General features: G+C 41.1%; 4 protein-coding genes and 1 long non-coding RNA gene across 16 annotated transcripts; 3 read left to right on the forward strand and 2 right to left on the reverse strand.

The window, feature by feature from the left end:
* Window positions 1-5,959: 5,959 nt before the first annotated feature.
* Window positions 5,960-64,273, forward strand: KIAA0319 (KIAA0319 ortholog). 3 transcript variants are annotated; one of them, XM_048307544.1, is made up of 21 exons: window positions 5,960-6,273; window positions 18,552-18,717; window positions 27,507-28,279; window positions 36,112-36,295; window positions 38,461-38,559; window positions 39,234-39,331; window positions 39,705-39,792; window positions 40,342-40,434; window positions 41,044-41,176; window positions 42,934-43,162; window positions 45,838-45,961; window positions 47,339-47,471; window positions 48,361-48,509; window positions 50,384-50,535; window positions 51,643-51,781; window positions 52,981-53,140; window positions 54,444-54,586; window positions 55,541-55,663; window positions 56,633-56,723; window positions 58,257-58,345; window positions 59,189-64,273. In XM_048307544.1, the coding sequence occupies exons 2-21, from the start codon at window positions 18,669-18,671 to the stop codon at window positions 59,365-59,367; spliced, it is 3,228 nt and encodes a 1,075-aa protein (XP_048163501.1). In that variant the 5' UTR covers window positions 5,960-6,273; window positions 18,552-18,668; the 3' UTR covers window positions 59,368-64,273. The 3 variants fall into 3 exon arrangements, with proteins under 3 accessions (XP_048163501.1, XP_048163484.1, XP_048163492.1); XM_048307527.1 differs by having other exon boundaries at window positions 5,961-6,273; window positions 58,254-58,345; XM_048307535.1 differs by lacking the exon at window positions 5,960-6,273 and adding an exon at window positions 6,313-6,559 and having other exon boundaries at window positions 58,254-58,345.
* Window positions 64,274-65,836: 1,563 nt separating this feature from the next.
* On the reverse strand, window positions 65,837-76,721 carry ALDH5A1 (aldehyde dehydrogenase 5 family member A1). The gene is made up of 10 exons (XM_048307558.1): window positions 76,410-76,721; window positions 76,193-76,276; window positions 74,429-74,599; window positions 74,177-74,293; window positions 73,596-73,739; window positions 72,586-72,729; window positions 71,125-71,283; window positions 69,634-69,803; window positions 68,826-68,884; window positions 65,837-68,671 (listed from the first exon to the last, which is right to left on the reverse strand). The coding sequence occupies exons 1-10, from the start codon at window positions 76,704-76,706 to the stop codon at window positions 68,466-68,468; spliced, it is 1,551 nt and encodes a 516-aa protein (XP_048163515.1). The 5' UTR covers window positions 76,707-76,721; the 3' UTR covers window positions 65,837-68,465.
* A 497-nt stretch (window positions 76,722-77,218) lies between these two features.
* On the forward strand, window positions 77,219-99,939 carry GPLD1 (glycosylphosphatidylinositol specific phospholipase D1). 10 transcript variants are annotated; one of them, XM_048307601.1, is made up of 27 exons: window positions 78,122-78,193; window positions 78,955-78,986; window positions 81,005-81,060; window positions 81,540-81,618; window positions 83,640-83,931; window positions 84,148-84,245; window positions 85,094-85,204; window positions 85,462-85,510; window positions 86,003-86,057; window positions 86,709-86,816; window positions 87,519-87,546; window positions 87,634-87,773; window positions 88,740-88,805; window positions 89,046-89,169; window positions 89,685-89,824; window positions 90,657-90,843; window positions 91,801-91,911; window positions 92,918-92,992; window positions 93,454-93,610; window positions 95,329-95,470; window positions 96,025-96,124; window positions 96,218-96,311; window positions 96,890-97,066; window positions 97,375-97,535; window positions 97,788-97,814; window positions 97,910-97,960; window positions 99,127-99,939. In XM_048307601.1, the coding sequence occupies exons 5-27, from the start codon at window positions 83,907-83,909 to the stop codon at window positions 99,202-99,204; spliced, it is 2,304 nt and encodes a 767-aa protein (XP_048163558.1). In that variant the 5' UTR covers window positions 78,122-78,193; window positions 78,955-78,986; window positions 81,005-81,060; window positions 81,540-81,618; window positions 83,640-83,906; the 3' UTR covers window positions 99,205-99,939. The 10 variants fall into 10 exon arrangements, with proteins under 10 accessions (XP_048163591.1, XP_048163539.1, XP_048163530.1 ...); XM_048307582.1 differs by lacking the exons at window positions 78,955-78,986; window positions 83,640-83,931 and having other exon boundaries at window positions 77,220-78,193; window positions 89,049-89,169; XM_048307573.1 differs by lacking the exons at window positions 78,955-78,986; window positions 83,640-83,931 and having other exon boundaries at window positions 77,221-78,193.
* A 1,710-nt stretch (window positions 99,940-101,649) lies between these two features.
* On the reverse strand, window positions 101,650-113,311 carry MRS2 (magnesium transporter MRS2). The gene is made up of 11 exons (XM_048321369.1): window positions 113,125-113,311; window positions 112,822-112,895; window positions 111,128-111,164; window positions 110,416-110,528; window positions 109,806-109,979; window positions 109,046-109,176; window positions 108,276-108,392; window positions 105,421-105,573; window positions 104,208-104,325; window positions 103,332-103,445; window positions 101,650-102,358 (listed from the first exon to the last, which is right to left on the reverse strand). The coding sequence occupies exons 1-11, from the start codon at window positions 113,309-113,311 to the stop codon at window positions 102,248-102,250; spliced, it is 1,329 nt and encodes a 442-aa protein (XP_048177326.1). The 3' UTR covers window positions 101,650-102,247.
* A 104-nt stretch (window positions 113,312-113,415) lies between these two features.
* Window positions 113,416-114,904, forward strand: LOC125335226. Its single transcript, XR_007207386.1, has 3 exons — window positions 113,416-113,559; window positions 113,645-113,751; window positions 114,088-114,904. It is a non-coding gene; the product is annotated as an uncharacterized LOC125335226 (long non-coding RNA).
* The last annotated feature ends 12,421 nt before the right edge of the window (window positions 114,905-127,325 follow it).

The following is a 127,325-nucleotide window of genomic DNA, read 5'->3' on the forward strand; positions in this document are numbered from 1 at the left end:
ACAAGTAACCCTTCCTCTATGATCAGGAGTCCTGGTCTCCTCCTTGCCTCAATGAGCTGCCCAGGAGTGAAGAAAAGTCACATCTAGACACAGCCCTTCATTATTTTTGTCTGTATGAAGGGAAACCATGATATGACAACCGAAATAAAATTTTAAAGGACCTATTCTTAACATACCCAGAAAGCTTCTCAGGAGTAACACTCAGCTTAGAAACATCATTGTAAAGTCTTATGACAGCTAAGGCAGAAAACTCAGTATTTTATTCATTTATGTTCCCAAATAATTAAAAGCTCATAAAATCCTCAGATACATACTACTTTTTATGGAACAGCTCTCAAACTATCAGCAATAGAGAGTATTTGGAGTCTTTTTTTTTTATTATTTCATTTTGAAAAGGTGTTTGTTTGCTTAGACTTTGAAGGAAATGATGATGATAGGGAAAGGTGTGGTTTAACCTTGTTTGTGGTTTCCCACATTGCCAAACTGTATCTTTTATATTTGCCTTTTATACACCTTTAACCTATGTGGTTTTTTTACAAGGAATGAATCTGATGTTAAATTAAATTCTTCCCTGCAGGTTAAGTGACTGGGAGCATTTCAATGCTAAGAACTGGGACTGTGATTTAAGTGATACCAGTGGTATGAAATTTGGAAGTTAATTATTTGGGCCATACAATGCAGAAAAAGACAGTGTAGTTAAGACTCACAATGTCAGCTCATATTTACTGGCATTTTTGAGGAATTGCATCTGCACCAGTCATCTCTCTCTGTCTGTGACTTTGACAAAGCAAATGTTCTCTGTTCTCCTACAGGGAGACTGTGTTGTGAGTGACAATGTCAGCACAAGGAAACAGTGCTCACAACCTTTTGATTTGCTTCACATTCTCTTCTTCCTCACTAAGAGAAAAGAAAAAACATGAGGTTTGCTTTCATCACTTACATCTCCTATCCTTCCCTGGGAGTTGCACCCAAAGGATTCATGGGGAAGGTGAAGACAGGGGGTAGGAATTTAACATTCCTAAGGAACCCAGAGAAAAGGGAAAGCACAATAAACTCACCTTTTGTCAAAGAAGCACAAGTTTACGTGCCCTTTTACATTATGGCTACTTTTTTTATCTGTAGACCTTCTGGACTATTTTGAAAGAAAGGAAAAATGCTATTAATGGTTGATGTTGTAGGACAGGTTTTAATGTAGAGAAGAAAGAAAAGAAAAAAGAGGTTTCAGATCTTTGTGTGACTTAGCATCACGCCTAAGCTGCAGATCCATCTCTAGTGCTGACTAACTGCTCCCTCCTTTGATTGGCAGTGTTTATTCACCTTTGAAAGACTGAGTGAGCGGGGATGTAATATTTTTATTAGGTACAAGCCAAGTCATAACATTTTGTAAGAGACAATTCATTTTTCTAATTACAAAGACAGGCAAGAAGAAGATTATATTTGGTGCAATTAAGTGTTAGTCATTCTTCCAGAATGAGAAAATCTTGCATACAGCTTTAAAAACCTTTTTGAACTACAGTAAAAGCAATCATATTAAAAAAAAAAAAAGGCATAAAGGCTAAACATTTTACTATTGAATATTAAGCAAGCACTATATCTTTAATTAAATACATTTTAAACAACTTAGTAAGTACCCAAATTGCTGACAGTCAAGTGATAGAGCCCTAATATCAATTTACCTCTTACATTGATATAAAAGGCAAAATAACTGCTGAATATGGCAACTAAAACTGGTTAGAACACACCATAAATATTTAAAGGTAGAAAAACTGAAATGTAAAACCTAACAAAATATTTATCAGGTTACAACTTAGAATTTGAATTCTTTTCCTGAATCAGAATCCATATGATATCATGGAAACTATCCATCCCAAAGGATTTACACAAACATGGAATATAAGGAAATTCAGTGATTTCCTCCTATTGATAATCAGTAACAAAAATGGACCTTGATAAAATTCCATATGATAAGAAGCATTTTTTTATTAATACTTTGATTTAGGTATCAAGAAAAGTAACTTCTTCTGAGGATCCAAGCAAAGCTTTAAACAGTCCTACATGAAAATAGCTTGAAATTACTAAAACAGAAGAGATAAAATAAGGAAGTATTAAACCACTGTGGACATTAATAATTAGATTAATTTTTTTTTTTAAAAAGGGGGACAAGCAAAACCACAGTAATAACAGGAAATCATTTTATCTTGATTAAAAGTATACATCTAAAGAACATTTATGCTCTTAGCTATTGAAAATAATCTGATACTAACTATAGAAAATAATCTGAAACTAAGTAACAAAAATTTGTTTACAAAGAGGCTGTCATTTCAGTAAAGCTGAGAAAACAGGAGGCTTAAAAGGAAGATGCAGTAGGCAGGAATGGTGTTACATTACAATTGAAATGAAAGTAACACTGCATCTGCAACAACCCATGGTAAAATCATTACTGTGTCATTATTTATGGATTCATGCATACTTGACAAGAAATGGACTAAATAATGTACAGAAATGTTGTATAACTACAGTTTTGATTAAGGAAAAGGGTAAAAGTATAGACCTGCCTCAATGAAATATACTTCAACAACAGAAAGAAGGAAAGGATTACACCATGTCACTCTAACCTTTTGCACTCTTACTAGATTTCCTGATACTGTCACTGGTGGGATAGAGAAGCCAATAAAAACCTACTCAAATACAATTTGTCAAGGCAAAAGCTTTACCAGGGCTGGCAGTAGAAATGACAAGTAAGAACAACTGACACAGTGGACAACTGTGGCCAAGGGGAACTCACCTCATTCCAGCTTTCAAAAATTTTTACAAGTATTGAGGAATCAAAAAAAAAATTTGTCTCAAATGCCTTGAAGGTGAATATTACCCTTTTTTTCAGTGTTGGTAGACTCTTCGTTGAATGGAAACAGATGAAGTTATTTTCCTATTTAAATGGGAGGTGGGAAAACGGTATTTTCAGAAAAATCCAATGAGGGTTAAATAATGTGACCAAAGTGGCATATATCCCAAACCTCTTTCTTTTGGAACAGATGTCACAGGAAAAACTTCAGAGCAGCTGGTTTAGCAAACCAAGTGAGAAGGGGAAGGAGAGTGGGGTGCAGGGTGACTGGGAGGGCTGTGCCAAGCCCCTGCGGTGGGAGGAACCTCCCCTATGTCACTGTAATATTGTGTTATACCTCAGGTCAGGGCTTCCCTGTCACACCAAGAAACTGCTCATAACGTTCACTTGGCAGTGATGGGGAGTACATGTCAGAGGCAGACTCCAAAATGACCCTGGATATCTGGCAGTGAGTTAATTGTCCTGGGTGATGACAGCTTCACAAGACTCTTGTCTGATCAAATGAAAGCACTTACTGTAGGAAGGCAGCTGGAGGTAACTGGATCAACATTTACCTAGAAGGCTACATTTTGATGTTTAAATGATTTTCAGATAGCATTACAGCGTGCTCAGACTATTATTTCATGAGCATTAAGCCTATTAATTTATCAATGATATGAAAGGCAAGAACTGGCTCCGCAAGAAAATACCTTCTTAGTAGCCTCAGCCATCTGCAACAAACCTGCCTTCATGATCTCTTTTGCTATTTCATAGCATTTCTGGAATTTGAAGACTGGCAACAGAACAGGCACCAGGTGCTGCTGCTGGATTTCTCGAATGGGAGCTCTTTGCTCCGATTCCTTTGCGTTTGCGTAGGAGTAGCTGCATCTTGATCATTCAGTGGAGAAGACAGTCTGGAAAGTCAAGGGCACTGGATCAGCCACCCCTGCGCAGAGAAAGCAAACAGGGACAGTTTCTGCTTTCATCCTTTTCACCCTGTTTTAATTAAGATAGTGGGAGGAACCTCCTGACAGGACACGCAGAGGATTTGTTTCCCTAAGCTTGTGCTGTGCTAAGGATCTGTATACAGATCCTTCAAAAAGTGTCAGCATTGAGTGGATAATCCTTCCTGCAGAGAAAACAATTTAAAAAAAATAAAATTGTGCCACTATATCTGGTGCCTTAACAGTCAGTAAAATTAGGATCACACAACCATGTGAAGCATTGGAGGACAATTTTCTTCTCCCACTGGGTGAGTAAGTCAACTCCCAGTGCTGGCCGGAAGGCTTCAAGGCATGAGAAATGGGGCTGACACAAAGGAAAGATATCCAGGCTTCCTCTGTCTGCACACACATCCTCTTCCAAGTCAAGTAGACTTGGTCAACAATGGAAAGAATAAGTCTTCTCTTCCTTTTGTGTTGTTATTAGAACATTTTTTAGGATTTCATATGATACTTTGTAACTTCAAATAAGAAGACTCAGTCTCCCTAAGCTGGCCAAAACAGCCAACATGCAGAAATCACAGAAACTGGGGAATCAAAATTGGCATAGCAACATAACAAAAAAAAATTTTAAAAATGTCAACACACAGCGATGTTAGGCTCCTTCATTTATATTCAAAAGCAATCCACTATTACAATTCCGAGATGTTATTCCTTACTTTAGAGAGTTAGCACATGAGTCACGACCTTCCCATAATGAGGAAAACTTAAGTAGCTTCAGGAAATACCATAAAAGCCATTCTTGAAAACAGTTGGTAGGGTGGGAATCAGATGAGGAGGTAAAAGCTGTTGTTCACTCAAGAGATGACATTTTTACATCCTTGAAATGCTTTATGTTTTTCATCATCCTGTAGTACCTGCAAAATAGTATTTACCCTGAGTCAAGCACTGGCAATTCATTAAAGACTGAGCAGAACTTGGCAATACAGTAACATCCCTAACAGGTGGAACAGAGGATCTGGGACCTTGACAGGCTGGTGCAAAACAGCATGAAACCTTTGCAAGTAAAGTTTGAAATCCACTGCTTTTTTTGTTTTATTTCATTTTAAAATGAAATTGCGTGTTCTAAAATGTTGCTGAGGTGAATATACTTAAATCATTTGTCTATGTTACATGGACTTTGGTGTTGAGTAGAAAAATGCCTCTTTCCAAATCAAATTGGTCTATTATTTTGGAGTGGAGCTGTACAAATCGAAGAAGCAAACAAACCATTTCTACATTCTCTGACTGCAAACAGAAAATGGGAATGAGGCAAGAACAGAGCAAAATCAAAGACAGAGAAATGCTGAGTATTTTGTTGAAAAGCTATGCTGCGTAAGCTATAGGTTCTCTTACAGAGGCTTCAGAGATACTTGTCATTAAGATGTGGGACTTCACCAGATGAGCGGCATTGGGTCCCCAGCCCAATGTTTTTCAGAAAACTGGAAAGGTAAGGATCAGAATGGAAGTAGAATGACGATGTGTGAGCTGGGGAGCATGCCCCAGTGCAGCTCATGCCAGACAGGTGCTGGCCTCCTGCTGCAGTCCCCGTGCAGCCCGTCACCGTGGGAAATCCCTACCAGAAGTAACAGTGTCCCCAAAACACTGCACGTGGAAACACAGCAGCCAAAAGCTGCGCAGGTGGCAAAGGTATGGAGACCTGCACGCAGCACGACAATACAGAGGCTGTGGGATCCCACCTTCGAGGCCCCTCGGCACACCAACAGCAGCACCGTGGTCGCCTTTCGGACACCGGTACACAAAGTGGCGTGAGGCTGCCTTCGCGCTCAGCTTCTTGGCTCAACACCTTCAGACCTTTGCTGAAGGTCTTCAGACCTGGGAGACCTCTCGCTGCTCTATCTCCAGTCGCGTCCCTGGAACAGTAAAAGCCCTGTCGGTGTAATCCGTGCAAAGTGCCACGGCTCCACCGCAGCCGTGTCCCGCCGCGTGGGGAGAACGGCAGCGGGGCCGCCGCGCCGAGGGGGCTGCGACTCCCACTCTCCTCCTCTTCAAAATGGAGACGCGGCACCTCCTCGCCTTACTGCCGGCAGGCAGCCCCCTCCCCCCCCACCTCGGATGGAGCTGGACCGACCCCACCTCCCCGCCCGAGGGCCGCCTCACACCCCTCCCCTGCCATGCCCAGGGCGGCTGCGGCTGCCCACAGGTGTGGCCCGCTCCCGTGGCGGCGGGCGGTGCGTGCCCGGCGGTGTCTGTGGGCAGCGATCCTGCGCGGAACGCGGCGGCCGCCCCCCGGGAGCGGCGTGGAGGGACGGCGCCTGCTCCTGAGTCAGCAGCGGCGAGGAGGAGGCAGTGGCACCTTCCGCCCTGCCCGGCCCGGCCCGGCCCCGGTCCTGGTCCCGGCCCCGGTCCTGGTCCCGGCCCCACGCCCGCTCCCGGCTCCCGGCGCCCAGCACCCGCGGGAGGGAGCGAGGGAGGGGCGGCGGGGCCGCGCCGGCTCCTGCCCTCCGCTAGGTAGGATCGCCACGAGATAGGATCGCCCCAAGATGGGATCGCCGCCGCGGCCTGGGCGAGGGTGGGGAAGGGGCGGAAAGCGGAGCCGGTGCTCTGGGTGAGGCTGGGCTGAGCGCTGGGCAGCCGCCCTCGGCTGCTGGTGGGGCGCAACCCGGGCTCCGGGGGAAGGAGCGCTGGCACGGCTGGGAACGCCGGGCTGGAAGGCTGCGGGACAGCGGTAGCGATGAGCCACCCGGTCTTCCAGGGAGTTCTTCACTCCTTGACTCCCCCGTCTGCGTGTAGCAAAGTGTGTATCCTGTGCGACCTGTTAGGCCGGGAGCGTGGGGAGATACAACAGTGGGCTGCTTTGGGGAAATGTGTGTGCATTGGTGTTTAGTTGGCAGATAGATGTATTTATTTACGTACGTGTAGAAAAATAAGTATTTATGTATGAAGGATCAGTTTTGATAGGCTATTTCCTAGGTGTGCATGTGCATTTAGCTATGTCTGATATTAGATCAGAAATCATAGCATTATGTTGTTCTCTCTGTGTGTGTGTATTGATATTTATGTATCCAAGGAATGTAAGAATATTACCCTCCCCAAGCTGCTCTCCAGTGTCAAAGTGTGTTTTTGTTACAGCCCAGACATGTATTTATATGTCTGCTGAGCATGGTGCTAGTGTGTAGTATGTGAAATGCTTTGTCAGATTGCATTCTCAGCAGTAGAACAGAGCTTAAACAGGAGAAAGTGTTATGTGTGATTTTTATATCACTGTAGTTTTGGGTGTTATCTGTATTATGATTGCTATACAGGAACAGTTCCATCCTCCTCCTGACCCCCTTCAGGCCCCTATTGCAGAATAGTCAGATAGCTGAGGGAACAAAATTAAATGCGAACTGTTTTGCCCTCTGTTCCTCCCTATCTGTTTATACTGTATACATGTTCCTCACACTGACTGCATTGCCAAGAGAGTGGATTTGATATATTAAACTCTGGGGTAGGTTCTCTATCTGTTTTTGCCTTTAGTAGTTGGAGACTGGTCCTCAGCCACACAACTCTGAGAGATGTTTTTTCATGTAAGTATCCAGCTCTTGTGTTTGACAAGATCTGACTGTTGCAGTTGATGTTTCACAGTTAGGCATTGCATTGAGCTAAATTTGAATCTTTAAAAACCTGGCATAATACAGAGTTAATAGGTGATACTGTCTATACTCATTTTGGGAGCTTAGATGATGGGAGGTGAGCTGCTCAGCATGTTATGGGTCTGAGTGGTGCAGGTGAGGTGAGACTGTGTGTGTACAAGCTTCTTGGGCTGATGCTTCTCCCCTAAGCACAAGGCAGTGGAGAATGCAGTATAGCATGGATTTTACATTATTTAAGGTAAGTGGAATTATGGTCATGGTGGTCTGTGGAGTGTGCTGTGTGCTGGGGCTGCTTGCCCAGTTTAGTCTTTTCCCCACCATTTCCTTTGGAGAATACTGTGATGGAGGGCTGGAGGAGCACTTCTGTAACACTTCTGAAAACTTCTGGTTCCACAGAGAACACATGCAGCTATTAATGTGCTTCATCTTCACTAGTTGTGTATCAGTGAGCTGTAATTCTGTCAATTCTAATGAGCTGCATGGAGTGAAGAAGTTTTGGCGACCTGGAGGTGCTGTAGTTTGGTTCAGCTTTGCACAGAGCTGACCTCTCACCATGGTAGTTTTAGATGCTGTCTGAGCAGGCTGCTAATTTCAGTGGCATGGAGATGGAGGAGTTACTGTGGCCAGGTTTCTGAATGTGCTAATGAAATCTCCATCAGGAATGCTTTAAAAACAGTTTATTCTCTCTCCTACCTATATACTAAGACACAATATCTGTTTTAGGTGGAGTCTTTCCAACCCTTTCCAGCTGTACCTTCTGTAATATTGGAGCAGGCTTGCTATGGGCTTCCACATATACCAGTGGTATAGACTTTGCTTACAGATCTTTCTTTTAAGAAAGTGTGTGGGAAAGGTTTATGTATGCTAGTTTTGATATGTTAGTATGCTAGGTACTAAATGTATATCCTTAATGGGAAACTGGTGATTAAAGGTGGAGCTGTGAACAAGTGCTGCATATCCAGCAGTCTCCAATTTCAGGACTGTGGAGAAAGCAAAAACCATTGTAATGGATATTGTACCCATGGGGAGAAATCCTTCCTACTGTCAGGCAGTTAGCTTTCAATTTCTGTCACAAAGTGTCTTTCTGTACAAATTTATAATCTAATATAACAGCAGATATAGTTGCTTTTCCATTTAAGCATCTAATCTCTTTCTGAATGATGCCAGGGTATGACCACTGAGTATTTTTCAGGATGATGTGACTTTGTACTGAGCAGATTGGAATTGAGTCAGTGCAGTTGGAGATAATATGAATGTGGTTAGTCTAATGCCATTTTTCAGCTAGTTAACCTTGGTGAAGGGGCAGTTCAAGGGTTGTTTCCTGTCCTAGTGCATTTTCTTTGATAAATCTGTCCTCTGTACACTTTGTTAACTGTTCTGCATGTTGCAAGGAGTTCCCCTAGTAAAATATAGATGGGTTTTAGAGAAATAAAACATGCTCAGTTATCTGAGATTGGGCTCCAGAAGTTTGCATCTTAGGGGGGTGTGTGTGCACAAGTGTGCTTTAGGTGTTTATTACAAGCAACTGGTTTTCTGAACAGCCGAGTTAATGAGAATTTCTTTAAAGTTGTGTCTTGAGGTCAAAAAACCATTTTTTCACTGTCTTTACCTGTGCCTCCTCATTTTTGCCATGAAGCTCCCTCTTGCCACAGACTGGACTGATTTCATGACACATGGGCTACCATTTTCAATTATGGAAACTGGATGGCATATATTATGAGGTTTGAGCCTGTAGATGTTAAAATTGCAGCTTTGCCTTCTCTGGCCTGGTTGATTTTACAAAAGTCATAAGAACTTCCTTCTGGTAATCTCTTCTTCTCTGGTTGAAATCAATTAATGGCTTAAAGGGTACCTAAGTGAAAAAGAAAAGCTGTCAAGCAAGGTTTTTCTCTGCAGGAGAGCAGACTAACAATGGACATAAAAACTTGACATGCTCTTGACATCCCCATGTCTAGAAATGGATGTGCAGCATCCAACTACATTAAAGCTCTTTTCTTGAAGGTGATAAAGTAGCAAGACAAATTGAGAGAGTGTTTATGTACTTCATTTGGAAGATTTGGGCTTTTCTGGCTCTCTGCTGTTGTACCTATGCCCCTTATGCAAGCTTTTTCTCCTGCGGTGTGTGTTATTGTATCTCAGGCAGTTGCTGTGTGTTCAATACTCTAATCTCAGAAATGGTCAATTAACTTTGTTGACATCAATACTTATATTACTTGATCCAGGCTCTGCCAATCAATCTGTGAACAGCTTTGAAAGCTTTCATAATTAGGTACGTTGGATTTTATCACACCATAGCATGATACAAAAATATTACCTAAAATCCTAGCACATCTATTTGACTTTGAGTGTCACACTAATGTTTCTTCTACTGTATGATGCTTTGTTCATTATTGAAGGTAGTATGTATCACCTGCAGGCCATAAACCAGAAAGTTTGCATCTCATATAAGGGAAGTGGGTTCAGAGAACTTCTACAGTAGAATTGTAATGTGGTAGTTTTCATTGTCTTCCTCCACAATGTTTGCATTGTGAGTACTATTAGTGCTGGAGTGTCAAAGTAAAATTTAGTCATTAATTTAAGTGCAGCAATTCAAATTGCACTGGACAATAACATAAACATTTTTGCAACTCTTTCTGTAGCTAGTGTTGCTTTGGTTGAGGTTATAAACTCGTTTTTTTGAGACAGCCTCGTGTGACAGCTAGCCTCTACATTTCAAAGATAGAAAGTGTCTGCAATTTCCTTTGAAGTGTGATCATCTCTGTGTTCAGCACTTCTGAGATCAGTGTCCGGGGTTCCTGCATAGTATGTTTGCAAACCTGGTCTCCAGTCTGCAAATATTAGCTTTGATGCTTAGGTAGAAATCATGTTACAAGAAGAGTCATCTTTAAATCTTCTTTTTAAGTATTAGGTACTAAATAGCACTATTATTGCAACAGTTGAATTGCAACAGTTCAAGTTATCATAAAAGACATCTTCTAAATCCTAGCAGTGACTTAAATGGGGTCATGACTGTCCCATGAAGTTTTTCTTAAAAAAAAAAAAAGGGCATTATTTAAAGTCTCAACTAGTCTATGAAAACTATGAATCTTGTGGTTTTAAATTGTACGGTTTTCTCTTCAGCAGAGAAAGAGGGGGTTTTTTTCTACTGAAAATTGAGACCTTTTCAATAATTACTGTCGTTCAGGAAATGGCATTTTAAGAAAATTTGTCAAAATCCTAAGAACTGCAATTCAACAATTACCATTTCGATTAATTGTTCCTTTTAATTTGTGGATGTGGAATATAAGTGGAAAAAAATTGCTCTTTCTTTCAGCTCAATGCTATAGCAAAACTTTTTGTAGTTTTAGGATAGTCATTTTTGACCTTGAGCAAGTGCAAAATCAATACATTCTTGTGTTCTGTGCAATTATGTGATTCAGATTAAACTATCCATGTGAGAATCTTTCTTCCACCTCTCCTTATAATTTCCTCAAGTTTCTCCAGAAGCATCAACCTGCACTTGCAAATTTTCCCTCTGCTGCACAGGGATGCCTCAGCACCTAGCTGGAACCCGCTGTGTGGGGCAGCTTGCTGTGTGTAATTGCTTTCTGCCATAATGGCGCTTGAAGGAACTAGGCAGTCGATTGAGACCACACGACTTTGTCACACAGGCCTTCAGTCAGCAGTTGAGCAGTAGCACATTTGGATTCTGCAAACTGAAGAAGATTTCTACCACCTTCTATGCAGTTGTACATGTCTTTTTTGCAGGCAGTTTCCTAAATCTCTTTTTGCGTTTTCTATCTGAAGCTCAAAACTGATGTTATGTACACCCATTGGATAGTTTTCTTCTGTGATCTGTTTTCCTGCTGGAAAAAAAGTAGTTAAATACTAGAAGATAGATAGATCATTTGATAGATAGATAGATTGATTGATTAATTGATTCTGAACTACCCTTCATGGCAGGCTAATGACAGGCTAGATGAAAATCCAGAGGATGGTGCAAGGTTGCTTTGCCTTGCCTCTGTGCTGTGGAAGGTACAAGATACCATCTTATTCCTTCAAGCTCTCCTTCTATGGGTCTCACTTAATTTTCATTGTGGTGTAGATATTTGAAGATTGCCTCACCAGTTCTCTCTCCTCTATGTCCTTGTAAAAATGGAAAGCAAATGGAGACTGAGTATAATGGTTTAGATGAGTTGTCCAATAGTTTCACTGCCTTCTGAAGAGAAATATTTTGATGTGTCTGGCCTGTCAGTGGGGAGAGAAAGGCTCTCAGGTGTCTACTGATCTCACTCTCTGCTACTAACTTTTCCTAAGGGTTAGTATTTGATTAGTCTTCCCTCCTTGCTGGGCTGGCTGACCTCAGGGCTATACAAATGTATGTATGGAAATGAAGTAGTAACAATCCTGAAACATGTAAATCCTGACACTAACACAAATAGTGTTTTTACATCTTAGCAGAACAGTTCCACCATTCATTGGTGGGTTTAAAATATTCTTTCCTTTCTTATCAATAGCTCTTGACAGCATATACCCCTGCTAACTCTCTCACCTTTAGGATTTCCACAACTGTTTGCTCTCTCCATGGCAGTTGTAATAAAGGCTGCTTAAATCTTGTAGAATAAAACTGCTCTTTGTATGCAGCACTGCTCTTTCCTCTTTATCTGGCTGTTTGGTGTCACTTAGCAGTTGACAGAGCTGTGGATACCAGTGGAACTAGTGGAGCACATACTATCCAGCTTAACATGGCAGAGTATATTCAGCTATTCAGTTTGTTGTTTTATCACCACTTGCTGTTTGGGCCCTGGACTTGACTGGGGAAATTGATACAGAGTTGGGATGTAATGCCAATCCAACGTCAGCCTTCACTAAGACCTGTGGGAGACCCTCTTAATGAAGCAGAGAGATGTTTGCAATTATAGCTAAATCCTGCAGCTGCAATAACTTTCCATGAGTAGTCATGGTTTTGTTTTCAAGTATAGGTACCTATTGTTAGAAAATTGTGTGAGAGGAAGGTGACTTTGCACAGGTCATAAGCATTGATGACTCTGCAATATCTTCCTCATCTGCTGAAGGGTTTGAAAATTATCCCCTTTATTTAGATGCCTAACTTGTAGCTGTTTTGATGATGTGTGTTCATATAGCACGTGTTATTGTTAGAAGTCCTAGTGTCTGCATGTGTCCGGAGTTTTTCTCTCTCTTACTAGGGACAAATGCTACTGGCATGAAGTTTAATTTTCCTCCCCTCTGCAGTATTTATGCAATGTTAATTAATGCTCAGCTATTAAGTAACTGTCTCAGGTATTAATGCAGGTACCATAACTGATAAAATAACTAATTTGAATTCTTCATGAGGGATGGATCTCCTGAAGGATTTTCTTGTATTATGTTTAATAGAAACACTGACAAATATGTGTGTGCGTGTGTGTTTTTGTGTACAGACACTTTCATTAGGTGTGGTAATACGTTATTTTACTCAGCCAGCCTGCTTTATAAAGGAAATGTTGTCAGTTCAAAAACAATGTTTTTGCTTTACCTGTGTGGTGAGTTTCAGATGCTGTTTCAGTATTTCTTTTGGCATGTTCCCTAGCTGTGCTAATGACCAGAAGGGCAAGGAGGCAAGGAGCCCCTGCCTGCCTTTCTCCCCAGTGCCGGTGTGGCTGAGCCCAGTGTTCAGGGCCCTCATTCTCCTGGAGGTTTCTGCTGTCTGGCAGTGCTCTTTGATTGCCTTCATGACACCATTTGTCCCTGTCTCTGATTTTTTTGGCTTGCAGGGATTCTGCTACACCTTTTGTGGAATTCCAGCATACTGCCTTATGCTCTATTTGCAGGTTTGCCGATGTAGGATTTGAATGTATTCCCAGACACAGGTAATTCAGTCTGTACACGTTCTTACTGCTAATGGCCCTGGCCTAATTATGTGTAGGAAGTGGCGATATAGTTCTGCTTGGCTGATCCCTTTCTCTAAGGGAGAAAATTACTTGAGTCTGCATTAAAATTAAGGTGAACCAAAATGCAGAGTGAGATCTGGCATGGAGGAGAGGGGGAATATGAGGGTAATTTCTTTTCCTTGCAAATGTGTTGTACTTCTTGTGTTATCTATGAAAAGGTGTTGTGATCCTGATCAGCAACTGCATATGTCTAAAAGATCATGAAGTCAAAATGTTTGTAAAGAGGGATCAACTCAGAATTTCCCCTTGTTCTGTTGGCTAGAGCGCTGCCAGAAGCTGCCAGCCGGAACAGAAAAGCATAGTGTTCAGAGTAAGGCAATATATGTATAATACGTACCTGTTTTGACCATACCTGCTTCTCAAGGCTACCATCCCTCTTCTAGCTAAGAGTGCAAGTCAGACTTGAACTCTTAAGAGCCAAGAAATGCCAGAGTAATTACCAGCAATGGTGTCTGCTTGTGTTGTTACAAAAATAACAGGCTTTGTGTTATATGTGAAGGATAGAGACACAGCTAGCAAATTAATCTTGTGGCCTTAGTTATTTTTAACTGCTGGGATTTCAGGGCTGGCCACCTTAAATTTTAATGTGTCTTACGTTTGTGTGATGAAACTTGCACTTGTGTGGCACAGAAAAGTATCATGGGGAAGATAAGAGGAGCATTGCATGCACACACCGCTGCTCTGTTTACTGTTTTAACAGTTCAAGAAGGCATGCAGTGTCTGGTAGCTTTGTTCTCATCTGTGAATCAGAAGCTGTGCACTGAATTGTGACTGGGTGCGCTTTGTGTCTGAGCTTGATCCTCATATCAGGAAGCACAAGCTAGTGTTGCAGTGAATACAAGCTCTTTTATTATGTGGAAATTAGGCATCAATAGATGTGGAGCCACAAAGGAGCATGGGAGAACACAGTGCTGCTTTTGTGCATTCACTGTATCCTCACATGGTGGGTCCCATCAGGATTCGATGAAGATTGTACATGTGGTCCAAAGTCTGGCATTTTGCAGCTTTGTTAAGTCATATTTTCTTAATAGAAATTAAAAAAAAAAAAAAAAACAAACCAGAAAAAGAAATCAAACCACAACCATTTACTTCAAGAACTTTTGTTTCTGAACGCAGGACAGGTAATGCTGAAAAAGTCTGGATCATTTGCACCATCTCTCAGTGTTTTTCTTAGTGTTGCTAAAAGTAATCATGTGGACTCCTCAGGGTACTGTTCTGTAAGAAATAGAAGCTGCTACTTGTCTCTTTTTAGTGACAGTGAGATTGTAAACTTGGCCTTGCAGAGGAAAAGGCCTATAAAATAAATTATTTTTCTGCCTCTGATTGTGATTAATTCTGACCTTGTGATGTTCTGATACCAAGCCTGATGCTTTTTCCTTAGGCTAAAGAACTAAAAGTCTCTTTTAGGCATCTGGTCCATTTGGCTGTTTCTGGGAATGAGTGGAGGTTACAGGAAATGCACAGTATCTCAGAAACCTTGAGCTGCAGTAATAAGTTCTTCTGCAAATCATATTTTTAGTGGCTAACAACTTTTCCAAGTCTAGAAGGATTTCCATAGAAACAAGAAAAAGGCTGTATGTGAAATTATAGTCTTACCATAATAATATCTCTTCTACCCCTCAAGAATGAATTATTTGGGGTTTGTGCTAGTAAGTTGGAAATATTTATTAGGAACATAACTTACTAATGCTCCTCTGTTTTTTTTTTTTTCTCAAAAGCCACAGAAACATTTCGAAAACTGTTGAAAGGTGAAGTCTATAAAAATTGTGTGCTCTGTACATTTCTCTGGTTTGGTTTGAATGTTCTGAAATAAAACACCAAATAAAAATAATCACTTTGAGTAATGTGTTAGAATAAATGTGCATGGGCAAGTGTATGCTGCTGGATTCAGCTGGAAAGGCTTAAGAAGTCATCTCCTTTCAGCTGGACATCCCTGCCTGCATAACTGAGAGCAGGATAAATAGACTTTATTGTGGTGAGTGTGACCATTACTGGCATATTGTCCAAGAAGGTTGTGGAGTCTCTATCCTTGGAGATACTGGATCTGTCTGCACATCATCCTTGGGAGCCAGCTCCTGGCTGCCCCGCTTGAGCTGGGGGGCGGACAAGGTGACTTACAGAAGTCCCTTCCAACCTCAACCATTCTGTGGATGGGTTTTGTTAATCTCCATAGTTCATTTCAGTATGAAATTAAACAATTTCCTTTGCTTCACTTTTACAATGAAGTCAAAAGACAAGGCTCCATGTTGTAGGACCTTCAGGACTGGCTCTTTCCCTCTTGCGCACAAGTGCTCATTTCTGTTCAGTTGCCAATGATCCTGTACCCTGACACTGCTTAGTGGCTGTTTCAGTGGCTTCATAAGTGGAACATGTAGAATGACTTGGCTTAAAAAAAATAAGCACTTTTGGTCTTTTTGTCTGCTACAAAACCAAATAAGTTTATAGTTGATGGAAGGACATAAGAGCAATTAGGGAATGCAAGACAGCAAAAATGGCCCTGTTGCTGAAAATTTTGTATCATAGAAGTAGTACCTGGAAGCATCCAGACAACCTTTTGCTCTTTCTCAGGTCAAGCCTTACTAAATTTGCTGCAGAGGAGCACAGCTGTGTGTATTCTGTCAGGAATTACTTCCTGAGAGAACATCTAATTGCAGATATTAAAATGGCATCATCTTAGAAGCAGTATAGTGTTGTGTGTTTGATTTTTTTTTTTTTTATGTGATCAGAGATAATTTTTCTAATTGTTCAGCATAGGAATAGATTGGAAGACCATCTTACTCTTCACTAAGGCATCTGCCTTAGGAAGGGGATTTTGTTTTATGCTGGATAGAGCAAAGGTCACAGAAGTAGAGTATCAGGCTTTTGAAAGTTAGTAATGGTCTCTCCTGGTTTTACAGGGAGCTTTCCCAAAGCTTTATCTTTTTGTATTTGGGACAGTCCCTGCTCTAGTCATGTTCTGTAGTCATGAGTCAAGGTTTTAAAAGGTTAGAATTTTAGCTAAGAGTTAGAAGAAATTTGTATTGATTAAGATACAAAGTAGAAAAACTAAAGGTAAGCTAATGATTATTAGATGCCCAAGCTAGAGCTAAGTGATGTATTATTTGCCATTATATTTTAGTTTTAAGTTTTTTTTATAGCAGGAAACAGAATAAATGAACTGTCATCAAAACAAATGGAAACTAATAGAACCAAGAAATAATTTCGTAATAATTGATCAAAAGTAGGAGATCTTGGGCTGCGCCAAGAGGCCTGCCAACAGTAAGAAAGTAAAAAGGTCACTGTGAGGAAGATATTCCTGATGTCATCTTTCAGGACCACTGACCCAATTCGAGACCACTGGCCCAATTCAACAGAGAAACTGCGCATGCATGAAAGACTAATGATCTCATTTTAATACAAAGCGGAGAATGGGAGGTGCTGGGGTCATACATATGTAGAAGATGTAAAACTTGGAGGAATAAATAGAGAACGAAGAACCTTGTACTTTGCTGGCATGTCTTTAGGAGGCTACTCCCATGCCTCCTGCTGGTGCCTGAATAAACATAACGCTTTCTAACTTTAATTAGTTAGAGGGTCTTTTGTCCATGGATATCGAGATTTAACAAATCAGTCATTATGTTTGTGTTCTGAGCAGAGTTAATGCTTGTACCATAGGCTTGAGGAGAAATTGTCAGAGTCCAATATTCTCTGACCGGGCTCATTTAGATATTCCATGTGTACAGCATGCAATGTCTAATATCAGATTTAATTACTGTGACATGGGATTCCTGATTTAGTGAAGCAATACAAAGTATACCGAAATCACAATAAAAATATCCATTATATTTGGCAAAATATAGCAATGGCAATATACAGTTCTATCTCAATACCAATATGATTCCCATTTCTGGTCTCTATCATCCCAGCATCACAACACTGGGCATCCTCTGTCACTGGGATGGAATGTGTGGGTTGAATCTAGCTCAGGCCCATTGCTGTCTGAAATTTTTTTGTTAGTTACTCAGTTTTTATACTCTGTATTGGGTTAAGCCACCTGTTTACTTGGCTTGTGCTGGTCTGGCGTTCTCAGGGAGGCAGTCACACTTTAATGAACTAACTGGGGGAAGTATTTATACCATCAGTTGATCCACTCAGCTGTTGGTAGAACACCTAGCACCTAAAACAAAAGCCAGCCTCAGGTCCACTTTGTCTTGAGATAAATACACGTCTTGCTTTAGAAAACCTGTGGTCAGTCTTACAGAAGTGCAAGTTGCAGACCAGGGTCCAGTTGTTTGTGTGATTTAGAGACATGCCACCTATAAAGGATCCCTTCTCGGAGGGCAAAAGTCCGACTGCTGAGCTGCTAAGGTTTCTACTCTAGCTTAGTCAGCCCTGGCACATCTAAGTAACTTACTTTTCCTTTTGAAAGGGAGAAAACCTAGACAGTCTTTTATCATATAAAATTACGTGTGGCAAGGAACCTACGAAGAGCAACCAGTTAGCAGCATTTCTATGATATGTAGATATGGGCAGCTGAGATATGAAAGTCATGTAATGAACATGGGATACTTTGCCTTGAGCAGGGCTGTTCACTGAAAAAAACACTACCTGTGTTTTCATTTACAGGAGTGGTTTTTGGTCAAGCATCCATTTAGGATCCTTCATGTGGGGGGAGTTTGGCTAAACTAGTTTTTTCCTTGCATGAGTCTTGTATGAGTAATGTTGCTTTGAACTATTAATTCTTACATCTATTTGTTGTTTAGGATGCCTTACTTGGAGAATTTAGTGTTCTGACAAGGAATGTCTTCCTAGAAATTCTGGAGGAGTGTCTGCTTGCATTGCCTTGATATCTGGGAAAGAATAGCTTGAGGACTGCCTCAAAAGCTGACTTAGCACTGCGTGGATTTTAGCATGGACAATGCTGTGATTCCTCAGTTAAGGGTACCTGCTACTTTAAAGTCAGAGCTAAACCAGGGTCTGGATAACTGCAGACTGAATATTTGTGGGGTTTGAGGTACTGGAGCCCAAGAGTGCAAGTATTGCTGGGATGTTTCTGTATCTCTAGAGAAAGAGATTTCCAGGTGGGTAGTTTGTTCTGTATCTTCAGCTTGCATGATCCACTATGTCATCCATCAAGTCAGTAAGTAAGGATAAAGCCTGCATGTCACCTGTCTGTTGTCTTTTACTGTGACATTCTAATTAATGCTCACATCTGACCTATTTTTTCCTGTGCTGTCTGTTTCAGTGCTTGATGGTCACAGCAGGGCACTAAACAATATTAGAAAAAAAGAAACAACGTTAAGACCTGTAATTTCCACACAACTGGCCGGAAAAGCAGCTGTCACTGCCTTCCTGGTGCAGCATGGCATTTGGACCTGGTGTTCTCTGCCTGTTCCTATGGACATTAACAGGTAGGAGTTTACTTCTCATGTGTCTGAGTCATCCAGACAGAACAAGTGAATTAAATGCTCCTGGAGTGTGTATACAGCTGTGAAATAAATATGAATAAGGCAAGAGCTGGGAAATCTTGTGACTCCTCAGTGCAAAAAGCTTTGGTAAGGTACGGCTTCATAACTTGCAATGGAGGAAGGCAGCTGTGAGTAGCTGTTTGAAGCCAATTTCAGCAGGCTGTTTTGGGGGAGATGCATGGGGCAAAAGTGGGTAGTGGGAGAGTTCAGAGTTTTCCCTCTTTTTCTCTTTCAGGACAGCAATTTAAGAATGATGGGTTGCTTGGATTGTGAGCTACTTTTTTGTTCTGAATTATCATGAGGTGGTTTATTTATGAGTAGCATGAATGCACTGGTTCACATCTCTCACCTCATCATCCTCTCTGCAAACATATATATCCTTTCAAAAACCACAGGAAAGTCCTGTAAGTTTCTGCTTCAGCCACAGGGATAGGTAATTTATTTCCATAACCAGACAGATAAAGAATGATAGCAATTCTTAATACTGCCTCTGTCAGAGAGGTGCAAGTAGTTTTGATATGGTAACTGAAGAAAAGTATATGAAGAAGTGGGGTTTATTTCCTTAAAAAAAAAATTGAGTTCTGGCTGGTGGTGGTACTGGCAGTATTAGCAAAAACTGAGAAAATAATGCACAGTTATCTGACTTTTCATCTCTTGTAGTATAAACAGAATGAGCTGCTTCATGAGGGAGAGACTTGCTTAATGTGCTAAGGCTTAAACTGACTACTGAATTTGGAAAAGTTGGATGAAAGGGGATATGTGTTAACGTACAGCTGAGGGGAGATAGGTATTAACTATGTCTGTGCTCGTAGCTGGTTCAAATTAATCATCAAGATCACCATTAGGATCTCATATTGCCAAGCTTTTTGAAGAGAACATGGAGCTGAGTTTTTTGTTGCTGTAGTAAACAAGTTTGCCTTTTTTAAATAAAATCCTCTCCTATGAGATACTGAGTACCTGCTGTAGGGTCTATGCTAGTATCTTTAGAAGAAAACCTACAGCAACTTCAACAGAAGGCAGTAATGTGCAGTAAATACTGAAATTTGCCTGTAGAGAATGTCACAGTTTCATGCTTTTGATAATACTGTTAATTGTTAGCAGATTAGAACATCTTCCGCATGCATAGAGGAAGTTACCTGTTTTTAGTTGCAAATTTGTTATGCTCTCTTGGCTTATCTGAGAACAAGACCATTGCACTCAAACTGCTGGCCGTATTTCAAGCCTCTCCCTGTATCTCAGCTACCAGTTCACAGTGTTTAGAGGATAGTATAATCTAACAGCTCATATTATTTTAGTAAAATTGTTAGTATTTATTTCCATCTCAATAATTTGCAGTATTTTTAATACAATTAATTCCTAATTAAACTGGGAGGTTCCTGCTAATTTCCAGGATATGTTTGCTACAATATATCAGTAAATCCTCACCTTTTCTAAATCAAAAGGACTTCTTTTTAGTGCAAGCTTTAAGTTGAATTGACTCAGACTCAGGAATTTGCAAGATGTTCATTCTGCAGTTTTTTCTGCCCATGAGCTTGTGCTTTTAAAGGCTACCTTTTCTTAAAAAATCCTCCAGGTTATCTCTACACTTGTTCTAATTTAAGATAATGAGAAGACTGACTTAATATAGGAAAGAAAAGCTTGACATTCCATCACTGAGAGAAGGGAGAAACAGGCTCACTGATGAATATCATTGGAAGGATATTGGAAAACATGCTCTGGTTCATTAAAAGAATTTGAGGTGGGCTACTCTGTCCTGTTTAGGTGATGTTTATTTAGTTTTATTTGTGCATGATGGTTTTGACTAATAGCGTTTTACTGCTTTTAATGAACGTGTGGGCTGACCTTTGCTGGCTGCTAAGTGCAGAGCAATTCACTCTATCACTTCCCTTTCTCAGCAAGATGGGAGGGAAAAATATCATTAAAAACTCCATAGACTCCAAGACAGGGAGGTCATGCACCAGTTACAGTCAAGAGCAGACGAGACTTGGACTTAGGGAAGTTAATTTAATTTATTGTCAATTAAGCAGAGGAGGATAATAAGAAGTAAGAACTAAAAACACCTTCCCCTCATTTCTCCCTTTTTTCTAGACTCAACTTTACTCCCAATTCTTCTTTCTTCTTCCCCTGAGAGGCTCAGGGAGTCAGGAAATGAGGGTCGCAATTAGTTCATAATGCTTCATCACTGTTGCTCCTTTCTCCTCACACCCTTTCCCTGCTCCAGCATGGGGTATTTCCCATGGACTGATATTCTTCAAGAACTGCTCCACCATGGGTCCTTTTCACAGGGAAGTCCTCCAGGAACAGGCTGCTCCAGTGTGGATCTCCTGTGGGGTCACAGGTCCTGCTGGAAAATGTGTCTCTGTATGGACTCCTCTTCAGGGGGTTGTGGTTCAGGCCAGGAGCCTGCTCCAGCCTGGGTTTTCCAAGGGTTCACAGCTTCCTTCAGGGTTTATCCACCTGTTTTGAGGTGGGGTCCTCTGTGGGCTGCAGGGGTAGATATCTGCTTCACTGTGGAGCTCCATGGACTGCAGCAGGATAATGTACTTCACCACGGTCTTTACCACAGGCTGCCGGGGAATCCTGCAGTGGCACTGGAGCACTTCCTACCCCTTCCTCACTGTATACTTGATGTATACAGGATGGCTTTTCTCATATTTTCTTGCTCCTCTCTCCTGCCTGCTGCAGTTGTGCCAGACTTTTTGCCCCTTTCTAAATACCTTATCACAGAGGAGCTGCCACCGTCCCTGGTTGGCTCAGCATTTGCTGGTTCTGGGTCCATCTTGTAACAGGTTCTGTCCTGACAATGGGGCATTTTCTGGTGTCTTCTCACAGAAGCCATCCCTGCAGTCCATTTCGCCCTGCCTCCAACTACCAAGATTTGCCACATAAACCTAACTGATACAGATATCCATCACTGACTAATGTTGGTGCCTCTCAGGAGGCTTGAGCTGGGTGTGGCAGTAGTACCAATGAGTGTGTACCATGCCTCTATCACTCAACATCTCATGCATTTTGGAGGATTGATTTCCAAAACCTCTGGATGCAGCTGCTAATTTATCCATATAGACATTCCTTAGAAAGCTTATAATCTCATTTCACTTTTTTGAATCCATTCATTGATGAAATCAGCATATATTGAAATACATTTAAATTATTCTGGCCATTAATTACTGATTTTTTGCTAATGTATCAAAGTTTTTTTTCTCTATGAGAGAGAGAGACGACATTGTTTTCCAGCTTAGAAACAACAGTTTACTTTGCAGCTGGGAGTCCAATACCTTGGAATCAATTAAGTCTAGCTCGCATCTTGAGCAGGCATATTCTAATTTGGCATCTGAAGCAGACCTTGCAAATACTGCTGTTGAAATGCATTTCTGCAAATACAATGAATAGTGTTCTCATGGCTGACTCTCGGTTTTCTCATGTTGTGTGCATGTGTTGCGTGCTTTGTTCTGAGATTAGGCACTCCAACAAAAATGTAAACAGGGATTGCCAGGTAATTGCAGTCATAGGTGTTGTGCAGTCTAGTCTCCTGTTTTCAAGTCCACATATCCCAGGTGTAGATTATATGACCTCCCAGATTCTTTGATAGCCTTCACCAATATCCTTTTCTTCACTCTAGCAGAGGGTGTTTCTAAATACATTACAAGCCCTCAATTTTCAACACATTTCACTACTACTGGTCTTGAACTTTGGTAAAGATGAATACCCTTTTCTTCCCACATGTCTAACATGTGAAGCACAGGCCAGGAGTGTCAAGGGAAATTTAAGATATAGGTGTCCCTTTGAAATGACAGCAGAACCACTGGCCTGGGGTCGTAGTGCATTCTTTGTTACTTTTACTACCATGACTAGATATTCTAGTGTTCTGGTTCACACAGGTCTTTCCAGAGATACAAGATGGTGTAGTGCTTGATTAAAATCTTTGAGATTAGTGAGTTATGCAGTATGCCAGGTTAGTTCACATTGTCCATACCTCTGTTGGAAGTGGTCTGGCATTTCCTTGTGGAGGGATGCAATAGTTGCAGCCATGCATCTACCCTTCTGTTTTCCTGGGTTTTTCTTCTTCTCTTTAAATAGCACTTAGTTGGTTTATCAGTGACAAATAGGGATGATAACAATTCGTGGAATGAAAACAATACTTGGAAAGGATCATCAGACCCACTGAACTAATCATGATGCCTTGACAGATCCTGGAAAAAAGAAGTGTGAAGGCTGCTGTAATGACCATAAAAGCTTTGCAGATCATTGTTTGCAGATGTAACTGGGTTACTGTTGGCTATGGCTTGTGTTGAGGATTTGCTTTTCTGTAACTGAGGATTTTTTTGGATGTTTGTTCCTCAGTCAGCACCTTTACCAACATGCAAAAGAGTACTTTGTTATCTCATGTGTGTCTGTGTCTGAAGACCTGAGAGATGCCAGGGTCCAAAGAACCTTGGGGCAACCTGCAGAAAAAGAATGAAAACACTTCCATGATGTGCAGAGATGTTAGCTGCTGCTAGTGGAACCAATGCAGTGACATTTCAGATGTTGAAGTTTCCGGTGATACTGCTTTTCTGGTTTCCAGGACAGTACCTTCTGTAGGGCATTACCAAAGCTGATGGAGTATAAGCCTTTTTCATCATTTATGATATAAAGTGTGCTTTGCAGGGGTTTATAGCTCTGCTGTGGAAATTCTCTCTAGCTTGAAAATTGGAATTTTAGTTTCTCTTCTAAGATGACTGTAACCAAAAGTAAAAAGTTATTTTAATTTTGCTTCCAGAACCTAATAAAAATTGTTTCAGTGTGTTATTATAGTAGTAGGAAAAAACAAAACTTATTTTTTACTGATACAATGTATTTCATCTCAAAATTCACCAAATGAGGTAAAAGTTACTTGGATAGATTTAAAAAAATTACTAGGCCAAAAACCAGAATAGAACTAGTTTGCTGCTGAAAGAGAGTGGATGGAGCATATGGCAAGAAATCAGGGACAATCCTACTCTTCCTGTAGCAAGCTGCTATAGGATCATCCATGCTCAGGTGGTTCAGAGGCTTTTAGGCTGTGAGAATAATATGCTATGTGGGCTCTCAGTGCTGTGCTGCCAGCAAGAAGGTAATGGGATTCTGGTTAAATGTTGACTTTTCTTGGTGCAAGGTCTGAATCTGAGCTTTTCTCTACTACTGTACATTTCCTCTTGCCCGTTCTTTCTGCTTCTTCTTATAGTGCTTGCTGCCAGGGAAAGCAAACAGAGTAGCTCAGAGGTGGATAGTTCTGCCTGTGCAGGGCTTCCTGCTGGGGTGTTCAGCTGTGATGACCTCAGTGTTAGTGCACTGTCACAATTTACTACTGACTGACTAAAGAATATTTGCTGCCAAGTCATTCAAGTGCTTGTGGCTGTGTGATCATGGGGGAGAGCAGATGTTAGGTTTCCATGTCCACTTGAGGAAAGGTCTCCAGTCAGCTGCAACAGGGGAACAGCTGTGTTCCTGATGGGCTCTTGACATCAGTGGACTCATGCTCCAAGATGTGAAGGAGCAGAAGTGTGAAGCTCAAAGGTGTGGATGTTCCCTCATTAAAGGAAGGAATCTCTTTAAAATGAAACTATATTCCACACTGTGACTGTATTAGGATTTCGGTGGGGAATATAGGTTGGGTATTTTTAGGGTAACCAACTTGCCTGACTAGGTCTCTGGATATATCAGCATTGTCCTACTGTAGATGTAACAGGGTACAGCTAAAAGGAAGGGAAACACTTAGCTTGCAGAAGTTTTAGGCTATTGACTCATGTTCCAGAGGGTTTTCAGGGCTTGTAATAAAGGGAAGCAATCTTCATGTCGGTAGCTTCAATGAGTACTTCTGAAACAAAGAGCATTGCATGATGCTGGGTTTTGCCTTTACTGGTCAGAGTAGAAGAGTAGTTTAATTCCTGAGATCAGTTCACTAAAATAAAACAGCTGTGTGCTATGACCTCACACAGCAGGTAATACTGTAGCAGACACAAATGTTATTAAGTGACCTTTCATGTGGCACACATTCAGTAAATTTTCTGTAAATAAGAGACCTCCCTATCTCTATTTGAGTCCATTACAGACTGGAGATTAGATGGGGTGAAAGGGAATATGAAATTAGAGATCAGATCAAGTTCTCTCTAAGTAGATCTTACATATTTTTCATGTGAAGACAACTAGTGGACACACTCAGTGTGATGCCGAAATAGCCTGATAAATTCATCCTTACTTGCACACTTACTGCTACAGTTCAACTCAGTGTAATGCTAGATAAAGCAAGACATAAAACTTCGATTACTTTGAGATTTTTTTCTGTTCCTTATTGGGATGAAACCAGAGCCTTCTGACATTTGCAAAAGCAGGTAGCTAAGGTTTGTGGCTAGGTTGTGTGCTTGGGAGATTTTGGTTCAAAGTCATGTATCATCTTAGGAATGTGCTGAACTTGTTTCTCTCTATGGCTAAAGAAGCACCATGAATTTTGAGAGAGGTTGACTCTGCAGTGTGATAACGGATGTGTCAAACTGCAAGTGGCGGAGTGAGATTTGAAGCTGGTTGAGGACTTGAAGTCTGGCCTCAGGTTAGAGCTGTGGAGTATCCCAATTGTGGAAGCCTGTCTCTAAAACAAGAACTGTTGGTCATTCTTTTCTGAACAAGGAAATAGGGAAACTTTCAATTTATTTTTTTTTAACACACTGTTCACTTTCTGTTTCAGAAATAAGTTTAAGAAGGGGGGTGATGAAAACAGCCTTCAAAGGAGTTCTTTGGCCCACATTGGTAGTGCTGTTCCTAAAGTATACATTGTAATGAGTTGTTACTGACCTAATATTACATATTTGCACAGAGTCATGTTTCTGTTTTCCCCTTTTAAAAGCCTACTCTCTACTGATTTACAGGATTAACTAAATGCATATGGGTTGCAAAAAGACAGAATGGTTGAATGGGCTTCCTGACTCCTGTACTTCATTTTAACCCAGAGCTTTTCTGGCTCCCCTGTTCTAAAGTAGTGCAGACAACTTAAAGAAAAGACCTGTGATGATAATTCAGTCTCTGCCAGGGTCTTATGTTCTTGGAGGTAACCAGGAATGTAGAGGAAATGTTTGTAGGCAGTGTAACAGAAAAAATGCAGAAGTCTTAAGCATTTCTGGGTATAGATAAGAATACTTCATGTCTGGGCTGTGTAAGAACAGGATAGGTTTTTTTTAAGTGTGTGTTGCCCTGGATAGATTTTTTTCACTAAAAGTGTAAAGTGGAACAGTTGACAGCATCCTTGCTCTGTGTGAAGGAGTAGTTGCAGTCAGGGAAATGGTCCTTGAAGCTCTTTATCCTTTTTCCTATTCAGCTATACCTATTTGCAAGTCATCAATGTTCTTTAGGCTTTGTTTTCATTTCATGTTTTTCCTTACCCCACTCAGCCATCTCTGCAAAAACATCATACCATTTTGTCCCCTCTGTCACTCAGTATGTGGTACATTTTTTTTTTGTTTGTTTGATTTGGTGTTTTTGCACTGAACTAACCTATTTTGCAAGCTTTACATTCTTCCCAGGCAGTTTGATGCCTCATATGTATTTTGGTAGCTGTATTCAGACCATGTATTGTGAAGGAGTGTGCTGCAGTTCAGCCCAGATGAGGTGGTGGGAACTGTAAAGTGGTGCTGGATACAGTGCATGTGTAGGAGAATCTCTGCATCTCATATTCAGACCTAACCCCTATTGCCAGCCTATTCCTACTCCTTGATTTCATTTTTCCTGACCTATACTATTGTGAATAATGAGATACAAAGCAGGCAAAGTCAGCTTTTTGTTCCACTCCTGTGTTAGCTCCACAGTGGGGACATGCTTGTTTTCATTCATTGAGTTAGCAAGTCCAGTTGAAAATCAAAAGAATAATTTTCTGTTTTTACTCAACTTTCTTGAAACGTAATCAGATTTCAGAGAGAGGAATTCTGAAGAACAGTTATAACCAGGGGAAAAAACACCTAGAAAGATGTTAAAAACTGGCTGGAATATATAATATGTTGATTCATGCTTGTTTTGAACATTTCACACTCAGTCTGTAATGTGCTATGAAAATAAATCTGATGTCATGTTAAAAGATTGCAGCTTAACTGCAAATGAAGGAAAGAGGTCCATACTGGAGCAAGATCTTGGGTTTTCACATGAACTTGTGGGCAAAGCAGCAAATGTTTGAGAAATTGATCCAGGTTTTGTATTAAGAGCAGTAATTATGTTGGAGTGAGGAACTCTTCATGAAATTCAGATGAGATGGCAAATCCTTCTCCTATTTAGAGTTTTTTTCCTTCTGCCTCAAGTGAAACAATGACATGCTACAGCATCTTATTTGAGTTTTGTTTTAAAACACGTTTTAAAGATCCCAGTAGGAACATGCAGTGGGAGTAATGGTGGTACCCCATGATTTTTTTGGGTTTCTTTGTGTTCCCTGCTCTGTTCTTGTTTTTGAGGATTGGCAATTTGTTTCATCTCTATGTATTTGAATTTGTAGCCCAGGAGTAAAAGGTTCTTATGAAAAATATATCAAGATCCTACACTGAAAAATCCTCCATAGTACAAATATTACTGCAAAGGGACATGCTCAAAGAGGTAGTGGTGATGTTAGTGAAAGGAAATGAGCTTTTTTAAACAGGGTACCACCTGTCTTTGTCTTGTAAGCCGCTTATGGTCACAGTAAACTATATTATGGCTTGGTTGTAGTGCTGTGCCTTATGTTGGTGATGTTGTTTCAGGTTCCAGCTGTGAGCAGTGCAGAGAAGGAGCCACATACTCAGGTGCAGTAATATCTCCCAACTTAGAAACCACTAAAATCATGCGAGTTCCTCACGCTTTGTCAGTGTCCGAGTGCATCGCAGCGTGTTGTGACCTCTCTGGTTGTGACTTGTCCTGGATGTTTGAACGGCGCTGTTACATTGTGAACTGCCAGCACAAGGACAATTGTGAACCTAAAAAAATTGAAACTGTGAAGTCCTACCTTACCTTTGTGCTGAGGCCTTCTCAGAGGCCAGCATCACTGCTAGGATTTGGGCAAGTGATTCCAAGCATGGTCCACTCTGTGGGACTCCAGAATGAGCCGTCTGAGGAAGTGAGTAGCCTGAAGAAGCTACCTCTGCTTGGCAAAGATCCCAGCCTTGAGGAGATACCTGAATACATTGATGATTATAAAGAGTTGGAGCAGGACCCCTTTCAAGTGGGCATCAAACATGAGCAGAAGGACAGTATGGATTATACTGACTGGGGCCTGATGGTGGCAGGTGAAAATGGCTTCAACACTTCCACAGGTGATGATGGAGATAACCAGGAAGATTTTGCTGAAAAGAAAGGGGAGGCTGGGAAAGTGGAAAGCCTTCTGAATAAAAACAGCTCTGAACTGACTTCCATCAATGAACACTCCACAGAGAGGCTGTCATCCCTCCCGGAGATTACACCACTCCCTGAGAAGGCATTTGGAAGGGAAGCAGTTGTTCCACTTCTTGCACAACCTGAGAATGCTTTGCAAAAAGAGGTATGTTTGCCCCTCAGGAAGTAGGCAGGAATAATTACTTAGCAATTATTTTGGTTTTCAAATCTTCAAAAATCTCAGGTTATTGCCTTGTAATATTACAACTCTCAAATGACTTACAGTCCTCTTAACCTGTAGAAAAGGCTGAAGGGGATTTGATTAATAGGGAGGTGAATCACTAAAGGACTTTTTTTTTTTTAATCAGATGATAAGGAGTAAAGTTCCTTTTAGGGCTCTGTGGGATTTCCTTGAAAGTGTACAAATGAATGAACTTGGACCTGGTGTAATAGTGTTACAGTGGTCTTCACTTCTGACCCCTGGTGACTCATTGGAAGAAGTTAGCAGGGCAGTACTAGTAGACCCTCTGGCATCCAAAGGCCAAGAGCAGGAAATATAAACTCCTACATCAGTAAAATTAGGCCTGCTTCATGTGGTTCATGCTACTAATGCATAGCAGTGTTACAGATGTAAGTGCTGAGTTAATTTTTATAATGCTTTTTAGACATGGGAGAGGCATGGTACGTAAGGAGGGATGGTAGCAGTTTTGGACCATGATGTGCAGCAGGATGAAGTGGATAAGGTGTTTCTGTTCTCAGAATCCTTGAGTCTGATAATTAGAAAAATAAGTTAATTACTTAAAATTCAATACAAAAGTCAGTATAAGTAAGATGCACCTGTTCTCTATTTATGTAACAGGTGCCTATTCTCTATTTATGCCAACTAGTTTGATCAGTTGAAACTAATGGGGCCTTGGTTTCTTAAGAACAGGGTGGGTTCAATTGGAAAGTTGAAACAGGCTGTAAATTCAACATTCCCTGGGTTTGAATCCCCTTGCCAGAGGGAAGAGGAAATTAATCAGTGTTAGCTGACTTGCTCTAAATTCCACCAGATTTTGTAACCAGCAAGTATCTCTTGCTGTAAAAATGATAATTTATTGCTGTTACTGTAGGGAAGAAAAACGCAAGCAAATAAGAAGTTGCCTGAAATCTGTGACAGCTGCGGTACTGGGAGGGGGTGATTGATGTATGGAGAACAGCAAGTCTTAAGAAACAGATAAAGACTTCAGGTAACTGGAAGCCTCCTATTAACCGCCCTGGTCCTCATGGTGGATTTAAGCCACCCCAAAACCTGCTGGGAGGGCAAGAGAGCAGAGCACAAGCAATGCAGAAAGTTTCTGAAGGTTGATGACTTCAAGAAGGTTATTGCTTTGAGTTGCTTAGAGGAGTTGAGAAGGAGAGAGACTCTGCTGAACCTTACCCTTGCAGGAAGCAAGGGGTTAGTTAGGGATGCAGGCATGAGGTAGAAGCTCCTAGGAGGGGCAGGAATAAGTCAGGAAGCAGGGTCACAACCATGGACTTCAGTAGAGCAGTCTTTAGCCTGTTCTGTGATCTGTTTGGAAGAATCACAAGGGAGATTGTCCATTGTCAGGATCCCTGCTGACTGAACTGTTTATGCCTTGTGTCTTAGAGGAGTCATAAAACTCTGAGTTCACCTAAACTATGTGGCGGAGCTGAGCAAGTTTGTTGCCTGTCTCTAAGGGATCATGTGAATACCATTTTATGAAAGTTGAGATTTCACATCCTGCAGCAGTGATAAATAGATTTATGGCCAAGCCTACTTTGTAGATCTCTACTTTGATTTTGCCACCCCAGCCAGAATATAAAGATTTTTGCTTTCTCTTTGTACACTGACTGTGTAAATGAGAGTTTATGTTAAAGTGAAATGGAGAGAAACCTGTTTCTCTTTGGGACGCAGAGGAGTCATTCTTGTGTGATCTTAATATTATGCTAACATTATGGTAGCACAGCCACTGAAACTCCAATAGAAAGGCTGAGGAATGAGCTTGCTGCTTTCAGTGCAGAAGGGGTGAAACTCCAAACCTGGATCAGTCTTTAGCCGCAGCTGATAATGATGCTGGAGAACTGGTAAGAGAAGTGTAGTTAGAAGGTGGTTGGGATGTGCTCTGTGAGCAGAGCTGTAGAAAGAGAGTTGGTGGGATAACATTGAAAGCTGTTCATTACGTGTAATTAGAAATGGCTCTAAAAGCTCTCTCTTAATGTAGAGAAAGAATCTGGGGAAGCAGAAAGCTTTGAGAAACTGCCAAAGCCTAAGAAGCCTTTGTTTCCTAGGTGGGAATCCTTTGAATTTAGACGTGTGGAGAAATGGAGATGTTGAGCAGTTTTAGCAAAGAGTTTTCCCTGGCCTTCCCTAGAATCAGCTTCAGCCCAGAGACATCTCCTCTCCCTTTCCTGGTCTCCACTCCCCTTCTTTTCACTGCAGATTATGCACAGTCGCTTTGGTGAGAAAACAGGTGGCACAAGAGGTTGGGGTCAGTGCATGGTAGTTTCCTTTTTGCCACTCGTCACTTCTTTCTCTTTTCTGCCACTGTTCCTTCCTTTTCGTTTCATCTGCACTGGTGTGGGCTTCTTTGTGGGCCTCAGTTCCCTGGGAGGTGGCATGGAGTGCCTGTTTCCAAGAGGGCATCTCCAGCCCTGTGCACAAGAATGTTCGCTTCCAGATGTTTCCTCTTGTGTCTCCTGTGTTGCATCCCCCCCCCATCCTCCTGTGTCCCCTGCCCACAGTGGCTGTTGCCCTTTTTTAACTAGGTTTGAGAGGTTGCAGTGTTGGTGCATGGTGGCTTGATTCCATCCACTGCCAAACTGCCTGGGACCACAGCCAGCCCTCTGCCGCCTAAGCCCCGCCAGGTATGCCTAACACAAATTTTCAGCTTGACTTAAGTTTTTCTGGTTTGGGAACTTTACTTGTCACCCTAGTGAAATAAAAGCTGCCTGTGATATACTCTGATGATAAGATTTCCTTCTTATGTGTCTCTTTCTCCAGCAAGGAGACATTTTAGTCAAATCTCATATGGATTGCTTAGCACATTTTTGTGTTTCCTTCTGAAAAAAGTTGGTTTTTGAAAATGAAGTTTTGTTATGAAGGAAACTTAAATTTTTATACTGGATTAAAAATGCCGAGAGGTCTCCGAATAGTTTTTTTCATTGGTATATAATCCAAACAACCTCTCAAACTGTGGTGGTTTTGTATAGGTTATGAAAATATGAAGGTCTTAAAATCATGCTTGCTACTAAGTTTAATAAATTACCCTGTTCATTGCACATGTTTTGCTGTCATCCTCTTAATTCTGCCACGGCAATTCTGTATCTCTGTTCCTGGATCTGTGCTGACGCACTCCCTTCTGCAGGTTCCAGACAAAGCTGTTTTGACAAGCCAGACAGAGCAAGGTGGCAAAAATGCAATTCCCTCCCTTCACAGTAGTCATCAAGATGTGGTGTCCTCAGGTGCTGTGTTCTTTGAGGAAGGACCTGCACAGAGATTTTAAATTGAGAAACCAACCAAACACAGACCTCCAGAGTCTGTGCCCTTGGAGCATCCTTGCCATAAATGCAGTCAGATGCAGGGAGTTTCTGTACGTGACTTGGGAGAGAGAATATGGGGCTTGTCATTTAAGTGAGTCACCTGACTGTTGGGTTTACATCAGAGTTCAGAATGATCTTATGGACTGTCACTCTCTGGCAGCTCGATTACATGAATACATTCAGAAATCTGTGTGGTGGCCGGTGAACATACATTACAAGGGACAGAGCATTCTCAGTAAGACAAGTCCCTAGTACCACAGGAACCACTTCATGTTAGGGCGACCAAAAAGGCTTCTCCCACGATGCATTGTTTTGTTATGTTAATCTACCCCAGTTTGAATTCCCCGGCTGGCTGTCAGCTTCTACCCTTCGTCGCTCCCCCAAAGCTTCCCCATTGGTCCCCGTTCCCTAGACCCGCCTTTTCCCTGCCCCTGGATAAAACTGTGGGCTTTGGGATCATGTTGGTGTTTGCCTCTGCAACCTTTGACAGTGTAGAAGCAATGAATGCTCCTGGCGGAACACACGCAAATGCCCTTCTGGACTCTTTGCTACCGACTATAACAGTGAACCCACCCGTGCTTCTGCGGGGGCACGCGGGACCACGGAGCCGGGCAGGGGCAGTGTTAGATGGTGCCTCACGTTGGGCGCCACTTATTGCTGAGTCCCCTACGGCTCTGTGGCTCCTGTGCATGAACGCACTGACGCAGGGATGGCTTCAGTAATATTAAGCTGACGGCAGGGAGTTGAGAAGGGTCCTTGCGTAGAGTTCCACAGAAAGCAGTTTATTGCTACAACTTGTGAAGGTTTCTAGAGGCAAATGACCCCGAGCACGTGACAGCTCAAGCTTAAGTACAGGGGTGTGGCTAACACCAGGAGCCAGCTGGGGAAGCAGAGCTGGGGTACATTACCACAACCAAACAAGGCATCCTGGGAGAGGTTCCTTTCCCTCTCCATAACCAATAAGTCTTTGGCACCAGAGACTGTCTTACCAAGAGGCCTCTCTGTCTCTTGTACCACTGGTCAATTGGCCACCACAATCTGTACAGAGTATGTGTTGTCCAGATGCCCAGAACAGAAATCTGCAGTGCTGCCCATCCTTGAAGTGAGATATCTGCAAAGTATTAATTGTCTTTTAAAATTCCCAGTTAACTGCTGACCTGCTAAGCCAAGTAAGTTAACTGCTAAGCCAAGGAAGGTTTTTCAGGTTTAGTCACATTCTAGCTGCTGCTGTGTTGATGCTGCAATGTTTTGAACATTTACACAATAGCTAAGGTTTGACTTGATTCTTGTGCTTATTGTATTTGCAGGGATAATGGTGCAGTCAAAATGCATAAATCTCTACTTAAGAAACCTTAAGATGGCTGACAGACTCTGTGTGATGGTGAGCCTTTTAATGTCTGATTGGCTTGCCTTCAGAGTTCATATTTAAGACTTAGAACACAGTTGAGTTGAGTATCAGAGATACTCATCTCTTGTTTTGGCTTTGTTTCAGTTTTGAGGCCTGCAGAAGCTAAACAGTTCTGTTTGGTTAAAAATACATTGACTTGATCCATGGAGGATTTATAAAACCCCTGAAAGATGGTTTGATATTTAGATTTACCTTTCTTTCTATTTTGAAGTCTGTACTTCATGTTATACTGTGTGATGGTTTGCTCTTTTTGCAACTCCCCAACTACACAGTTAGTAGAGGTCATACTTGCTTGAAGTCATTAGACTGAAAGCAGAGAAGCAGGGAGAAGCAGACCAGCAAAAGAGCAGTTTCACTGCTGACAGAGCTGCTCTCCATAAAGTTTTCCAGATAAATGAGGAAAAGCAAGTGGTACTGCAGTTATATGGTAGTCTTATGAGCAAAGACATGAAGGAAACAGTGCTGGAGAAGCAGTCATAGGAGCCCTTGACTCACCAGAGTCACAATCAATTGTCTTTAGGAGCACTTGAGGAATACGCTTCCTTTTGGGGGAAAGTGGGGCTGCCTGCAGGATCAGAATGAAGTAAGGAAACGTGGTTAGGTTTATCCTTCCCCTTCACAGAGGGGAAAAGAAATAGTACCCAATCTACAGGGTCAGCCAGTGATTGGAAGTGGGAAAGGACCCCCTTGGCATGATACTGTTGCCTGCACTGTAACTTTGAGATTCCCCAGGAAACTGTATCAATTTTTTTTTTCTGTTTTGTATTATAGGGTTCTTCTCATTTTCTGTTGGAATTCTCAAGAGATTTTCATTCAGGTCAAACCCTTTGAACTGAAGGATGCGGGCCCTCACCATTGGTGTGTTTGTATCAAGCAATAGTGGCTGTACAAAAGGGTAAAAGCAAACAGCCCACAAAGCCCGTACCAACAGAACTGCCTACCCTACTCACTCCCAGAAAGAATTATTTTCTTTCCTTTTCTTTTCACTTCCCAAGCTGGAATTTAGGTTAATCTTGCCCTCCACATCTGTTCAGCAAATCTCTCAGTAATAGTTTCTGCCTGAGAAATTAATTTCTGGTGTTGTCCATGCCCCAATTGTCTGCTGCCTGCTAACATTTTTAGTTTAAGCTGTGTTTTTGGCTGTGACACCACTTCAGACATGACAGTGCCACAGGGCACCTTTTCTGACAGCAGTGTCTTGCCTAGGCTTGCTGTCTGAAGTGATGTTTGGTGCCACTGCAGAAGAGGCACCCTGGAAAGGTACATTTGAGGTGACTCTGTCTCCATCTGTCCTACAAAGCCATGATGGCTGCTTTTCAGCTGATGGATTGGCATAGGATCAGGAGAGGAAAGAAGCCAGAGGAAGCTCAGGAAAGTAGAGCTCAAATCCCTCAAATCTGGAAAGCGAAAGAATGCTGTGGTTTGCCCAAGTGTGGGGAAAAATATCTTTTGTAAAGATGTGGGGTGGAGTGAGTATGTAAAGGAGACCTGTCTGTAGGAAAGATCTTTTGTCAAGATACAAAGCAGGATGGGCTCAAGGTTCTTGCTGTACACGACGTTGTCAAAGGTGAGATTCCTGAAGGCGTTGCTTTAGGGGAGCTGCAGTCCCTGATCCTGCTGTCACTGTCCCAGCTGCTCAGAGAGATCTTCTTACTGTCTGCATATGGAGCAGGGCTGGAGGTGTGACCACAAAGGTGCTTGCATTGTCTGTGTTATGGACTCACCCAAAGGTGTGGTAGCTGGCACCTTGGTATGGTCCTTGGCATCCTCAAGGGTGGGCAGCCACAGTTTCTGACACTGCACAGGGATCTTTTCTCTCTGTCCTTTGCTGAGGGCAGAAATGGAGTTGCAGATGACTTCCATGCTCTCTGTTTCCTCTCAGGCTGGGAAGGAACAGTCCCTGGCATTTCACATTCCCAGCTGCACAGGAAGCTTTTCCTCCTGTCCAGAAGGCAGAGTTGCCCTTATTTCCTAGCGAAGCAAACCGCAAAGTGAAAGTAGAGCACCTGAAATGCAAAGAGAAGTAGAGAGTTGGGACTGTTCAGCCTTGAGTAGAGAGGGTTCAGGGGGTCTTACAAATGTGTATAAATAACTGACAGGTGTGAAGAAGATGGAGCCAGGCTCTTCTCAGTGCTGTTCAGTGGCAGGACAAGACACAATGGACACAAAATCAAAGACAAGGAATTTTAGTTAAGCACTAAACCCCATCTTTTTTCCTGTGAGGATGGCTAAACGCTGAAATAGGTTTTATAGAGAGGTGGATTCTTTGTCCTTGGAGATACTCATAACCAGACTGAACTTGGTCCTGAGCAGCCTGCTGTAGCTGACTCTGCTTTGAGGGCAGGGGCTGAACTGGGCCATCTCCAAAGGGCCCTTTCCACCTCAGCTGTTTGTGATATAAGTACATTTTGCTAACCTTCATAATCCTATTCTTCAGTTAATAGAAAATGTACAAATAAGAGTATTTTGCTGTGTCTTCATGTGCCACACATGGTAGCCAGAATTGGAAAAATGCTTTTCCCTAATTGTTAGATCAGAAATAAGTCTTGAGAATATTAAGGAAAACCTGCTGGTCCATTGAGGGTAATGTGTTGTTGAAAGGCAAGATTAGCCCAGTGCTGAGTTATTTGTGCCACACTTGCCATGTCCTTTACTGCAGTTCTGATTTACTAACAAGGTGAGGCAGTGTTGCTTGATGCCTGAAGCAGAGACATGTAGGGTGTTTTATTACAGTTGCGGAGATAAAAAGGCATGAGCTACTGGTGTACTGAGCAGATATAGTAAGAAGCAATGATTCTGTTATATTTGTGTATGGCAGAAAGACACTGTTCTGCATCTGAAACTTGGAAAATGATTAGCATTTCTTACAAAGCCTGTTTGGAAGAAAAACAGTCCTTGTTTGATAGGTATTCTGTACGTGAATAAAATCTCCTAGTAACATAAATCACTGGAGTCATCCTATGTGCTATTAAAAAACAGCACACCTCTAAATCTAGAAATGTGAAAAATGTCTCACAACAACTTTTTCCTATAATTCCTTTTTTCAGGCTGCTACACCTTCCTCTTCTTCAGATAAATTGGATTTCTCCCCAGGCATGCCAGAGAAAACCCAGATTCCCACAGTGGCCCCAGAGAATGCCACTGAAGGTGGGATCATGCTACTTCCCACTAATACTGCACCATCTGAGCCCATGCAGCAGTTCACACCACCTGCTACGGCTGCTAAACCAGGTAATGTTTCCACATAGCTGGAGATCGGAGGGGTACCTGCAGGTTGGACAGAGGGTGGGGATGGCTTTCTTACTGTCAGGTTTCCAACCTGCTATTAGAAAGAACTCATTCTTTATCCAAATGTTACATAATCCCACTTTAAACCTGTAGACCGACAGTAACACTGCAAACTCCCTGACCCTTTAGCCGGTTCCTTCTGAGGCAAAACTCTGACCAAGTCCACCAGTAATGGGAAATGACAACTCAAGCATATACGGCAAAGTAAAAAGCAGAGTTCAAGAGCCTGTTTTAAATTATTTAGGTTGGTTTTTTTTTTAACTTGGTGAGCAATACCTGAGGTTTTCTGGGGTTTCAGAATAGTCTCTTCTAGCCATATTGTTATTTTTGGTGTGACTCCTCAGAACATTGTTCCCTCTCAGAAACTCTGCAGTAGAAGCCTATCCATAGTTGCCAGATACCATGCAGCAACATAAGTGGGACCTGAGGAAGCTCAGCCCTTAACAGGGGAGAACACAGCCTCCAAATCCTGGGAAAACAAAAGTTTTGCTCTGATTTCTAAACTGTGGGGAAGCTTATCACACTTACAGCTGCAGAACAAAAGGTTTTATTTTGAAAAGGACTTTTAACCATCATGCCCTCTATAGTTGGGTTAAATTCTGTATGTATGTTCATGTATCGTCTTTCTCCTGCTGAGTTTCCTACCTCCCTGTGCACACTGACAAAGGGTTAGAAGGGCCATGAGAAGCAGAGAAGTACAGATGTGTGTTTTTCTGCACTCCTGATGTGCTGAGGGATATGGAGAGCTAAGCCCTTTGCTTTCTGGTAGAGAAAGTCTGGTTTGAGACATTCTTGACACCCTCTACCAAAATGCAACCTGCCAGCCAGGATAGCAATAGAAGGTAACAGGAAGAGATGAGCTACAAGAGATTCCTCTCCAAGGCAATGGATCATCATTACCATTGACTGTTGACTAGGCAGCTCTTCCTCCTCCTCCTTCACAGGAGGAGGTTGAAGAGAGCTCAAAAAGGAGTTTGGAATAAGAAGCTGAAGGGAAAGTTGAGATGAATCTCACTTTAAGTACTGCTTTATACAAGGGTTGCCTAAAGTTTGTGTGTTCTCAACCACACTGTCTAGAAAGTCTCAGTGACAGTCCCTCCTTCTCTCCTTTGGCCATCACCCTCTTCTAGCTATTTTATTATCAACTCATGTGAAGGTCCAAGTGCAAACGTTTGCTCCACAGGTGTCTAGGGCAACTCCCATGATCAATTGTGAAGCCTTGGGTGAATTTAGGTAGCAGTGACAGAAAGTGTGCTGTCAATGTCTTCGCTTCATACATTTTTAGACCCATCAGCTGCCGCTGCTGAGTAGCTTCTTTGGCATCTCTTCTGAGTTGGACATTTAGATACTAGTGAATGTTGCCTTTGGAGAACTTTCGTTCTGTGGTTTCCCAATATTGAAAGAAAGACATTTAAAACATTTGAAATACAGGACTAAGCGAACTTTCCCTAAGCTGTGCTTTGGTGTGTTTCTGCTGGCGGCTGTATTTGTGTATTTTAGCATTTTTTGAAAGAGAAAACAGTTTTCACAGATGAGAACTGGATAGCAAGTGGATTGAGTGTGCATTTCAGGTGAGAGATAACCATTTGTCCTGCCATGCAAGTGAATTTTTTACAAGGAGCACAAGATGGACAGTGGAACTTGCCTTACAAGTGCCACACAAACATAGAAGTAGTACTTCTTGGTGAAAGTGTGATATGAAAGTTCTAGTATGCTTTTTTGTCTTCTGTAACTGTATTTTTTTAATTCCTGCACTTCAGTTACTGAGAAAAATACATAATTCTTTATGCAGAGCATTGTTACCTCTGATATAAAGGAATAATGAGAATGCTTTTCCCTAAAACACAAGTAGGGAAAATGACACTTCATAGCTGGGGAAGAAAAAATAAACTTTGGTTTGGTAAAAGGTGAGGGAATCACAGCCAGGATTAAATACACAATTATTTTATAATGCATTAAGGATTTTTTTTATTAATTTTCATTGCCTGTTCTCTTGTAGAGTACTTGTCAAATTTTACTTAATCCATTGCAAATCATATTTGAAGATACTAAATTTTTATCAGTTCCATCTGTTATAACATAGTGTACTCATCCTGTCTTATATGCAGTTAAAGAACTTACCGTGTCTGCTGGGGATAACATACAAGTGATGCTACCCAAAAACGAGGTTGAACTGAATGCCTTTGCTGTCCCACCACCATCTACAAGTGAGTTGAATGCCTTGGTACACAAGGAGATGCACATACTACCAACTTGTAAATGCAGACAAGTTCTGAGTTATGTGAACATACACCACTTAGGATAAAACAATTTTTCTCATTTCTGATACTGCCTCTTTTGGGGCTGTAACTACAGAGAGAATTTCCTCTGTTGTATTTTAAAGATGATTTTTTTTTTAAGTGGCTTTTACTTTCAGAACCTGAACTTACTAGCCAAATGGTTTAATAGAAAGCCTGTAATTTCTACCAAAAGATGACGTGGCCTAGTTTATAGCATTTTGCTGTAAAGCTATGGGGAAGTGGGGGAAGTAGGTTTTGAATGCAACATTTGCCTTAAAACTACCAGCTTCTGAATTGCAGGAGCAGATAAAAAAATGTTTTGTAAGTAGCTACGTAAAACACATCGGCTTCACATGAAGCTGGTTTTTGTAAAGAAGTCAGTTATTTGTGAAGTCCATTGCGTCCTTGCTGCTTTACCAAGTTGCAGCACACTGGGAGTTTAACATGTGGTCATACTGCTTAATTTTACAGGCTTAAGCAGTAGCAGTCATGATTTCATACTGTAGCATTTTATCTGATGAGTGGTGAACTTGGTTTCTTTGTTTTCTGGGCTTATCTTGAATGCAAAACTGATTGTTTTTACACTGTGTTATTGCTCTTAGAAACAGCCTACACCTATGAGTGGAGCTTAATCAGTCACCCTGCTGACTATAGTGGGGAAATGGAGCACAGACACAGCCAGACTTTGAAGCTCTCTCATGTAAGTGAGCTGTAAGCTCAGGCTCATTATGTTTGTGTGGTCCTTTCATAGAATTGTAACCTGTGGGGAAGGGAACCTTGGTTCAAGGAGTTCAAATGGCTTCAAGCCATCCTGAGTCTCTTCACTTGTTTGTGTCATCAAATTTATGCCAGTGTCTTAAAGTGCTCTGATAATTTTCTAAGATAGAGTAAAAATCCTTGGTGTTTGCTTCATATTCCGCACTTCCAGGCAGTGACTAGTGGCCTTTTATGTATGTGTTTATAAAAGTAGCTTGAGGATTCAGACATCCAGATTTATTCTGTTATTGTCAGATTTAAGCATACTTCTTTTGTATAATTCAACATGTAACCCTATTTGTTTTGTGTTTATCCAGTTGTCAGTGGGACTTTATGCCTTCAAAGTGACAGTTTCTGGTGAAAATGCCTTTGGTGAAGGTTTTGTAAATGTCACAGTCAAACCAGGTAAATCAGTTGGCTGATATAATTAATTTCTTCAACACAAGTACAGAATTCTTATCAAACAGTCTCTCAGTTACTGTTTGTCAAGGACATCTGGCAGTCCAGTCATACCGACATGTTTCATATCTTGGCGTCTATCAGGGGTTTTAAGGAAGTAGAGCTAAGGGTCTTGCTCACTGTGTTTAAGTGCTCTCTAGTCTTCCCCCTCCTCAGGCAAAGCCTGATAGCGTCATGCCCCCTTTCCTGGTCCTGTTCTCCACCTAGGGACAGCAATCGTGCTGATCCCGCTCTGTCTGCAGGCTACAGTGCACGGCTCTGATCTGAATAACACCATGTAGGAGCATTGCAGTGGAACACTGCTGTGTCAGCACAGTGCTCATCAGTAACCTGTTCTTTGCCTTGTCCAAAAAGGACAGCAGATGCTGCAAAGCTGCATGTCCTAGATTTAATCTAGGGAACTATTGATCTGTAGACTTAACATTAGTTTTGCCTGGGCTTTCACTAATATTTTTTTCTTCTCCTTTTTTTCTTCTCCTCCTATCTTTCTCACAGGAGTCAGAATTAACCAGCCACCTGTTGCTGTTGCTTCACCCAAAGTGCAAGAAGTTTCCTTGCCTACAACTTCTACCTTCATCGATGGCAGTCGTATGTACTGGACCATCCTGTGCTTATATACTATATTTTTAATACACAGTTACAACATTATTGTTTGTCAATTACAAGTGAAATTTCTTCTTCTCACTCTTCTCAGAAGTCCCCTGAATAATGATTTATTTTGGGGATATGTGTCCAGTTATAAATTACTTTACTGAATTAAAAAATTATAAAATGCAACCTTGCACTTGGAGATTGAGATGCAGTGTGTCAGAGACTGCTGCACCCAGACAGCAGCTACTCTTGCAGCTTCCTCCTGTGATGCCCAGAGAGCCTCTGTGCCTGTACAGCTGGGGCCATAGTAGAGAGCTGTCAGATAGGGTGTGATGAGGTGTAATTACATCCATAATTACTAAGTGCAGACAAGTTGGAATGTGCAGAGTCTGAGACTGACTTTTTTTTTTAAATTCATGTGTGTGAAGAATTGTTTAGATAAATCATACCAAAGGTAACTTGGAATCTGTGGTTCATGAAGCTCATTTAACTATATTTGAAGAGACAATTGTAGAAAACCAGTTAGGAATGAGTGTATGAATGACTCAAGTATTCATTCCAGCAATTGCTACAAGAAAGTGATATGTTTTTCTTTAATGAATGTAGAAAGCATGGATGATGTGAAGATAGTGAGTTACCACTGGGAGGAAATTAAAGGTCCCTTGCGAGAGCAGAAGGCATCTGCTGACACACCTGTCTTGCACTTGTCTAACCTTGTTCCTGGAAACTACACCTTCAGGTACCTGCATGATGATTTTCTTGGGGGCTTATCTGTAATATCAGCTAAATGTTTGTTTCTTTCAGTGCTCACATGTATCTCCTCAAACAAAAAACTTAATTTTTCATCTGCATACTGTTACTCTTCATTTTGCACAGTGCAGAGACATATGGAGCAGTTTTATTAAAAAGTGCTTGCAGTGATCCTTTACAACACAAAATTACAGAAAAGAAGGTATTGTAAATTAAATATGTCCCCACTTCCAGCAATAACTGTGACAGACTATTTTTTTTTCTCAGCTTAGCAGTTGGCTTGTGCCCTGAATGAAACTATGCAGTCAGGCTGTGAAAGTCATCCTCTGAAGGGTGGTGGCAGACAGAATAATATTGGCAGACTGATCCTCACAAGGCATTGTTTTATGCTGATTTTACTAAGAGTCATTCTGTTCTTTATAAAAGAGTTTGCCTTGCTACTGGTTTCCTCCATTTATGTATTGCTGAATCTGGGGTTTACCTCGACAATGGAAGCAATGTTTGTGGTTCTGGGTGCTCTAGTAAAAATCAGTCCTTTTTTTCTGAACTTACTAAAGCCCAGTCTGCATAGAGGCAGACTTCCCACTGACCCAGCTTGGGTTCTTTGGCTGCCAGTGGGTTGCCTACCAGCCAATACATTATGTATCAGTGTAGCATCCGCAGAATGTTGAAGTCAGCATACATAGCCATTAACTGCGGTGCTTTGCATAAGCTTCACCAGAAGTCCTACAGCTTCCACTTTAATTCTGTGTTCTTTATCTGGAGTTGTTCCATTTCATACAGTAGCAGAAATGAGTGTTAATTTTTTTCCATATTAAAAGGGGCAGATTTTGCTTACAAGCAATGCTTCTAAGTGTGTTCCAAACCCTAGGGAATTAGGAAGTCAGTTGTTATATCTCTTCACCTTTGGGGGAGGCTGATTTACCTGAACAGTAGAGCAGTGTGTTGAAGATTACAAGAAATTAGCTGGTCAAAAAAATCCAGTGCCCATGATACGCATGGATGTGCACCCATTGCAAAATATATGTGTTCCCTAATGTCTGAGGTAATGAACACTAGTTTTGTTCCTGCTCAGGTTCTCTTCCATGTGGTCAGCTGCATGCAGTTTTCACAGCAGAGGTGGATTAGAGATTAGTTGGTTACAACACTGCAGAGGGCAGCTGTCATTCCTTTGAAGTGCCTGCAGCAGTCTCTTTTTAAGATGCTTTTGTATTTCTGAGAGGCAGTAATGTCTGGTTTTTTAAAAACACTGTACATTTTTAGTTCTGTGACTTGACATTGATTTTAAGCACCATTAAAATTAATAATAGTGTGCCATGATCTGTTGCTATTCTATAAGCAGAGGTTCTGAATATCCAGTGTAGTTTTAGATGCAGATGTTGACAGGGACTGTTTCACTATAGGGGATGAATAAAATCCCTTTTTTTTACCAAGTACATTTCTAAAAGAGTTTGCAGTGAATGGAGCTGTTGCTATTGACAGCAGGTAAAGGGTTTAATCTGGGATCCAGAATAACTAGGCTTTTTTTTGTTTTTCTTAAAGGTTGAAAGTTGTGTTTGTAAACAGTTTTCTGAATTTCTTTCCTACCTTAGTTGAGGGATATGTGTGTCTGAAGCAGAAGTTCATATCATATAATCAGTGCCTCTTGTTTAGGTGGTGTTTGAAAAAGTGCCAGAAAAAGATTAATATTTCAATTTAGAAGTTGGCAGAAGTCCATCTTAACAGATACTGTTTTTCATGTTGTAGACTCACAGTGATTGATTCAGATGGAGCAGCCAACTCCACCATTGCATCTCTGACTGTCAACAAGCCAGTGGATTACCCACCTATTGCTAATGCAGGACCTAATCAGGCAGTCACTTTGCCCCAGAACTTCATCACACTGAATGGAAATCAGAGCAGCGATGACCATGAAATTGTCAGCTATGAGTGGTCGCTCAGTCCCAAAAGCAAAGGCAAGGTTGTAGCAATGCAGGTATGTGTATTTCTCCTTGCATAGGATTGAAAAGATCTTTTATCTTTGCCTCTAACATGAGCAAACACATACCTAAGTAACTGCTCAGAAGCACTGAAATACCGAGAGTGATGTTATTCTGTTTTTGTTTTTCTCTCACATGTATTCAGCTCTTATTTTAGATACTACTTTTAATTCCTTTTCATAATTTTTTTCATTCTTCGGGGCTAAACAAACTTGCTTGTTCCCTGGTGGTTTGGAAAGACTTCAAGTTCACATTTTCTGTCCTTGAACCTTAGAGGCTGTTTCACAGGCTCCCATCTTCTGAGGCTCTGGGCAGAGTGAAAACTGGTTAGAGGAGAATGTGGGGATAGTCAGAGTTTTCTTGAAACACTTTCTCCTGGAGAGAGTAGAACTCAAATAGAAACTTAATTTTCTGAGTGAAAGATGACAAGACCTTTTGGCACTGTTTATGCAGCCGTGCTCTGCGGTGGGTTTTTATGCTCACTAAAACTGGGTTTCCAGTGAAGCCTTACAGAATTTATTCTCTTATTTTTATGACTGTTTTTGGTTTTGTTGTTGTTTTGGTTTTTTTTTTTTAATCTGAGAAGTTAATAAATATTTTCATTGGACTTGCATCTGGTAAGTTGAAGATTCTTATAGCTCTGTAGGCTGTTGAGATAATTAATGTAATGAAGCCAGCTGGAACTCAGAAGCCATTTTTTATAAGAGACGATTTCTGCCAGGTTGGCAAATGCATTAGACCTTCAGAACTGGAAAGAGATTGCTCTGTAGATCTGTTTAGGAAAGGAATAATATTATTAATGCAAGCCTACACTGTAGAGGAAATTTAAGAATTATAGAAGGACTTACAGCATAACAACTTATTTCTGGTCATTCACCAAGTCAAAAACTTTCCAAAAGCACCTAAACAAACTGAACTTGTAGTTTTTGAGAGCCATTCAATCTTAAAACAACCTTTCTGAAGGAAAGGAATGACAGCTTAACATATCCAATGGATTCATTGGGTATTTAATGTGGAAGTGCAAGTGCATGTTACAGTTTCTTTTCAACAGACTAGTGGGGGGGGGGGGGGGTCCCAGGTGCAGGGGAACCAGCCGGAGTCATGACACGAACACAGATACGATTTGAGCATCATGCTCCAGTTTTGTTTACTTTCACCAAGTTATACTTTGCAAAGTTCACACCCCTTTCCCAGGAGAAAGCCTCTAAGCAGCAGGGGAGCTGACCAGTGTATACCTTTTCCCAAGGCTGTTCAAGGCTGCCAGCTAGCAGGTGCGTAGCAAGCCTATCTTCAGCCTGAGGCCCCGTCAGGGGTACTTCTGGGGTGCCCAAGCTCTCCTGGGGTATCGTATGCCCCCACTCCACAAGGAATCCCTCTACAAGTAATCTTCTTCATGTGCTTGAAGCTGAGGATCACAGAATCATAGAATGGTTTGGGTTGGAAGGGACACTGAAGATCATCTTGTTCCAACACCCTGCCACGGGCAGGGATGTCACTCACTAGACCAGGTTATTCAGGGCCCCATCCAATCTGGCCTTGACACTTCCAGGGATGGGGCATCCACAGCTTCTCTGGGCAACCTGTGCCAGTGCTTCACCACTTCTGAGTAAATAATTTCTTCTAATATCTAATATAACCCTGCTCTCTTTCAATTTGAAGCTATTCCCTCTTGTCTTGTCACCATCTGCCCATATACAAAGTCCCTCTCTCTCCTTTTATAAGCCCCCTTTAGGTATACTGGAAGACTTCAATGAGGTCTGCCCAGAGCCTTCTCTTCTTCAGGCTGAACAACCCCAACTTTCTCAGCCTTTTTTTGGAGAGGTGCTCCAGCCATCTGAGCCATCTTGTGTGCCTTCTCTGGACCACTCCGGAGGATACTGGTCTGTGGTGTGTTACATGATATCCACTGTTAGAGTGCAATGTAACAAGTACCTCTTCTGGTTAGGTAATTGTTTATCAAGTCCCTTTGTTCTTATTATCATCTTTATCCCCAAAAAAAGCCAAACCTAATTGCATTATGATTTGGTATTCTTCATATGAGAGATGCCACAAATGTTCATTTTATTAGCAAAAGGATCTATAGCTGGGCCCAGTCATTTAATGAGCTTCTATAGGTATCAGCAAATACTGCTGAAAGAGTAAACTCAGGACAGATCTGTCTTGTTTAATATGGGGGGTTTTTTCCCATAACCCTGTCTATCTGTCTTCAAGTCAAGCTTGGTTTTGCATTTAACAGTTTTTATAAGTACTAAAGGATGTCATGATGTTTGTTCTTAAAATATCCCTAAGGAAATGGAATAAGCTGTAGGAATTATCATCAGTGTTTAATTTCCTGATTGAGAATAGTAAGGTTCCATGTATTTCACAATTATGTTGTGGAAAAATAATGCAGTGGTTATACGAACAGAAGAGATTAGGATTTATTGCTTATAGATATATTTCTCTGGGTTGGTAGGAACAGTGAATATTCGCAATAGTGAACACATTACCTCTGTCTGTGCGCCAGATTTTAAGCCTCCTCTTTATCTGCAAAGTGCATAAACTCCTTGCTGAAACATTGTATTCATGAATTTAAACACTTCTTATCTCTTACATTTGCTCTGTAAGACCTTTCATTACCCACAACCATTTCTGTTTTCTCTCGTGCTCTGTCCTTACCGATGCTGCGAAGGGGGTGCGGACGCCGTACCTGCAGCTCTCTGCAATGCAGGAGGGAGATTACACGTTCCAGCTGACTGTGACAGACTCTGCACGGCAGCGCTCCACAGCCGAGGTCACACTGATCGTGCAGCCTGGTAAGTCGGTGCAGGCATGTCTGGGTCCCTCAGGGCTGGCCCAGCCTGGTGCCTTGGTGCTGTTCTCCAACACCTCCTCTCCCCACATTGCACCACTGACGTGGCAGCTTGAATGCCTGGTACCCCTGGATCAAGGACTTGTCCACCTCCATTTGCTTTCAAAGCAGGCAGTCAAGTGTAGAATCATACACAATCCAGGTGGTGATCCTGAGGGTTCACACCAGCCTGGTTATGTAAGGCAACAGAGATCTGTTTGAGTGTGCTTGTAAAAGCGAAATTGTAGCTCTTGAGTTTAATGTCCTACAAAGTCTGTTTTGAAAGCTGCTCAGAGTATCAATCAGTGCTTTGCTCAGTTTTCTTATTGTTTTGCAATTCTCCTGCAAGAGTCCTTGTGTGATTTGAATTCACTCAAATGAATTGCATTGTGTTTCCTAGGGAAAAGTGTCAGCCAAGGACTTTTCAAAAGCTGCATCTTTCACATGTTTATTTAGGTTTGGGAGCCAAAAGATGAATAAGCTCAGATGGTCTGGGCTTCATGAGATTTTTTAAATGTCTTTTTTTTTCTTTTTTTCACAGTATGTTTGCCTGTTGCATCCACAGTGGCCTTTTCTGCCCATGTGCAGGTCTCACATTCTACTGTGGGGCAATGTTTTATCTTCCTGTTGTTGCTTAATACAAATCTTTTGTAGGTGATCCCTTCTGGGGCAATTTTACAGCAATCATTCACTGCAGGAATCAAGAACATGAATTGTGGTGGAGCCTTTTAGACCCATTATAGTGTGGAGTTAGAAAGATGTTATTGCTAAAGTCAAGACAAAGGGTACATAAAAACCCAGGAAAATTGTAGCATTGTCAGTTTTACCATGTCACAAAAGCAGAGGCTGAAAACAGAGTAACAGGTCATATATTTCTGCACTAAATTCTCAAAGGCTCTGATTCGACATTAACTTAGTGGCATCATGCTGGCCTTAAGCAGCAGACAGAATGGGTCAGTATCTTCTCTGAGGGCAAAGAATCATATTTGTGTGGGAGATTTTAAAAGAGGTGGACTGGTGGAACCAGGAGAATACTCCACCACTCATGTTTTGTGACATTTTATGTAATGCATTGAGTATGCAGCAAGATTTTTGGGACTGGGACTGTGCTTTCAGATATGACTATGAAAAAGGGAAGTACTTGCTGTGGGATTTGGCTTATCGCAGAGTTGACTTTTCCCAGCTGCTGGCTTGTGCGTGTCATACTTGTGGTTTGTACCTTTTGAACCAATATATCAGAATTTTATTAAAATACTCTGTGTAAAATCTTCCCTCTCATGGGCAAGCCTTGCCAGTGACTGGCATACACTAAAATGTCATACACTAAATACTAATTTTGCAGAAAATAACAGTCCTCCAGTAGCAGTGGCTGGCCCTGACAAGGAATTGACCTTCCCAGTAGAAAGTACTACACTGGATGGAAGCAAAAGCCAAGATGATCAAGGCATTGTCTTCTATCATTGGGAAAATATCAGGTATCTAAAGATTTTACTCATCTCCAGTAAAATAGAGAGCAAAGTGAAAGTGATTTAATCTAGAGCCTCTTATGCAATTGTGTTGAATGATGCTCTGTTAGAGAACTGCTTTCAGGACCATCCCACTTGAGTAGTAATAGCATAAGAAATAGTAATTTTAAGTTGAACTTGAAAAGCTCAGACCTACCATAGGTAGTCTCTACCTATGTTTGCAATGTTTCATTTTGAGGCCTACTTTTATAAAATTAAGAGAAAATTACAGGAACTTCTGTGTCTCCTGTTAAAAAGCAAGTAGCAGGCTTGGGTACCCTCCTGTAATACACAGTTTTTCCATTAGTGCTTAGAACTAAGATTTTTCAATCACTTTTTTGTTGAACAGTAAAGTGTCAGTCATTTTTGCCTGAACTTTCAGTAACGGGTGACTAAATGACTCTTGAATGGTGATTGAAAATGTTTTACAAAAGCTTATAATTGTACGTTTATGTGCAAATCTAACTGATCCTTAATAAAAGGACAGGGTATTTTAGCTCATGCAGCTGTCATACCTGGTACAGGAAGAGGTCTGCTGGCAGCCTGTACAGATTGTGAGTTTCTCTTAGAGCAATATCATGTGCATTCTCCCATGAAATAGAACCATGGTGAGGTTGAAGTTCTGGGGGATATTTTCTGCTCTTCTCATAGGTGGAGATGTGTGCTTGGGTGCTTTTAATGTCTTGAAAGAAAGTATTAATCAATTCTCTAAACTCATGTCTCAAATAGTTCTTTAACCATCAGTGCTTATAGCAGTAGTAGAACTACAACACATAAAAGCAAAAGGCCTGAGCAGTGCTGCTGAACTCAGAGTCTGGCTGGCTAGGCGCGATGATTTTTGTGAGATGTTTTGTTTCAGTGGGCCAAGCTCTGTACAGATGGAAAATGATGACAAGGCAATAGCAACTGTGACTGGTCTCCAGGTTGGTACCTATCGCTTCAGGCTGACTGTGAAAGACCAGCAGGGCTTGAGCAGTGCATCTGTGCTCTCCATTACTGTGAAGGAAGGTAAGCCTGGCTGCTGCTTCTTAGGGCGTGGTGGGCAGCTGGACAGTTCATTCAGTCACTGACCTAATGTGAAGGAAATCAGAACAGAAAGGTGTAACATATTTGTTGTTATATTTCAAATGTGTTTAAGAAGACTTAACTGCTCTTTTTTAGTAAAGTAGTATTGTGAGTGACTGGCAGAATGAATTTCATTTTATGCAAGCTGTTTTAGTGTTCAATATATGCAAAATTATTTGTAATAAATGTGCTCCAAAATAGTATTTTTGACAATTGTATGTCTACATCATTAAGAAGATATTTTTTTATTTTATGTTTGAAATTAAGCTTTGAGCAGAAAAGCAGTTTTACTGTGGATTTTAAGGTAACATCCAAGAAGTCACATCTCAGTGAACCAGTTTCCACTTAAAAATTTAGTATTAAAAGACCTGGTTTTATTTTTTTTTCAGTGATGTGTTGTTGTGGTGGGTTTGGTTTTGTTTGGGCTTTTTTTTAAATTATACAGAGAAAGAGTTGTGGTGTTATGGGGTATTTCATGTTTTTTGGGGTTTTTTTCCCAACAGGATACTCATAGAATCATAGAATGGTTTGGGTTTGAAGGGACCTTGAAAATCATCTTGTTCCAAACCCCTGCCATAGGCTGGGACACCTTCCACTAGACCAGGTAGCTCAAAAGTCCCATCCAACCTGGCCTTGGACCCTCCCAGGGATGTGCTGACTTCAGCAAGCCCAGGGTGCACTTGTCTTTCTGGACTGCAAGTGCACATTGCGGGGGCATGCTGAGCTTCTTGTCAGTCAACACCCCAAGTCTTTCTCTTCAAGGCTTAGTGGCATTATGCTGACTGCTCCCAATCCATTCTCTTCCCAACTTGTACTTGCACTTCCCAACTTGCACCCATGTGCATCTTGGAGAAGAAGCTGGACTTTGTTTTACTCATGTGCATCATTGCTTGAACTTTTTCAGAGTTTCAGTTAGTATTCAGTTAGAAGTAGACGGCAACAGCTCTGCCCAAATGTGTCCATGGTCTCGTTTGTGCTGTGAGGTGTAGCCACAGTAAGTTCTGTCTACAGTTGCAGGTTCAGTATTAAAAATACTCAGTTTTCCAATAATCAAATTTAGTCAACTCATTTTACTTGGAAGAGACAAGATCAGTTGTATCACAGACAACCCTATGCTGTTACAGCCAACACCCCTGAGATCTGCCTGGGGCCAACTATTTGTGTCCAGTGAGGTATTTCACTCAGCTCCACAGCTTCCTTGAGCCCTGGCTTACCAGTTGTGTTCTAAAAAAAATCAGTGATGTCTGGTTTCTGGAAAGAGATCATGTTCATGTTTCTTTGACTTTTTTTCACCATGTGCCCAATGCATGCCTTAGTTTCAGTGCTAGTGGTGAGCAAAAAATATTTGGGAATTAGACTTGCTCTTAAGTTTCCTGACTGCATTTTGCCTAAATACAGGCATTTTGAAGATACAAGATCTTGCACAAGCTTCTATTGGGTAATAAGTGATTTTCCAGATGAAAAGGTCCCAGCATGGTGATCTCCTGCTGGACTGTGTTTCTAAGTAGGCAGAAAATCTTTTTGCTTGACTGAGAAGATCTGATGTTTAAGTTATTGTGAGACTGTAAATAGAATATCCCACAATGCTTTTTGAAAAAGGTCTTTCTCCTTATGGTGCACCTCTGTTTTTATTAGACTGCAATATGCTCAGAGCCAGATTTTGTATACGCAGTCATTCTTTCCCTGTAGCTTCGACATGAGGTTCTGTTGTTATTGTCTGTAATCATCAGGTAAAGAATTGCAGTGTGGGTGTATTGGCAATGGCATGTCATTTCATGTTTTGAAAGCAAATCCTTCTCCACTATTTTTATGGCTAGAAAACAACAGTCCACCCCGGGCACATGCTGGTGGGAAGCATGTTCTAGTGCTTCCAAACAACTCTGTTACCTTGGATGGCTCAGGGTCTGCTGATGACCAGGGGATTGTGTCATATTTGTGGATTCGGGATGGTCAAAGCCCAGCAGCTGGGGTGAGTTTCTTGAAGGTTGTAACGAAATTTGGCTTTTGTTATGCACATAACACCACTGCAGCAGGGAGAGCAGGTATGACCCATAAGATGCTGTCAGGTGTGGTGCCTTGTTTCTGGTTTGTCTCCCCTGCTCTCTGTAATGCTGCGGTTCAAGAGGCTGGTGATATTTTCAGTACAGCTAGAGAATACAGTAACTAAGGACTGCAGCAATGCAAACTTAGTTGGGAAAGACTCGAGACAGAAGAATAAAGCTGTGTCTGTTTAAGAGTAATTGATGATAATATGACAGTAATGTGTTTGAGAGAAAAGGATTATCTGAAATTCAGATATTCTAAAGGAGGAAGGGTCTGAGAGAGCAAGAAGTACAAATAAAGATTAAGGAATCCTGCCTGGTACCATATGAGGTAAAACTTTAAGGCAAAAATGGTGTTTGGCATTAGATGCTTAGGTACCTTCCTTCGCAGATGATGGTGAATAGCCTGGGGCATTAGGGCAGTGGATTCTACTCTCTGAGTGGGGCTAACAGGAGAAATACCTGATTATAAACTTCAGTTATTTGTCAGTTAATAAAACTGGGATAATTTTTTTCCCTTTTTGCAAGAAGTGTTGTGGACAGCTCTTTGCCCTCAGGAAGATAGTGGCAAATCAGCAAGTACTGGAAGAGGACAAAAAGCAAAATCATAAAAAAAGCTTCTAGAAGCAATTCACGTGAGTGTGTAAGAATGGAAGAGGTTTAGCTTAGATATAGCTGGCATTGTTGATAGTTGAAAATACATGAACTCCAAGGAGAGGAAATTAGGAGTTAAGACAGCAGAACTAGGGATACTGGAAAAACATTGAAAAATATTAATGTAGCTGTCTTGGATTTTCAAGCAGATGAGTTCTTCAGATTGTCAGCTCTTCTCTCTGGGGTATTTTTAATGAAAATATCCATAGTATGCAGACTGTCCCTTCCAAATTTCATTACTCTGCTATAAACTCTGGGTAGGTCACATTTGTCCCAAAAGTCAAAGCAAGAACACATACCATCATACCAGATAGCCGACTCGATAATGACACCTGCATCTTTCTCTGAGGATGTAACTATTCTGGACCTTGTTTTTGCAGGATGTGATCCATGGCTCAGACCACGAGGCAGTACTGCAGTTAACTAATCTGGTGGAAGGAACCTATACTTTCCACTTGAAAGTGACGGATGCTAAGGGAGACTCAGATGTTGATTCAGCAACTGTTGAAGTGCGGCCTGGTATGACAATTAAAAGGTCATCGACATGTTGTGAATACCACATCTGTGTTCTCCTTTTCACTTATTTATTTAGATGTTGATGAGAATCTCTCAAGTTAAAACACAGAGGAAACAGGTCTCTATTTTCCTAACTTCTTACTGTTCTCTGACTAGGCCCAAGTGTGTTAAAAGTTGACATCTGGATTCTTAACTACTACAGTCCCTGTAGTTGGCACCATAAGTAGATAACAACTATACTTACTGGTTAATATTTTCATTAGGCTTTTGTTGCTTCTCATTCACTGTAGGTTTTTTGTTTCTTTTTCTGGTTGTTAATTAGTTTGGCCAGTAGAAAGAGATAGGAGCTGACCATTAAATTTAAGTACAAATGTTTTTGTTTGATGGTTGAAACTGTGTTTTTTTTTGTTTTTCTTCTTTAATCCTGAAAGACAAAAAAAATCCTGAAAGAATTTCAGGGGGTTGTAAATGCAGGTGAAATAGCTAAAGGATGGAAGTTGAAGTGTCAGGAAGAGAGTGTGAAATCTTCGTCTGTCAGAGATACCTTGTTTGTCTGGCTCCTGGCAATGATTTTATTTCTGTTCCTTACTTTATTGTTGAATGTAGTCGTAGTAAATGGATTATGATTCTCATGGGATATCTGTGAAGTTTGTTTTGTTTGCAAGACACTCTAGAAGTTCAAGTACTATTTAACAGAACTCTCAGTTTGTAAGGGTAGGCAGGGTAAACATACCCAATACTTCTCAAATTAACCATCCTCATTTAGACTCACTCACAGTCTTGCATGCTTGCATACAAGTCCATCTTTGGCTCCCTTTTCCTGGGTGGTAGTCAGTAAGATAATTAGCAGTGAACTTGGTAATTGGACTCATGTAGTCCTTACCTCTGACTTTAAGATGGCAGCATTTAAGGGAACAGAAGTTGCTCTTCTGCACAGAAATGTGTAAATGCTGAAAGTGCACCCTGAAGTACTTTATTTGTATTGAAAAGATGGGTTGCTATCTCAGGACCCACTACGTTTATTTCAGAGAGAATGTGATGATATAGGCTAAGTACTTCTCTAAGTACATGAAAGAGTTGGCTTATCAGTAATATGGGTCTTATGCAGAAAACTACAGTATTAATAAATATTTTCAAGTAATGCATGTTGTACTGAAGGATCTGCCAGGCTCTGAAGGAATAGCATGTTCTTCTTCTGTCAGATCCCAAAAGGAGTGGTCTGGTGGAGCTGATCCTGCAGGTTGGAGTGGGACAGCTGAGTGAGCAGCAGAAGGACACTCTGGTGAGACAGCTGGCTGTATTGCTGAATGTTTTGGATTCAGATATCAAAGTTCAGAAGATACAAGCCTACTCAGATATAAGGTACAAAGATGTCCTGCTGTGCCAGGAGGACTTGTGATTTTCTTTGCCTCTCTCACAGCTCATAATTAGTTGCAAAATAATCTTTCCTAAGATGACAAAAAATGCTATACTTCTCAACAGAATATACTTTAAAAGGTGAATTTCTTCTGTGGTAGAAAACTGATGAAGCAAACTCTGTGGAGGCTCAGAACTGAAGTGTTTTGTTTAAAAAAAAAACCCCAATTTTTCTATATACCTTTTTTTTCCTTTAAAGAAAGTACATGCATATGTATTTCAGTGTCTTGTTCCATACAGTGCTTCTGTTTTTTCCAAATGCTGAATGGAGCAAGATAAACAGACTTTCTCACAGTGAAACATGTATTGCATTTCAAAATAAGGTTCCAGCTCTATTTGATCAAATCTATTTTATTCCCTCTTTTTTCTCCTACTTCTTCTCCGTGGTTTTGATGTTTGTAATATTTTATAAACATTTTCCCATATAACTGGTGGTGAAAATCCATTTTTTGCACAGAACACTCCACAGTGGATTCTCTTAAATGTGGTATTTTACTGTGAAGAAGAAATACGCCCTCTCCTTGGTGTAGAGTGCTAGAGATGGCTGTGCGTACCCAGAGAAACTTCTCAGCATGATTGGTAGAACCTGTTGACATGAGTTAGCTTTAAATTACTTCTTGTCAACTACTTGGTAATTTAAAACCCATTTTGGTGTTTATTTAGCTCTTGGGGAACCTCTTAAAATTTAAAAACACAGTTTGGAAAGTCTAGTATTTATAGCTATGATATTTTTGGTCAGAGCTTTTCAAATTAAAATGTTCCCTGAAGTGTGTAATACAGGGTGAGATCAACACCACCCAACTTAAAAGTTGTGGATGACGGGGCAGGAGGGCTTCCACATGAAGTACTCTGGGTCCTTTGCTTCTGAGCTTTTTCTCCTATTAAATACAATTTCCTAAAGTTAGTGAAATTGCTTCGGAGTGTTTTGTGACAGGCTCTACATGAGAGTGGAGAAAGCAAATGTATACATACTTCTTAAAGCAAAAGTCAGGAAGACCAAGGAGGGAATTATATTTGCTGTTATCCTCACCTGTCTTCTCTGAAACTGAGAAGCCAGAGAACTGCTAGTGCTTCCAGCTCAGAATGAAGATCAGTTGACTCCTCCACGGAGAGAGTTCCCTAATCTTTGTCAGTGGTGACATTGGCTTTCCAGAAACAAAAAAGACTAAAGGCTATATGCCTTTATTGCTGAATGCCTGACGAAAGTGATCTGTGACAGCAGTCCTGACCTTAGCTGTTCTTTCTGCAGCACCGCAGTTGTGTTCTACGTGCAGAACGGGCATCCTGCCACAGTGATCAAAGCATCAGATGTGTCACGGACTCTGCACGTGCAGCTTTTGAAGCAGAAAGCTGACTTCTTGCTTTTTAAAGTCCTACGAGTTGACACGGCTGGTACGTTTTGGATTGTGCTTGCTCATCTCGGAACTTTGCAGACGTTTGGCTAACATAGCACCTGGAAACACTGCATGAAGTCCTTCTGTCTGCCATCTGGTGTCTGGGCTTGGTGGGTGTAGCTTTACAGAAGATTATGTTGAGGACAGTACTTAAAATGCTTCGTGATTTGTGGTAGGTAGACTGGTCTGAGTTACTTTTAAAAGACATCATCTGTATCAGCAGGCAAAAGCACATCCTAATCTGGTCTGCATCAGGAAGGCCTGTGGAATGAGGATAAAGATACCCTACCTACTTACTGCCTTTTCTTAGAAGATGTGCAAAACTTAATATAGCCATAAAGTAGCTATGTTTCGTATCTCTGCTTCCTTCAGGGCTTTTAGAGTTCAGTAAATAGGTTTGTAATCTAACTTGTTCTTGTCTGCCTGTATCAAACAAAAGAGGTGATCGCTATGTTACCACCTAGTCTTCTAATCTTTGCAATGTACACAGGCTGCTGGGGTTTCCTATAATGAACTCTTTCTTTTGCCCAAAAAGATGCTTGAACTTCTAAGCTTATTTTAAGCTTCAATAGTAATGTCAACCCTTTATGATACGTAGGTATTACAGACATGACTTCTCCATAATTTAAAATCAGGACACAACAATTCAAATACAAAGAAAGTAAGCAAGCTCCAGTGATAAAATAGGTACTGATGGTATAGTAAATTCAGTCTTTGTTTACTGGTTGAAAAGGATTGTTGTCCTGTTATAAATATACTCTGATTACATTCTTTCTCCTCACAGCCAGCAGTCTGCTAAACTGTAGATCTATTTGACACATAGGCCCAAAGGAAAGGGAGTTTCAAAACATATCACAGTGTTATGAGCAGACACTTTGCCACCAATCTAGTCTTACATTAAGAGGGTGTATGACATTTACACAACTGACCCTATGTTTGGTTCTGTTCTTAGCCTGTCTTTTGAAATGCTCTGGACATGGGCACTGTGACCCCATAACAAAGCGCTGCATTTGCTACCAGCTGTGGATGGAAAACTTGATTCATCGTTATCTAAATGATGGAGAGAGTAATTGTGGTGAGTTTGGGTGTTGTGGGATATATTTCAAGAGTAACTTGTCGTCTTGTGAGACTGTTGATTATTTGTTCTCAGAACGGGGAATACTTAGGAGGTAGATGCTGAGAGAAGACTAAAACAGTCTGTGTTTTCCAGCCCAACAATACCTTTCTATAGAAAGATATTTGAATAATTTCCTGAAATGATGTCTTGACAGTAGTAGCCTAGATTTTAAAGAGAATCACTATTTGATGAAAAGAGTGTGAAAGCTTGGTAATGGGAAAGAGATTTTGCAACAATTTGGGGCCAGTTGGAGGGGCTGTTGAATAACGTTAAGCATTGCAAAGCTTTTGAGTAGGACTGTTGCAAAGCTGGAAAAGAGGCAGCAATTTCAATTTCTCTGAGTGGGCAGTTGATGCTGCTGTGCCAGAAGTATGGTCTGATCTAAGCAAAGAAAACATCAGTGTTCTGGACTGACCAATACTGACCTTTAGAACCTGGTAACACTGACAACTGTGAGTATACACATGTTGGAGTTCAATTTATTGCACATCTGTCTGTATCCTTTCCTGTTTTCCTGGATTTATAAATATAAATGTGCGAGTAGAAGGATCTACCTCTAATCAGCTCCTCTTCTAAAGCACTACTAAAATGCCAGACCCAGAGTATACATCCTCTGTTTATTTCAGTTAGGGAATGATAACTGAGGTGGTAACCGTGACCCTTTGCAGGACTGTCAGTTCCCACACAGACTTCAGGTATCTTGGGACGGTAAAAGGTATTTGAGAGGAAGAAAATTTTCTAATGTGCACTTCTAATCTTAAAGGCTAAAAATTTTTATGAATTCTTAAAAGAATATGATGGTCCTGAGTTTTCCTACATTCCTGTTGCCACTCCCCATTCCTCAGGATTGGTTTTTTTAATAGAGTTGTATTAGAAGTTATTCTCTTCATATGACCTTAAAAAGCACTGTTGTGTTTCTTTTTTCAGAGTGGAGTATACTCTATGTGACTGTATCTGTTTTTATTTTGATTGTGGTCGTGGTAGGGCTTACCTGGTTCTGCATCTGCTGCTGCAAAAGGTACATGATTTGTGTTTCTTTTTGATGGGGTATATGCAAAAATTGCACACAACCGCCACATTTTAGTCCAGTCCATAGCACTAAATCACTGAGCTCATTTTGGACATGTGAGGAGCTTCCTATATCTGTTTCTGTAGACACACACTTCTTTTGAAAAAAGGAGTATCCATTTGTGTGTCTGTGCTCTTCTGCATTATGAAAACCAAAAAGTTAATATTGCAGTACCCTTCACATTAAGTGATAATTAATGTTAAAATGCTGAGAGTATACTGCAGATCTTCAGTCTCCTACTGAGTCCTGCAGGTACTCCATACTAAGAAAAAAAGGCACACCCTGAAGGTCACTGATGTAGGAATGTTCTAGGCCATGGGAAAGGATCTGCTCCCAGTCTCGTGTCTCCCTTGGACAGGAAGGGTGGGTGGCTGGGCTGCATGTGGCTTTCAGGCAAGGAGTACTGTAGTGATCTCAGTCATGCAGACTTCTTGCTTCCCCTTTCCTTAAACAGGAACACTCATACTACTGAATGTTGTTTCCCTCTCTGCCTCCCCTCCAGTCTTTCCTAGTGAGCTGATAAGAAATTCTCTTTCAAGTGACAAGCCCCTGCAAGTTCTGTCAGTAGAGCAAGTGTTTTTGCTGCAGCTCAAACAGCTCAGCAAATAGATAGCTTGTTCAGGTGTTAGCAAAAATAAAATGCCATCAAAATCTTTCTGGATTTTCATCTTTTTCTAGGGTGTCTTTACAGTATGTAAAGGATGTGTGGGAGTCGATACCGATTTTATTTTTATGGTTGAAGGAACAGTGCTGTTAGTAGAAAACTTTAAATAGTAAAGTGTGTCCCATTCCACCTCCACAGTGTGGTGTGGAGCCTCACAGGCTTGTGTATATTGGATGATTATTTGAGGGATTTTTAATGAGTTCAGCTGCTTCTGTCCTTTGTCCTCATGTGGCTTGTGTCTGAGAGTGAGGGCTGGTTGATACAAATTCCTGTGGAAAAGAGGAGGGAATTACTGCACAGGACAGAACAGCAAGAGATTCCCTTTGCCTTGTGGAAACTGCATGAAAAAGACAGTGTAGACTCAAGATTTGGCTGGAGATTTGGAGCTTTTAAAAACTTTGAGTTGCCAGATGAACGCTATAGAAGATCATGGAAGGGAGGCCAAGGCTGGTTGTTGCTGTAATGCTGGCTGAGTAGTAAGGTGGCTTCTCCACTGTGAACTGTGGGGGCATATGAATATATTCATCTACCGTGTCTATAGTTACTATGTTGGAATTGAACAAACTGTGGCTTAGGAGAGCAAATCAATCTGCCTTGCTTTCTTCATCTTTCCATATCAGAGAGCAAATAAACTATACTGTCTTGTCCATATTGTGCAGCTGCCTTATTCAGGTACAAACTGGAACTATTTTTAAGTAGAGGTGAGAAAGTACAATGATGTTCTGTATATAGGGGTATGTGTATGCAAAGGAAGGGGAAGCAGATTTATGTGCGTATGTGAGAATTAAATGTCTTTTTGGTAACTATCTTTTTAGCAGGAAGAGGACAAAGATAAGAAAGAAAACAAAATACACCATCCTAGATAACATAGATGAGCAGGAGAGGATGGAGCTACGGCCCAAATATGGTAAGTGCTATACAGCAACCTGGGAACTCATCCACTAGGCGTGCAGCTGGTGTGTCTGAATTGATTCTTGTAGGCAGCATGAGCCCAGAAGCAGGCCTACAAGTTTGGGAATGGCAGAGACAAACAGACAATGAAGTCGTTGGGGGAGAATCAGTTAATTTCTTTAATAAAGCCTTGGGCTCAGCCTCTGCTCTGAGCTTCAGTTTATCTTAATTTAGAACATTTAATTGCCCCACAGATTTTCTCCATGTAAGCCTTCCTCCTCTTTAGCACATGCTTTAATTTGGAGCTGTTTTGCTGCACAGCAGTTCCCTCCTCAACCACAAGTGCCCTGTTAGACATCAGTAGACTTCAGCTGCTGTTTATGTATCTTTTAATTTACCTGACTTCCAGTTTTTAGCACAGGAAATGTTCAAATCCAAGGAAACAAAATCATTCTGAGAAATTGCTGCCCTAGAAAGATGGAGATAATGTTTCTGTAGAAACCATGACGTTTCATTGCCACTCATGTTAATAAGGTTGTTGAGTGGACAGACTGATTTCCAGATTCAAGCTATTAAAAATTCATTGGGTGTGTACTAAGATAATCCAGTTGTTTCAAATTTAAATACATATATTCATATTTCAGAGTCATAAACTGATGGGCCTGCAATGAAGCAATAAGAGTATCTGAAATGGTATATGATACTTCCTAAGCCAGTTTTTGTATTGGTGTATGCTGTTACATTGCACTGCAGAGAATATTTTCACTTACCTTTCATATCACAGCAGGGGAGAAGATGGTTAGATGTTACTAAAAACCCAAACCTTTCTAATGAATTTGTTTTGTTTTTTCATTGTCAGGTATAAAACACAGAAGTACAGAACACAACTCCAGTCTGATGGTCTCTGAATCAGAGTTTGACAGTGATCAGGACACTATCTTCAGCAGAGAAAAGATTGAAAGAGAGAATTCTAGAACACTTATAAATGGATCCATCAGAAATGGAGTTTCCTTCAACTACAGCTCCAAAGACAGATAACTGAATGAGGGTAAAAGCACAGAACACACTGGTGCAACACATCTGAAACATGTTGGCCCACCTCTGTTTTTCCAGAACCAAAAGATTCCTAAAATGTCAACTAATTGCAGATTAAAGAGTAAATTTCTAGAACAGGTAGGGGAAGGCAGAAGGAAGGAGAAAGGATTAGATGGTCAGCTAACTCCTCTTGTCACCATCATAGGAATAAGAAAAAGCACATCTTATTTCTAGCATGTTCTGTGCTGAATGTTTGAACTTCAGAAGGCCTTTTTTTCTAAATCACTGCTACAAAACTAGCCAGGGCTGTTCTGCTACAAACTATGGTAACTAACAATGGCATACAGATTCATATGTGCTCCTAATGCTGTCTTTGAGAAGTGGTGTGATTTACAACAGCAAAAGCCAAAATAGATGAAGTTCCTTACAACTATAGAGAGCAATATGTGGCCACAGGCTCCATCTTAATTTTCAGTTTAGGACAGAAACACGAAGAGCATTTTTAGTGCAGTGTCTTTATCCAGCTGTACTCTGTGACTTCCTTTCCTAGGTTAGTGTTCATCGGGTGAAAACTTTCTTGTTTTCAGAGAAAGTTAACAACTAGCGATTGCACTGGATCAGCTGTAATGTAACATGATATATCTGTGTCCTGTAGGATGCAACATTCCCACTATTCACATAGGAGGTGTGGTTTCTGCAGGGAATTCTAGCCTTAGGTTGCTTCTGTAATGACCTATTGCTTTGGCTCTGCCATGTCCATCCAGGAAACTGTAGCAGGATGGACTTGGTGTGATGCACCTTCAGAAGCATTTTGAGCATCCCAAACAACCTTTTTAGATCACTTTGAGGAGCTCTGGACCTTTTAAGACTGAATGCTCAGCTGAGTTTTCATCTGTCAGCATCAAGCACTCAATTAAAGAATGCGCCAGGCACTTGTGTAGTGAAATGTTTGTGGAGAATACCCTTGTGGAGCTGGACGTTCATTGTACCTTCATTGTCGTGGTAATCAGTACTGAGCAATACTTTAGCTTGAACATGAGATTTTTTTGACTTTTTCCTCTCTGGCTATTCAGTGACTGGATGTGTTGGCCTAAAGAGATCCTTTTATGTCTTTGGCAAGGGTAGGTGTATTGCAGTTCTGACATTCTTGCTCACAATCTGGATAATTTCTTCACAGCCTGCTTGTTAGGCTTTGAAATCATGTCCCCGGTACTGCTTTTGAAACCCCTAACTGAAGACCAGACTTTTATACATAGTCGTCACTTGTAGTGAGTAGTACTGTTTAGCCATGACATCAGCTTTTCCTGGGGGTCCTCTACTGATGTACTGGAGTCTTGGGCTGAGACGGAGGAATGATGTGTTTTGATGGAGAAAACATTCCTCTGGGAGCATTTTTGAAGAATTTTTTTAAAAATGTTTTAGGGTTTTTTGGGTTTTTTGTTTTGTTTTTTTTAATCCAGTGGAAGAGAACCCATTATCAGAGGATGGAGCAGTATAGAGATCAAGGGGAGCAGTTTAGAAGGGTCAGGGAAGGGATACAGCCCATCTCCATCATGAGGAATAATGTAGTAGAGAATTTTGGGGCTTCATCCTTTCTTAGAAGTCTGACACAACAGAGTAGCTGGGTTGAACACTGTAGCTTCTCTGCTTCTCTTCGTAATGGACTTGGCAACAGTCAGAACCATCTAGGCTGGAAGAAATCAGTGGTCAAAAGTTGCAGCAACATAGCATGCTCATAACTTGTTTCTTACCTTTGATTCTCAAGTGCAGTCAGCAACAGTCCCTAAGGCTACTAATGCAGTAATGAGGAGTATTTACCTTGTGTCCAGCCCTGCATTTTTCTGGAGATCTTTGTGGGGCTGCAGGAGTCATTGTGGTGGGAGAGGCTGTGAAGAGCTAAAAAGGGCTAATACAGGTGTTGTCCATGTTTTTCCCATACGCACCAGCGAAGTGCAGTATGAATGGTATGATTTGCTTTCTTCAGAAACCAAGTTTCAACTCTGTGTATGGGGGTTTTAGGCTATTTCTTGCAACAAATCTGGTTTATCACACTCTTCCTCTTCTTGAGAGTGTGTGTGTATATGTGTATATATATATATATTTTTTTAAATAACTTCATCAACAAAAGCAAGGTCAGCTTCTGATGTCTTTCAGTTCCTGCTCCATATGTGTTAACATGATAAAAGCAGTGTTCACTTTAAAGCGTTCCTGAAAAAAGTTAAAGCCCACTCAAAATACTAATTTATTTCTTTCCTTTGAAATCCAGATGTTGGGCTTAATCCATTCTGAACAACTTCACAGAATGTTCTAGCAGGAATTATTCTCTTGGAAACATGCATTTTTAAACAAGCAAATAAGTTGCTTAAACAATTTCAAGTTTATATGTGCTGTGCTGCCATTGATGCTTCTGTAAATTCTGTCTCCAGTGTGCCTTTATCTTGAAGCTTGCCTTCTAGGACATGTCAGTGCAGTCAGCAGCATCTGTCAGTTTTGTGAAATTAGTGACTTACATCTTTTGGGTTTATTTTATGTTTTTAAAGCCAGTGCTGAAGCCTAGGATGTTGTTCTTCCAAGGTATTAAATTACCTTTTTCTTTTTTTCAAAACAAAAAAACCCCACCAAAATGAAAAACTGATTCTCTAGTAAAACAACTCCAGGAGTCATAAACCTTCATTCCTTAATGCTGCAGAATTTCCAGGACTGTTCCCCTGCCCATGGATGCACACTGGTGGGCTCAGATCTTTGGATCACTGGTAAGTTCATGTGCCATGAGAACGTATGCATGATTTGGCTAAGTATTTCTCACTCTAACAAATAAGAAGTATTAGACCAATTTCTCATTGTATAAGGCCCTAGCAAGTGGAAGCTGCTTGGTAAATTCAGTTCTCTAGATGATACTTTGATATCTTTGTTGCTAATAGTATTTTAGCTATGTTTTCAAAGTTGAATATAGTTTAAATTTTTCAGCTGCTGCTGAATTCTACTAGTTTGATTATTCTACCTGCTTGGGAAGAGAAGTTATGCCTCTCACCATAAGACCAGGCTTGCTTTTAATATATGGAACTTGCACAGAAGCTGGCTCTGTGAATTTGTGGTATCACATTTGTGTCACTTGGCCAAGCATGTTTGTGTCAGGAATTTAGGAGAGACTATAGCAAGGCTTGTATCTTGATTCAGTATAATTGTTATTTCTAGAACTACTGCTTTCTTGCAGAATGTCAGGTCATACCATGAATGAAAGGGTCAGAAAACTGGCTGTAACAGTGCAAGCATATTGGCAGAATTTAGATTCTAACCCTTTGGTTTGGGTTATTATAGGTTAAAAGCAGATTCTCAGTCCCCGCGTTTACTTCTGCACACAGTTTTCCTTCACATACAGAAAGAGTACTGGCAGCTGATTTGTGAAATAGGGATAGGGCTATTCCCAAAAGACTCATCTGCACTGAAAAGCAGAGGAGACTAGATAGAGCTTGTCCTGTGTGGCTCAGAATCTGCTGAAAATAAAGAATAGTTCAGTTTGGCACTGCTAAGATACTGCCTTTTGTTACAGGCAGTCAGTGTGGTGATATTTGCAGTGCCTCGTTGCCTTGAAGTGTAAGCGCTGGATTTTCACTTGCATCATGGTTTTACACACACAAGCAGGGATTGTCCAGCTATGTAAAAGGACTGCATTTGTTTGCATTTTAAGGAAGGAGTATATTTTGGAAAAAAACTTCCTAAGCATTAAACAGGTTCAGTACCCAAGTGTAGTATTCAATGCAGTACATACACAGCATGAAACTGCCATGGCTGCGAACAGGTAATTGTCTTGTGGATTTAATTTTCCTAACCGAAACTGTACTGCAGTATGAAACAAAATTTACCTTGGCAAATCTGTTGAGATCCACACCCAAATTATCTGTCCTATGGTTCAACCTGTCATATTAAGTAGAGAAAACAAAGCAAAATGCAAACTGTCTTATTACAGAGATTTGTTTATTTGCATAGGGGAAAAAAGGTTATTCTTGTTCCATATGTAAGAATAGATGATCAACTCTGTCCTTTTAGGTAAACAGTCTTACTCTCCCTTTGTCAGATGTATCAGATAAAAGTTCTGTTCAAGCATCTGTTCTGTGCTGTCAGCTGTTGGCTTATATGATGTCAGTTTTCCTTTCCTTGGTCTCCTTTGGGCAAAGAGAAGTCCACACACATGCAAGGAACTTAACAGTGAGAGAGTGAGTGTAGACGTGTTCTCTGTGCTGGTGCAAACTTTCCTTAGATAGTCTGATGTTCTTGAAATAATTGAGTTCCTAGGCAAACATTCTATTCCTGCTTTTAACCTCAAGTGAAACTAGTTTTGCCCCCTGGTATACCAGTAACAGGCAGTAGTCAGGTGGAGCTTTGGGAAGGTAGTAATAAAATGACAGTAAATGTAGTCTTCTGCCATTTAGGTGAGGTTTGAGAGAGGAAAATGTTCCTCCAGGAGAACGGAAACAGGATAGAGGTGAATTAGTTTCTTAATGTCAGTTATTGCTTATCAGGGATCCCTAACTTGAATACTAATCCCATACTTCTGCAGCAAAGAAAAACCCATTTTATGTACCTTTTATATCCTGAACTCCCCAAGGCAGAAATACAAAGGGAAATACAAAGTTTAGAAATAAAATTTTAAGGAGGAGGCAACAAAGGCAAACAATTTTTGCACAGGCTATGAATCAGGTGCAGATGAGCTGTACATGTGTATTTTGTCTCTGTATGAAAGCACTTCTCCCTGTGGGTGGATGGGTGAGCTATTACAGAATTTATATTAGGAATCTGTTTCTAGAAAATGTTATTTATTGCAAATGCTATTGTATTGTAACTGGAACAATTTCTGAGCTGAAATTACTACATTTATGTAACTATTAATAAAGTTTTCTCTTTCCTTTTAGAAGCTTGTCACTCTTTTAAGCATGGTACTCTGTGTTGGACTCAACACTCAGGCTAGGCTAATAGACATATGTTGTCTACCGGAGCTTGTCTGTACTGAAACATAAAAGCAGTGCAGTAGCTGATTCCTTCCCTTTCTACTGACAGAAGCATCTTTTTTCTAGAGAATTCAGTACATCAGAGAGCAGGAAAAGAGTAATTTACTGCACTTCACAGTAAGTTTTCATGTGGTGCTTGTCCTTACTTGGTTTAATTGGCTGTGTGTAAGTAATCACCAGCTGTCATGCCAAGTGTGGTGGTTTCACAGGTTTTGTGGCTTACTCTGTAACAGATTCCATACTTGAGTCAGCTGCTTAGCGATAATGAGAGATACAGGTTTGCAATATAACTAAAATATGCTGTTAGAGAGGGGTAGGTTATGCTGCTTGTTTCTGAACTGGAAAAGAAAAATCCTTCCATTGCTGTGTATTAAGTTTGTGCTAAATAGTGATAATAAAAGGTGCTATGAGATACAAGTGTCTTTCTGTAAGGAAAAAATCATACACCATGAAAGCAACTTTTTAAGACTATTTGGATTCGTGGTGCCTCAAACATTGCCACTGGACTACAAGGGAATACTGGCAGCTGAATAAGCTGATGAGATACGTATGTCCTTTGTTGAAGGATGGAGTCTGCTCCTTTGTTATTGCACTGTACATTCTGGTAATAGCAGTAGCCTTCCCCCATCCCTGTGAGTAGGTGATGCAACAGAAGATAATCGGCATGATTCCGAAACAACTTCAGCCAGTTGTGCTAAGCAGCTTTGGCACTCACTGATAAGGTGAATAAACCACCAACTTCTCATGGTCCTTCTTCTTAGAAGGACCTAAGCAGGAAGTTTTGACATGGAAACCCCTTAAACAAGTGCTGAAATGTAATTTAGAGCTTCTGAACACCATACTTAAATCTTCTTTAAGATAGCTAAATTGTTAATATCCAGTAGAACAGGTAAACATAATTTCTTGAGAGCATGTCATACAGAGAAGACAGGCAGTGGGGGTGGGGGTGTGTGTATGTCAAACAGCTGTTTAAAGAGTAACTTAAGAAAATAAAATGGAAATTTGCTGTGACTATGTCAAGTTGGAAATTAAAAGACAGTTTCTCAGGCTTCAAGACTGTATTAATTAGACAGAAACAGAGGAGCTCCCCAAACTCTTATTTTAAATCTTAATGAATGAAATAAAGAATTATCACATCACAAAAGCAGGGAAGACACTCTAATCTACAAAACCTATCCTGTGATAAAATTTTCGACTCAGCATAAAAGACTCACATACAAAATGACTGATGGCATATTACTATGCCCAGGTAGTCTCATCTATTTGATTTAGATTCAAGGGACTGTAACTGGAGGTACCAAAATCTTACACTGTATGAACATGTGGATGCAAAGAAGTGTTGTCTTTTCCAGTGATAAAGCTGTCAGAACAAAATTGTCTGTGCAAATCTGAAAGACTGAACTTAATGTGGCTGCTGTCAATTTGTCAATTCAGCATTGAGTAAGGTAATAAACCACAAAATCTGGTGTTTTCACAGAAGTTATTTATTAACTGAAAACATTTTTTCATCACAGTTTTAATATCCAGAAATTGCTAAACTATCACAAGTGCAATCAACACAACTGAGGTGTGAGAATTCAAGTACATCTTTTGTTGAAGAATCACAGCTTTTGCTATGAAGACAACTTTGATTATTCTGTGCTTAACTGATGTAGACTTTACTGACATGAGGATATTATGCTGGAATCCAACCACAGTCCAATCTAGACAAAGGTATTTTTAAAATTTCTTACAAACATTATCTTTAATTATTGTTTGTGCTTGTTATCAGGCATAGTAAAAGGTATTACTTGCTAAAAAAAAAAAGTAAACACTCATTAAAAGTGCTGAAAAAAGAGTAAACACTCAAATAAGTGCTATTCTCAGAAATGACATTACAATTTTAAATGTACCAGTGCATCAGATCAGTAACTTTGCAGTGAAGAGAGTAAGGGTTAAAGAATTTATCCTCCAAAGGCACTGTCCCAAGAAGCACACTCACATTAAATACTGCACTGTCATACAGCTGTAAATAAGATTTTAATTTTGACCTTATAGTGCAGTTCACAGGCAGACATAATTGAAGTCTGCAATTTCAAGGGCAGATATTCTACCTGTGTGCAATACCTGTAACTATGCCTGCATCACTGTGTTGTGGGACCCAGGAACCAAGGCATGACCTTCTTTTACCAAATTATTTTTTCAAATTAATACTAAACACATTGGTAGCCAAGGCTGGCAAACAGCTTCCTCCCGCAACACTGTATTCCCCAAATTCAGGCACCCTGTGTGCTCAGTAATGTAATCTTAGAAGTTGGCTATAGGAAAGTTTCTTGTAACTAGTGTACAAATAGGCCATCCTTTTTGTATTCTTGACAACAAGCATAGATAACAGTACAAAGTCCTCACCCTCACAACTGTGTGGGTTTGGTGCATTAGGAATTACTGAAAGGGCAGTAAATGCCCTTTGGTTGGCGTGATGCACAGAGTACTGACAGTGTGCTCCAGACCCACCTGGTCTCAACTGCTACATAAATACAACCATAAAAAAATATTTAAAAATAAGAAGTAGCAGTCAATGCTACTTGATGTGCGCTTTAAAAAAATCCCTGTGCAACTCAGTTCCAGCTTGCTTTCCCTCCTTCCCCAAGTCTTGTGTTATCTGGTACCTCTTTGCCTGATGGTATAAAATATTTTTAAATATTTCATTTCATAGGGTACATTCATTACTTTAACGGAAGAAGGGCTCCACTGCCTTCTTTTACTTATTTTTGTAATGAATACAAGAAACAAAATTTATTCCACTTAACCTCTGCAGCACTGATTTATTTGCCAAATTAACATTGCACATTTTTTAAAGTGCTTTGTTTGACTTGCCACTAAAATAATGTTTAAACAACATTGCTTATTTCATAATAAGGAAGCCTTACATCATCTTTTGAAGATGACAGAATAGTGAGGTGATGTGTCAAAGTCTCACCTCTAACCACCACTATTTAATCTTCATTATGTCACAAATTAGCCATGTTCAAAGGTTGTTAAACCTTCCTCCCTAATGGACATTCACGTGCGTAACCACAAATCCAATTCAAGACACAAAGCCCACAGGGATGGATATCTGTTCCTATTCTTTAAAAGGGATGTGTAATGTTCCTTTAGACACTGAGCAATATTTACATCAGGGACTATACTTCTACCCAAGGAGAGTCATGGTCTTTTCATGAAAGGGAGGGCGTTTATCTTTATCATCATGTCACCACTTGTGGTTTCTTCACATAGCCCTTCTAGTCTCCCCTTAAAATTCTGCAGGTTATTCCTGTAAGTATCCCATCTTCCTCCTGCTTCTCAATAAATCAGCAATTCTTAGTCCTGGACTGTCCTGTTCCCAGGACTGCTGGGGCTAAGAGGCATCAAACAAGGGCCGTATTTCATCCTAGGCATGCAAGCTGTTAGGCACAAATTACACCTCTTTGCTCAAAAACGTAAAGCTGAACAGGCAGCGGCCCTGCAGTCAGCATCAACAGTGCTGAAAAAGCTGTTTGCCTATGTGGATGCCTAGACAGAGCTCAAAACAATTCCTCACCTTTTGTAAGCAGTAGATTCTCCCATAATTAAAAAAAAACCAAAAAACCAAACATGCTTGCTTCTAAAGAAGGTCATGAAACACTTGAGAAAGTGTGAGTATTTACACAAAATTCTGCAGGGAGCCTGCCATCCCAGCGCCTCCCATATCCACACTGAAACACTAAAGGTAGTAAAAATGGTGGTCTAGTTTCCCCTTGCTACTGGTTATAATCTGTTTTCATTAGGCACAAGTCTCCAAGTTCTCCCAGTTACACAGGGATAATTCAAGAATAATAAATGTACATCCCTACTCATTACTAAAAATAATGGGCGTTGTGATCACATTCCTGAAAAATTGGATGTATACACAAAGACCATGTAAAAACATTTGGCAGCACAGAATACTGTAGATATCTCTATACACACACACGACAGGGTTGATTAGTTCTAAAGAAGGTAGAAGTTGCATTCATATGTATTTCTGGCTCAATAAGCTTATTAAAACTACAGCGTTCTTCCTCAAATTGTTGGGATTGTGCTGTCTGAAGGCTTTTATAGTCCTCCAAAGCAGACATATTTTATTTCTAAGTATTCATCGATGCCATATTTTGAACCTTCTCGCCCTAAGCCAGACTCCTTCACCCCACCAAAAGGGCACTCCACTGACGAGATTATGCCTTCATTAACACCAACCATTCCAACTTCCAGCTGTTCTGCAACTCTCCAGATCTGAGCTGGATCTTGGGAGTAGAAATATCCTGTCGTGCAGACACAGAGATACAGGAATGAAAATCAGTAAGAACAATTGCAGACGACTGTGAAAAAGAGATGTACTGACATTCAAAATCATCATCCTGTAACACTAAAGCTCACAAAACCACAGAAATACACTTATCTGACAGAGAGGCATACCTGCTAAACCCACATTAGCTGCATTTGCTATAGCAACAGCTTCTGCTTCAGTCTCAAATCTGCAATAGAAAGAGCAAAAATAAAAATGAGGTCTGCAGTTCACCTACTGTCTTGCTGATTTACTGACAAGAAGCAGTCTTATCAGGAATTAAAATGTCAATTTATTTTTCCCAAAAGTGTACATTAAAAACCTAATTTAACTTGCATTTTGAAATGCTGAAATGTCTACCTCTTCTCGTAATTGAAACTGCAGTTAAGTAGTTGAGATTGCCTTTATCCTCCCTAGGCAGCTGGATGGTAACCAAACCATTTACTTCACATGGGTTAGCCTACCTATTTCCCCAACTACACAGCACTCTCAGTGCTGAGAGATAACTGTATGTTCTTCTATCACATCCAATTGCTCTGCACAAAGGCAGGGAAGGCTTTAAGGAGAACAGACAGCTCCAAGTCATCCTCTGTCAGAAAAGCTTAGGACTAGCAAATCACATGACAAACTCAAAAGTCCTGTCTCCTATTTCGTACCACAGATCATGCAGCCAATGAAGGTTTTGCTGCTATCTAGCCTTGCTTAACTATTGAGACACTTTAATTTTCTAAAAGTTGCAGAGATGCTAAGATCAGGTCAAGAGAAAGAAACGGATGAACCACATATCCAGAGGATGTTTTCACATGTGTACCCGTTTTTTTAGAAGATTTGTGTGATCATACAAAAACAATTTTTGCAAACTCTTTCAAATCTTGATTATTCAAAATAATCTTTCATTGGTTTTTTGTTAATTTTAATCTGTAAAATTAATAATCTTACTTGATAACTGGTGCTAAAGGGCCAAATGTCTCTTCTTGGGTGCAAAGCATTTTTGTTGTAACATTACTAAGTAATGTTGGCTCAAAGAAATTCTTCCCCAAGCTGTGTCGTTTCCCTCCAGTCACAATAGATGCTCCTTGAGAAACTGCATCCTTAATGTGTTTCTCTACCTGATATATGCATAACAAAAATCTTAAAGTCAGTATTTAAGAATTAGCAAGAATACATTTCCTACTGAAGAAACAACACTCTTTAATATTAAAGAGAAAATTTTGAAGAGAGGTTTACACTTTGCAGAGGATCATTTGCAGTATTATCTAACTTCTCTAATTCTTTTTTCTCTCGGTCTGACATAATTTCAGAGGAATAAGTTATGAGTGTTGCCCCCAGCCTACTTTTCTGTAGAAATTAAAAGCCTACACCTAATGTGAGAAAAAGTCTTTGCAGGACTAAAAACTGAATCTTGTATCAGTGATTAAGCACTACGAAAACAGAAGTACATGACTGCCATGGAAAGAGAAACAACTCTCAACATGGAACCGGCAAGAACATTTCCCTACATCTACAATTCTACCTACCCCCTACATTTACAATTCATCTGAACACAACAAAGTAATAAGAAAACTAAAGTAGCAATCTCCACCTAGAATACTGTCCTTTGAAATTACAGGAATTATAGAAAGTGACTATATACAGTGTTTATTTATATATATAGTTGTATGTGATACACACACTACACTTTTGTGATACAAGAACGGAAGGCATGAAGGAAAGAAGTTCAAGGACTGTATCCTTTGTCTCCCAAATAACTGAATATTTTCCCATTCTTTTATAAAGAGAGAGAAGCTGGCAGCATTTATGTATAATGGCTTCAAACCAAGCCTGCATACAACTGAGCTGTAATATCTTACAAAGTATGAGACACCTGACTTAATATTTAACCTTAGGAATGGTGAAGTATTATAGAAGATGTGATGTACTAGGATTTAAACAAAAAAAATTCTGGAGTTGCAGGTCATCCAAAACAGAAGAGTCACACCATGTATGTGAAGTTTCAAGTGATTACAACATCCAGAGTTCTGGTATTTTAACCCTGATTAATTATTCTCCCTAGCTTTTGCCAAGAACACTGTTCTTCAAAAGAAATTGTCAATCACAGTGCTTCAGAACTGCAGGATCACCACACAGCTCTCACAGTGTATCCAATTTCAGTGAATGGACTTGAGAACAGCTAGGGAGTAATCAGAAGGAATCAGCTTCTCCTAAAGGAGGCCTCTCTTTCCCTTAATGGAAACAGGGTGATGATGCATGAACTGTCCACATCTGTTTGTCTGTATGTACACATGGATTTGGTGGACAGAACACACTTCCAGCCACACTGCAAATATGTTCTAATAAAACAAGTGAAAAAAAGTGAAACATAAATGTAAAGTTATTTTATGGATCATAGAAAGAAAATTAGGATGTCAAAAATGAAATATTTATTTATACCTTCTCCACGGCTTTTTCATTTATTAGTGGTCCTTGGGTAGTTTTTGCATCAAATCCATTTCCAACATGCAGTTCTTTCTCTATAGCTTTAGCAAACTTTTCCACAAATTCATCATGAATTCCCTTTTGCACCAGGAAACGGTTTGTGCAAACACAGGTCTGACAACAAACAAGATAAGACAAAACCCCAGTGGTTTATACTGTATTTAATCCATCCATTAATTCATTCTGGCCTTCATGCACAGAATTAGGTTACTGCACTGATGTCCCTTGCCTCTCCTCCCTCATCCTAAGCTGTTACCAACCTATGCCATATCTTTCAGCACCCCTTCCATTTTAGAAATACAACTTCAACAAGCTGTCAGTGGGTGTGTGAAATACGTCACACTGCAAAGTTGCTTATGCTGGGGAAATGTTTTGTGAGTTTTGTGGACTCAGATACATGGATCAACCAAGGCCCAGAAGCTGCACAAAATACCTTCTAGACTGCAGAATGCTGGACTGAGCAGCAGAAACTCAGAACACACTTAAGTGGTCTGGGGTCTTTTTTCTAACTCCTTTATTATTTGAGTTTGCTTTCTTCCTAAAAATTGCTTCTAAGTGCTTTCAATGGCCTATTTATTTGTGCTACCCCTTGCTCTTAACTGCATCCTATTTTGACTGCTACAGTATGTGAAAAGTAACAGCTACTTATCCTTCTCTACAGCAGCAGAGGTGCCTTTAATGCTAGATCTTGTCCAGTCTGGGTCTGATCCCTTAGTGGTCCTTGTCCACTTTTGTTTCGTCTCTTTCTTCCCAATATTAGTCATGTCGTCTTCTCATGTTATTCAAGCAAAGTTTTCCTCATCGAATGACCGCCCAAATCCACTGAAAATTTGGTGCTTCTCAAAAGCTGGAGTTCATCAACTTCATGTTCACATGTACCTGTAAGGCTGGAACAGTCTCCACACAGCCCTTCTCAGCTGACTGTTCTTCTGGAAAGTGATTCTCTTAAAATATTTTGACTCTAAATGAAATACACTTGAAGCAATGCACACTTGAATCTTGTCTATCAATTTTTTAAAGCTATTCATTGTGGAAAAAGCTATCTGTGAGTGTCTTAACAGACTGAAGCAAGATGGTGTCTTTCACAGCTCTAGTTCTCCAATTTAATGTTAACAAAGCATATGACAAAATGCCTTATCACTTCTCAAGCTCTTGCAAGGAGTCCTAGAGAACATCATCTTCTCTAACAGTGATGCTACTGACTGCCATGTATGTTGTGAAAATACACGGGATTTTAGTGTTGCTATTTAGACTTGCTGGTAACTGCCTTTAGTGCCCAGAGCCATGTGTGACTGCAGCACTTTTCACAGTGAAGTGTTCTATGCTTTCCTTTTACATAAAATAGCTTATTTACAGCCTAAACTTTATGTACAGCTCTTCATTGTCTAGAAACATGGACAAGAAGATTATTCTCACCTGTCCTGAGTTTCTATACTTAGAAGCAAGGGCTCCTGCGACAGCCCGGTCCACATTGGCACTGTCAAACACGATAAAAGGAGCATGTCCTCCAAGCTCCATGGAAACTCTCTTCACAGTGCCAGCTGCATGTTTCAGCAAGATCTGTAGGCAACAGAGGAGACAAAGACATCTGTACCTCTAACAGAGGTGAACAGTGGAATCACGGATGAAAGGCAGTGAAAAATTACTCTGGCAAGGAAATAATCTGCAGCTTCCCTACAACGCTAGACCATCTCCTATGACAAAAACAAATTTCCTCCGTTAAAATCTTTAAAGATGAGATTCTGGCCAATGACTAATGCAGAGAAAGATTTTGATCAACTTCAGGTCAGGTCAAGCTTTTATACACTAATATTGTTACTTTTTTTTGTTTCCTTGTTCTATTCTTTTTGATAATAAAATCTTGGCTAACCTTACGAAAGTTTTCAAGATCTGACAGAATTTGGTATTATGATTTGCCTTGATACCAGTCTTTTTCTTCATTCTGCATACAGCCATCCCAGAGAATTCTGTCATTTTGTAGCCACACTGCAGTTTTAGTGATTCAATTATAGATGGCAACAAGATTGCTTATTGACTAAGGTTGATAGCAGAGATTCCAGGAACTTGTTTCTCTAATACTTTCTCTCAACTGCTGAAGCCATTTTTGAATGGTACCTTTGAAACTCAGTTTCAGTGTTCTTACTAGCATGTTGTCACCTTACGATATAAACCAAGAACACCTTGTACAGAACTGTTCACATCATAGTTTAATAAAGGGCAGTTATCAAGAAGTTGCAGATAGGCATCCTTCTGTGAGTACTGATGCTAAAATATACAAGCAGTATCTCAAGAGGTACACAATTATTTGGACAATCTGTGTACAGTAGCCAGAAAAGGCGGCACTGTATAAAGGCACACACTTTCTCCCTACCTTTCTAGCATAACTACAGTAATAATCTTCAAGGATATTCTGTCCCCATATGTACCTTTCCTGTTGCTGTAGAGCCAGTAAAAGATATTTTGGATACCAATGGATCAGTGCATAGAACTTCTCCTACAGCTGCTGTCTGTTGTCTGGAACAGGGAACAACATTATACACTCCTGCTGGGATTCCAGCCTGGTTTGCAAGCTGCAACAAAAGAAAAACAGAATTTGCATTATTAGTGCATTTTGTAAGAGGAATAGTCACTTAATGATTGTTCACTGTTTTGAAGAAAACCATCTGTAAGACAACAGAAGCCAAAAGGGCTCAGCACAACTAGGAACAGGTGCCACAGGTGCGTCAGAGAGCAGCTTTGCTCCAGTTTAAGCTGTCTGTTCAAAAGAACCAAATTACAGATATAAGGATATTTTGTGTATCAAAATGGTCCAATCCATTTTGAAGCTCTAGACCATATTAGAGGCAATTTACAAAGATTCTCACTGAACTAAAACACCTGCATGTAGTCAGACAGTTCGTCCTTTCTTCACATATGAAGCTGGCCAGAGCTACCTTCCAAGCCCAACTGACTCCCTGTTTACAGTGTCAGTCCTTTGCTGAGGTAAAGCTTAGCACTGAAAGCTCACCTCCCCAAGAGCTAATGCTGATAAAGGTGTGTCCTCTGCAGGTTTCACTACCACTGTACAGCCAGCTGCCAGAGCTGCACCAACCTTCCGGGTAATCATAGCGCTGGGAAAATTCCACTAGGAAGAGAGAAAATAGTACAATCAAAGTTGGGAAAATTTTGCCTCCTGTTTTTGCAGAAAATAAATGACATTTTGAGCTGTGGGCTGAGCTGAAAACCTTCACGTGGCTCAGAAGAGTTCAGCTATGCTTACTGGGGTTATAATGGCTGCCACTCCTACTGGCTGCTTCAGCACCAGGACTCTTCTGTCTTTTGCAGATGCTGGAATAACATCACCATAAATCCGTCGAGCCTCCTCCGCAAACCACTCCAGAAATGAGGCTGAATACACGATTTCACCCTGTGCTTCTTTCAGAGGCTTCCCCTTTGATTAAATCAAATTGAAGATACATTGTAAGCAGCAAACAGAAGCAATATAAACAAATTCAAGTAATTTTGGAGTTTCTCTTCTTTTCAGAGTACTTTATGATCCCCTCCCTATGACATACACTGCAATCTTCAAAAAGGACTCTATGATTGCAGCAGCAATAGTTGTGTGGATTCAATATACCATCACTGTATAGTCAATATTTTGTATGCTGTGCTTCGATTCATACCTGCCCAGGACAAGCAAATGTAGTATGCATTTATTTACAAACTCTGAATTAGATGCTATTACCACTCTGAAGAAAAACACAAATCATGGCAAAACAGTTACAAGTTTATGCCAGGGTCATTTGCTTTTTCTGGGGGGAGTATTGCTTTTGTGATAGATAAATGTTATAATATTGGCTTTCTGCAAATGTTAAAATGAATGATGTTAAAGTAGCTTTGTTGTAAGTAGATGCTATATGTATAATGTTAAAGTAGCTTTGTTATAAAGAGGTAGTTTTGTAACAATAACTAATGTTATTAGTTGCCTTTATTTCTGTCATTAACTAAACTTAGACATAATAGTGAAATAGCTAATATAGTTATGCTTGTGGTAATTGAACTGTCTGCTTGGTTGGATAGCATCCAACCAACATGTGTTGAAGACCCTTGCTATCGACATACCAACTATCAGCAACTACCGTCTGCAGAAACCATGGACCAAAGCCCACTCTGAGGGTGATGATAAAAACTGACTAAAACCACAGCCAAGAAATGTGCCTGCTCTAAAAAGGCAGTTTCAAGGAATGCTGACCAGTTCCTGGAACATGTGAACTAGTTTAAGGAAAAGTTTGAATATGCATAATTGATTTTGAATATGCACTAGGCTGATGCAATAGGACAGGTATGTAAAGGGTGTCTCCAAAATAACGGGTGTGCTCTTAGCTGAGTGCCAAAGCACCCGGCACAGTGAATTTTGCTTTATTATCTTTGTCTTATTGTCCTTCATTAAACTTTTAAATCCTAACAGGAGAGTGAACCTCATTTTTCACACTTTGGACTATCCCCAGGTCTGATCCCGTGGACTGAATGACCATTAGCAGCTGGTCAGAGGAGCTGCTGAAGTATCTTCCAGCAAGGTTTTATCCCAAAGGACACCAGTTTGTGAGCTCCCAGACTATGCAATGATACAGACCAAAGCAGACTATGTGAATCCAACTTGCAGACTTACATGAATTTTCCCAGTCACAAATATTTCTGCCGTGAGAACCATGGTTTAGGTGGATGTATGCTTTTGCATGCCATGAAGCACAACATGAGTCTGGTTTCCCCTGGTTAGGTACTACCGTCATCAAACCAACGCACTTTATGTATGTCCGGTAGAAGAATGTTTGAAACGTCATCCACTGACCTAGCAGAGCAATGTGAGTGCACAATATGCCCGAAGTTATTTAAAAGGACACGGTGGCTAACTGGTTAAGTACGCAGGGAGTGTTGACGAGTGTCAGTTTTATTTGATTGTCACTGTTCGCCTGCGTGTGTTGGGCATCCCAGCGCGAGTGCCAGCACAGGGCAGTGCCCGTGCCCACCCCGCCGCCCTACTCACGTTCTCGGCCGTGATGATCCGCGCCAGCTCCTCCTTGTTCTCCATCATCAGCTCGTACCATCGCCGGAGCCGCGCGCTCCTCTCCTGGGAAGAAGGAGAGACAAGGCTGCCGTAGCCGCCGCCCGCAGGGACGGGGAAGCGAGGCCGCGGGAGACCCCACCGGACCGGACCGGAGCGCCCCGGGGCCCCCTCGCCGCCACCTCCCGCGGCCGCTTACCTTGGCGGGGAGGCGGCTCCAGGCGGCGCCGGCTTCGTGCGCGGCCCGCACGGCCGCCCGCGCCTCGGCCGCCCCGCAGTCGGACACCCGGCCCAGCTCCTCGCCGCTGGCCGGGTCCTGCACGGGGAACGCGGCGGCCGTCTCCACCCATCGGCCGCCCACCAGGCCGCCCCGGCGCACCAGGGCGGCGGACAGGGCCCGGCTGGCGGCCCGCACCGGCCCCGGGGCGAGCGGCGCGGGGCGCAGCAGGAGGCGGCGGCGGGCGGCGGCGGCGCCCCGCGGCAGGAGGGTGGCCATGGCCGCGCTCTGGCGACAGGAAGCGGGCCCGGCACAGCCCCGGCACAGCCCCGGGACGGCCCCGGCACGGCCCGCCCGCGCCGGCCCGGAGGAGGAGCTGCCGAGGGGCCGTGCTAGAAGCGGCGTCTCGGCGGGGCACGGCGGCGGCGGGTGGCACCCGGCCAGGGGTGGGAGCGTAGCGGGGGGAGTGGGGGCGGGAGAGGCCTTCGGCTTCCCGGAGCATCGTTTCCCACGCCCCATAGAGGCCCCCGCTTCTTAGGGAGAGGGGAGGCTTAGAGGCATAGAATATCCTGTATTTGAAGGAACCCACAGGGATCATTGAAGTCCAACTCCTGGCCCTGCAAAGGACACCCCAAGAGTCACACCATGTCCCTGAGGGCGTAGTCCAAATGCTTTCTGGAACTCTGTCAGGCTTGGTGGTCTCACCACTTCCTTGGGGAGCCTGTTCCAGTGCACAACCACCCTCCAGGTGAAGAACCTTTCCCTAACACCCAACCCAAACCTCTCCTGACACAGCTTCACTGGTCACCACAGAGAAGAGATCAGTCCCTGCCCCTCCTTTTCCCTTCGTGAGGAAGTCGTAGACTGATAAGGTCTCGAGGCACAACAGGCTAAGTTGTGCTTTACTGCAGGAGCACTGGCCCATGGGAGCCCATGGGCCACTGGGTCCCATGACAGCTGGTCAGTCTCTGGCACAAAATGCGAAGCCCTGCCCAGTGCTACCATCTCTCTGGGGACTGGCGCAGCTGTGCCACATGCATGCCGGGTGGCTGGGAAACGCAGGGTGCCCAGCCCCTGAAGCCAGATGTTCATAGCAGTACACTTGGCAGGAAGTACTTCCGTGAGTCCCCCGCATACCAGCTGGGCTTTCAACACAGATCATAAGACCCAGACTTCAGTGTGCAATGTCCTATCAGCTCACCAAAGGCTATGAATTTGTATTACCTGCAACTCAGGAGCTAGTGTCTTTCTATTAATACTGCTTTGGCAATTGGCTTTAATTTCTTTCATGAAATGTGATGTAGTTGTTGTAAGACAAGCACACCATGAGCTGGACAAACTGTGAGAGGATGCTCTTTCACACACTGCTGTATTTAACAGAAATCTCACTGCTGCGGTGCAGTGATGCGCTGACTACACTGCTCAAATCCCAGAGATATTACAGAATTCAAGTGGGGAGCAGACCCATAGGTTATTTCTTTCTTTATATAAATTACTTTATTTGCAGTAAAAGAAAGCATTGGTATAAAATAGCCTTTCAAATTCGGCAGTTGTTTGCTTGCTGTGTCAGCAATATGTGTGAAAGAAAAGGCATGCTCCGTAACCTACATTTCAAAGGTCACAGTGCTACTGCTCCAGGCTTCTGAAAACCACAGTTGGAGCCAGCATCATGGTTGGTCTGAAGATTTGGTCTGTCTTGCTGGTTATACTCTACTGTTTCTGTCAAAGATGTGTCCCATGTGGAATTTCAACACATGTTGAAATAGGTAAGACATATTCAAAATGGATTTTCTTGTGTTTTGTATTTCTTGTGAAGAGAAGTAAATTCAGATTCAGCTGGAAAGCAGAGAGAGGAAATAATGTTAAAGTAACGAGCAGTCTACATAATTTTAAAAATGTGAATAACAGGAAAAATGAGTAGTTTGATTTTGGAGTTTGAAATTTTACTGTTTTTTATAAGTAAAGTGCTTGAATTGACTTGGGTTGCATATTTTTCTGTCTCCTAAAACACAGCATTATGTAACTGGAATGTTTTTGTCTGTGAATCATATGCAGATAGGGTTTGGTTTGGAGAAAGAAAAGGAATGCTTTAGGCAATTCGTGGGATTGTTATATTTAAACTAAAGAATAACAAAAGTCATTTGTGGTAGCTCTGTTTTCAAATCACCCTGTATTAATTATGCCACACCTGCATAAATAGATAAAATTCTGTAATGTGTTTGTATCTGTGATTAACATCATAAAAATTTTGTTCTGTGTCTCTTTCTGGTAGGTTGCTCTCTGTAGCCAGAACAGCGTAGATTTGTAGAGAATGAAGGAGAGAACTGAGTGAACATCAAAATGGAGAAATAGTTCTGTTTTGAATTTCTTGTTTGCCTGTGCTATTTTTAAAATCTGGCTTCTTCCGTAGTTATTGCAAGCACAAATACGAGCAGTGTGAGGTTATTCTGAAACAGCTACTCATAATAACTGACAGTTTTAATTGTTTGTTCTTCTCTTTTTGTTTCTAAATCCATTGCTCAAACAGATGGTAAAATGTAGGATGTTGCCTTTATTCAGGTAATTTTCTCAGACTTTAGGTACTGAATACATGCAACTTTGAAAAATTTCAAGGCTGGGATCATTCATGGTGTTTGGGACTGGAGTGTGTTGCCTTACTGAGTGTTGTACCCTTGGTCAGCATCCTGGAACAATTTGTTTTTCCTAACAATGTGTCAAGAAACCCATAATAATCTGTAGGAGAAGTCATGGTGCCTGAGGTTAGGCAAGTGTACACAACTCTGCAAGCTCAGGACACTAATTACCAAGTATGCACTTCTGAGGAGTTGAAATAACAGATTTGCCAGAATAGAGTGTGTTTGGAAAAAAAAATCTGCAAAGAGAAACAAGCTTACAGATCTGTCCCAAAGCAGTCATTCCTTTTTTGTAATCGAAGGAGCATGTTGCAGAAAACACGCATTTATAGATCTTGGTTGTCTGAGGAGTTGTGTGTACACTGAACTATTGAGTCATAGTTTACAACAAATTTTGTAAATTACATTAAACTCTGATCAGCTCTGATGCTGCTAAAATGAGTTCTCTTACTGTTGTGCACATAGAAGTCTATAACAGTAAGATGAAAATATTTGCAAAAGTAAAACACTGAGTATTCCAGGAAAACAAAAACAAGCAAACAAAAAAAACCCCAAACAACAAACTGTAAAAAGGAATTCCTCTCACTTAAAGACAGCACCAAATAAATCCTGGACAGATTTTTGAAAGTACTTTTAAAATGATGGAAAGCTCTGCCTGTTCAGAATGTTGATCGTGTTCAGTGTGTTTGGCAGAGCTGTGCTGTGTCCTACTTGCATGGCCGTGCCTGGAGGCAGGTCTGAATGGGGAAGCTCTTCACCCCTAGGGGCTCCTGTCAGACTTGTGAGGCTCTGTGGAGCTGTGGGGATCTGGCATAAAATTCCTTGTGACGGTGGAGTTGTAGAACCTGGGCCCACTTGAGTAGTGAGAGAAGTGTGGGGGAGGTGTGAGGCAGAAAAAGCAAACTGCCAAACTGAGGCTCTCCCACACTGGAATCAGAGATGTGGGTAGAAATGTCTGAACCTTAAAACTTTAGATTATTATTTATTATTTTGTTGTTGTTGTTTCTCTTCTGGTGCAAGGCTGGTCTTAAAGGTCTTAACTTACTTGTATAAGGATGATTAAATCACTGGATAAAATTCAAAGTTAAAGATCTTTCGAACCTACACAGTTTTGTCTAGATCTTATTCATGAATGAGTGGATTGTTTTGGCTTTGGTGGGGGGAGTTTTTTGTTTGTTTGTTTCGTTGTTTGGTTTTTTGGGGTTTTTTGTGATGTGATTTATTTGGTAAGGAACAAATTAACTTCAGTCTTTGTAAATAGCTTTAGAGTCAATGTTGGGTGTTTTTAGAATACTGTTGATAGATTATTCCTGGGATCTAATATTAATAAGGAGGAGACCTCATTAAAGAAAAGGATGTCAGTTCGTTTCATTCACTTGTTATGACAGCTAAATAAAGATTTTTGGGAGTAAGAGTATCTGCCAATTCAGTAAATAAATACTGTTATTTACTGTGATGACTTTAGATTTTTGTTACTTTTCATGCATGTTAAAAATTAATCAAACCGTTAAACATCCACATTGATTCCCAACATACCTTTTTCACTGCTAAGGGCAACAGTGAAACTTGAATACTGTACAGCTAGAACTTTGTGGTCCACACTTCGTATGTGCTGGGTGTGGTCCTGTCATTTCACTGCTGTAGCTCATTTCTGGACATGGGGAGTTCATTTCCCTGCGATTTCAGCTTGGTTGGTTAGCTTGGGAGCTGGGGATTAGAGAGAGGCTGAAGATGTGCCACAGAAAGAGCACTTCCTTATTAACTCCCTAGGTGAGAAAACACATCCTCTCACATGCACACCATTGTGAGAAATGGTGTTTCATGCAGGTGGCACTTGGCTTGGGTACGAAAATGTGTTGTGTTCTGGTTTTGATAATGCTTCTAACAAAACGTGGGCCTGGACACAATACCTATAAATCAACAGTTCAATATATTGTTTTTCAGCACATAGAGCTCTGGAATTTTTCACTAAGCATGAAGGGAGTGTTAATTACAGACAGGTAGGAAGCATATTATTGCTTTGTTTTGTACACCTTTCTTCTGAATGTTTTGTTTTCTGTCTTCTTGCCTTTCTTATTATTCTCAGTAATGCCTGTGTCAATATTGTGCTCAGACTGTATTTTTACCGTTTTTTATTGAAAATAATTTGACTCCTTCTGAATATTATTACAGGAATATAACAATGTGTGTATATATATACTTTGTGTGGTTTCTTGCATGTTTTCCTATCTTCTGTCATCATATTCTGTGTGAGTGGTTGTATTAGAAGAATCAGTAGAGGATTTTGGAAACGGAGATTTAATAAAACTAAGGACAGCAAAATGACAGCAAGGTTTTGTGCACCACATGGTGTATTTTACCAAGATGATAGTTGTATTTTGCTGGATATTTAGAACATATCTTTGATGTTGGTAGTAAAATGTAGTTTTGTGCTGTGCAATAGCCTTCTGATTCCTTTTTACCCCCATCCTTTACCCAGTTATTGCTAAACCACCAAGATGCTTTTCAGGCTGGGAGCATTTATCCTGATGCCTTTTATCCTCCAATCTGCAAACGTGGTAAGAAAATCTTTGTAAGTCCAAATTATAACAACTGCATTTTTACGTGCAAATCCTGCAGAATTTAGTAGGGCTGAAAATGGTTATGTTGTAAGAAATGAAGTGTGGCCAAAAATGATTTCCCGCAAAAACTATCCACCATTTTTTGTTAGAACCTTTTGGTAGAACTTTATAATGAAGTAACACATTTGAAAATGTTTTAGAAAGTAACTCTTGGGTAAATGTAACTATTTAATGGGTGGGGCAACTTGATAGAAGGATGCTGTGTGACTAAATTAGGTCAGATTACTGAGTACTGAGAGGACAAAATGGTCTTTTTTATATAAGTCTTAGGGAAGGCCTAAAGCTATTTCTGTATTAAAAAGTCTTAGTTTCTATCAGATCAGTCAAAGAGAGGATAGGAGAATCTAAAAATCCCACAGCAACAAAATAGGGTAGGACTTGCTGGGGGTAGGTGGGCAAGTGTTAATAGCATCCCAGTTTAAAGTCCTTTTTTTTCCAGAGTGCAGTCTTTTGCCTTTTACTGTGCCTGTTGGAAATTAATGTCAGTCTTAATTTTGCTGCTTGCAGATCCAGAGTTTGCAGTACAAAATTTGCACCCTCTTGCACTAGCTGTAAAAAGTATGTCTTGACCTGCAGGTTGTCCCCTGGTTTTTCAACTCTAATAGGTCAGCTCTTGATCATAATCAACTTCTTCAGCAACATTAGAGCTACAAAACAGCCAGCTAGGCTTTGCTGTAGGATATTTGCTACTGAAATGGTAAATCTGGATAGTGAGCAATTGGCAAATGGGATAAAGAGCCTGTCCTCCAGCTACAAGCTAATAGCGTGTTTAGGCAAATCCCAGAGACAGGGCAATGAAAAGTACTTTGTGTGAGGATATCCAGCCAATTGATTGTTGAGATATTAGTGGAAGTTTAAAATATTGGAAGTAGCTTACCTTAGTGGGCCATGCAAATTCCATTAATTTGGGGTGTACTTAGGATTTTTGTTTGGTTTAGAGCCAAATCACATAGTTGCAGCCAAACTTCTCGTTGTTTCTCAGACACAGGTTGTTGATGCTGCCTGTTGGTTACGCCAACTACAGGCTGCTTAGTTTGTATCCTGATGTGCTCAGTTCACATCCAGATCACCTCTCTGCTCTGGCATTTAATACTGGTTCTGTCTTCTGTCACTTATGGGGTCACTGTTCTTTGTTTTCTGCCCGGCTCTGCCAGCTTCTTGTCCCAAATTTCAGTCTTGCTTTCCTTGTTTTCATGACTGATGTTCTCCTGGGATTTTTTTCAGTTCCTACTTCAGCTTGTCAATATCTTCCTATCTCGTCTTTCCCTTCTAAACATTTTGACCTGTCTTATACCAGGCCAGTGGTCAGAGCCTCTCTATCTGCAGTATCCAATCTTCATTCCTTCACTTACGTTGGAGTCCATCTTGCCTTGTTAGAGTTGGACCACTTGTCAGCAGTCTCCTTAGTCAATGTGGAAGAAATAGGTACCTCTGCAGACCTGAGCTGTTTTAACTGAGTGTGACTAGATCAAGAACAAAGCCATCCAGAACAAAGCCATCTAGACTGCCTTTCTGGGCAGGAGACAGGCTTAGATGTAGAAGGCACTCTGATTTTGGCCAAGCAAGTACCATCCTTCTTTTATCTAGTTTAGCCTCACTGTAAAATGTCACTGCTCTCTCAGTGCTTAATCTACTCTAATATTGTTCAATTTCACATTACTGCATCAACAAACACGTGCTCTTCCTCCAAGAGTACTGATGGTCTGAACAGTCTCCTGCCTACCTTCTTCCCCCTTAGAGAATTTAACATTGTGCTGCTTGGTCTGTTTCTGTCAACATCCCTTTGTACTTAGCTTTATGTAGGTACACAGAAATCTTTAGGCAAGGTCACTGTTAGATCCTACACAATCTTTTCTGCCTAAATTCAAGTGACAGTCATAATTGATTTTTCAAAAGAAACCTGATTTTTCCTCCTTTCCTCCCTTTTTCTCCTCCTATACCGACTGTATTTTGGCTAGTTTGCCTTTCTGTTGAAGATGATGGTGGTGATAATAATGACATTCATAACCCTCCTCTGCCCTGTGGAAATTGATACCTGTCAGAAAACATAATATTTTGAGCTGGCTGCCATTCCCAACAGCTTTTCTGCCATACAAGCGGATGCATTAATTTAGTCAACAGCTTCTCCGTCAGCTCTCTTTATCCTCTCTGCTTGGGAGGCAGCTTTTCATTGTACTGTACCTACTCACTGGCTCAGAGAAAAGGAGCAGCCACAAAATTTTCAGATGCTTCAAACCAAAATCATAGAAGGTAAATCTAGTATCTCTTTTGATAGTATAAATCACATAAAATAAGTATCTTTTGGCTCTTTTCATTAGATAGAGTGCAAAATGTATCTTCTGTATTATACGAAATTGAACAAAAGTCTGTGGGGTTTTTAATGGAGAAAACTCTTTATTTTCCTTTTTTCTTTTTCATTTTTCCCCAAAGAACAAATCAAATACTGATATAATTTTATTGCAATAGGAATGTTCCATGATGTATCTGAAGACACTCACTGGTCACCATTTCTCAAAGCAAGTATTGACTACATCAGAAGGAATTATCCTCAGCCTTGGGAAGAGGTAAGAAAATTGATTAACTTTCTCTTGATTGACTTTGCTTTCAACTATTTTCTTCACCTTCACTAGTTGTAATTTCATCCTTTGTGAGGTGTAGAAAAAACCCAACACTTTTCTATTAAAATCCCTGCTTGTATAGGAGCACTTGAAATCCTGTTTTAATCTTTGCCATACAAAAAATTTACAGTTTCCATATAAAGTCTGTCAGTTATCTCCACTGTGTTCTGGTGCTTATGATACCTTTCATAGGTCCAAACTTTTAAATGTGGTTGGTGGTCTTGCATTCCTGTGAGATCTGGTTGAGGGTTTGCCATTTGAAAACCAGACATCTTTTAGAACTCTCATTTGTGAAATCTTGAACTTAGTCCAGATTTGCTCTTGTTAATGGTCTGTGAGCTATGAAGGAGGAAAGGAAAAACAATTTGTCAAATGTGAGAGTGCAGAAGAATGTATTTCTCTCCTCTGTGTGGCTACACAACACCCATGGTGGCAGAGGTAGTTCACTCCTTGGAAGTTTTTATCCTTGATCCAGGAAAACAGTTTAGTACACATTTAACTCAAAGTATGCAAATTACCCTCACATCAACCATGTAATTCTATGGCCTTGGACTGTATAAAGTGCTTAGAGCTTCTTAAGTTACAAAAGTTGACCACAGCATCAAGCAATGAGTGCTCAGCACTCTTGTCATGGTAAATTCTTGGATCGTAAGGGTTTCTCACATATCCTTGTATATACATACATGGATATAGGTGAGAAACATACATACATGCACATCCGTAAAATGCTAACATTTTCTTAAAGACAGGAGTAAAATTACTGGTATTACTACAAATGGATTGTTGTTGTGTAGGCTACAGAGAAGCTGGTGGCTTTCCTGTTTGGAATTGCTTCACATGTGGTGGCAGATGTTAGCTGGCATAGCCTGGGCATTGACCAAGGATTTCTAAAGGCCATGGGAGAAGTAAGCCTGCATTGTTTTATTTATTGATACAACTGGATTTATTGGAACGGATAACTTCATTTTGGACTGCGGTGGGGAGGAAAGAGAAAAGCTGGAGTCCTGTTTCAGGAAGATTTTTGGAGAGACACAATGTCACAAACTTCGTAAGAGTGACGTTCGTCAGGTTTGGGACCTGTAAACATTAGTGTTGCTTGGAGAGTTTGTTTCTGCTCATATTAAAAGAAACAGGCAGTTCTCTTGTTTTTCTCTTTCTCCAGATTGATTTTCATGGTTCATACTCAGAAGCTCACAGTGTTGGAGATTTTGGTAATGTTTCTGTTTGCCAATCATAGATCCTTGTATTGGAATAACTAGTCCTCTTCAAAACCATGGTGGTTGATTCTGTCTCTTATCCTGGGCAATGCAGGAGTAAGAATGGCATATGGACACTGTATTCTTGCCCTTCCCCATGGCTTGCAAAGCCCTGCTGTACCCATCCTTATGGTCCAAGTTTGAGGAGATGTGATAAGGCACATGGACATTTGGATTAAAGTCAAAATGCAGACCAAAGGATGCTAAGATTTAGATGGAGTCACTACTGTGATTTTAAATTGTACATTATTCTCTGGAGGTATAAAATGTGCAGCATACTTGCAGGTGAACCATTTGTGTATTCTAAATATATAGCTGGCAAATCTGCCACATAAATACATATAGAAGAGCCATGCATAGCTTCATCCACAGTGTTATTCATGACAGAAACTTAACAGGTTTTGTTTGTTGGGTTATGTGGGGTTGTTTTCATTCTTTCATCCTCAGGAGGAGATGTAGTGAGTCAGTTTGAGCTGGACTTCAGTTATCTGGCATCGAGTTGGTAAGATAATGAGGTTGCCTTCTTTAATATTTAATGTTCATTCTGTATAATCATATATAATATAATCACATATAATATCACAATTCTGTATTGATCTGTTTTAACAAAATGCTGTCCTTCTTTATTTTTCTTTCAAAAGAAGCACTTGCAACTATTTTAAATGTTATGAGTTTGGTATTCCTTATATGCATATTTACTGTTCCTTGACTTAAAAAACTGGAAGGACAGAAGAGAGTTTTATGTACAGGAACACGGCAAAAAAAGAGTAAATTATTTATCTCTGAATTTATAAGCAGTTATATATTAAATAACTAGTGAAAACTTCTTGCTGGAATGTCCTAGCAGCTAGTGAAATAACTCAGTTAAGTGGCAATCTAAGTGAGATTTACTTAAAGTTTTGGAAGTTGAAGATGTTGAATTCAGACAGTTTTAAAAGCAGAAAAATGAGCAGAAGATTTAGATGCCCACTTTTTTTTCCTCACAGTTGCATGTGCAATCCTGGTCTCTCTGGTATTTGTAAATCTTCATGACCTTATGCAGTCTTTTGAAATTTGGAATATTTTATGGGCTGTTGTTATTACAAGAACTTTAATCTTTTATTGGGTGATGTGGAACATCTGTTGTTGTAACACATTCTTTTTTTTTTTTTAGGTATGTACCTGTCAAAGATCTAGCAGCTATCTATAAGGAATTTTATGGAAAAGAGATCATAACTGAAAGCACAATTGCTGAATGTACTTATCTGCTGTTTTTTGAACTGTAAGTTAAATATCTCTACCTGGGCTTTTGTAAGTGAAACATATGTAGGAGAATTATGATAATCATATTTGAAACACCTTATGCATTGATGTCAGCAATATAGGCTCCCTCCTAGACCCCAAAATCACAGAACATCTGAATTTTTTTTAATGACTAGGATTAAAATTTGGACTATTTAATGACTGTTAAATTAATTATTACACCACAGATGGTGAATCTTGACTGTTTAATGCATTTATACATGTAACATATTTATGCCTATTTATTGGATAACAGCTGTGTCTTTAAGTACCATTGCACTGTTGTGCGTTAGCAATATAACTATCATGTACTGAAGAAGTCTCTAGATACATGCCTTACCTTCATTTTATGTAGATCCCTTCAAGTCCAAGAATAATTGAAAAGAGACTTTGGATATCTGGCAGTGTCTGCTTTTGAGTATCCTGAACAGCTTAGATGTATCCTGTATTTCAGTTAATTATCAATAGTCACACAGCATTTACAAAAACTGTGAATCCTGCAAAATTAAGGGCATTAAAGTTTTTATTGTTACTTTTTACATTACAACTTCAAAAATGTATTAACAACCAACATGGAAATATAACGACTTGCATAGTATTTACCATATAGGACTTTTGAAAAGAACTGTATAATAATTAAATATTAAATGAAACAAATTTTATTTCTGAAATTTTTTTTCAGGCATGGAGAAAGGCTTCTTGTTGGCAAGGTTGGTCTCCTGTTTTCTTTATAAAAATGAACATACAGCATGGAGACAATGTGATTCATCTTCCTGAGCATATTGCCTGTCTCTTAGCTTTTCCCAACATTTGCTAGTAAATCTACATTTCTGGTGGAGAAGTTCCATGAATATTTCCTTGGAGGAGTGGATGACATGGCATTCTGGACCAACAACATTTTTGAGCTGACGAGCCATATGCTAGAGAATGGAGCCAGGTATAGTGTGTGCCCTGACCTATAGAACACAATAGTCAAGTGCTGACACCCACTTAATTGTTCTTCTTAAGGCAGGTTCTTTCCTAGAAGAGGTGCTGAGCTTTAGATCCTCTCTTGGACAAAGGGATTTCCATGTCTGCCTTTTACCCAGGCTCACAGGATTATGCAGGCCTTGATTTTTCTTTTGTTACATGTTCACACTCCTTTGCCCTGGCAAGCCGCTGGCATGCACAGGTGATACTTAGCAGGGAAAATTTGGGGCGTTCTTTAAGACATACTCAAGGCTTTGCTTAAATGTTGCATAGCCATGCCCTGAGGTTCTGCCTGGACTAGCAATCTGGGCCTGCACCTTCTGGCTGCTGCCATCAGTCAGCAAAGATGTCCCTTTTGAGGGGAGGTCAGGTGTTACCTTCAGACCCTGAAGGCAAATAGAATTAGAAAGAGTAGGAATATATACTCTAGTGTTTAAGCTCAAGCTTCTACTCACAATTTCATATTTTTATAGAAGTTTAGCCTTGTATGGCTCTCTTACAAATGTAATCTTTCGTAAATAACTTCAGAAGACCAACAGTGGCAATTAATCCACCCATTTATATGGAAAATATCACTGTTGCTATTTTGGGAAATTATGTTTGAAATACAGAATGGTACAATCTGTTACATTCTTTGTTCCTAAACGGCACTTTCATTAAAAATGCTTTAGATTCATATAGATAACAGGGCATGTTACAATAAGTTTCCCTCAAGAGCTCTGTAAAGACATATGATACTCATACAGAACCTAATCAAGGTCATCAGATAAATATCATAGGGGTTTCTAAGGGTTATGATGATGCTCTAATTTTGATTTTCTTTAAAAAACTGATGACTTCTAACAGAGGAATCAGTAAGGATAAAAGTTGTATTTTTAGTTTCACTTCTATTGTGGTAAAATCTTTAAAGTGCATTCTGCGTATTTTTCTTTAGTAGCTGCTACCTGCCTGAGAACCCACTGTTCATAAACTGCACAAAGGAGCACAAGGACAACCACGTGTAAGTGTAGCTCTGACAGTTTAAAGCTTTAGTAATGAAAGGAGAGTCTTCTGCTAATGTGGAGAGTGAGCTACTGAAAATTAGAGATATTTTGGGTTATCTTTTTGAGTGTGAATTTGAGATTCTCTTAGTGTGAATAACTAAGTTCTGTGTAAAGGAACTGCAGAACCTAACAGAGACTTTTACCTCAAGTCATTAGTTCAGTTATATTAATTCTTATCACTGTCTTCTTTGTTTTAGCAGAAACAAACAATCAAAACATGAACATCACAAGAATACAACTTCTTTGCTTACAGAAACACTTGAGAAGAATATAAACTATACAGAGAGAGGAGTTCAATTCAACATACAGCCTTGGGCAACAGTAAGTGAGAAGTAACAGATGTGTCAGGTAAAATTAATCTCTATATAAAATTGTTTTCATTGCTGTCTGAAATGCTGCATGATGGAGCAGGGTCTCTGGATGTTAGCAGTAGCTGACTTCATGGACATTCCAGTACCATTGTTAATCTATATATGTACGTCATAAGTACTCAATTTTTACACTTTGCTTATTGTATAGTGAAGTTAGAACACATCCTGCAGTGCCAAAAAAGACAAAATATATAGTTAGTATTTACATTTCACAGACATATGATTGCTTTTTTTGGGTTAAGAGCTCTCAGCAAGGCATAACAGTGAACGATTAGTAGTGCTCCCTTTAGTGCATACAGATTTTTGTCTTTCTAAAATGGTGCTTATGATCTGAGTCAGACTCCTCTTAAATCCATGTGGTGATTTCCACTGTTGGTGACTTGATTTTTGAGGTGCCCCAAAAAGTTCTAGAGTTTCGATCTGTGTTTTAGCCACTGTTGTGTCTCTTTATTATTTTTATTACAGAAATCCCTCCGCTTGATAAACCATGCTTTTAAAACCAATGTGTGGAGAGCATTAGGAGCTACACATCAGAAATCTTCTAAGCACATCTCCAAGCCAGCAGCTTCATATTTTCTGACTTCACCCTATGCTAGGCTTGGATGGTTGGTAATTTTTTCATCCCACCTTCCTCTTGATTTCTTAAAATTTTGAGTACACACCAAAATATTATTGTTGATCCTTTGGATACTCTTTAAAGGTGAGAGTGCAAAGCTGTAAACATCTGATGGAATGGCTTATGTTGTATGTTCAGAACAGCAAGTTAACCTGTAAGATTTTTCTTTTGGATGTTGATCAAGCTCCAAATGGAAGGAACCAACATTAGAACTAACACTGGCTCTAGTTCTGGGCAGTATAGGATCGTTGCTACCCTTTTTTGGTCATGGGTTGATGTTTGTGCAAAATTAATTGTCTGTCATGAGTTGATGACTGATGATGTCTAGTGAGACTTCTTGGAAATACTTGAGACTAGTAGGGAGTTCAAAGATAGATTCAGGACAGAGAGAGGCATATTCTCTCTCCTTGCCAATGAGGTTCTACTTTGACCTGCAACAGGGAAGAATAATAAAACAAATTTGCATTGCTACTTATCTAACTTATTCTGTCTCAAAATTTGGATTTAATTCTTGAGTTTACTTCATACTGGCTAAATCAACAGTAGTTAGTTCTTTCCATGTTCCCTCTCTAAATTCCAACATGTTACTACTGTAACTCTTTTGCTTATCTCAGATGCACTAATGGAAGATGATTGTTCTGGTTTTACTTAATTCAAGAAAACATAAATAAATATATGATATAAAAAATTCTGTGTAGATTTTTACAAAACTATATGGGGAAACACAGGTCCTGGTTTATCTGAATTATGGGGGTTTTTCCCACTAATGTTGTGGTAGTCTGAAAACTAATGCTGATACTGTTGACTCCCTTGCTGTACAGGGCACTGATCTCAGCTGACCTAAACCAGGATGGATATGAAGATCTGGTGGCTGGAGCACCAGGGTACAGCACCATGGGCCATGTTCAGATAGGAAGGGTGTATGTGGTCTACAGCAACCAGTCAGGTTTGCCACCAGAGGACATGGATCTGGATGGGAAAGCTGACCAAGTACTACAGGGTCATCAGGTAAGGGGTCAAGGCAGATATTGGTCACTTAAATTTTTTTGCCTGAAAACTGGTGAATTTTGACTGAGCATTGGTATCATTAATGTGTATGAGTATTATTCCTGAAATACTGCTCCTGATTAAAGATGTCATATGCTTTTCAAGAAAAATAATCATTATTAAAGTTCCGGGAACAATTGAAGTGATGGTGATCTGTGGGTTCACTTCCATTACTGTGCCAGACAAGTGAGTACTAGACCATAAAGTGCCCTTAAATAAAACTAAGGTTGTGTCTCTCTAAGCCACAGTATAGCTCATCCTGGTCCCTGCATTTAAGAAAATATTGTGTTTCCTGTCCTTTTTAATCTAAAATTATTAATTTGAGATGTTTCAATTCCTTTGAGGCTACATTTCTTCATTAATTGATAACTTCTCCCCAAATCATTTTGTCTGTAGTAAGAGTATTGAAAAAAAAAAAAGAGAAAACTGATTTGACATGATGGTGGCTGGTTTGTAACCAAGAAGTAGGAGCAAATGACCCTTTTGAGTGTTAAATATGATCCTCTGTAGAAAATACCTTTAGTCACAAAGAATATAATAGGGAGGAATGAGCTACATTTCATTTTAATTTGTTTCTGTGGTTATAAACTGTGAAGTAACAGCTGCTGTCTTCTTACAGAGTGTTTTACTGGTTCCCAGTCATAATGCTGTCAACAGGAAAGACCATAAGCTTAACATCAATGGTGCACTGGACTCAGAAGAGGAAATAGCAAAGCAGCACCATATTATGTTCTGTTGTCCTTCATTTTAACACAACCGACTTTGAGTTAGTGTGTTGGCATGGGGGCTATTACTTAGAAGAAAAAAGAATTGTTGGGATAGACATTTGTCATCTATTTCCAGTCTTCCCTGTGCAAATGTGCAGTAGGTTTTCATGGTTTTGACTTGAAAACATGAGAGCAATCCCTTTTCTTTTAGCCTTCAGGAAGATTTGGTTCTGCCTTGGCAGTCCTGGACTTCAATGAGGATGGAGTGCCAGATCTGGCAGTTGGAGCACCTTCTGTGGGATCTCAGTTTCTTACTTACAAAGTAAGCTACAAACATGGGTTTGTTAGGCTTTTTTTTTAACTCTCCAAACTGAATGTTTTTATTGATACATATTTTTTTAAACATTGAAATGAAAGAGAGAATTTCTGTTGTTGCTCAAGGTGACTTTGTAATTTAAACAGATGTTTATAACCTTTGTGGGTACTTTGACTGGAGCAACAGCAATGACAGCTACCTGTATTTCTCTTTCAGTGGCCTTTTTGCACATTAGAAATCCAAACCAGATTGCAACTTTGCAGCACTGACATGCTGGAAATGTAAGGGGCCATTCATGAAATACAAATGTACCCTTTATATTTAGGAACAGAGAGTCTGGAATGGACGTCATGGGTCAATGAGTTTTGTCATATGCTGTCACAGGGCAACAAATGGTAACTAAAATGTGATACGAACACAGACACACTTGCTAAAATAACCAAGTTACAGAGGCTTAATGACTTGCAGCTTACCAGATAAGCCCATATAATGGTCCCTGAGTATTTCCAGGCCATGCAAACTGAGAGGTAAAATGTTTTGATTTAAACGATATCCATTAAGCTTAAAACTCTTCAGAATTTTACATACTAATTTAGCTGCCTGAATAAGAATTTAAGTGCTTTTATTTAGACTCACCACTTGGAAAATTGTGTGCATCTGTTGTGCCTGGCACTGTTTGCCATTGTATTAAAAATTAATAAAATTTGAGCCATCTGAACGTGTGTATTGTGAGTATAAATTATACACTATACTGCCCTTGCTCCTTACACACAGTATGATGAAAATGTACTTCTCTAGTTTGTTGCTTGGTTACAGCAGTACCCATTACCCATGGATATTCTTAGGTTTGGGGTGGGAAAGAAAATAATATGGGAAGGCTCTGAGAGGGAAAATAAAGTTGTATGAATAGCCCTTGCAGAACTGTTCCACTCCTTGTGATTGGCCTTGGATTTAATACTTGGTACTGACATGTAGGTGGTCTCATGCCTCATTTGCCTTTTATGCCCTTTAGGGTGCTGTATATGTTTACTTTGGAACTGAGGGAAGAGGCTTGGCACCCGAGCCAAACGTTACCATAACTTGTCAGGTATATTGATAATGTAATATCCTGTTTATACTATCCTGTTAGATAGGCTGACACATGGGCTACACAAGCAGGAGGTGAGATAAAGGGGAAAAGAGCTTATGCGCTTAATAAAAAAAAATGTTAAAATCTAACTTATCGTTGCAAGGAAATTTAGACTGAGGGGGATGGAGTAAGCAGGTGCTTGCTTAGATTGGTTGTATGTGGGAAAGACATTTATACCCCAGTGCAGGGGAGGCAGCAGGGTGAATAGCAAGGTGCATAGCCCTCACAACCAAAAAAAGCCACCAAAAAACCCTGACCCAAACCAAACAAAAAACCAAAGAAAACAAAATTGAAGCCAGGGAGTGGGAGGGTAATTTGGTCAGAAGCAAAGTTAGCTCTTTAGAATTAAGTTGCTCTATTTTGCTACAGAATTGATGGTTTAAGTTTTATTTCGGGCTTAAACTAACTGTTTATTGCAGTATTCCTACTGTAATCTTGGTTGGTCCCTCCTGGCAGCTGATGTTGATGGGAATGGAAAAGCTGATCTGGTTGTGGGCTCTCCATATGCACCAGGTGGTGGGAAGCAGAGAGGATTTGTGGTTGCATTTTACTCTCATATCAACAGGAGTGACCAAGGTAATATTTATTGAGTAAATTAACCCTCCCATATTTTATGTGACTGTTCATTTGTTCCTAATTAATCCTGGGATAATTCAGGCTTGGAGTGATCTCAGAGGCTGTCCCTCCTGCTCAGTAAGGGATAGCTGTGAAGCCTGACCAAATTGCTCAGGGCTTTGTCCAGTTGCATCTTAAAACCTCTAATGATAGAAATTGCACAGCCACTCTGGGCAGCTGCTGTACTTCTTGGCAGTCCTCATAGGGAAAAAAATCTCTTGTTACAGCCAGTATGAACCTTTCTTGTTTCACTTTATGTTCATTGTCTATTGTCTTCCCACCATGCATAGTGACCTCATAGGCATGGAAATCATTGAACACCCCTACTAAATTTGCTCCAGTTTAACATCTTTCCTGTTACTGAACAATATATTATAGGTGTGATTTAGGGGACAATCACTTCTCTCAATGTCTTTGCCATGCTCCTGCTTATATAGTCTAAGGCACTGTTGGCTGTCTGCTGTCAGAGCCTCACACTCAGGTCTCTGCCCACCAGGATCTCCAGGGCCTTTTCCACGTGGCAACTCCCCAGCCAGTCTGTCCCTAGCTGTATCACTGCAAGGGCATCTCCTTTCCCAGGGTTAGGCTTTGCATTCATTCTCACTGAATTTTGTGAGGTTCCTGTCAGCCTGTTACTCTAGCCTGCCTGGGTGCCTCTGAATAGGACCACTCCCCTGCAATCTCCTGTAATCTGCCAACTTCACAAAAGGGCATCTTGTTGCCTTGTCTAAATCATTTATAATAAAGTGTCCAACGGGATGAGTCAAAAGATTGATCCCTGAAGGCACTCCACTTGTTGCAGGCATTCAGAGAACAACACATTGTTCTCCCCTCTTGTCAGGGTGATCATCTCAACCAGGTTTTTCCCATCTGGGTTTCTGTCCATCCAGACTGCAGTGTCCCAGCTGGGATGCAAGAACACTGTGGGAAACTGTGTTGAAAACCTTTGCTAAAGCAATGGATTCAACTATGTATTGTGAGTCCAGGGTAGGCTGGTTCCAGGTTTGGAAAATTGCAAATGAACGTCAACAAATGAATCTTTATCATTCTGTACATTCCTTCATGTGGATAAAGAAGAATGCTACAAGTGAATATAGTTAATGAGTACAGGTGATGAGGTTTCTAGTGAATGAGGGAGGAAATGTCATAGATGGAACTAAATAATAAAGCTTGGGCAGCTTAGTCAGAATCATGTAATTGAGATTTACAATAATGCTTAATTGTTGCAGCTTATTCTAATTCATGTAAAATTAGAAACCACAAGAACATGGGTTTCAAAACACTGCTAACTGACATTTTTGTAAAACCAAAGCACAGAATGGGTTATTTAAATTATAGCCAGAATGATTTGAAGCTCTCCCACCCAGCACCCTTGAAGAGTTACAAATTCTGATAAACAGTAAGTAGTTTAGGGCAGGCTTGAGTGGTAGCTTTCACGTACTTCATGTAGGCTTTTGGAAGGATTGAGAAACAGGCTGTGTCAAATAAAAGCTTTCACCAGCCAGCAGAGCTGCAGGGTGAGTAAGCAAAGTCAACAATTACTGGTGCCATGTTATGGGCAGTGTAACTTTGCATAGAGAAACTTGTTGTCATAGGGTGAATCAGTAGATGATTGCAAATGGGTTTTTCAATGCCAGGGCACACGAAGATTTAACTCACATTTTTTTCTGGTCTCTCAGGACTCCTGTCAGTACAGGATGCCAACTGGATGATGGAGGGGGAAGAAAACTATGCTTGGTTTGGATTTTCACTTGCCAGCTGCCAGCTGGAGAACATAACATTATTGCTGATTGGTAGCCCTACATGGAAGACTTGTTCTAGGTATGTTGTATGTGACAGCTTCTGTCTCCTCCACTCTGCTCTACTTCTGCAAGGTTTCAAATTTGAAATAGATTAGACTTCCAGCTTTTTAGGAAGTTTCCTTTTTGTTCTGCTTAGAATACTTTCATTAAATTTGTATTTTTATGCCTTCACCCTTCCCTATGAAGACAAGGGTTTTTAGACCATCTCTAGGGCAGGTCTCTGTTATTTAGAGACACTTAAAAATTTCTTGGGTTTTCTTGGGGAGGAAGAGGGGTCACAAAAATGCTGATGGGTAAGGCATGCCTTAAATAATTGTATGGATAGCTCTTACTTTGAGAGAGCATTTTTAAAAGCAAATTAAACACGAAGATGTCTTGGATGATAAAAAAGTGGATAGACAGACCAAGTGTGTGCTCTAAATATTGTGTAATTAGTTAGAACAAGTATGGGAATTACTAAAATAGATTTCTAGAATTTGTCAGGCACTATTATTGCAAAGTAAAAGGGGAAAACATGTACAATAATATGTTGTTACATACAAATTTATTTTGCATTGTAATTGCATTGTCAAGCTGCAATACCCTCTTGTCGGATGTCAGACAGAGTGTTGGGAAGGTGTACGGGTATAACCCACCAAGTACAGAGCGCTGGTTTGAGATAACTGGAGACAAGGTAGGGCTCCTTCTTTAGTATGGGACCTTGTGAATAATTTGAAGTAAAGTGACATTCTGTAGAAATTACATAGGTGTTTTAAAAATCTGACAGGAGATGGGCAGAATGGGTTTGTCTCTGGCCAGTGGTGTGATGTCTGTGGCCGGGAACACAAGAAAAGTTTTGGTGGTGGGTGCACCTACTGCAGGTATGTCCTGAAAATTGGAGACCATTTCTGCTTAAGGATGTTTGTTTCTGTAGGACTCAAGGAGAGATACAATGTTTAAGTTAGAAAAGGGACCTTTGAATTGCCATGAAATTAAAAAAAAAACAATTAGAAATCACTGTAATCACCTGTATGTGCCTTACACGTAGAGTCCTCTCTACTGTGCTTCAAATTCAGTGGGTCTTTTTCCTTCCTTAAAATGGGCTTAACAACATTACTGCTTTGCATTATTTATGTAACAGTGATTTGCTAGCAGACTGCATATTTCTTGGAAATGAAACCACACAGTATTTTGTCCTCACTCTGGCAGTAGACAGTAGGGAACTGAGGATGTCAAAATGCAGAAGTCTAAGTTGAATCCATTTCTCCCCTGGTACTGTGACTAAAAGATTTTTTTTTTCCTATGCTAATTAGTGTTAAAGCCATATAATGTTTGATGTTATTTGATACATTATATTATCCATTTTATGTAATGCCAGTATTACCTATAATTTTAAGTACTAAACTTGAGTTCCTGTGTCTGATGCTCAACATCTGTTATTTCTTTTTTTTTCTTCCAGACAGCCTGTCTAGGATTTTATTTATGTCCTCAGTGCTGCATCAAGCTGGACTGGCTCTGGTATATGACCTGTCAAACAGCACCAAGCCTTCTTTGCTCAGCACATTCAGTGGGGACAGGAGGTTTTCTCGTTTCGGAGGAGACATTTACTTAAGTGATCTGGATAATGATGGGCTAGGTAAAGCTTGAATCTAGACCAGAAGTGAAGGGTTTAACTTTTGGCAACAGGAAAATTGGTCACCTACATACTCATACAAGTGCTAACCACAGTCTGCTTTCCCAATTGAATTGTACCAGTATTCCACTGTGCCTTACAGGGAGGCTTCTGTAAAATCCCAAGCAACTCAGTCAGAAATTGAAACATTTTAGCTGCCATCATTAATAGAAATTGTGGCATCTAGAGGCATGTAAATGCCAACTCTCCCATGTTTTGATTTAGCATTAGTTCACTTCTGCTGTGTCATGTCCTCTTTGTAATATGTGCAGATGAAATGATTGTGGCATCCCCACTGCGAACTAACGGTGTCACCTCAATCCTGGCTGGTGCGGCAGCTGGCCGCGTTTATATTTACAACGGCAGACAGGCATCCTCGGGGAATGTGACAGGCCACTGCACATCATGGACATCTCCCTGTCCTGAGGACTGGGTAAGAATCAGGAAAGTGAATTCCAGACATGAATTTAGAATTGTAACTAATTAATCACATCCAGTACAAATACCAAGTGTGTTCTGCCTTGGTTCCAGAAAACAGAAGGTTTTCTCAGGTTTCTGAACCTCTGCAATTTGGCTCCTCCTGTTTGTTATTAAATTACTTTGCTGTTTAGAGCCAGGGTTAATATACTGGTCTTCTACTCTCCTCCACTGACTTTTTTTTTTCCTCTTTTTTTTTCTTCTTCAGGCACAGTATGTTCTGATTTCTCCTGAGGTAAGTAACCAGAAAACAAACTACTGAGAAAAATTAAAAAGTCCTACTTAAAAAAAACCCCTAGCAGTATTATAACCAGCAATGTTATTTTATAGGAACTATCAAGATTTGGGAGTTCCGTTACCACTGTGAAATCTGAAAGAAAGGTGAGAAAAATTACTGTTGTTGGCTGTTCCATAACATCCTTCTACCTCACTTGAATATATTAGCTAACACTTCACATGTATCTTACACATTTTCAAAAGTCTTAAGTTCTTTACATAGTTAATTAAGTCACGCTCTGAACTGGTAATTAAACCCATTTTATAGGTTGATGAGCTATGGAGTAGCCAGCATTTTGGCACCTGAATTGAAAGGTTTGAATCACTTTAAACCAGCCTGAATTATAAAGTGCTTAGGAGTTTGTTGAAAGGTTCCATGGGAAATGCAGCATAGGTGCCTCCTGCCTTTACTGTTCATGCCTGCCTGTATGCAAAGTGGATGCTCAGCTGTGGAGCAAACCGAGCACCCAAAACCATTCCTCTCATTTAGTCTTTACAGGTTTGCTGTCCTGGCTATCACTTGCAGTGAACACTGTTCATATGTCATGTGTTTGTAAGTATAGAGAGGTCCAATTCTTACCTGACTGATTTAGGATGTGTTTGCATACCTGTTTCTCTTTGTTTCCCTCACATGCCCAGTTTTTTACCAAATGCCAATTGCTACATTTCTATAATGCACTGAGGAACCTTTTTTCAGCTGGAAAATTACTTAGTGCTTGTTCAGCTGAGTTCCAATGTTCTGCTCACTCTGACATCATCTCCATGAGGACTAGGGTTCTCTGTGTGAGTACAGAGGAAGCCTCAGTACTAGGCCGAGGAGGTCTTCAACAACTGGTATTTGACTTCTTGTGTTAAAACATGCAATGGACAAGCACCTGGAAATTCTTCTCAGCTAGGTTAGGGTGCATAATCCAACACCTGAAACAGAGGCACTGCTGAGTGCAAGCGAGGCTATTCTCCAAGCACTTGTGTTCTGTTGCTATGGCACCACTCTAGTCCACACTCCAGCTTCATCTGTCTTGATATTAGCTCTGAGAAGCAGTTTATATGGGCAAGAGATTTATTTCATTTGTTCCAGCTTGCTCCAGTTCCCCAAATGAAATAGTATGGCAAACAGACTTTAACTGCTACTCTGATGAGGTGGGCTGCTGCCTCATTTCCCATCACATTTCTGTATGACACTAAGGAGATGGTCAAAATCCATGGGGGAAGCTTAAGGCAGCCATGCACCTACAGTTACATTTTGCTACCTTTGCTCTTTATCCCTGCAGAAAGAAGTTGTAGTGGCAGCAGAGAGAAGTTCTGCAAAAGCTCGGCTTGGTGGAAGGCTTTTTGTCTACTCACTCTAAAAGTGCACAGTAGCCTGGAAGACCAGGGCACACGTGGTCTTCTAGTGAAGAATCTCTGTAGTATTTGTGCTACTTTCCTGAACTCACGCAAACCAACAGACCCTGTCAGCAAACTTTTGCTGAATTCTGTGGTGGGCAGCAGCACCGCTTATCTAGAACAAACAAGCTGGTCTGAAAACCTTTTAGAGGTTGAAATGAGCAGGCAGCTGGATTTTTGGTAGTACTATTTGGCTGTATAAGGAATGTCCAGTGGCCACCTTCTTTACTGGCCAGATTCGAGTATCTTCTTGACAAAACTGGGAAACTGCAGCACATCATTTACAATGCCTTACATACTGTGATAAGGATAAGGATTCTAAGTTATGGGAAGTTACTGAAAAAGTAATAAGCATGGAGCAGCTTTAAGACTGACAGAAAGGTGAGTGCTGGTTCAACAAGACTGTCTCTCTCTCCCTCAAGTCTTAAGGCCTGCACTGAGGGTATAGTGCAGCTTGGATCTCCCAGGGAAAAAAGAACAAGCAAGACTAATGAAGTTTTAGGAAATGCTTTTGCAATTGTGGCTGATTACTCTGACATCCTTTCTGCTTTACTGTAAAATTCCATGACCATGGTAACATAGAATTGTTAATGGCTTTTATTGTTAACAGTATTGTCTTTAACTAATTAATACTAATTTTGTATGATGCAGGTTTAACAGAGTGTGCATCAATTATCTATTAAACAACTTGAGCAGCAGAATGGGTTGATCCTATTATTACCAACGCTACTCTGTAGACACATATGTGTATGTGTTTTCTCTCTCTTGCCTCCTTCACAAAGGCAAAGCATTATTTTTATTTTAAATAAAATAGCACAGAATTCTAGAGGTCATACTCCAAAATCAAACACTTCAACTTACGTTCCTAGGAATTCTCTTTAAAGGATGTTGCTTTAAGCAAATCAAAAAAGGCAAGGTGAACATTAGCTTGATGTACAATGTGTTCTGGCATCTACTTTAAGGACTTGCCCAAACAGCAAAACACTTTAAAAAAGAAGTTAAATCTGAACTTCGTGACAGAAGTAACTGGATAGAACTGGGATTGCAGTGCTTACCTTACAAATCTGTTAACTGTGGTACGAGGCAAAACAAGCAGTGCACCTTTAAGGGCAGAATAAAGGTTTTCTTTTCAAATCAAAATTGACAAAACCAGTATGTTCTGTAGCAATTCCATTCTCAACATACACTCTCCACTCGCTTTTGTTTTTTCTATGTATGATCTCCACATAATTTTATTGCACTTGACTGCATTTTGATTACTTGAATTGTAAGAAAACCCTTAAACATTTGTGTGTGTCTGTAAAGAGAAAAAGCAGTCTTGTAGACATGTCTTTCTCTCCGTGTTTTTATTGTGCCTTAAGTCAGTTATGTACAGGTAAAGAGTCAAAAGGAGTCCACAGAAGCCTCCCTGCACAAAAGCTTATTAGAAAGCTTCCCAAAGAGCTGCACCAACACATACCAGTTCTGGCCTAAATGAAAACATCAGCATCCATGTCCCTTCACACACTGAGATTCCTGGGGTTTATCAGCTGAGGTATGTGAGCCATTGTTTTCTTCCACTGGATTGCTAAGTTTGGAGGGTTTTTACTATTTTACCTGCTAAGCTAAAAGGCTGCCAAAAAAAATCAACTAAAGAGCTCAAAAGCATTACAAGCCCCATTATCTTTCTCACCTTCTCATGCCACTAGTACCTGTACTTAGAGTCGGATACAGAAGAACTGCTGGAAAATAACTATGTACAACTGACTTGAACCAAACCAGGATCACAGGCCTGCACAACTTTAATTTATGAACCCTTTTATTTCCATCTTTGACTCATTAGTCCTGAGAAGAATGTTGACAGCTACAGCTACTGTCTTTTCAATCCCTACCAGTACAATTATTTATGTGGTGTCACCTAAGGAGCTGCTCACTGTGTTAGATTAAAAAAATCCCAAAGAAGAAATGGACAGCATGTAACCTGATATAGACATATTTCATGTTCCCTCTACAACCTGAGAGAAAGCAGTGGAGAACTACACCCTTAAAGAGAAGTCCTAAGAAAAAATAGAAATAGTTGGCATAAGGCTTTTACTCCTTCCTTCAGCCTATCACAGGACATCAGCCTTCCACACCCTTAACTAACCTGGCTACTTATTGTGGTGCAGGCTAGTCCATGCTTTGTCTTGGAGGGAAGAGAGAAAAGCAGAACCCAGCTTAAGAAAAACCAACAACCCATCTCTTGATTTTTACCAGAATTTGAATAATGACCACACAAGTTGTTGATCTGCAGCTGTACCAATGTGTGTTGAAACAGTGTCGGATGGAAAATGCAAGTGGGCCATTATCCATAGGCCCACATGCCCTGTTCCTAGAACTGCCTGTTTTGGGCCTGAATTAATTGTTAAGGAATATACAAGATTAGCAGCTACATTTCAAAGTCTTTTATTGCTCCTTGTTTCTCACTGCTCCCAATCTGGAAGTCATGCTTCACATGAGATGCAGGTATGCTTTTTGCTTTGGAAAATCTGTTCTCTGCAATTAAATAGGGCCTTAAAAATCCATTCAAGAAGCCACTCCTGGGGTGGATTTTTCTTTGATGTTTGAAGTCAGATTCCTAAATCTGCAGCTCAGAACCAGAATTATTGATCAATGCTGACTGCTGTCCTCCTTTAAGCCAAAAATTCTTTTCTCTGTAAGAAGGGCTATTAAGCAAAGCAGTATTTGACAGAAACATTTAAAACCAGAATGCCCAAAGAGTAAGTACATGTATGTGATACAGAAAACTAAAGGCACATACACGGGGTGGAGGTGAAACTGCTGTAGAAAGCATTTTGTTATTTTCCCTTGTGTTTCTCTCCTTTTGTGCAAGAGCATTAAAAATATCATTGCAGGTTTTTGGCACAAAATAATATAGAAATTAGCAAGTTTAGAAATTCTTGCAGTTTTCAGTAAGGGAGAACAAATACAAGGAAAGTGTCCAAAGTCCACCCTGTAACAACAGCAATCTCTTCATTCCTGCTGTTCCTACTGGTTTGTTAATGTGCCTCTGCTCAGCCCAAATGTTTCTCCTTTAAGGCTGGTCTTTATCTCCACTCTTCCAGCTGCTGGTTGGGATTTTTTCAAAACTGCAGGAACCTAGGCAAGAAACAGAATAGCCTGTGATTACATGAGAAACTGCTCTACATGTGGCAAAAGGAAATAAAGCCGCACAGAGGCCTGAACCTTGATTTTTCTCCCCTTGTTTTCAGAACAGTGTCTTTGCCATCTCCCTCCCTAGTATCCCTCCTCCAGTATCTTTGTCCAAGCCAGTCAGTATGTGCTGGACTTGGTTTTTGAGCTACACTTCAGGATATTCTAGCTAATTGTAGCCATAGTCAACAATCCACATCGAACTACTTCCATCTGCCTCTTAGTAGCAAAAGAGGGGAGGGAAAAACAGGAGTTAATCTGAGCCTCCCTTTGTCACTTGTAGCAACTTAACTTTTGACTCTACTGATACGTCTGCTATAAATACCACAGTGCAGAGCTGAGGTAGACAATACAGTTCCACAAGTCCAGGAAAGGGTAGTCAACAGGGAAAATGAACCATACATGCTCATCTGAATGGTCTCTTTGGAAATCTTCCTACAGCTCGGCCATCAACAACAGAGAGAACTGGTATGCATGTGAGAAACTGTAACAAACTTCACACTCAGAGTCAGGACATCACAACCATGGCATCATTCTCCAGAGAGATGTTACAGCTAGGGCTTGCCCTCGCTTAGCCCTGCTTACTCTTTTACAAGACAGGGACTACAGATCCAGAGTTAGTATGTGGGTGGGAGGACGAGGGCTGCTTCTACCATTAGCCTCAGCTTTCCTTGGGCTTCCAGGTGAAAGTAAATATTACACATCTCATGAAACAGCCTGCAGCTTCACTTCTGGCCAGTGCTGGGGCTCCCCACCTTATTTAATCCAGCTAGGGAGCACCTTCTCTGTCAAGGAGCAGAGCCTGAGCTGAATTCTGCCGTGCTTTGTGGCTTACCCCTCTAATCTATCTTACTTTCTGCCTTAGGAATGGACTGTACATGCAGAGTGTGAGGCAGGAGCCCCGGCCAGCCATACGTACGTGAGGAGGTAGCGGAGGCTCTAGGTGCCGCCCAAGGAAGGAAAGTAAGCGCCGCCAGATCAGACCACTTCCCAGAAACATAATCCCTGTCACCAGCCAAAATATCCTGGGGTCCTACTGACAGAACACTCCCATTAGTCATCCAACTATCACTCCAGAAAAGGGATTACCCAAAGATAATCTCTCACTCCCCACTGGTGTTTTCTTCCTTTATGGGAGGAAGCAGTAAACTCTCTACCATCAACAGCCAAGCCCTCCCTTGGCAAAAGGGCTGTTTCATAGCAAAGCATTTTATTTAGGACCACTGTACTGCATTCTGTTACTGTTCCATGCAGTTTTCTTTCCTTCACTGGGAAATTTGAAAATTCAACCCTTATATTTAATGGAGTTGAAAAGGAAGAAGTCTTTGCTTTGTTTGTTTGTTTTAAAGGTGGCATGTGCAATTTTGAAGTTGGACCCCCCAGTCTGTACCCCTTCCTCCCCAGTTTAGCTATAAACAATTACTGATAGTAGAGTACTTCCTCTGATGTGCTGGAAATAGCCTGGCTGCTTGCCAGATACCCTTGTATCTGGAAGACAAAGCTGCTCTTGTCAGAATAGATAATCATTAAAGAAACCTTATTACTACTTTATAGTCAACTACTTATACAACCAAAAATTTGTCTTCCCATTTCTTTTCCAAGGTCGTTAACACAGAAAAAAGGCTGCAACACTGTGCAGTTTGCCATTCAGTAATTTGATTAAAAAAGAAGTGACTGTATGAACACATAAATCACTGGAGCTTTGTCTATGGAAAGAATGAGGTTGTACCAAATATAAAATGTGCTATAAGAGCAGGACCCATATTTTATGATAAATGCAGCACTTGTTCCTTACCTCTTCAAGAGATGACTCCAAGTTCATACCAAATGCAACTCCTATGAGTCCAAAGAGAGAGACAGAGAAAGTCCCCATGGTCAGCTGCAAGTTCAGCCTCATCATCACATTACGGTGGCTAAAGAAGGGAGAAACATCTGTAAGGGGAACCCAAAAATTGATTTGCTGCCTAAATTCTTAAATTCCATATAGCAAGCACTAAAACCAAATAGTGAAAAAGTCATGCTGGAATTAGGTAAGCCTGTGACAAAGACCATGAAGTAACAGTACAAAGAGACTATCATTTTAACATTGCTACATCAGGACACCTCTAAAGGCAGCAGGTTCTGCTTAATCATCATCATCAGACTTTCCAGCATTGCTCACTTCTCAGAGGTGTATATACACAGAGTAACAGTAAATTTCTGCTTAAATTTGTGTCCTCTCACCACCACCTGGCTGAAATTTCTACGTCCATATTCACAATGGATGAAAAGTTATTGTTACCTTGCAAATTAATCCATTTTACAAAAAAATAGAGTTGTTAAATGCTGCAGACTATAAACTTGAGCCTGTTTGGGTGAATTCCATATTCAAGTCTTTCACAAAAAAGATTTTTGTGGTTTCCTGATGCAGCATCCATTAATTGCTTCTACAGGTAACTCCTCAGTGTAGAGGAGAAAACATATTAAACACCAACCTCAAAGAGAGAGTAGAATGTTCTTGCAAATGCAAGCTACAATTCTTTTTCAGTTAAGAAATCTGATTAAAAGTGAAAAATATAGCATACAGAGAAAAAGAGAAAACTTGCTCCCAAGTTATTAATTTCTGTATCACTCTACAGAGTAATAATTTAACTTGTACTGAAAACCTGAGTAGCCTAGCCAGACTCTGGCTAGCAATCTTTTCTGAACAGAATGTCTGCCTCTAAATTTGCAGACATTTCCTGTATTAAGCAGCTCCCCAGAAGGAGCTAGAAGCTGGGTTTCTCTGCCAGGGAAGTCTGACACCTAGCTTCAGAGGTACATACAAATCACACATACTAATTACACTATCTTCTTGCTTTGCTTTATCCAGTTCATGATAAGAAAAGCGCAATGCAGCTGTGACTACAAGTCCATTCAACCCTCACTAAGAATTCTCCAACTTTCGCTATGGGCAGATTTGAGAAAGTCTAGGTCATGAAAGTCTAAATTCCACTCAGCTTTTGATAATCTAATGGATGGTAGCTAACCTGTCCAGGTTGATAAAGATGATGCTTTCTGAGTCATCAATCAGTACTCTGAGTTCACGAGCTTCATTTAAAAGATCTTCTGCTTGTCTGTAATAATTCTCCAACAGCAGCTCCATTTCCTCTGCATGGTCAATCCCAGACGTACTCTCCTCACTGTGAGCAACAATTTGTATTTTCCTGGTTAGCTACATATTGTATAGAAGTATATTACTGATGTATTAAGGCACATAAGAGTTGTGGGGAACAAGAGTGCTGTTAGACACTACACCACAAAATCCAGTCTTTTTGGTGAGGAACTTCCATCAGTTCCAATAGCATAAAATAAAAGAAATATTTTTATATTTATCAGCACCTCAGCATAGGCAGTCAATTATTTTAAGTAGAGCAGGTAACATTTGATGTGCTCAAAGGATGCACAACTCCACAAATCTTAAGTTTTTCAGATATTACAAAGTTAAAAAGTTATAGACATTTGATATTATATATTATTAGTTACTATAAAATGCTAAATATTTTGTCTGGAGATGCCTAACTTTTTGGTGCCCTCAAGTGGTGAGAGCTGGTAACAGTGCAGTCAAAAACACCCAAGAATAAAACATAACCGAAAGTCAACACACAAACAATTACACAGTGATGGAGATGGTTTAGGTGTATATTAAAATGGTTTAGTCATAAAGCATTTGAGCTATACACAGCAATTACTGAAAAGCATTTTGGGATCATGAAGCAGCCAAAGAGAGACCATCTGTTGAAAGATGCTCCTCTCTTAAGTGAAGTCTATCTGAGAGACTTTGATCTTACTTCATAGTGCTACTGCTGGCACAGCAGCCTTCCTCTGAAACACACATTTCTGGCATTGTGTAGATGAAACCTGAGGCACCTGAGGTCCACAAGAGCTTGGAAACTAAGCAGCAAAGCCTGGAAGATTTTTCATAATTTTTTGTTTTGTGGTATGATCTCATTTCGCTAGAGACTGATATTTTTAATGAATCTTCTCCTGGCATTACTGACTGCTAAAAGAACCTCTGTAAAATGGTTTTCCAAGAAAATAAGCTGTCTGTCTTACAAACCAACTCATGTAAGCTCCCTGAGGACCTTTAATAGAGCACCTAGTTTCTCTCTTCTGGGGCAGAAACTCTGTGTTAGCCAACCTGATTTGAAAGCCCTCCAGACCTTGAGGTTTTCACTGCATGGAGATGAGCTGCAGACTTGAAAGCCTTAGAGCACTATCTGCTGTATTACAGATTCAGCTGAAGGTCATATTTGATGACTATCTTTACGTTTACATAGCTCCTCGGGGGATATACAAAATAAAGACAGCCACAAAGACATGAAAGTAGCTGCCACTGGATGTGCTTTCATTAACTAGATTCCATTTGCCTCAGTCTTCCGCATTCTGACGTTTCCTCACACAAAGTTAAGAGGTCTGCCTCATCTTTCTAGGCTAAGCTCACCGTTCTGCTGCTAAGATCTCTGATGGTACCTATCTGTCTCACTGGGTTCCTCCACATCCTTTCAGGCTTCCCGAGTTCATCAAGTACCACGTATCAGTTGCATCAGTCCTGGAGCAAAAAAGAGCTGATCACACATGGCCAGCCTGCCTGCCATGTGTTAACACAAATGTGTTGTCATGGCTGGTGTTTCCCGGTGTGCCTCGTGCACAGACTGCCTCACTGCATCCAGCAGCACAGTTCCAGCACTCTTCACACAACCTCCCACTACACACAACATCAACCCCACTGCAACAGTGTCTGAAAGAAGGGATGCCTGTGGGTTTCTCTTGACACGAGCATAAGGTGACATTGGGATCTTTCCTAGATGTCCCCTACACACTGTCTACCATGAGACAACAAAGGCTTTGCCAGCAGACTGTATTAAGTCTAAAGGAAGGCTGTGAGCAAAACCAGGAAAAAGACCAACTGCTGGCTCAGGAGCAGCTGGAATTTAGAGCTACCTCTGATACTGCTCCAGAAGATGCATTAGAAATGCAAACCATGTCCCACTTCTGGAACACTGTGTTTCTGCTGCACATTTAGATGAAGGTCTGCAGGGCAAGACTTCAAACCCACACTACTGTGTGAACAGTACTAATATGTACATGCAATGCAGTTAGGCAAAAGTATTATTCAGCAACTTCACAAAGTACCCTGGGAGGTAGCTTCTGTTATCTTCTTATACATAAAACACATCTCTATGCCCAAGATTTAAATACAATTCAGCCCAAAACATATTTGGAAATTGTATATATTATCCCTCAGTTTTTCAGTTTTTATTAAGGTGACCAGTGCTGCTGTTGCTGTGTGCTGTCTTTCACCAGAACCCCAGAGTGTAATAGGATTGTTTCTGCACGTACATCTCCTGGAATGCCTTTCTTCAGGTGCACAAGATTGCTCAAGGGCTTCTTTCCTTCAGGTACTGCTGGTAAGCAAAAAGCTAGGAGCAAAGTGTTCAGAACACTTCTAGTAAAGGAAGTATGGTATCTGACCTATTAAAGACAAGCTTTAAAACCTGCCTCTGGTTTTTATTTTGGTGAAACTGAGGAAAATGCTCCCAGAATGTGTTGATTTATATTGAAAAATAACACTTTGTTTTCCTGCCATCCCACTTCCACTTCATCACACGGTAGATGAGCCAGCCTGTTATGTCAAGAACTATTTGTAACTGTGTAACAATGGAGTTCCTCTCCAAAATGGCAACTACTATGGTTTCTGAAGCAGCAAGCATTAGGGCTTAAAAAAAATTAGAAAGACTTTTTCTTTCTGCTTTTTAGCAGTAAGCATCCAGTTTAGTGTTCAAGTTCTCCTCAAACAAAATACACTGTTAAAAAAATGTATGTGGTTTCAAAATATACATACAATACTTGTGGATCAGTCCATTTAGACAGACAGAGTTCTTCTATTACTTCTTCTTCATCTAAGATCTCCAAAATTGTTTCTTTGAAAACTTTAACATCTGTTTCCAGTTCTGACAAGCTGAAGGAAGAACAGGCAAAAGGTCAAGTAATCCCCAGTGGCACCAGCACCTAAAGGTCATCTCTACATGAGTTTGCGAGCCAGCATCCTCGCCAGACGGAGTGGCTGGGGAAGACTTCCTTGAGGGGTTGTAAGAGCTCCTTCAAAACATGCTCTGCAAGCCACATACTTAGCTGTGGCAGTGATCTGACTGGGGACCAGGGAGGTACAGACACACACTAAAAGGCATCCAGAAGTGTTTCTGGATGTATTTATACAGAAAGCCAGAAAAACAAGCACTCTTTGAGCATGTAGCAAGTGCATGTTTGCACTGCTGTATCAGAGAGACCAATACATGAAGGGAGCACTGTATTAGTAACCTCAAGCACAGATTTACATAGATGTACATTAAGGGGAACATTTCCACACTGTTTGATTCTCTTAGGTATTATTTCGTTCTGTCAGATGCTATTTAAGAAGCACAACAGTATTTCTGACTATTCAGAATTTATCTTCCTTTTTCCGCATATCACTAGGTAACTCATACACCGATTTTTACATTTCCAAGTAAGATGCACAACCCAGCATTACAGTAATCTAGGAAATTAATACCAAATACCATTTTTCAACATTTTAATGCATGCCATTTTCTGTGGTCTTCACAGCTTAGTTACCTCTTGCCATTTTGCAGGAGAATGTGTAGTTTACTCCTATCCACAGATAAAAGCTTGGGGTCCACTAGAGCTTCCAGTGTCTCAAGGATCTGAGGCTGCAAAGTGTTAAGTCTTCCCTGCAGTTTGCTGATCTAGATAACAACATGATCCTTCATAAGAATTAAAATAATTCATTTAGAATGATTTGGGCAACTGACTCCTGTCTCTCAACAGAGAATTCACAGTAATAGGTAGTTAATATAACCTGCTTTCCAGTGCCTGGGAAATACTTCTATATGGATACCACATAAACATAAAGCCAGTGCAAAACACAGTATTTAATAAAAAGTGAACTGAAGCCCAGTGACAACCACACCAATAAGGCTGATAAAACTAAAACACTATTGTCTAGAAACGTTATATTAGAATTAGCAAGCACAGATTTCTTATGATAGCTAGAAATTTGTCTGACTCCTGGTCACGAGGCCAAAACCTCAGCACTTCTGTGTGATTTTCATTTCAGCTACAACATGTCTCTAGAAAATAATTCTGACTTGTTTTTTAATTATCCAAATGATGGTGAAGCCATCATATCCAAAAGCACTTTACTGGAAAGGGAATGAAAACACACATACACACAACACTGTAAGAAACTAAAGCAACAAGAGTCAAAACAAAAAGAGAGAAAGTGCAGAATACATTTAAAAGTATGTGCATGTAAATGCCCTTTACTATGTAGCAAGAACTTCCCAAACATTTTGAAAAAAATGAGATAGCTCACCCAGTACTGCAGGATTGCTTCTATGGCTCGGAATTCAAAGGGCAGGGAATATGTGACTAGTTGACCTTCCCCAGCCAGCTGAGATGCTAGTTCATTGAGGAGCCAGTGTTCCAGACTTAAATTACGATAATCTAGTATCAGAAGAAACTCTGGTGTTATGACAGCCTTCAAGAACTGAAAAAGACAGTACATATAAGGAGTCTGAAAAAAAAAAAAAAATCGCTCAAGATTTCTCATAACTCTGTTGCCCATTTGATGATTTGGGCTTTGATAAAACCAATCTTCAAATGTCATTTCAGGTGGGAAAATAACAAAATCTCATGCTACCTACAAAGAGGCTCAGACACAGCACTGTGCCAGGGATTGAGCAGAGGCTCCTCACAAGCCTTTACTTCTGCGACAATGTTAGCAATGTTTCTCTTGTGCTCAACCAGGAAAATGGTCACTAATGTGTACAGTTGGTGAACTTGCACTCTGATTGCTAGGCAGAGCTCCAAAGACACATTTACTGCTGGACTGCATGTCACAGAAAGCTGCTGTTAGAACTGTGCAAGAAAATCAAAGTGCAAGGATGAGACAGGTTTATACTCAGCTACAGAGAAACCATTACCTCCATTCTCATGATGATCCTGTTGTTCCTGGTTGCAATGCTCATCACATGTTGAAATCTTAGATCTCGAGCTTGAAGACCCAACTCCTGGTACAATTCTGTTTTCTTCTTTTCTATGATGAAAATATTTTTAGATGAAGACATTTAGAGGACAAGCATACATGTTCTGAAATCACATCTTAGAGTGTTACCAAGTCTCACAACAAAAAAACCCAGCTGTGCTATCTTTAAAGGTTTTCTTCCCATTGACTCCTCAATCTAAGTTATTTTCTACGAAGTTTAAAAGACTGTATCTTGAATGAAAAATTCTAGATGTAAGTGAAAAAGTTGGCCATGACAATTAACTTCACATCAGAAACAAGTGACTCCTTTGAGAAAGCACATGTAATCCTACACTAACAGATGAGGCAGGGAAAGTAGCATGCTGGTCAAAAAGAAAAAAGGCAAAGCAAAAATTACATTCCTGTGAGAGATGGCAATACATTATGTTCAAAATATTGCTTAAAAATATACAAAAACTGTAACAATAAAGATTCTATGAAGGCCCAATGGAAGGCAGCAAAACTGAGGAAATGTTGCAACATCCCAAATAAACACAGTGAAGTATCCAAAACATGATTTTTTAACCCACATAGATTTCCAATTGGGCTTTTCTGTATTGGACAAGGAAAAAGTCAAACAAACCCCACACAAAACTACAATGAAAACTTACCAAAATAGGTAGTATTTCCCTCTTTGTCGAACTTCATCTGGAGAAATGGAAAAAAATATATTTTTTTCACAGAACCACTATAAAACAATAAATCAATTTCTAAAATTATTGGCACTTCCCTAAAACCCAAATGGAAAACACATTATGAAGAAAAAGCACCTTTTTATGCCCTCTATTCACACTTCATCCCCATTAAGCAAAATAATTGCATGAAATGGCCACATTTCACTGTTTGTGACCAGTGTCATCTGCGTGACCATGCTCCTACACAAACCTTGTTAAGGTGATTTACAGAGGATCAGACTTAGAACAGACAAATATTTCTGTTGGAAGAGACCTACAATCAGAGATCAGAGTCTAGCTGCTTGACCACTTCAGGGCTGACCAAAAGTTAAAGCCTGGTACTAAGGATGCTGTCCAAATGCTCCAAACGCTGACAGGCTTGGGACATCGACCACCTCTCCGGAAAGCCTGTTCCACAGTCTGACTACCTCCTTGGTAAAGAATTGCTTCCTAATGTCCAGTCTAAACCTCCCCTGGCACAGCTTTGAGCTATTCCCACGCATCCTATTACTGGATCTCTTGGAGAGGAGACCAGCAAGGCATCTTATATCTGTGATTAAAAATTCAGCTATTTGCTCTGGAACACGCTGAAAAATCTACAAATAAAACTTAAAAAGTAAAGAGTTCCATGGATTGTGCGTGAGGCCTTGTGCCCACGTCAAGTACTGCAAAGACATGCTATTTAGCTTGTAGCCTGCACCCAAATACTTCTTGTCTTCGTATCTGTCAATCATATTATTCATTTAACACTTGTATTTCCTAGTTAAATTATTTTCGTGGAAAGACTGACATGTCTGGATTAATGAAAAAGTTTATTGTTTGGCTCATAAACAATGTAGCTTAATCCTACATTACTGGCTTTTAAACTGACTTTCAGTGAATTAAGCCTACCTAAGCATGCATTCCAGTAGAGCTGCAGTGGAGGTTACATGGCACCTTGTTGCAGAATGACTGCTTTTCGTTATCAACAAGGAGACCTCACCTTCCTTCACTGGCACTAATAATGTGATTTTTCACTAGATATATATATTTAAAGGAAAATTATGATGCGCAAACCAAGCAGCTTGCAAACAGCTTTCAGTCTCCTTTAACACGACAGCATAGAGAGAGCTTGTTTTTCACCAAATTCTATGTTTGCTTAGAAGTGCAGCTACCAAGACACAGGACTAATATTCCTAAAAGGTATTAGTAAGCCTTGGCAAACTAAGAAGGAACTTCTGATTGCAGCACTTCCAAGAGTTGACCTGCCTTCACAATTACAGCCAGAGAACTTCCAGCAGATGCTGGGCCTTAGAAAGCATCTTCATCAACGCTATGTACTGTTAACTGGTCCTCATATCAGAGTACCTTAGACCAACGATTTAGAACTAGGGATGTTCTCCGAGACACAAATCCATCCGCTTTTATGATGCCTTAAGATTTAAGGAACGCCCCCCCCCCCCAAAAAAAAAAACCCAAGAAAGCAAGCAACCCCCCAAACAAACAAAAACCCAAACAAACAACCCCCCCACCCAAAACCAAACAAAACAAAAAAAAAACCCAAAAAAACCAAAAAGAAAAAAAAGCCGGGGGAAAGCACCATCATCTTGCACCAGCTGCCCTCGCTGGTGAAAATGCCTGCAGGTACTTACCACTGCAAAAACAGGAGACACGCTGGCTAGGGTGGCTTGGGAGGTCTCAGTGGGGGCATGTTGGTAAAATTTACCTGCGGGAAGAGAACACAGCTCTACTTGCAGCACACCGGCCTTGGCCTTGAGCTGCGCGGAGCCCCGCTCTCAGGCACCGGCACACGCGCCAGGCAGCGTCGGTCACGACAAGGCCCCGCCGAACCCGACACCTCCCGGCCCGGCCCAGCCCGGCGCCGCTCCCAGCGCAGCTGCCCCCGCCCGGCTCTCCCGGAGCCCGACTCGACGCAGCGCGGCCGCGCCGCTCACCCGCCCAGCGCAGCCCGCGGGCGCCCGCCGGCACCGCCGCGGGCCAGTGCCAGGCGCGGCCCGGCGGCAGCCCCGGGGCGGCCCGCGGGCGGGACCCTGCGCCCGCCGCGCCCGCCCAGCCGCGGGCCGCGCAGCAGCAGCAGCCGCCGCCCAGGGCGCGGGGGAGCAGCGCGGCCCCGCGCAGCATCGACCCCGCTCGGCCCCTCGGCCCGGCACCGCTCCCGGCGCGCAGCCGCGGCGAGGGAGGAGGAGCCCGCGGGGTGACGGGAGAGGAGGAGCCCGGCGCCGTGACGGGGAGCCCCGGCGCAGCTTGGGAGCAGCGCGGCCTTAGCGGCGGCGGCAGAAGGGCGGGTCTGGGCCGCGCCGGCTGCGGGCGGAGCCGGTGGCGGAGTGGCGGGTCCTGTGACCCGCGTCTGTATTTCTAAACTATCTGAGGTAACTCAGTGGTGCCCTGAAAGTTCATAGTCATTGTTTTATACGTGCACAAAGACATGATCCTTCTCTCCACCTTCTTACCCAGCCTGTGTTAACCCTACTGGCATTAACTGGATTTTGTACCTGATGATTTGTGAGAATGGGAAAAAATACCAAGAACCCCTTGAAGCTCACCTGCGCTCCTCTAATGAGGTAGGTCCGAATTGAAAATCCAATTAAATGGATAACTCCTCCCAAAGATACAAGTGTTCTTAAAATCCCAGCTCCAGCAGTGCTCATAACGTGAGCACACCTTACTGTGGCTGCGATTTTCCCTGCCGCATTCGGCCACTTCCTGATGATTTTCCTTCTAAAATTCGGGTTTTTTTCCCAAGTGAAGTACAATTTTGTCCCCAGCAAACATCTTGTAATAAAATTTGCTTGCCCTAGTTCTGTATTTAAGATAGAGACAACCTGGGTAGTTGAGATGTAAAAGTTTCATTAGCAGTATACCAGCTCCCACTATCATATATTCTTTTTAAACTGCAGGTTTCATGCGCAAAAGGATATCCCTGCCGGGGATATGCTTCCTTTGGCTGGTTCGGCTGAAGTCTAAATCGGCCTGGAGGCAAAGGCCATGTCCAAATCCTGCAGCAGGACATGTTATCAGAATGTACTTAGAGTAGTCATTAGTCCTTAGTGGGGAAATAAAAAAGGAAGTGATTAATGAAATGATCCATACAGTGTGGCTGCTCCAAGAGGAAGACACAAATCCAAACACTGGTCTGAGTTTTGAAGACAAGAGGGTCACCAAACAGGATGAAAGAAACTTACCCAACACCAATTTGATGTGAATAAGGAGACGCTTCTTTATTTCAGTGCAGAGGACACATGGGATTACTCCTCCAAACGTGTTCCACTTAGTAAACAAAATCCATCAATTTTATATACTTTTTCTGCCAAGTCATTGTTACATAAGTTGTTTTACATACTATGCATAATACGTCTGCTCTGCTTAAATTTAACCTTTGCAATAATTGGTTTTGCTAGTTATATAACTTCATTAATATTTCTACCCTAAGACAATCATTGGTCATCTCTACTGAGCTCTACTGATTGGAATCCTTGACATTCAAATTAAGATGGGAAGTGTAGGGGGTTTCTGAGCAGCATAACTGGTGTGCATGATGATCTCCATAGCTTCTTGAACAAAATACAAAAAATCCAGTAACTTCTTGGTTACACTTCTATGGTTGCATGTTTTAAACACAGCACTCCTAATATTGCTATACCTTGTATTTTACAATTTCCTACTTGTAATCATAAATAACTTTTATATGATTAAATCAATTATTTTATTAGAATATTTTTAACTGTCCTTTCCTTTCCTGCACCACAACCTGTGCATTTGTATGTTTTGTGTGTGCATACATACATTAATATACATAGATGAGCCTTTGTTCAAAGAGGATTGACATGCACAAAATCAGAAGGATGGTTACTCACACCTTGCATAAAGATGAATGACCTCACAAGGAAGTAATTCAATGAAAAAGTTCCTCAGGAGTTATGGACAGCAATGATATGTAGACTGAAGCCATCAGAGGTGTAGGAACCCAGAGTGCCAAGAATATTTCTCTGCCTGTTTTTAAGGGTTCTTACCCCCCTGAACAACACTGTTTTAGCCTCCAACCTTGGAAAAAATTACCAACGGTCAGACAGGAACTAGAAAATACAATGGTGTGAATTAGGTGATAGACTACTATGTAAGATTGTCACAGGGTGAAAAATTTACAGGTTTTGGGCTTCTCTTTGTAGTAAATAGATAAGAGTAAAAAATATCAAAATGGAGGATGGTTGTTGTTCTCTAAACCTTCTCCTTCTTCTACTACTCCATGTTCTGCAGTAAAAGTAGTTGGAATGATTGGATAGAGAATTCCGCAGTTCCTGCCCGTGTTACTGAATAATTGGTAGGAAAGTGAAAATAATATATGTTTTTAGTAACCATTGGTTAAATTACCTTTAAAAGGCTGTGTAAATCTTGATACTTAGAGACTCCACTCCTGCTTTTCTATGCTCTGTGCTGTACCTGGGTCACGCTAGTGGCTCTGTTCCTCTGATAAGACTTAATAAACAACTATCCAGTGGCATTGAAACTCAAGGAAAAGTCTCAGTTTATCCTTGAAACTCCTTGCAAGGACTTTTAGAAAATTCTCTCCCATCAGGAGGGATTTGATTTATGGCACGGTTCAGTGTCATTTGGTGCCCCGTGTTCGGCCTCATCTGAGCAAAGCAACCCAGAACGTTTTGGACAGCAGTGCGCGACCAGAAACAGAAGAAAAGAAAACCCCGGGGTCGGCCTTGAAACTCCAGGATCTCCGAACCTCGGTGCACAGGGGGGAGGAGGACCTGTGGACTGCTGGACGGAACTCGGACTGGCATTTCACGAGCCAGCAACATCTACCAAAAACACGGTAAGCTGTCCAAAACTAGACCAAGAAACAAATTATGGGTGCAGTTCTGTCCCGAGTGGAGGCAAATATAATACATAATTTTGAAAGCCTAGTTCGTAACCATCCCTTACCAGCATCTAAAAAAGAAATAAGTTGTTTGCTGTCCTGGACTAAAAGAGAGTTTCCTGATGCAGTAATTGGAGATTTGTATTCACCATCTTTTTGGGAGAATATTAATTCTATTCTATATCATTACGCCAGTCTAAGAGATGAAACGGCTCAGAAATTAATACCACCAGCTAGAGTAATTTATGAAACGCTTCTAGAGCTGGCACCTCCTGCTTCTGACGAAGAGGAGATGTTTAAAACTCCCGCGGAGACTTCGCTGACACCCGTAAGAGCAGCGGGAGACTTTAAACCCCCGCTCGAACCCTCTCCACCCTCAGAGACGGGCGGAGAACGCGCTGTTCGTGCGAAAGCCCCCGGGGCTCTTGGCACAAGCGGTTCTGAGTCCCTGCAGGCACCGCACGGAGGGCGTAGTTTCCATCTCGCCCGAGCCACCCGTTCCGGCGCAAGTCAGGGGCAGTTCCGTGCCTCCCGAACCCGGGGTCCTCCCGTCAGATGAACCACGCACGCGGCCAGGGGCGGTCCCGGAGCTTCCATCCGTCCCTCCCGCTCTCCCCACGCGGCGCGGGCTCGCGGCCGCTCCCGCCTTTGAACGGCCCGCCGCGGCGGCGGCGCCTGCTGCTGACGTCATCACTCCCGCCGCTGCCGGCCCAGCGGTACTTCCGCCTTCGGGAGCCCTCGCTTCCACGCCTGCGCGGCGCGGCACAACCCCTCCCGTCCCCGGACACTGCGGTTACCCCGGCAACGCCGCTCGCGGCCCGAGCCGCTCCTGGCCCCGCCCCCAACCCTGGCCCGGGCCTCAGCCCCGCCCCCGGCTCCGGCCAAGCCCCGGCCCCGCTGCCCGGCCCCGGCCAAGCCCCGGCCCCGCTGCCCGGCCCCGGCCCCGGCCCCGGCGCTTCCCGGACCAGCCCCGCCCCGCCACCGCTGCCCGGCCCTGGCGCTTCCCGGACCGGCCCGCCCCGCCCCCGGTCCCGGGCGCTGGCGCCGCGCGGCCGCCAGGCACGGCCGCCTCGGCTGCTACACCGGCACCGCCGGTACGCACAGCGCCTCCAGCCAGCGCTGCAATTCCAGCGGCTGCGGCAGCTCCGTCGTACAAGCTTTCAGCAGCTACAACCTCATACCAGCTCTGTGTCAACACAGACCCCGTCTGCACCGCAGCCACGGCCGAGAGGACACACAGCCGAGGCATTTCAGCAACTACCGTGTCACTGTCGCATTTGCCACCTTTCATCCCTCCGACAACGCCACTCAGAGAATTACTACAACAATCGCACGATGTTGAACCACATCTCCCATATGATTTCAACGAAACAAAAACGATTTTATCTCCAGAAGAGGCAGCGAACTTTCTCAGCTGTATACTGTCACATGGTCCATCACAACAGGACCAAGCACGTATTATTCCTATTAAAAGTGAAGTCTCGGAGCGAGACATTCCACTTCATGCACATTCTTCTCGAACTTCTCAGGGACGTTCAGCTGATTTTATGGGACTTTTTCATCCTCAAGTGCCTATTCAGGACCTCAGTGGGGAGGATATGGTGACCATCACAACTTCAGAAGGCATTCCTATATCTTCTCAAGCTTCACCTTATTTTTTTACAACAAGCAGTACAACTCCAACTTCTCATATGCCTTCTTCAAAGCTTTGAATTCCACAACAACAGGCATCTGATCCCTCATTTCTCCACGGTCGCTTTCGGCTTTCAGATGACTTTATTCGTCATCTTTCCTTCCGACTGAGAGAATGTGCAGGAGATTATCTACCTCAAGAGGTTGCAGCACTGGGTCCCCACCCCTCACCCATCCCGCATGGTGGCAGTACCCTGTCCAGATCCACTGTACCCTCTCCTCCAGTGTCCGGATCAAAACCACCTGCGATGGCAGGTTCAGCCACTCCTCGTTTATTACCTTACAGCGCACAGCCGCAAATACCCTCCCCTAGTCCTCATCCAGGAGGAGGAGAAGAAGATAGAATGCATGGATTCTTCGGTGAAGAAGAACCTGCATCCTTGCAGTCCAATCAAGCTGCAAGTTCACGAAATGCTGGTATGGACATGGTTTCACCTGACAGACATGTTTCAAGAGATACGTCTGTTACAACAGACTGGTCAAGTATTAGGAAAAAAGGACTCAAAGACAGAGATTTTAATATGGCCAAAACAGATAGTATTGTAATGCAAGTTATGTATACCAGACAAAATAAAAATCCTCCTGTATGGCAAGCTATGGATCATCAAGTTATCAAAGATTTAATGGATGCAGTAAAGAATGATGGACTGGGAAGTCCATACTTCAAACAACTTTTGAGAGGCACATTTAACACTTATGACTTGGTACCTTTTGACTGTAGAAGTATTGCCTCGACAATTTTTACAGATGCACAACTCCTGCTATGGGATGCAAGATGGAGAAAAGCACTTCGTGAGCTGAGAGAAAAATATGCAGGAGGACCACATGCAGCTCTCACATTGGAGCAGTTGGCTGGTGATGGACCTCATGCTAGACCAGAAGATCAGGCAGTGGTTTTGCCTCGAAATGTGCTTACAGATATCAAAGAAGCAGCGCAAAAAGCAATCTTACAAATTCCACCAGCTGGAACCCCAGAAGGCGTTTACACAGAAATAAAGCAAGGTCTTGCTGAAACTTTTACCTCATTCGTCGATCATCTAAAGCAAGCCTTGGACAGACAAGTCGGTGATGAAGTGGCAAAACCATATCTGCTACAAAGTCTTGCTTTTGCAAATGCTAATGCAGAGTGCAAATGTATAATCACTGCTATACCTGGTCAAGCGACCATCGCTGAAATGATAGAAGCTTGCAGTAAGGTGGGCACACCTCAGCATGTTGCAGCAGCCCAAGCAAATGCTTTTGGACAAGAACTTGGAAAACTTCTTAAAGAGCAAGTAGCAGCGCTTCGTTCAGATCTACAACGAAGTAACTTCAGAAGTAATGGCAGCAGAACTCTCAAGAAGGCCATGCTTCAGGTGTAGAAAATTTGGATACATCTAAAGATTTTGCCCTGAGTCTGCAGAGGATACAAGAGTACCGAATCACTGCGCAAGATACGGCGCTTAGAACCTGCTTCAACAATCTGCAGGATCTACAGTAGCTCTTAGGAACAATAAATTGAAACAGGACAATTTTGGAGAACACCGATGATGGACTTCCTTCAGGTTTTGACTTGCTAAGAGGAGACTGTGACATCATGTCTCCCAGGACACTTAATCCTGAGGCTCAAAAGGCTCTTGACAGAGTGGCAAATGCCAAATGCGCATTTTTTGGAAAATATAAAAATATCCATCTGCCAGTGGATACATTTTCCAATGTGGTTTTTGCTTCCTTGCACACAGGAGAAACAGTGAAACATGCATGTCAGCAATTTTCTGCAAGCATTTGCATCATTAGGTATACTTTAAAAGATAAAAACAAACAATAGTCTAGCTTATATAGCAAAAGAGCTACATTAATTCTTAATGAGTCAGGGTGCACATCACTCCTTCGGTATTCCTCATTCTCCTACAGGGTAAACAATTATTGAAAGAACACGCCAAACTCTAAAATCCCCTTTTGGTTAAAGAAAAAATAGGGGGGGAGGCAGAGGCTATGCCTCAAATACACTTGAATAAAGCACTGTATGTTTTAAATTTTTTAAAACCAGTTTTTTTTCAGAATCAAATTCGCTTATAATTAGACATTTTCCAACACCATATAGGCAAAGTTAAAGGCAAACCCTTTGGTTTAGATCAGAAATCCAGAGACAGGGAAAATTCAAAGTTCATTTCAACTAATAACCTAGTGCAAAGGTGTACTAGTTTGAAAACAAACCAGTGGGAGGCACCAAGTCAGAATAACAATTTAATGGGGAAGTTAAAGAAAAGGAAAGAAAAAAATCTAAAAGAAAACACTGGTTCAAACTGACAGAGTCAAGGTACAACCTGAGTTCCTGTTAGGCAGGGTGGTGGTAGCAGTCTGGTAGAATGGTGGCTGCAGTCCTCTGAAGCAGTGATCCTGTAGAAAAAAGGGTCTGCTCTTCCTCAGAAGGTCCAGTAGTGGCTGTGTAGCTCCTGTCCTCTGGAAATCCAGTGGAAAGGCCTTGTCTCTGGTGTTCAGCCTCAGATTATATCCACGATGGGATGCTTGATTCCTCCCTCTGGGTGGAGCATCTCACAATGGGGTAACGAGTCATGAGGCCAAGTGTTGATTAGGCTCATTAACAGAAGATAGTCCGGAGGGAGTTATCTCTGAGTCAGGCGGCAGGACAATGATGGGCCATTAACAGCAAGATAGTCTGGGGGGAAGAGGCAAGGAAACACTGCCCCGCCTGATTTCAACGGCTGATGGGGATGGTAATAGAATACACTGCAACCCAGGACAAAAGGGTATGCTTGCGTCTTAACAGGTGCACGACTGAAGTGGATTCCAGCAAAAAAGGTGAAACCTTTTCAAGTCCAGAAACAAGCAGGAATCGACTTTGGGAACAAGGAGGCGAGCACGCAGACGTGAATCAGTGTCAACACTACTGTCGATGCCACAGACATCAGTTGTCTTTCTGTACAAGAACTGTGGACTGAGTCTTATGTAAAAAGTGGGAAAGTTAATGGTGTAAATTTTGTATGTAAGAGTGTGGTAGAAGCTGTGTTACAGATCAGAGATTCCTATGTGGGATAAAGCTGTTGAGAATGAAGCTCAATCAGGTATTACACTTGTGCCTTATCATCTCACTGATTGCCTTAAGCAACGCAGTTTTCCGAGTAAAACAACCAAAAGAAAATGTCTGGGAGACTCTGGCCAATGCATCAGGCTTAGATACCATCTGTCTAACTCACTCAAGGCCAAAGAAACCATTTTCAACGTTTGGTCAGTCTACCAGCAGACAAATGGCCACCTTCCAAACATGCTAATCTAAAACTTTCACGATTTGGTTCAAATCCAGTGGAAAGTTGGGATGTTTGGACCAAATTCCTTCCGGAGGCTCCTTACGAACCTCAGGAATTGGAAATTCTTGGTTCAATAAAGATGGAGTTTTGTGTAGTATTCAGTTCTCCAGGGTTGAAACAAAATAAAGACAAGATAACAGATGTCACTCCAAATTACGAAATATATAGAAATGTAACATCTTGGTGCAATTCAACAGTAAAGATGAGCATATCGTTCAACCAGGATCCATTGCAATTGCCACGAGGGATGTTTCTCATTTGTGGGGACAGAATTTGGCCTGCAATTCCCTCAAATGTTAAGGGTGGTCCATGCAGCTTTGGAAAGCTTTCTTTGCTAACACCTAATGCAAAAATGATAAAAGAACATAAGAGTAGGAAAAAAAGATTTGTTGAGCAATATAAATCTGATTGTAATGACAAATTTGCAGCTTGGAATTTTGGACAAAGTTTTTCTGCAGCTCTCCTTTTACCTGGTGCTGCTGCAGGAGCAGCCTTAAGACAATTGGATGAATTGGGCTGTTGGCTAAGTAAGAACTCTCGTGCTGTCTGTCTCGCACTGAGCGATATGTTAACTGACGTTCAGAGTGTGAGACAAGCAACTCTGCAAAACAGAGCAGCAACTGATTATCTTCTATTAGTGCAAGGACATGGATGTGAAGAATTTGAAGGTATGTGCTGTATGAATTTGTCAGATCATTCGAAATCCATCCATGAAAGTATACGGCAATTAGAGGATGGAATAGCTAAACTTGGAGAAGAAAGCGTATCATTGTTGAACGATTTGTTCAATTGGTTTGACCTTACACCTTTATGGAGAAAAATTTTGAAGACAGGTTTGTATGTTTTAACTATTGTTGTAATTCTTTTAGTATTTGTGCCTTGTATACTTCACTGTGCTAGACGAGCCATGGACAAAGCTGTCAAGGAAGTGTTTTTCGTTCAAACAGGAGGGGGAGATGTAGGAACCCAGAGTGCCGAGAGGATTTCTCTGCCTGTTTTTAAGGGTTCTTACCCCCCTGAACAACACTGTTTTAGCCTCCAACCTTGGAAAAAATTACCAACGGTCAGACAGGAACTAGAAAATACAGTGGTGTGAATTAGGTGATAGACTACTATGTAAGATTGTCACAGGGTGAAAAATTTACAGGTTTTGGGCTTCTCTTTGTAGTAAATAGATAAGAGTAAAAAATATCAAAATGGAGGATTGCTGTTGTTCTCTAAACCTTCTTCTTCTACTACTCCATGTTCTGCAGTAAAAGTAGTTTGGAATGATTGGATAGAGAATTCCGCAGTTCCTGCCCGTGTTACTGAATAATTGGTAGGAAAGTGAAAATAATATATGTTTTTAGTAACCATTGGTTAAATTACCTTTAAAAGGCTGTGTAAATCTTGATAATTAGAGATTTCACTCCTGCTTTCTGTGCTCTATGCTGTACCTGGGTCACGCTAGTGGCTCTGTTCCTCTGGTAAGCCTTAATAAACAACTATCCGGTGGCATTGAAACGCAAGGAAAAGTCTCGGTTTATCTTTGAAACTCCTGGCAAGGACTTTTAGAAAATTCTCTCCCATCAGGAGGGATTTGATTTATGGCACGGTTCAGTGTCAAGAGGTTTTCAGTTTCAGGGTAACGGTGCCTGTGTGCAAATGCTGGCCCCATTCATACTTGATAAAAAGCTGAAATCTACTCTAAATGGAGTATTTTAGCTCCAATTTTGGTTAATCTTAGCAAGTGGCAGTATGTGTGACACTGTGAGTGACCGAAACACAGACTCAGACCGGCAGGGAATCTGAATCATTTATTCAAAGAAACGAGCTGGTTTTATACATTCTTCCAAGCCACAGTATTTCCTTACATGGCAATTCTCACTATGTGACCTATCCCGTGTTACCACATCAACAACACACTTCCTAAATGTCCTTCTATGGGATGATCATTCACTGCTCACCTGTCTGTCAGCTCCCGGCAGGCTCCTCTCCATAGGGGTCTGCTGTGTGACACCTCCTCCCCCCAGTGTCTGGTGGGGACAAACCTCTGTGTGCCACCATGTGCTGCTTTGTGCTGCCATGTGCCTCTGCAGGTGCGTCCCACAGCCTGCAACCCAATTCTATCTCATCTCTTCCCACACTACACTAATTTAATCTCTTGGATGTCAGAGATACTTAATATTTGGAAACACCAGACAGCACAGAAAATACCTCAGGAAGGCAGGAAACCAGTGCACACCACTGCTGACAATTAATGGCAGCTTATTTTGCATGTTGGAATGCAAAAACTAGGGAAGCATCTAAAGGATATCTGCCAGAAATTTGTATTTTATGAATGTGCAGTAAGTCTTACACAGCTGACATTTCACACTCTTCAATAACAAGGAAAAAGCTGCTGGGTTGATCTATTTGTTTTCCTTTGCATGTCTGTTTTTCTGGCTACTAAGACAACAGAAGTGTTGGAAATAAGATGATGTAACTTTGCACTGAATATGTATTGATATTGAAGAGCGGAAAGAACTCCACTACTAAAGAAGTAGTAAAGTAGTTATGTTTTATTCCAGCACTGGGATGCACGGGGGATCGCTCCTCCAAAATCATGCGTGCCGACAGCTGCATTCAGCTCGGTATTTATCGGGTTACAAGTTCCATATTCATTAAGTTTCGCAACACGCCTATACATATTCATCACCTAGCCCCTCCCAGCCCCGCTTCGTATTATAATGAACCCAAAAGTCATTTGCATCCGCGTTGCGCTTGCGCAGTGTTGTTTGGTGTTTTTGGTAGGGGTCTCCGAGGGTCTTTTTGATGAAGTCAGGAGGTCTTCCTCGTCCTGAACTTTTCACCTTTCTCCCCTGCGCATGCTCTTTTGTACCCCTGGCCTTTGAGACTGGTTTGAGCTAGTTCTCAGGATGTCTGTCTGAGACTCCCCCTGGTTTTATCAGAGGTCTCTTACCTTTTCTTCCTGCCCTGGTATGCTGACCAAGCTGGATGCATTATTCCTGACAAACTAATTCTCTTGCTTCCCATCCCCCTGATTCAATAAAAACTCTGCTATGTATGATCCAACAGGCCAATGTATCAGGAAGCACTGGTATTGTATCTCATTAAAGCTGCATTATTAGCCACCATTGCAACTGTCTGGAAGGGCAGACAATAACCAGGGATCACCTCTGTCTTCAGAGGTGAAGGCAGCACATCGGTGTGCACTGGCACCAGGGACAAGTCATGAAGCACACACACAATGTCTGATTTTACACTGCTGCTGGCAAAAGATAACTGGAGATCTAGAACTGGCCTCTATTTATTGCAGCTCTAAATACCAGCGAGCTGCTTGTTGATTCTGCTGTAGGCACATGTCAGGTATCCAGTCTGTCCTGCAGTGCCAACCTTTGGGAGCGGTTTGCTGAATATCATCAAAAAAATAGTGGGCCAAGCTCTTCAACAAGCTGCTTGTTGAAGAGGCTCACTGACACAGACAGGCATGATGGCTGTTCTGTATCCAGCCAAAATGCAAGGATAGCTCCAGCACAGGCTTGCTTAGTCATGAAACTGCCATCCACACCAGAAGGTATTTGTGAGGTCAAATGACATGAGCAACTAGTTCCTCTGCCAGCTGAATGTAAGTGCAGACATGGGGGACTGCTCTGATTGCAGCTGGGCTTTGTGCAAGAGAAGGAGCAGAAACACCAAGGAAAAACACACAGAAAGAGGAAGAAACCATAGCTATCGTCAGAGGGGTCCTTATAAATCTCTGCTAAAGAAAAGCTCAGAGAACTTTTTGGTAAAATTATGGTAAAAAGGCATCTTGGTCTACAGACAATTCACAGTGTATAACTTGTTCATTTATCAATCATTTTTATATACAAGTATGTGCCTGTACCTCTGACCTGTTTCTTCTCATAAAATAAATATGCAATTTTATTCACATTGAGAAAAAAATAAAAATCAGAACACTAAACAACAAAAAGAAGCCAGATTAACAAAAAGTATTTGCTACCAGAGTGTTTAGTGGATGTTGAGTGAAGCTACACAAGAAGAAATCAAAAAGACCCCATAGTAAACTTACTAAAAAACCCACTCATGTTTATAATAATTGCTCTTACATGAATGAATCAGGAATACCCAACTGATAATCTCAGGTCCTTTGATCAAAGGTAGCTACAGTAACACACTGAGAAATCTTTGCTTAAGGAAGATGACTTCACTTTCATTACTCTATACCAAGACCACATGGAAGGTAACCTTTCAACTTTTTCTTACTTAAGGGAACTAACTCATGGAATTTGTTTTTCCTTGGAGAACAATCCCCTTTTGTGCCTCTACAGGTTTCCTAAAGCCTTTTCCCTACGTAATCCTTCAGCATCTTGGCTGTCTCAAGAATGCTGTTAGACAGGACCTGTGTGATCAAAAGCTGTAGCTTGAACTGTGATTGTCTAAGGTATTTTTTAAAGCAAAAATAATTGATCATGGTATTCTAAGGAGTTTTTGATCTGGCAGTTGAGCAAGTAGATGAATTTGCTGTAACATGGGCTTTAAAATTTACAACTGCATCGGTATTTTACTTCTTCTAGTGTGTGCATGTGAGCCAAACCACTTGGTATTTATGTGCTTTAAACTGCCAGTGCAGACAGTCTGGGTACTACCAACTTACAGCTGGGAATGAAGTAGCTGCTATTGCTTAGTCTGATTTTCTGATAAGCTGTACAGAGGTGCAGTTACTAAGTGTGATTCTCAGCACTGTGTGCAATAGAATGAGCTGAATTTTTCATTCTGTGTTTAGAAACTTTATCCTTTTCCATTCTGCCCATTTTGTCGGTCTTTTCTTCAGCACTAGGACATTTCTGTCTTCATGACTTCATGTTTTGCTGTCACTGAGCATAACTGGCAAGGCCCTACAACAAGCTGCAAAATCTTTCCTGGTTCTGAAATGGCAGAGACCTCACGGCATTTTGGTGCAGAAAAAGTGACCCTGTTTGGCTACATTATGCCATGGCTATGCTCTCATCACATCCCCCAACATTATGTTATGTTATTCTTGTTATGTGACCTCAGGGGATCCTGACAGACGTCCCGTCATGCACCAACCTCATGTAAGATGAGACCTCTGATGTTGCTCCATCATAATGAGATAATGTGTTTCTGCATTTATCTCAATCATGTCAGTGGGTTCAGCACCTTGTCTCCTTGCTGTTGAGAATGTGATAGGAGATTGCTTACAAAGTGAAACAATAGTGGGAATAAAAGGTCAGACCTTGGAAAAGCTGGAAGGAGCAGATTGTCATGGTTCAAGGCACTGCTATTATGGACTGAAGTGTCTAACCTTTTCTTAGCTTTTGGTCAGTGGTTGTACTTAGGCGAGATGGAAAACAAAGATTTTGTCCACCAATTTTAGGCTGCTTTAAGGCTAGCAGTGCTCTGCTACCATTTAAAGGATATTTTATTGCAATCCATAAAGTGACCATAACTATTGTGGCCATAGGTAAAGACCAATAGTATTTTGGAGTAGCACAAGTATCAAAATGGGTGCACCAAAAAAATATTCAATCTTACTCCTATGTCAAAGATGTTGTGTGATTACAAATTAGGCCTAAGATCAACAAATGTGGTAGAATCTGGCATAAAATAGCAGATAGTTGACATATCACTACTTGAATGCAGAGCAGGTGAGGGTCATCAGCATTTTTGGTTTTTACTCAAAAGCATAATCCTTAATAACAAAAATGTCTCTTCAGGTTACAGTAGTTCAATGTTAAACAGTATTAATTCGAGGATGACAAATTCTTGGTTCTCCCCTTTATTAGTCAGGAGACTAATAAAGTGGGGATCTTTAGTTGTTAACCAGTAACAGTAGCATGTTTGACTGCCCTCACCCTGAAATTGCTCTTTTTGTAATGGTTAACTGCTCTGTTGTAACTCACAGCAGGGGGGTAATTTTCCCATCAAATGAGGTAAGATAAAAGGAAAGGAATTTCCTTCCATCCCGCGTGTTAAAACCCATTTGAAAAGATAGTCTTTACTGTACACTGAACAAATCCAGGTAGGAGGGTCTAGTGCAGTTTTAGACTTGAGACTATCAACGGGGAAAAGAGGTTGTTAAAGGAATCATGTTCGAATTGAAGGCACTTCTGTTTTATTTTCTCTCAGGTTTTACGACCTCTTGTCCCCAGGGTGTGCCGGAGTGCGGTGGGAGCGCTGCGCCGCCTCGGCATTTCCCCGCTGCCGCCGCTTCCCCGGCCGGGGCAGCTCAGCTGCCGGCCCTTCCCTTGTGGAACAGGCGGCG

This window comes from Corvus hawaiiensis, chromosome 1, assembly GCF_020740725.1.
Source record: "Corvus hawaiiensis isolate bCorHaw1 chromosome 1, bCorHaw1.pri.cur, whole genome shotgun sequence".
Classification (NCBI taxonomy): domain Eukaryota; kingdom Metazoa; phylum Chordata; class Aves; order Passeriformes; family Corvidae; genus Corvus; species Corvus hawaiiensis.

Excerpts from the sequence above, each read along its gene's own strand:
- KIAA0319 (XM_048307527.1), top strand. The coding sequence starts at position 18,669 with ATGGCATTTGGACCTGGTGTTCTCTGCCTGTTCCTATGGACATTAACA. Across the intron at positions 39,793-40,341 it reads AAATGTCACAGTCAAACCAG|GAGTCAGAATTAACCAGCCA; the intron begins GTAAATCAGTTG and ends TCTTTCTCACAG. Across the intron at positions 56,724-58,253 it reads TGCATCTGCTGCTGCAAAAG|CAGGAAGAGGACAAAGATAA; the intron begins GTACATGATTTG and ends CTATCTTTTTAG.
- ALDH5A1 (XM_048307558.1), bottom strand. The coding sequence starts at position 76,706 with ATGGCCACCCTCCTGCCGCGGGGCGCCGCCGCCGCCCGCCGCCGCCTC. Across the intron at positions 68,885-69,633 it reads CCTTTAGCACCAGTTATCAA|ATTTGAGACTGAAGCAGAAG; the intron begins GTAAGATTATTA and ends TTTCTATTGCAG. Across the intron at positions 68,672-68,825 it reads AGCTAATGTGGGTTTAGCAG|GATATTTCTACTCCCAAGAT; the intron begins GTATGCCTCTCT and ends TCTGCACGACAG.
- GPLD1 (XM_048307573.1), top strand. The coding sequence starts at position 78,097 with ATGGTTGGTCTGAAGATTTGGTCTGTCTTGCTGGTTATACTCTACTGT. Across the intron at positions 81,619-84,147 it reads TCCTCCAATCTGCAAACGTG|GAATGTTCCATGATGTATCT; the intron begins GTAAGAAAATCT and ends TTATTGCAATAG. Across the intron at positions 89,825-90,656 it reads CCCTATGCTAGGCTTGGATG|GGCACTGATCTCAGCTGACC; the intron begins GTTGGTAATTTT and ends CTTGCTGTACAG.
- MRS2 (XM_048321369.1), bottom strand. The coding sequence starts at position 113,311 with ATGCTGCGCGGGGCCGCGCTGCTCCCCCGCGCCCTGGGCGGCGGCTGC. Across the intron at positions 109,980-110,415 it reads GGATCATCATGAGAATGGAG|TTCTTGAAGGCTGTCATAAC; the intron begins GTAATGGTTTCT and ends TGTCTTTTTCAG. Across the intron at positions 103,446-104,207 it reads TGGAGTCATCTCTTGAAGAG|GACCCCAGGATATTTTGGCT; the intron begins GTAAGGAACAAG and ends TTCTGTCAGTAG.